General features: G+C 33.7%; 5 protein-coding genes across 8 annotated transcripts; 3 read left to right on the top strand and 2 right to left on the bottom strand.

The window, feature by feature from the left end:
* The first annotated feature begins 887 nt into the window (after nucleotides 1–887).
* On the top strand, nucleotides 888–4,457 carry LOC106129614 (large ribosomal subunit protein mL65). Its single transcript, XM_013328215.2, has 5 exons — nucleotides 888–1,411; nucleotides 1,674–1,812; nucleotides 2,581–2,722; nucleotides 2,881–3,036; nucleotides 3,629–4,457. Exons 1-5 carry the CDS (start codon nucleotides 969–971, stop codon nucleotides 4,396–4,398), a joined length of 1,650 nt encoding a protein of 549 aa, XP_013183669.1. The 5' UTR covers nucleotides 888–968; the 3' UTR covers nucleotides 4,399–4,457.
* A 499-nt stretch (nucleotides 4,458–4,956) lies between these two features.
* Nucleotides 4,957–11,088, top strand: LOC106129747 (elongator complex protein 1). 2 transcript variants are annotated; one of them, XM_013328410.2, is made up of 8 exons: nucleotides 4,957–5,354; nucleotides 5,789–6,011; nucleotides 6,265–8,725; nucleotides 8,808–8,974; nucleotides 9,072–9,291; nucleotides 9,877–10,081; nucleotides 10,235–10,385; nucleotides 10,964–11,088. In XM_013328410.2, exons 1-8 carry the CDS (start codon nucleotides 5,016–5,018, stop codon nucleotides 11,026–11,028), a joined length of 3,831 nt encoding a protein of 1,276 aa, XP_013183864.1. In that variant the 5' UTR covers nucleotides 4,957–5,015; the 3' UTR covers nucleotides 11,029–11,088. The 2 variants fall into 2 exon arrangements, with proteins under 2 accessions (XP_013183864.1, XP_013183863.1); XM_013328409.2 differs by having other exon boundaries at nucleotides 5,789–6,020.
* Nucleotides 11,089–11,145: 57 nt separating this feature from the next.
* Nucleotides 11,146–14,563, bottom strand: LOC106129638 (leucine-rich repeat protein 1). The gene is made up of 4 exons (XM_013328242.2): nucleotides 13,812–14,563; nucleotides 13,634–13,725; nucleotides 12,635–12,789; nucleotides 11,146–11,580 (listed from the first exon to the last, which is right to left on the bottom strand). The coding sequence occupies exons 1-4, from the start codon at nucleotides 14,377–14,379 to the stop codon at nucleotides 11,166–11,168; spliced, it is 1,230 nt and encodes a 409-aa protein (XP_013183696.1). The 5' UTR covers nucleotides 14,380–14,563; the 3' UTR covers nucleotides 11,146–11,165.
* Nucleotides 14,564–14,747: 184 nt separating this feature from the next.
* Nucleotides 14,748–19,670, top strand: LOC106129613 (G kinase-anchoring protein 1). The gene is made up of 7 exons (XM_013328214.2): nucleotides 14,748–14,879; nucleotides 15,134–15,310; nucleotides 16,274–16,390; nucleotides 16,895–17,081; nucleotides 18,092–18,397; nucleotides 18,932–19,071; nucleotides 19,514–19,670. The coding sequence occupies exons 2-7, from the start codon at nucleotides 15,149–15,151 to the stop codon at nucleotides 19,598–19,600; spliced, it is 999 nt and encodes a 332-aa protein (XP_013183668.1). The 5' UTR covers nucleotides 14,748–14,879; nucleotides 15,134–15,148; the 3' UTR covers nucleotides 19,601–19,670.
* Nucleotides 19,671–22,159: 2,489 nt separating this feature from the next.
* On the bottom strand, nucleotides 22,160–100,265 carry LOC106129748 (A disintegrin and metalloproteinase with thrombospondin motifs 7). 3 transcript variants are annotated; one of them, XM_013328412.2, is made up of 20 exons: nucleotides 99,882–100,265; nucleotides 76,902–77,214; nucleotides 63,632–63,851; nucleotides 51,707–51,869; nucleotides 47,545–48,108; nucleotides 47,187–47,366; nucleotides 46,618–46,868; nucleotides 37,485–37,598; nucleotides 31,503–31,649; nucleotides 30,231–30,304; nucleotides 29,948–30,114; nucleotides 28,116–28,303; nucleotides 27,343–27,473; nucleotides 27,004–27,135; nucleotides 26,615–26,763; nucleotides 26,131–26,246; nucleotides 25,926–26,040; nucleotides 25,521–25,686; nucleotides 24,775–25,154; nucleotides 22,160–24,536 (listed from the first exon to the last, which is right to left on the bottom strand). In XM_013328412.2, exons 2-20 carry the CDS (start codon nucleotides 77,080–77,082, stop codon nucleotides 24,402–24,404), a joined length of 3,573 nt encoding a protein of 1,190 aa, XP_013183866.1. In that variant the 5' UTR covers nucleotides 77,083–77,214; nucleotides 99,882–100,265; the 3' UTR covers nucleotides 22,160–24,401. The 3 variants fall into 3 exon arrangements, with proteins under 3 accessions (XP_013183866.1, XP_060804445.1, XP_060804444.1); XM_060948462.1 differs by lacking the exon at nucleotides 99,882–100,265 and adding an exon at nucleotides 77,746–77,983; XM_060948461.1 differs by lacking the exon at nucleotides 99,882–100,265 and adding an exon at nucleotides 77,799–77,983.
* Nucleotides 100,266–112,927: the final 12,662 nt, after the last annotated feature.

The following is a 112,927-nucleotide window of genomic DNA, read 5'->3' as shown; positions in this document are numbered from 1 at the left end:
CGACTGCTTCTTGTATAAACGTGGGCATTGGAAGTGTAGCCTAAAAGATTTTAATAGTTGTGTTGACGTGAATATATGCAACATATGTTTAGAAATAAATGTCAGCTGCCCCCCACCCCAGTTTAACTTACACGTTTTTTTCGTTTACTGCACACTTTCATAACTTTCATTGGTGCCGAAGTCTGAAACTGATGCCGAAGACTGACTATTTCAATAAACTCATATTTTGAATATAATTTTTCCAATAATTTGAATTTTATGTTTCTAAAAAAAGGGGAAAGTATGAAAAATTTAATATTTTGATTGTAGAAAAAAGTGGAATAATTGATAGAGTTTGTATATTCTAGGTTCAAAGTTTACAGCAGATGGAAAGTGTGTCGCTGATGTTGAAAGAAGATTGAATAACAGTAGCATGGTGAATGGAGCGTTGCATGCCTTTGTAAGCAGTTAGACGTTATCTAAAAAGACTCATTTGTTGGTGCATAACAGTGTGTTGGTTCCAACATAAATGTATGGGAGTGAAAGATTGGGTGTGGTAAAAGAGCACGAGGTAGAATAAACGCGGCGGAAATGAGAGCGCTTAGGAGTATGATAGGTGTACCTAAATTTGAGTGACGGGGTACGGAGTGACGGACGGACAGCGTGATAAGGGAATGTTATGATGTGAAAGAAGATATAGTGACAGGAAAAGGAAATGCTTAGTTGGTTTGGTCATGTCAAGAGGTTGAATGAAAGCAGGTTGACTAAGCAAATATACAAAGAGAGTGTAAATGGGACTGTTGTAATGGGAAGGATTGTTGATGAAGGCTTTGCCTACTCCTCTGGGAAAGTGGCGTTATTTTATGTATGTATGTATTATTGAAAGATATTTACCAAGATAATCGGGGTATTTTTTAAAGGGGTAACACTGTCATTATAACCTATTAGAAATTTAGAACTGGAGTACTTTTTTTAATCTACGGAATAAAATGTATTTATCAAGGTATCACAGATCGTACTCAAAATTGAAGTCAATTATATCTAGACAATATTCTCAACCTGCGTTGCTAGATCAAAATGAGTACACTGAGACCCCAGAATATCCGCCTATTTTGGACATGTCCCTCCAAGCTAGAAAGTTCAGGGAACGAGAAAAGGTTTATGAAAAGATAAAGAACGTTAAAACCGTCGAAGAGAAACAGATAGCTCTGAATATGCCGCGTTATTATGGCTGGCAGTGTGTCATGCTTCATGAAAATAAAGTTCCTTATAATGCTTTGCCTATGATACAAAGTTACACAAGAAGTCACTTCATTCCAGTCGATAAGCTTCCAGATATATACAACGATGTAAGTGCAACAGCTGATGAAGTTGTGAAAGAAATTAGGTCAAATATTGAAGATGCTATAAGTTTTGAAAATGAGGGTGTTGAGTAAGTATAGAATCTTTAACATTAACAGGAGAACTATTTAGTTTAAGAAGTAGAAGATGGAAAAAATATAAGAGTAGGTTCTAGCTGACCCATACACACATTGTAAATGTTTTAGATTTAGTGTCCAAACTATAAATAAATATTCTATCTAACACATACATCCTGCAGAGCTTGGAATAAGGTCCCTGCCTACTTGTGTAGGCATAGACTAGATATTTTTTTATATTGATCAATGACATAATAATAACTTCAAACATTCCAGGTACAACCGAGAGATATCACTGGATGTACCAGAGAAGTCCCAAGCAGAAGATGCACAGGCTAAAATATTGGTGAAGCAAATCAACAGGATTATCATCAACAGTCTAACTGATAGAGTGCCACATATTTTCTCCACACAGGTAACTTTATAACTTTTGGAAAAAGAGAACTGCACCCACTCAATATCCCCCTTTTTTAAACATGGTTAAAGTTATAAACGCTCCTTAATGTAATAAACACTTTTCTAAAAATCTGCATCAATATCAGGTAATGGATGTGCAAGATAATAGCAGACAAACATACTTACCTGCAGGTCAAACTAAGAAACACCTTTTTTGAAGGCTGTTAAATATTTATCCTTGAGTAAGAGAATTCCACTTGCAAATCAGTCATCATAATTCATATTCCATTGTTTTTCTTAATGTACTATTGAGCCTGCAGTACATAACCACATACATGAATCTTTTAAGGGGGGAAAACTGTGAGGAAATCTAGTAACCATGATCCTAATGGCAGATTCTCATAGAAAGGTTGTAGAGCTCAGATGGAAGTTGGTTTAACTTAGAAAAAAAAGAGAATATACCTAGTTATGATATTAGATTATTATTAGATTAGTTAGATATATATTATAGTGAGTTGTGCCGTGTGCTTCCCAGCACCAGTACAAAAAAGAATAGGACCACTCCATCTCTTTCCCATAGATGTAAAAGGCGACTAAGGGATAGGCTTACAAACTTGGGATTAATTTTTTAGGCGATGGGCTAGCAACCTGTCACTATTTGAATCTCAATTCTATCATTAAGCTAAACAGCTGAATATGGCTGATCAGTAATTTCAAGACTGTTGGCTCTGTCTACCCCACAAGGGATATAGACGCGACCATATGTATGTATGAAAATTGATTTCAGGTTGATTATGATCCTCGTCATGAAGCATTTTGGTTTGTTGGAGGTGTTGATGTTCCAAATGAAGTTGTCAAATGGAGGAAGCAGTACAAGTGGCTGCGAGACCGTCTTTTTGAACCACTTGATCGACCTGTCCAATACTTAGGTGAAATATTTTATCTTATTTACTTTCAAACATAAGGACTGACAACTGATTAAAAATGTGGAACAACTTCTGTCTTTTTTTAAATAATCATGAGTGCATTTGTTAATTTGCACGGGAATTGGAACATGACCTTTACAAACATTTTAATCATATTTCAGGAACCCCTTTTGTAGCAGTTAGAAGTCATACACCACTACGGCCTATTGTTCCCTACAGTGAAGCAGAGAACCCTGAGTTCAAAGTGAACAGGTTCTCTTACCATCCAGAAACAGTTGGTTATTATAAACAATACAGACATGGGACTAATATACCAGGTACTGATGTTATTTTATAAGGCACTACACATTTTAACTTTAGAATTCTCTAGTAGTAGTAGTACTAAGTAACTTCTATTAAATTTAAAATGTTACCCAAGTAAACAGATATAAAATTAACTTAAAATAAATATAAAAATGACAAATTATATACATACATACATAAAATCACGCCTCTTTCCCGGAGGAATAGGCAGAGACTACCTCTTTCCACTTGCCACGATCTCTGCATATTTCCTTTGCTTCATCCACATTCATAACTCTCTTCATGCAAGCTCGGCGGTTTGGGGTACTTTTGACCTGACCCTTTACCAGGACGTCCTAATACGAATAGTAATAGTACAAATTATATATCTAATTAAATTAAACTAATATAATCATTTTAAATATAGATCTTTGACATATTCTTAACCATTCAGCCTCATTCAAATGTCTACATATAGCTCAAACATCTTCAAAATCTGATAGCGTACCTAAAAAGCTGGCTGCATTGCCCCTTTGAACTGCAACACATATTTTAATCTACTCACTGTATAAATAAGCATGGTCCCTATAGTATTATTAACAAAATTACAATTTTATTGTGTTACAGGGTATTGGCCAGGTGATCGTGATGAATTTGGACTGCTGTCCATCCATGGTAGAGGTCATATCCTTGCTAGAAAAGAGTCATTTGGCCCCGAAGACAATGAGGAGGCCCTGCACTGTCAAGCTATGAAGGCAAGCTTTGGGTGGCTCCTAGCTCAAGCAAATTACCAAGGATTCACAACATACAATGATATCACTTACCCACTTGTAACACAAACTGTAATCACTAATGGACAGCTATGGTCTCTCTATGTCTATCAGCTAAATACCATCACAATGCATAATGACGCTATAGATACAAACCTTAAACATAACATTTGCTATGGTACGAAGCCTCTGAAACTGTACGAAACTATTGAAAATGGGAAGGTCCAAGGATTGAATGAAGATGTTCTTAAAATGCTGGTACAGTTTTATATGAACTCCCCTGAGGAAAGAGACCATGAATTAAAGCCATTCTTGGGGAAAGAGGAACAGGTGGTAGCTGATATTGAGGATGACAATAAGAGGTGTTGGCTTGAGAAAACATTCAAGCATTTAGTCTCAAACAGACCAAAACATTTGTTACAGCCTGAAATATATATGTGGGAGAAAATATATAAAATTGAACACCAGACCAGATTCTTTGAACGAAGAAGAAGGCCTTTTGAACTTGGTATTGACCCATATAAAAGGAGGTTGGATGAGCATCTGCCACCTTACATTCCTAAAGCTATCAGGCCATATCCAAAGCATAAGAAAAAGTTTGAGACAACATACTATCCTGATGTATAATGTTTTTATATTTTTGTGTAAAGTTAGGGTAGTAAATAAAGTGTAGTGTTAACATTTTATGAATGTTGTATGATTTTTTCCTGAGTGAGTTACCATAAGATACTATGTACTTTTAATTTCCGTTCAGTCTTTAAGCTGCCTTCACTGGTTACGTGGATTGGATTCGCCATAAATTAAACCGGCTCTACAGCTTCAAATTATTTTATCTTCGTTGGAAGGGAATGTCTCAGGCTAGGTTTATGTACTTTGATGAACTTAGGGCTCGGGGACGTCTTGGCGACGTTTAGATCATTCAGGACAGGAGTACACCCTAAACCTACGAAAGTAATTATGAATGTGAATGATACGAAAGACAAGACATACAGAGGATCGTGGCACGGGAAATAGTTCGTCACTGCCTACCCTTCTGGGAAAGAAGCGTGATTTCCTTATGCTCATCAAAATGAAAAAAAAAAACATGTCTTGACCGTTGTTGCCAAAAGTGCCAAAATCAAACCTGTCACTGTCATAATTTTGACATCGTGCGATGCGTGCTGAATTTTGTATTGTAGTGAAAAAAAAATCCGCTTTGGTGTGATGTTTGATTCTTGTTTTGTATTAAAGTATTCTCAAAAATTATGAAAAACCTGGATATTTGGGAAGTTTCCCTAAGAAATCTTAAAATTGAATTAGGAGAAGTTTGTTGTGTAAGCTACGGGCACGATGAAATTGATTCTAGCGGAGACTTATATATTTGTTCACATAACCTAATCGTCACTGATTTTGGTGAAAATGGTGAAGTTAAATGGAGTAAAGATCTGTCTGATCTTGCCTCTAGTGGTGATAGCCCAGTTAACGTGACCTTTCTCGCTGTAACAAATGCTCTGTGTGTTGGACTTCAAAATGGGGAGCTGTTTACAATTAGCAACCAAGGAGATATCTGTGAACTAGCTGGTGTTTGTGAAAATGGATTATTGGTAAATATAATCTCTTAAATGTGGATGAAGCGAAGGAAGTATGCAGAGATCGTGGCAAGTGGAAAGAGGTAGTCTCTGCCTACCCCTCCGGGAAAGAGGCGTGATTTTATGTATGTATGTATGTATAATCTCTTGCACTGCATTGCGTTATTCAGTATTTGCATTCATATATCACTCTGTCATATTAGTCAACTATACAATTGCTTAAACTATCCTCTGAATTTTACCTCTATTTGGACATGTATATCCTTTATTTCTAAAAGAAGAATCACTAGACAAGCATAGAGCTACTTCTACAGTAAATGAATTCGCTTTTTCCTTTAGTTGCCTTTTACAACATTCATAGATTATGATAAAATAAAATGCTAGGAATCAAACAATAAAATTTCTATGTGACATTATTTCTTTCTTACTTATTATTTCTTCTAAAACAGGCCATGGAATGGAGTCCTGATCAAGAGTTACTAACTTTAGTAACTAAAGACCTGAAGACCATACTTATGACTTGCACTTTTGATGCCATCAATGAAGTGAACCTGTTAAGTGAGGAATTTGGAGAAAAGCAGTTCATTACAGTTGGTTGGGGGAAGAAAGAAACACAATTCCATGGATCTGAGGGGAAGCAGGCTGCTAAAGCTATAGTAGAAGTAAACCCAGGTGCGGCAGGTACTCAATAGAATAGGATTAGTATTTCAGCCCCCAAGTGGACTTATGTAAATATGTTGTAAAAAAATTTTTACATATCTGTGTCTTATACAAGGTACATTTGACTGCTTTGGTCAATGTTTAGATATCCACAAAAGAAACTTAAATTAATGATTACTTAGTTGATTTATTTGGAACAATTATATTCATAGTAGTGTTCATCTTTTAGTTATCCTATATAGCTTTTAATATTTTCATTTTTTAGATAGAAATTTGCAGTCTGACCAAATGGTCAATGTAAAAATCACATGGAGGGGAGATAGCCAGCTTTATGCTATAGGATTCATAAATAATGGAATATGGCAATTCAAAGTATTTGATAGGGAAGGTCAACTGCAGTACACAAGTGAGAAGCAACCAGGTCTAGAATCGAACCTATCATGGCGGCCGAGTGGTAATGTCATTGCTACTACACAAAGACTTCAAGACAAATATGTTGTAGCTTTCTTCGAAAAGAATGGCCTGAAACATGGAGAATTTACTATACCAGTTGATGACAAAACTCAGGTAGAAGATTTGGTGTGGAGTTCTGATTCTGAAATATTGGCACTACTTTGCAGGGATGAACAGACAAACATACAAAAAATATTGCTGTTTACAACAGGGAATTATCATTGGTACTTGAAACAAACTCTTGAATTTAACTCTGACCAAAATTTAAGCAAAATGTTGTGGGACAATGATTTTGATATCTACAATAACAAAAAGTTACATGTGATTTTGAGTAATGGACAATATTATTCTTACTCCTGGATATGGAATATTGAACATAGCAAGGGCACAACTGATTTAGATGACGCTGTTGTTACAGTTATTGATGGAAAGAAAGTGTTGGTCACTGGCTTTAGACAAACTGTTGTTCCTCCACCAATGTCTGCTTTAGAACTTAAATGTAATTCCTTTATAAATTCTACACATTTTGCTCCTGGTCTGAGTGAGAAAAATATTAATACAAACACTTTCTTTGTTTGCACATCAAATAATAAATTAATATTTTATAAACAAACTCAAAAGTTTCCTCTCCTTTGCAAACAAATCAAGATTTACAAAGTTGATAAAAATGATTTTCCCTTCCAATATTACAATTGGTATTGGTGGAAACCTGATACTATTGTTAGTGTTATGTTAGATAGTGATGGCTGTTATAATTTGGTAGAATGGCAATTAGTTGATAATTCTATTGTTAAAAAGACTATGAGCAGTCTACCAGCTGCTTTAACAAGAATACAGGCACATCCTAAAGACACAAATGTATTATTTCTTCAATTAAATAATGGTGAAATAACTAAGTATGAAGAAGGAAAAATAGATATTTTAGAAGTTTCATTTCCAGTTGCATGCCCAAAATTCAGTGTACTTTCAATCCTTGATACTTTATATTTTTTGGGTCTTTCACACAAGGGGCATCTTTATTTGAATGGAGATGTAATTTTAAGTAATGTTAGTTCATTCTTTATTCACACACATTTTCTTTTAATAACTACATTGCAACATGTTCTTTTATGTATTGAGTTAACTGAATCTGGTATTACTGCTATTGCTGAATATCAGAAAACTGAATCTAATCACGTATATAAGAGAAAAATTGAAAGAGGAGCAAAACTTGTAATAGCAGTTCCTAATGACACAAGAACTATTTTCCAAATGCCCAGAGGTAATCTAGAAAACATACAGCCAAGGCCATTGTCATTAAAAATAATAGGAAAATATCTGAATCAGTTGAAATACTATCAGGCTTTTGATTTGATGAGGAAACAAAGAATCAATTTGAATTTGATTCATGATCATAACCCTAAAAAGTTTTTTATGTTTATTGATTTTTTTCTGGATGATATTGAGAATGACTCTTGGTTAAGTCTATTTCTATCTGATTTAGAAAATTTGGATGTAACCAAAACAATGTATGCTAGCAGCTATGCCGACAAGACCTCTAAATTAAATATCGATTATAATAGCAAAATACATAGGGTCTGTGATATTATAAGAAGTCATTTGTTAAAGAGGTTTGATAAGGATCGTAAAATATTGACATTGATTACAACTTTTGTCAAGAAGAATACTGATGAAGATTTGGAAGCTGCCTTAGATGTTGTAAAACAGCTAAAATTGAAGGAGTCTGGTGGATCTAAACTGCCTGTAGGATCAGATGAAGCATTGAAATATTTGCTTTACATGGTTGATGTGAACCAATTATTCCATGTCGCTCTTGGAATGTACGACTTTGATTTAGTTTTGTTAGTAGCTAATAAGTCACAGAAAGACCCCAAAGAGTACATTCCCATGCTGAATGAGTTAAATGATATGGAGGAGAATTACAAGAAATTCTCAATCAATAAACATTTGAAGAGGTTTAGCAGAGCAGTGGAGTTTTTGGTCAAATGTGGACCAGAAAAGCATGATGAATTGAGAACATTTGTTAAGTATCACAGTCTATATATAGACGCGTTGGCGTTATTTACACCAGAAGAAGATATTTATAAGCAAATATCGGACGATTTTGGTCTTTATCTAAAATTAAAAAAGCAGTTTATACGGGCTGGCGTTATGTATGAAAGAGCCAGAAGTCATGAAAAAGCTATTGAATGTTACAAAGAAGCATTGGAGTGGGAATTAGCAATTAAATTAGGCCATAAATTGCCTGCTGACCAATTCAGACAGCTTTGCAAGTAAGTAAAAACAATACCTTTCAAATTTTACATGGCTTTGTATCTAACCTTCTGTGACTTCTAACTTTTTTTATTATTTCAGTGACCTAGTAAATGGTTTGAAAGAAGAAAAAAGGTTTGATGAAGCGTTAAATATTTTGGAAAAATACTGTGATGATAAGGAGGATGCCATTTCTTTTGCTATTGAAAAGAGTCAATACAAAACAGCTATGCGTCTTTGTTCACAGTTCAACAGAGATGATTTGAAAGGTAAGTGTTTTTATGAAATTATTAAGATTTCGCACACATATGTTACATAAGTTGTTTTTTCGTCAAAACATGTAAAACTTTTATGATTTTGTTTCAGTCGAAAAATTATTGCCCGCTGTACTTGAGGAATACACAAATTTACGCGACTTGGTGGAATCAAATTGGCATACCTTTATCAAATACAAGGAACGCCTATCCATTGTTAGAAAAAAAAAGCGTAAAAATCCCATTGAACATTACGACCCCGCTTTTGACAACAAAGACAGCGACTTGTATTCTGATGCTGGGAGTACAGTAGCCTCTTCAAGGGGTTCAACGTAAGGTTTTCTTTTATGAAATAACTAACGCTTACAGTGCCATCATCCAAATTATGATCTAATTGGTAGTGGTACCGTGTGCTGTACCCATAGGATATGGAATAATATAAAACTAGAACTGTGAATGTGACATCGCAATCGCAACTGATCTGCGTCGTTATATATAAACTTTATATTGTATCTTCATTTTGAAATTCGACAGCTTGATAACTGCGTATCAGGAAACTTCGTGCTATGCAAGACGACTATCATTGCTATAGTGTGATGTAAAGTACAATATGGCATATCTATATTATTCCCTGATTTATATTGCCGTACCACTGTGTGTGCACTTTTCCATGGATATCGTAAAACGCCACTAAGAAATAGGCTTATGAACTTTGACTCTCAATTCCAACATTAGGCAGTCTTGAAATGACTGAAATGAAAGGCAACTGAACGTTGCCTTTCAGTCATTTCAAGACTGTTGGTTCTGTCTACCCCGTAAGGGATATAGACGTGACTGTATTTATGTATGTACCCCTGTGGTGATGAAACTCACTTAAGCTGTGCAGTGACTATAATGATCATAATTTACGATTACAGCCGAAGCTTCCAGTCAAGCAAAAATCGAAGAAAGCACGAGCGTAAAGTGGCGTCTTTGAAAGAAGGGTCGCAGTATGAGGACGTCGCTTTGGTCATGGCTTTGCACAGTTTGGTGACATCATCGTATGAGTTGAGGTCTACAGTGAAGAAGGTTAACATAGCATTGAGCTGCTTTGATAAGGACAAGGAAGCTTTTATATTACAGGTGGGCCAATTTATATGACTTTTTTCTATGATTACATAGTTTTGATTATAGAGTTAATAAGTTAAATGCAATTTGATGGTATGACTCTGACAACCTCTCCGGAAAAGTGTGGTGATTTTTTGCATGTTAATGCAATTAGGCATGTTGTTTCAGACATCACTTGAGAAATTACTTAAAGGAATGAAGGACAGTTTTAAGGAAATTTGGACCAATGAGCTCATATTAGAAGCAACCAATGCGGCGATAGCGGCCCAAAATGTGCCGGAAGGGGCGCACGTTATTTTACAAGGAATTGCAACTTTGGGTGTGTATATTTCAGCATCTTATCCTGTCAGTTTACCCACTTATTGAGACTTAGGACGAGGTAATTTTAGTGGACAAAGGTATCTACAACCATGATAAAAACGAAGGTTTTTTCGCCTGGGGTCGTTTAAATTAAACAAAATTTATGTTCATGTCTGACATTAACAAGAATGACATCCATAATAACTTAATTATAAATGTGAAAGTGTTTGTTTGTCTTTTATGACCAATCTCCAAATACATGTAGTGTGAAATGCAAAGGACATAGGGTACTTTTAAAGTGGGCAGAGCTACGGGTAGGAGTTAGTAGATACAAGGAGTAACTAGATCTTTGTTTTAAGTTAGGTTTACGTAAGTCAAACTGGAATTACAATGTGTGATATTCTGGTTCTGACTTTTGCTATGAAAGAACGCAACTGGGGCAAACGCCTAGATCGATCACCTGATCATGTCAATTTCTCATCCCATATGACCCATACAAGAGAATTTACGGAAATAAGTAACACTCATCTATTATAAAAATACTACTAAGTTCATTTTCTGAATAAATACTGTACTCATCTAGCATTCCTTTTTCAGAACCACACATCAGGATAGCTCCTGTTATTCAAGATTTCAATTGGCAACTGGAGGGCCTTAACTAATTCTATCATGTACATTACACATACAGTACTTTCATATGATAGTATAATAAAAATATTTTATATTTCATAACTTATTTTATTTGTTAATTCATAAATATCATTAAGCAAAATCATATAAAAATAAATATAATTATAAACTACCTATTAAAACACTTCGGAGAACAAAAATAGCATTCAAAATCGACTGAGCTGTTTCTATTGTTGTCAAACACTACAACTCTAAAAAAGTCTTTGAGTTCATATTCCTTATCCATGTGAAACATGTCATTCACTACAGGACTTCCGCATACGCACATATTTGCGTTATCTAAGAAATTGACTAAGGTCCAAGGAATGATGTTGGGTGCATAGAACATTTTGTTTTTCAGTACATTTTTAGAAGCAAGATTAACTAAACTGCCAATGTAATATTCCCAAGGAGTATGCTTGTTCCACTGAGGAGTATTGTCTTCATGATGGAATTTGTTAGTAGATAGGTCAATGTATTCCAGACGACATTGCATCAAGCTGCATGGCAGAGAACCAAGGGAGTTCTTGGAAATTGTAAGATATCTGAAATTAAATAGATACAATATTATTCCCATGTTTGATGATTGATTATGTGATGTATCAATATATCAATTAAGTTTTTTAAAATCAACGAAATCTTTCTAAAAAGAAGCTCAATCTATCATGAAGCTTTCCTCAGAGAACTTTAAGATGCATGAAGAAACTAGATTACAGATAACATACATACATATAATCACGTCTTTATCCCTTGCGGGGTAGACAGAGCCAACAGTCTTGAGAATCAAATATTGACAGGTTGGTAGCCTGCCGTCTGCTCGCTATCCCCTGTCACGCGCATGTTTTATAAGAAATAATCAAGACAAAATGCTATGATGTTTTGAAAGATTTTGTGAATTATTACAGTAGATGCAGAAAATCTATATCCATACATAAAGTATGTATAATACAATAGTACCTAACTGATGATGTCTGTACTTTAAGGATATTGTCGAAAAATCGATATATCTAAGTAGCCATTCCAAGTCAAATATGATTTTTAGAATTTCTGTCTGTCACTCATATCACGCGAAAGAGCGTCGTTAGTCGAGTCAGTAAGGTGCCCGGTTAAAATGCGCGATCCGCAAAAATGCACAAGTTTAAAGCCCACCTCGGCCATGTACCAATGTCTATTTTCAAAGTTATGTACATTTGTTTGAATATTAACCGATGCTCTTACGGTGAGGGAAAACATCGTGGAAACCTGCCATTCAGGCAACTGGATGTGTAACCATGGATCCAAATGGGTTAGGTTTATCTGCCAAGGTTGTGGAGGTCAGATGGGAGTCGCTTTGTGTAAAAACCTGGCTCCCCAATCCATGGTCAAAGGCATACCCTGGCTCCTTTCCAGAGAGGTGAGGTTGCAACCGGGACTAAAAGCCAGGAGGAAGAAGACTCACATCACGCGAAAACTTTGTCATGTTTTAACTTAAAAACTGGTATATAAAAATTTAACCTCCATCCCTCTTATAGGTCAGCTTTTGACTAAGTTACACAGATCTCATTCCACGGCAAACGAAGTCGCGGGCAACAATTAAAGAATAAATATTGACTTATTTACCTGAGGGTGCTTATGCGTCCTAAAGTAGAAGGTAGCTTTTTTAACATATTGTCATCTAATTTTAATGTGACTAATTTATGCAGCTTCCAAATAGCTTTTGGTAAATTATTTAACTTATTTCCAGAAAGATCTAGAAGCTTCAAGACTTTGGTGAGCTAAAAAAAAATTAACAACCATTCTATAATTCATAATATGATAATAAATAAAATAAAATTCTTATTTTGATTTGATGTAAAAAGAAGAAATAGATTAACTTTCAAAATAAAATACAAGGCATAGGTATATCAATCAATAACTTTAACTTAAGTTATAATAAGATCTACTACTGCTACCAAAGCCCAAGTGTTGTAGAAGTAACAGAACAAACTAAACTGAATTTTCATGACTGACTGACTGACATGAAATGACTTCAATTTCCAAATATTGATACTTATTAATCCTTCTTTTCTAGATTGAACACATTTATATATGTATATATATATATATATATATAATAAGTCATTTAATCTGAATTGCTTATACAATGTAAGACAATAGGTTGTTGTACTTCCAATTCAGAGTGCCTTGTGGCATAGGATTTTAAACATTTCCACAGGATTCTGTTTGGTGCATCTCTGGAGAAGAGAGGCACAAGAAGAGACAGAATCCATATTGTGAGACATACTGTAACAACAATCACTACATAGTATAAAACAAAGTCGCAATTTTAGCCTGTTTGTCTGTATGCTTAAATCTTTAAAATTACGCAACGGATTTTGATGCGTTTTTTTGTAACAGGTAGAGTGATTCAAGAGGAAGGTTTTTATGTATAATAACATTTATAATTTTGCACCCGTGCGAAGCCGGGGCGGGTCGCTAGTATACTATAACACTTAGACATATGACAAAAAATATTTTATACAGCTGGCTTATTTTAAACTCTCATGTTGCTTTATGCTATATATAAATAAGGTAGATCCGAGATAAAATAAAGGTGTGTTATGCCCGCATGTTACTTACTTCTGGCCCTAATAACCATCTCCAGTCAACCTCTTGCCTTACACCAAGTTGATTATTTGACAAATTCAGTTCACGTAGATTGGGCATCCTGCCTGAAAATAAACAATTGTTTAGACTAATTCTTAATAACATGAACAGTTAATTTTAAATATAATGAAAAAAATATTTAAAATGTTACCAAATTCAGGAGGTATCTTTTCTATCTCGTTGTTGCTCAAATCAAGTACAACAAGCTGTCTTAGCAGTAGTATATCCCTCCGGAAGTTACATAATTTAAGACCAGACATGTAAAGGTTCAGTAAAGTCCGAGGAAATCCTTTGGAAGGAAATTCACTTCTATCATGAATAACTAACTTGGTAGGAGCATTATCTTTAGATGTTACACTTAAATTTGAAAGAGAAGACAGCTGAATATTTTTAGTGTCACCAGTAATACAACATTTTAACAATCTCATAAAACATTTCAGTTGTATTGTTTCACATTTTATACATAAGTCATGTGGTGGTTCTTCAAATCTTATTGTAGCTTTTCCTTCATTTAAACACTTAACAAATACTTGTTTTATATTTTTAATCCTGTATTTTATTCCAGTTTTATTAACTGATGAAAAATGAATGATAAAATAGTCATTACATTTAGGTTCTTTGCCAAGAGCTAAAGTTGATTTTAAATACTTTCCCGTACATTTAATATTTAAATTAATGTGTTGTCTGTTTATAATTTCGATTTGACATTGTAACTTCATTTTATATGTAACCCAAATCACAATTTAACATACACACTATAGAATTCAGAGTGAGTGTGAACTGTAGTGTTGTTATTGTTGTATTTAGTATTCAATTTGTTTATAGTTTATTTTCTTTCTTTCTTATTAATTTACTATGAAAATAATAATTTCTATTTGGAAACTAACTGTGCAGATAGCTGTGTTAAGCTGTAGTTAAAAAAGTAAACAAGGAATTCCTTCCCGCCACAAGATATGTCAGGCTTGACCATGATTGTCAATGCAATTTTTTCTTTTTTTTTCTTGGAAGAATCCACTGGTCTTTAGTAGCACTTTTTTGCGAATGGCAATAATTCATGTCAATGACTTTTTCATAAAAACTTGCAACCCTATAATTTAACTGTCTTGTTGCATACCTTTTCTCTGCGGCTGTTTTTCTCTTCTGAATAAAGTAACAAAACAATTTACTGCCAAAACTACTTCCAAGTAAATTTTAAACAGTAAAATTTTAAATTAAACAGGTGTGTATGATTATTCTAATTCTACCGCAAATTACTTAAGAATATACAATTGTTTTGTCTCTTGTATTATGGTAGTTACGAGAAAGAATCTCAGGTACCTACTGTTTATTTACATTGCTCATAGTTTGATTATCTCGATTCTAAACCTTTAATAACTAAGTACTTACATGCGCTATAAAAAATAAAGATAGGGGACCATGTAACATATTTATGAAATAAAATATAATTAACTGAATACTCATCACTTTGTTTAGTAACACGATACGAAAATGGCTGCTTTGGTGGTTCAATCTCGTTTTGCCGGATTGAAAATTGAAGATGACGATAATCCTACATGTAATGACAACCAAAAAACAAAAAAAGCGAAAACAAATACTGCCAAAAAGCCTGAACCTGCCAAGAAAATTAAACCTCAAAATACCAAACCACAGGTATTTTTTTTCTCATTCTAAAGTTCTCTGATTCATTGAGAATTTAGTTTTGAGTCAATATCAAATTATATTTCAAAGCTCTACATGACCCTTTTAAGAGCTTTCTTTTTAGGAAGTTTAAAAAATATAATGATGTTAATTTATTGGTATATGCATGAGATAAAGTTTAATTATAATTTATTGAAAAACTGTCTGCAAATGTTGAAAAACTGATTATCTATGTTTGTTATTATCTGGTTTTTCTTGGCTTTTGCCTGCCATTTATTATTACTTTGATCAAACTTCAATTTTATTTTCTTGATTAGCAAAGTAACTAACTCCTTTAGGAGCTTTCCTTTAGTTTAGCAATTAAAATTTTTTTGTTCTTTTGCATATAAATCTACTTCTCACTTTTCATGCTTCTTATAATAATTTCTTCACATTAAGTAAGATTTGAGACTCCAGTAGTGGAGACCAAATAAAGAATATTTAGGCTACCAAAACTCTCCTAAGAAACTATCTTTTGTTGATTGTATGAAATAATTTTTTTCATACTTTTGCTATCTTTGACTTAATGATATAGACAAAGAGTATACTTAATGATATAGTAAAATATATAGTAAATGATGATAGTCTGTTGGTTTGAAAATGTAAAATGCTTTGAAATATGTAATTGTTGTAATAAATAAACAATATTAAAAATATTTTCCTGTATTACTCGAAGAAATTTCTTAAGGAATAAGTAGTGCCTTGTACAAAGCTTTCTTTAGTTTGTGTTCATTCTGTTTCTTCTGGTACCTATTTACATAAAAATTTTTAAAAGTAATACAAAAATAGACAAAATAAAAAATGTTTTCTTGTCATAAAGCTAAGTAAATTAGATCCATTATCATGTTCTCAATACAAATTTAAGTAAATATTCAAACTTTATAAATTTTTCTGTAGTTTTTTAAATATTGAATAATAAAATAAATAATTAAATAGTCTGCAGGGAAGAAAAAGAAGACCAAACAGAATTCTGCTTCATCTGAGCAGTGGGAGACTTGGAAACAGAAGGATGAGCAGCTGGTTGATGGCAACTTTGAATCAGAGTTACAGCAGGTGCTCAATCAATTAAACTATTCAATTAAAAACAACATGATTTTTTGTCTTCATTCAAATTCAATTTTTATAAACAATTATATATCTACATAAAGTACTCCTTGGGGCTATCATAGCAATTCCCAGTAAAAAGTAGTCTCTTTGAAAATTGGTCAAGTTTTTGGGAGATTTTGGGGTTTGTTGAGGGAGTAAAGGTTAGACAAGGTCACCCTACAGTGGCAGCTGCTTTTTACAATACTTAGGCTGTTCTTGAGTTTATTAATTGCAAACAAATACAATTGTTTTCTCTATAATATTAGTATGGAGTATGGATAAAGATTTTTGGTTCAGTCAGTTTGCATGTGCCATGCAAGATGTGGTAGCAATTGCAACCCTGATAATGTTGTTAAACTATTGATACTATAATTGTTTATTAATTATTAATTTGACTACAGTTAGTTGATTTCTTACATGATAAATTCATGGGTCAATTTTTTAAACAATATTACTAATGTACAATTCCAGGCAATACTCTTATCAAAACTTGACTTTGAAGAGAAAAAAGATGTATACAAACAGTCCAAGAAGGAAGCAGAACTCGAAAAGAAGTCATCAGAACAAAATACTAAAGCAGGATCTAAGAAACAAAAGAAAAAAAATGTGATGAGCCTTGACCAGTTCAATGTGATGATAAGTGGAGAAGATAATAGAGGTAAAACTATGTTGCAAATTAACATACATTTATTCCTTACGAGGTAGATGGAGCCATCAGTTATGAAAAGACTGTATGGTCATTTTCATTTGTTTAGCTTAATAGTGAAATTGACATTCAAATAAAGGCTTATAAACTTGGGATACTTGGGAAAAAGAAGAATCCCATGCATAACCGTAGAAATCTTCACATTTTATGTCAGCTCTATACCATTCTCAATAATCAGCTTGCCCCAGACTATCTTAAAAAAGACTTCAAATATTAAGTTCTACTCACGAAATAATCCTACGTTCTTCAAATATGTTAACTCTTGCTATCCCTTTTCACCTTACAGGTATTGCCTTCAATTCTTTTGCCGTTATGGCTGTTAGGCTCTGGAATTCACTTCCCTAGTCCATCAGGACATCCCCAAGTCATTCTAGTTTCAAATCATGGGTTTGTGAGGGTATTTGATACCTATAACCCTTTTCACTCATTTCGGTAATAGCTGCACCTATTTATTTATGTATATTGTTTATCTATTGTAGTTTTATGTATGTATATTATAATTATTTTATTTTATATTTTGTGTAGGTATAAATATATTTATTTAATTTGAACCCACATAAGGTTCTCTGTCGGACCGAATTGTTGACTGATAGATAATACTTCCAGCATTAAGTCCGCCATTTGTACTTTTTGCAATAAAGTTTAAATAAATGTGTTAATTTTGGTACCCTAAAAAAAGGAATTAAGGTTTAGGGTGCCAATCTTCAACACAATGCCCAAGTACTCAGTTAACCTGTTTATAGATGAGCCAAGCCAAATATTCCTTATTGTAATAAAACTGATAATGTAGAGGAGAACATGTACCTAACCTTTATATAAGCGCACTATATTAAATAAATATTAGTATTACTCTCATCATTTGCCATATTCAATTACTCTCCCTAAGCTCCAACCTTACATGGCGATCCTGTTATAATATGGTATAAACCTTAACTATTGACTCACTCAAATTCTATTTACAGTAAATCATGAGGAAGATCCAGATGAAGATCCTAAATCCAAATCCCCTGACAAAGATACTGAGTTCTTTAAAAGGGTGACTGATGATGCCAAGACAGAGTTGATAAAGGACAAAGTTTATGATAGGATCCGAACTCGACTAGCGGTGCCCGACGAAGTTATTACTAGGGTACAGTTTGCTGACGCACTGGAGAAGAAGGACAAAGAAATTTCAGCTTTGAAGCAGGAGGTCGACAGTTTGAAAAAGGAACTTAATACAGTCAGGTCTAGGAACAGGAAACTGTGCAATATCCTTGGACAGGGCGAAAGTATGTTTTTTTTTGTTTGTGTTTCTTATTTGTACTTTATTTTTCTGAAAATTAAAGGTAATCCACGTTCTAAGGTGTACATATGAGTCCCGTTTTTGCCATGTAGGTACCTGTTATAGTTTTCTTAGTGTAAATTATGAACAATGGAAATCATAGCAAGAAAACTTGTAAAAAGGCAACTTTTGTCGAACCATAATTAGAAGAAGGATAAGTTTCCCTGTAAAATCGCAGCAATTAATCCCCAATCGCTTTGAGAAATCACTTCATTTAGCCATTCTCAGATTGTAGGAGGACCCAGGTGAATGAAAGCACATTGTTTTTTTTTAATTGATAAAATTTTTCAAGTCATCCGACATTACATTGAGTGAGCCACAGAGGACAAATTATTTTTTCCCTTAGTGATGTAACGTCGCATAGAGTGATTTTTGAGAGTCTTCAATTTGAAGGATATATGAGGTTGGCATAATTACAGCAACTGAATAAAGCCTCCAAATAACGAAAAAATGTATTAAGTGTGTATTTAAATTTTTTCAGTGAAAGATAAAGCAGAAGTGTTAGTGGAGGTGGAACGTCTGAGGGCGGTACAATCAGAGCTCACGGCAGAGCTCGCCACACTACACACGGAACTCGAGAAAGAACGGTCCAAGAACACAGACCCGAGAGCTAAAGATAAGGTAATAAACTCACCACAGGAGAAATTCCTGAAAAAATGTGGATGATCCGTAGACAAACAGATGATTTTCTAGAAAATTATGTGGCTGTTTTAACATAGGGACAATCGACTAAAAATTAAAATCTCTGCATTGGCCTTACATTTACTTTGAAGTGATCAATGCCTTATTGCTTCAAATAGATTTGGATTATCTTGCTGCGATCGGCAAGACTAAATATGTTTTATTTGTACACTGGCTATCAAGTTCTTTTTATCCTTCTCCTCCACACTATACCTATATATAAAAAAATTCATAGAGATTGGTTCGTTAGTTTTGACGTGAAAGACGGACATACAAACACACTCACATTTTCCAGTGTTAATGTGCCACGTCATTTCCTGGAAGTATCAAATCTGTGACCCTTTCATGTCTAGGGATGATCTGACTGTTCCATATTTTTCAGAAAAATTCAACTAAAAAGAAAAATATACGCTTTGACGTTTCATCTGAAGCAATATTATGTAAAGAATCAAGCTCGGGGACTGCTTAGTAGAGGAGAATGTATTTTTTATAGAAACTTAATAGCTCTAAAAATAGAAATAAAGATTTATGATTACTTCAAATCTTCTTTTTATTTTCCATGTCTGTTCCGCTTTCAATGTTTTTATCTTTGATTGATCAAGGATTGAAGCATGATATTATAGATTTTAACATCTTAATAATTGGAATGAATGTTTCGGTGTTCTGTAAATCTTATTCTGAAATGACTGTCTCCAGTTCTTTCTGGCGAAAGTGTAAGTTAGATTCCAAAATAATAGCTATGATCATAAAGAAACTAATTCTAAATACAAATTTAGATTTTTGCTTTTTTTGTGTTGAAAGGCGTCATAAAGTCATGGAGTCATGTTCTCTGCTTTAACTGTAATCGGGGTTCGTCTTAAGGATCACGGATCGGATCATCAGACAAAATTCGATCGTGGTTACATTTTCAGTGGTGTGTAGTAATGTTTTGAGTTTAGTTTGACTAAAGGAAAGAACAATTGGTGTATGCATTACTCTTTTATTTTTATTTAATAAATGTGTATAAAATGTGTAATAAAAGTAAGTATCGATTTAATTATGTTCTTTTTTTTAAAATTAATAAGCCAGCAGCAGCGGAACATTTTAATTAGATCGAAAGAGACGGAAATTTCTTTGATAGCAGTTACAACTAGCTTCTTCATTCTCGAAGCTTATTTTTGTCTGTTTATTGCCGTGGTCGGATCACCAAATACGTCTACTTCTGAGGCGTAAGTGCGAGTTTTACTCGATTAAACGTACAGTGACGGTAACGTGATCAAGATGGCAATTTGATCAAGTAAAACTCGCACTAACCCCTCTGGTCGATCCATGTATGTATGTTCTTCTGCTTATACTTCATTTGATCGGACCATGGGCATGTCAAATTACACGTAGTTCTAGACTTTGGCACTACCATCCTTTCTATGTTTTTGATTAGGTCTGTGATGATGTGCGGAACTTCGTAAATGTGGTTAACGGGATTATAGTGACTTATACAAATTTTTTTTTACAGAGGAAAAAAAGTGTAAATGGCGAGAAAGATAAATAGCATGAACTGGACAGTCTGAAAACTAACTATTGTTTTCAAGAAATAAAGGAGTCAGTTGCCTTCGAGTCAAACTATGACGTGTTCATATTAAAATCGTTACTGTCCAGAAAAGGCACTTGCGTCGTCGAAGGACCAACTGTTACAGACGAGGCGAAGGTTGAAGAAGAAGTGTCAGTTCCCGCTGATACGTGTGACGTGTCCAAGCGTAAACGAACGCGCAGACCATGGATAAATGTGACTTACGCCCGCCTGTCAGAAAAAACTTTGGCGAAACAGAAGCCCGTACTATCACGACCAGAACATGTCGCGCCTTCGTCTAAATGCACGTTTCAATGCTGCAAGCAGTCTTATATTCTCGGTGAATCATTGAATAAGGCGGAGATGAAACGCGGAGGAAAGGCGTCAATTCCCTCCGAAAAGGGACATGATATGCTCAAATATGTGCGCAAGTCACGGACTTATGATAGCGGCGGACCAATGATTAAGGAGAATAAAAAGACTTATGCTGACTTGAAAACGCGCAATGCTCGACCTATGCAAACATTCCGCAGAAAGATTTAAATCACATTTCCTATCCTTTTGGATCCTGAACACATATAGTGATGTGACATTATATGCATATAAGTATATTTTATTTAGGTGAATCTTATGTTCTGGGCTGATATGCTGATCTGATGCTGTCAATTTACTGTCAATTTTATAACGTATCTTTTAGTCATATTTTAATTATATAATTAAGACTGTTATTATAACAGGGACGTCTTGGCAAAAGGACAAATTACCCTAATCCGACGAGCTTGCGTTAAGAGAAATGTAGATGGAGAAGAAGTAGGCATGCAGGGATCGTGGCAAGTGGAAAAATTTTAATCTTACTTTTCCGGGAAAAAATTCATATTTTATTAAAAATTTAAGTATATTAAACTATAATTAAGGCACTTAAGTAAGCGTCCATAGTATTTTGGTTTACTTAAATAGCTAAGAAAGTATTTTAAAGTGTCATTGTTAGTTGTACCTAATATGATTATGCTTTCATGAAATGAAAGAAAATTAATGAAGGTAAGGATAGAATAAATGAATTATATTTTAAGGTAGATAATCCAAAGTTATTTTTAAACTTTGTTTAAAAAATATCTTGTTTGGCTAACTTTCTTTTCATGTGAATTGTTATGAAAAAATGATTTATTGATATTAAAGAACAGATTTCGAATTAATATACACAATATTAATTCGAAATCTCGACGTAATATTATGTTTCTCTGAAATGAAGATTCGAGTAGAATGAGTCATTTAAGTATATCTAGAGAGAATTTAATGTTTCTATGTATATTCGGGTAAGATAATTAATATAAAAACTTTTAATTATATGTTAAAACATTTATAAATACCTTTCTCGCGAGAGTTAAGCATTTTATTTTGTTGTTAAGCGGAATCGCAGGATTTTAATTATAAAATAGTTAAGATATAAAAAAATAAACGTAGATGAAATAAATCAAAATCAGATTAAAAAAATGTACATTTTTATTTTAATACATAATTTCATACACAATTAAAATTAAAACATCAATGTACCTAATATATATTGATGATCGATACTGGTATGTATTATATTATAATTACATGACGATGTGTGTATTTTACAAATAATACAGCAATTCTAACAAAACGAAATATTGTTTCGCGTGTATCAGATGCCATAAATAAATTATTTTAATTACTTAACCCTTTCAACGCCATAGGCTCATATATTCGTATGCGACAAAGCAAGTTGTAACCTCGTCGCCACGTACTAATAAGTAGGTATATTAGGCTAAAATTTGGATAAAACAATTTAAGATTTCCAGATTTTTCTATTACTAGATGAAGAAATTATAATATAGGCAGCATGGTTAAATGTGTTCAAACATTTTATGTTTATTTTCGAATTAATAAGACGAAGTATATGCAATAATACGATGGTTTAAAGGATGTCATTAATCACTTAAATAAAAACAAATAAACTTAAAATATTTATAAAATTGTCAATATCTTCTTGTTCTCATCACTAGTAGACCTAAAAATGTCTAGTTTACATAAAACAACATTTTAGGTCGCGGCTTGTAGCGACCCGGTTTTTTCTTTATAAATCCATGGCGTGAAAACGGTTAAAGCTATTAAAAATATAAATTGTGTATAAATTATTATGAATAGGCAGATCTTAAGAAATGCTTGCTGACCAATGAAGAGGGTGTATATTTTGTTCAATAATTTTGAGATTGTAATAACTGAATTTTTTGATCTAATTCGAAGTATAAATTCTGTCATACCGTAAAATTTTTTCATTGGTCATATTTCTTTACATTTGTATTTTACATGACCTAAACTACCTATTTCTAAATAATATACATAGAATATTTAAATTATGCGTTTAAATATATCTAATCATATCATAATATCCCCTACTATATTATGATGATAAGGCCTACAATAAATGACAAGTCAGACGAGTAGACTTCTTAGATTTATTGTAATTTTCCTCTGACTCTTGGTATAGGTCATGTACACAATAAATTTACTAAAATCGACCGTACCGTTTTCACCGCATACCGGTGCTACAGGAGCGAAAAGACTAGTTTACTGCTTAATAAATAATAATATTGGCCCAGCTCCACACACGCGGTCCCAAAATATAAATAAACTACAGTCGCTTCAAATTACTGGTGATCCATAATGATTTTGACTAGGCATTTCTTTGCAGTTATGAATATATTGTGCAAGTACCTAAATGTTATTGAAATAAATCTATGATAGAAAAAATAAGTTCCAATTAAGTTCTATTTTAAATTTACGTAATAAAATACAAATATATTGGCAGTAAGGAGATAATCCACAAGTATGGCAGCATAAATTGAATTCTAATATATTTTTTGGTCCAATTTTTTTTTAATTATAATCTACAGTACATAACACTTTCATATTAATTTGTCAAAGAAAAATACATACATCGTTATAATACTGACGTTATACAATGTTATTAAATATTACGTATTAAGTATGTAATAGCGGTTATTGCTAAGCGAAGACTACATTAAAATTAACTTAATTTTAATATGGCAGTATGTGGTAAGCAAAGATTTGCGTTCGTCGCAAATAAAAGTTCTATTCGAGTAAAAAAGATATACCGAAGCCAGTCAGTATACTTAGACATTAATGTCTATTCGTTGGGATATATCTTAATAACGTAACAAACACAAACCACTGGATTCTATAGTCTCACGCTACAACTTCGGTAAAAAATAATTAATAAAGCACACTACTGTGTCGTTATTAAGCTTCTATATACAGAAATATTCGATAAAAGTAACTAAGTACACATTATCGAACTCTTAAGAACTGGCTGAAGTTATGATAAGTGCAAAAAAAAATGTTTAATTGTTCCCTTTTCAAAAGTTTAAGATGTTTTTCTATTCCAGAAAAATCATTCAAAGCGAGTAAGTGAAATAACAAGAGAACAACAAGACCTTTTCTAGCGCTTAACTTCAGCTAAGTTCCAATAATTAGATACATTTTATCTTTTTACCTCCACTTCTCAAAGAATAAAAAAATCGCTCTAACATTCAATCAATATTTACAATGTTTTCGACGTTACTCGTTTATTCCTTTGAAATTTTCATTGTTTTACCAATACGAACTTCCTTTGAGTTTCTCATTCGTTTCCGTTAGTAGAAAAGTGTTCAATTCCTTGAAAATTATTGTTCATTCGAATTTAGCACGGTGGAATATTTCGACATTTTGTTGTGCTGCTGGGTCTCGAAGCCTGGTCGCAATACGATTCGGTCACCACGCTGTTAGCCACTTTGTCGACGCAGTATACAGCGCGATGTTTTATTACATCTTCGCCCTGCAAAGAAATAGTTCATTAAAATCAAAGTTTATAATGCAGCTATTAAGCAGATATCATTAGTTATTGTCACAAGTTTAGAGAGCTAAATTTAATTGTCATTACTTCGAAATCTTGAACTTATCGATGTGCCTTCACTTCAGTCAGATTGTTATAAACAAAAGTCTTATTTTCATCATCATTTCAATAAACTAAAATCTAATTAAGATAACAATGCTGTTAATAATGAACTACTTACAGGCATATGGCAGGCCTTAGGACACGGTTTCCACAAGTACACAAGCCAGTCGTACCGAGGTCTCTGCGAATGGTCTCTGGAATGTTCCCTCGGGTGGGGCCGGCCTCGCAACTGGTGAGAGTGGAATGCTTCAGGGCTTTGCGTCTGGGACTGAGGATATGATCGCGTGGGGATCCGGCGGGGGTATTGTCCTGATACGACTTGGAGGGCTTGTGAATGGGGATGAGAAAGGGGCGGATGGGAATATAAAGCGGAGGCTGTTGGGGTGTCAGGAATTTGAGAAGATTGGGGGGTAGGGCAAGCCGGTCGCCTGCACTGTTGCATGAGAGCTTCGTTCCGTGGAGGCTCTCTGTTGTAGCAATTCGATTGCTCAGTCGGATCTAGAGAAAAAGCGTTTGTATTAGAACATTACATTTTGTGAAGGGTTATATTGTCTGCTCCGAGTTGTAATTTGCCTTTTTAATATTTGCCTTGCACGTTATCATACACAGAACAAGAAAGTTCCTTAAGAACACCTCGTACTCTTGCAATCATTTCATTTCGATTTCTATTACACTAACAAGTACTGTTTGGGTTTGGAGTCATGCTTTTATCAATTAATCAGCGTTAACACAACGCTTCTTCTATTCTAATTTGCATGGAATTCGTATTTATTTGTCGGCTGGATGCGAATGTCAGTTTTTAGTCATTATTTTAGGGGTACTTATACCATATGAACTAAATGACTGCTAATTAAAAAGACTCACGGCTGTCCTGGTCCACGCACTCGTAGTGCCTGCTCATGTAGCCGACGCCGCACGAGGCGCTGCAGGGCGACCACTCCGTGAGGCGGTACCGGTACTGCCGCTGCCGGTCCACGGTGTACTGATACGTCACTCCGGGGTTTCGGTGCTTGCCGCGGCAGATTCTTTGCTGGAAGATCAAGTTTTCTGTGAGTTTTGATAGTCTTCTTTGAAAAGTTGGCATGTTTCATCGTTTGGTTACTGCGATCAAGAACGGCCTAATCGCAAGTTGTCAAGAGTAAATTCTGTGTTAGATTCATATTTTTGTTAAGCTTATCAAACGAAAACAATCGTAATAACTTCAACTAGAGAAGTAATTGACTTTTTACATGCCTGGCCATTTGTTTATAACAAAAATAATGAACTTACATAAACTTTGATGTCTTCCCTAATAGGCCCTTGTATGCGAACTTTCTCCCAATCACGATCTCGTTCGTATATTGCTTGTGATCCAGCCACAAAATATTCAGTCAGCGTGGCATTTCTGAAAAACATGGCATTAGATTAAACTCACATTTTTTCTAAGAACTTTGACTTAATTAATAGTAAAGAAAATAACTTTTTATACACACACCTTGCTCCTGTTAAATACAGCTTTCTTGAAGTCGCACTGCCAATAGAAATGTAATTGCCAGGACTGACTTTTTCTTCAATTTTCACGTTTCTTGAGCCTGCTGGTATTACGGCTACCTGTAAAAACAAATTCAAGTTTTATTATGCTTAAGTTTATTTATTATATGGCTTATGCTTTTAGTTTTACTGGCAGCGTAGGAACGGTACGCTTAAGATAAATAGCACGAGCTTATTGAAGACTCCTTGCGGATATTGGCAACAATCTTAGTATGAAAATGCAGGTATACCGCAGCAGCAGTCAAATCGCGAAGGTCTCTTTTTCTTGTGTTTGGTTTACTTATATTTGCTTACGTGGCTTGCTTAATGTAAGATATTATATTTTAAATGTTTCAATCATAATTTGTTTTGCTTCTGCTGCGCTTTATTTGGTAAGCAATGAGGAGTTATACCATGAATTTACTTTAAGTATAAAGAGCTTTACTCACTTCGCTCAATCCGGCATGTCTCGTGGTTCCCTTGTTGTAGATGCCTTGCACAGTTTTGCATTTAGTGCCGTTCCCTCCGCATACTCCACAGACGTCGTCCTCGAGATCAGAGTCCACTTTCCAGTCACAACCTACTTTGTAGCAGACACCTGAGAAAAAGTTAAAAAAGTTATTATTATGTAGAGAAATATTTAAACTGCTTTTGTAAAATACATATTCATCATATTAAACAATTAACAAAAGACGCAATAAGCAGAACTCGTTTAATTCAGCATTCAAGCCATCAATTGTAACTGATTTTGACATCCAAAAAAAGATGCCTTCATTGAAATATAAATATGTTATAAGAAACTAAGTAAAGATGGATAAAGACATGAAAGAAAGCTTACCAGAAATGCACATGTCTCTAGCACCCGGGTTCTGTCGACAAGGCGTGCCGTCAGCTGCAAATCCTTCCGACATTGGATCATCAAACAATTCGTTCTCCTCGCGCGGCACGCATTTTAGCTCGCACGGTTTATCTAGAAAGATTTCATAAATTGTCTTATAATGCAAATACAATTAGATTGAAGCAAAAGCAATTTTTTTTTATAAGAAAGCACTCTAGTCCTGATATATGTATATGGTAATGACGATAGTTTTTATAGGGAACTTGATTTAGAATTAGTTTCGGGTTGTAATAATAAAGGAAATTATAGGACGCAGTTAATAGTTTCATAAAAATCTACCTTGATCAAAGTATGGTATCCACTCTGTGACGGTGACGTTTTTATAAGTTAGGTTGTTGTACTTAGAACACTGATACTCTCTGAATGATGGCTCGTTGATAGGACAAGGATCTGTGTTGCAAATTCTGTACCTGTAAATAAATAAACACAATAGTTTCGATTTCTTAGTAAGTCTTACTAGAAGAACTAAAAGATGTGCCAATTATTTGCGTTTAATTTACGTACAGGTGTTCAGTGTGAGGTACGGTTCAGACAATGCCTGATAATAATTTGTATTTACATATATTCGCAATATTTCGGCACACCACGATGTAGTGGATCTTGAAGTTTTTATGGATCCTAAGTATCTTATTTGTTTTCTTTAGGAATGAGAATTCACTTTAAAAAAATAAAAAAAATATTTACTTTCTCTATTTTGTAGGAAAACGCATATTATGAGCACTTTACAATAGGTCCACTCCATCTCTTTCCCATGTCGTAAAAGATGACTTAAAGTATAGGCTTTTAGGATTCTTTTAGGCGATGTGCTAGCAAATTGTCACTATTTGAGCTGAACATGGCCTTTCAGCATTTGCGATACTGTTGGCTCTGGGGCAACCCCATAAGCCTTATGGTTGTCTTTATCCCTTATGTCATAAAGGATAGAGACGTTATCATATAGTGATTCTTCAGTTTTATCGTCCGAATTGAGGACGCACATAGGAAACACTTCTTGTATGCAAGACCATCATATGCATTGAAGTTCTTTAGAGGTTTAGGTGTAGTTTACTTACCGACTTCTATCACCAATGCAATAAGCCCCGTTGTTGATCGGCTCGGGGTTGTTACACTGTCGGGACTGCGTGGAGACGCCGGCGCCGCATGTTCTCGAACATTCGCTCCATTCGCTCCACTCGCCCCAGCCGCCATCGCGGGGGGCGGGCGAAGGAGTTCTAGGCACGCACGTCTGGTTTTGACACCACTGAAACAAATTTTATCGAACTTAAACTACTGTAAAGGACTTGTTAAATGCCCAAGTAACAATTAGGCGCTAAAGTAAGATTTATAATAAGTCTATAAAAGCGCTAACTAGATTCTAAAGTGGTTTATGGGTGTAACAAATTAGTGTTAGAGCGCGCTCTAACCCTACTTTACCCCCGAATTGGGCACAATTTTTATATTACTTAAGGTTGTATAATGACGGTATACAAGAGTTATGGTAATTGGCTAAGAGGTACAATTAGTGCTATAAGAAAGTTATTATAGCGGTAACAGGATCTCTTAGCGATACAAGAGGGGTAAATAAGCGTCAACTGACTCCTTAAGCGGTACAGTAGAGATACAAAGGCGTTAATTATATTTTCAAGCGCTAAAAGGGAGGTAAATAGGTGTTTTGTAACGGTCTGAACGCTATTCAAGATAATTAAACTAATTTTGTGATCTAATAATAAATAATTTTATTTTCAATGGCTATAAGTTTACGACTAATGATTTTTATATTAAACAAAAAAAAGTGATATTGTATGGTGAGAAAGGAAGCATATTTTTGCTGCGAAGGGAAGTACACTGTGAATATGTTACATATTTATTGGCAAATAATTCGAGCGCCCGATGTATGTTGTCTATTTACTGAAAACTTTTCCACGTATTTACAACAATTTTTGTTTATTTTGGTTGCGACGCCATTGTCAAAAACAAGTAGTCAATATAAGAAATACAGTAGTGACCTTAAGCGCTATTACTTTACCTTTAGTCACAAAAAAGTAACAATAGACGCTATAGGATCTGTTATAGCGAAAAATTATACTCCTATTTGACTTAAGGTAATGCAAGAGAGTTTTGTATAACTTCAAGCATTTGGTTCTATATAAGATTAAATAAACACTATTGTAAGGCTGGTAGCGCTTATTAACGCTATTGTGCAACTTTAGGTTCTTGTAAAGAGTTTATTATCACCTGCATAGCACTTTTGGAGGTAGTAGCTAATTCTTATTCTTATTTAGATCTTAGAGTTCTAAGATTCACTTAAAGCTATAACACAAAATGCTGTGCATGTACAACAGTGTTAAGATTTGCCATAATACATCCATAACCTTTAAGCTCGCCTAATTGTCGCGCTTGTAACTCTGTATTATAAGTAGAAGTGATATACGTTACTTGGTACGCCACTTTATCGCCAATAGTCATAAGTGTTGCTACTGTAATGCCTTTGTAGCCCACTAAGTAACAAAATAAGCTCTAATAGTCGCCTAAATGTTTGTTGGGCGAGTATCTAACTGTAAATGTGAAGTATTGAATGTATATCGTAGTGGGGGTTGAGTTTATAAAGACTTTAGTTTGACTGATGATAAGATTTTTCAAAGTGATTTTGTTTCGCTAACTGGCTGAAGAACTGAAGAAAGCCTTTCCTAATATTGCACAAACTGAGATGGTAGATCTATCATTAAGCCAAACAGCCGGACGTACCCTATCTGTCACAATAGGTTACAAATCACACGCTACGACTAAGGTAGATAACAATCGTTAATAAACCATTCATTATCCAGCTAAACGTGGCCTGTCGTCTCTCTTACACCCGTAAAGGATGAAGACATGTAGTAGGTGTGTATTATGAACCCAGTCTTACCATATCTGGCCCACAAGTGGTTCCTGGTGCGGCTGGCCGCAGCATGGTCTTGCAGGTGTCATTCACTAGGCACCACAGATGCTCACACAGTTCAGCAGGCTTGGCACAAACCACCGCCTCGGAGCCGAACTGCAGGAGACATTGCGTTGCTGCATCGAATATCACACCTGGAGGAAACATACAGATTGCGTAAATAGGTATTTCAAAGAAGTAATAATCGAATTATTGCAGAAACCAATTAAAAGTTTACAATGTTTGTGTCTGAAGTGTTACTAAGGTTTACCTGCTGGGTCCTCCGGGTACTGATAATACTCCTCTTGTGATGGTTTATCACTCAAACATTCCCCTAGACCGGCGCTGTAAAGAAAAAAAAACAACTTTGTTCAATATACAAGAATAATGCTCGTGTTCTAAATGGATATTTAATGGTACCCATCAATTACGTATAATTAAACTCGCCAAAAATTACTACAAAGAAGTTCGACAGATACATAAATGAATATTGATGATGAATTTAGATTCATTTATTTTTATTATAACATCGGCTATTTACCTACATAATTAAAGTAGGCAATACAATCACAACATTCCATGTCACATCGCAGTAGTTTATGGCGATTGTTTGATGATGACAAATAAACTAATCACGTATTTTTGGGTCGAACAATTCATAAATATTGACAAGCGACGAATGATGTGATATAAATAATTAATTAAACATAACCTTGATAAAAGCATCCGGTAGATTAGGATTAAAAGTAGGCTGGGCAATAAGTATTTATGTTAGAGTTTCTATTACCTACTAAAGGTTTATAGCGTGGCGATAATAATTTAACGATAAGTTGAGGCGACTCATGTGGTACGTAATAACTTTCTATGTTGTATGACATACTCGTAGTACATATACAAGTGGATACTATGATGTATAGACCTAGTAACTAGAGTTCGTAGAAAATCAATGCAAGATCAAAGCCGCAGGCAATCTAGCCACGATCTCGAAGATAATGCGTATAATTGTAATGGCATTCATATCAACTCGTATTAGGCAACGAGTAAGAGTTAAAAGCATTTTGCAATTTACTTTACAGCCTTGTTAGAGAGAGGTTGCGAACTTTCTATGAGACATTAAGTCAGTCGAGTCGAGGATTTGTGTGTACCAAACTTTCATTTTTATTGATTTATTGAAAACGGAAGGCGTTGTTAACTAACTTTCAAAAATTTAGTAAGTGCTTAGTCCAAAATGTAATTTTTAAAGGTATTATAACGGATGTATATTATGTTAAGATTTAAAATGGGTATTTAGTAACACTATAGATTCATACTAACAATCTATTTTACTTTCTTTAAGGAATTGTCAATGTGAGACTTATTTTAGTGATTAAAAGTAACATCTAATTTAAACCACTGAATAAAATTTAGGATTACATTACTTAGGTAGGTACATTGTTATAAATTAAAACAAATACTTATAGTTTTTTAAACTAATTTGCTGTGAAGCACTATGAGCATCATATACCATATACAATAACTTAAACATTGAGGAGGGCTTACTAACTCTAGGAAGTTGGTGACATCCCGTTTGCTGCAGCGGGACCAGGCGACCTGCCGCGTGTCAGCTTCGAAGATAGGCGTCATGATGTGCAGAGTCGTGCCTTCCCGACGGTGGCAGCCGATCTTTTCCGTGTCATGGTACAGACCAAAGCTGAAACAAAAACAAAGAAGTAGGATAAGAGCCTAAAAGAATAGCGGCTGCGCCTGATGTAGGGTTTATTGGAATATTACCTAGCACACTTATTGCGCACTAAACTAAGAAGGTAAGAATTTATTCTTTTCCTAATTTAACAAGGACGTATTCGAGTGTTTCTTTAAAAATACTTGTAAAGTATTTTTTCTTTAAACGAAAATGTCATAATACAGTAGGTACCTAGGTAAATATTATTAATTTATTTTATCTAACTACAAATCGATGTTCCATGGTAATAGATACCAAGCTAATCTAATATTCGAAGAAACGCGACTTAATATATGTAATTTATTTATATGAAAGTCAAAGGTCTTCATCAATATCACACAAAAATAGGGGGTTTTCCGTTTTATTAACTCAGAAATGCTCGTAAATCAGTGATATTTTATTGAAGCTTCCTACTGCGGCCATACTGTATTTGCCACTTTTTTATTCTAAGAATTGTGTTTATTGTTTTAAATTTATTGAAGCCTGTGACAATTGATGAACTATATAAACAAACTGTACAGGATGTCTTTGAATTAATTAATTGCTTACGAATGCATTATTTAATTTAATGTTCTAAATTAATGTGTGTCGTAGTCATTGAGCTTTTCCATTATTTGGAAAATTTTAAGCTTGAATTATTTAGATGGGTACTCTCAAAAGAGACGAATAATTAAAATTTTAAGAATTAACAAACTACTTCTAACTAAGGAAATTCAATTCCAAAATGCTTAGATTGAAAGTTACAAAGTAGGTATACCTAATTTCACACAGCAAAGAAGCAAATCCTATGTAAGTACTTACATAATTGGCAGCCTTAACAGGCGTGTTTATTACCACAGATAAGTAAGAGTTACGATACGAGTTGATAGAATTTTTATCTACAAACTATGTCTATTAGACATTTTCTTAATTTTCTGCGTATTGAAAAATTATTCATTACAAAACTTATAGTGCTTATTATCCTGATTTCCAAAATTCATTATTGACTCAATCATAGGTTGCATTCTGCTGCAAAACTATTGGGGTCACAAGTTGGCTCAAGTTGTCCATTCAGATCACGGTGATTAATTTTGTTTGCAATATGTGTACTTAGTATTGTGCAATGAATAAACAAGCGTCTTGTAATTAAGATAAATAAAATTACTAACAACTAAGTATGCCTATTTACAGCTTTAAATGTAAGGTATTAAAAAGATTGAAACCTAATGTTGGACTTTACCTACGTAGGTAGGTTCTTGAAATTATTATACCTATCACTGGATTTTTGATATTTTTAATTCAAGTATACATATTATTTAAGGGAATAGTGGCACTTTAAAGTACTTACTTTAAGTATTATAAAACATACATACATACATACATATGATCACGATCAGCTTGCATGAAGAGAATGTGGATGAAGCGAAGGAAGTATGGAGAAATCGTGGCAAGTGGAAAGATATAGTCTCTGTCTACCCCTTCAGGAAAGCGGCGTGATTTTATGTATATGTGTATGTACACTATAATAACAACTTAGTATACATACATATGGTCACGACTATATCCCTTGCGGGGTAGACAGAGCCAACAGTCTTGAAAAGACTGAATGGCCACGTTCAGCTATTTGGCTTAATGATAGAACCGAGATTCAAATAGTGACAGGTTGCTAGCCCATCGCCTAAAAGAGGAATCCTAAGTTTATAAGCCTATCCCTTAGTCGCCTTTTACGACATCCATGGGAAAGAGATGGAGTGGTCCTATTCTTTTTTGTAATAGTGCCGGGAACCACACGGCACAATTTTCACAAAAACATTATAAAACATATTTTTGTGAAAATTAAGCTGTCATTGACTTATTGCCTATAATAAGCTAGAAGTCATATTACTATATTATAAATATTCATAGTTGATTATTAGATTTCGATTTTAGCATAAGCACGATAAATAATGAATGAATTAACCAGTAGTGTAAATAATATCCAATTATTTTTTTATACACGTGTCATCTTAGAAATATTAAACTCTGGTTTATTAACTCAAGTTAATTAATTTAGTTAAGTTAACATTGAAGAATTTAAAAGATTGGTTGTCGTTTATTTTTGCGAGTAAGGTTAGTTAGCTTTTAAATTTACTTTGGGATTAGCTCAGTCTGTGTTTATTTATCCCATATTTTATTTATTTAGGTATTATTCTTCTATTTTTTTATCACAGTTACAACTCTAAACAAATATTATTGTAGTGAGACAACATTTCCTCTTGTCAAATTATGCACGTGATTCTTGAACAAATCGCAACGACAATTACAAACGCGTTCCACAGATAATAAATAGTTGCTCTTGGTGAGCCATTCATTACATACTGACATGAAAAAATAATGGTCTTGTGTGGGCTATTGCCACATTAGTGCGGCGTCAGTGGAGTGCATTGTACCACGCGAATGATGCATTCATGTCTGCCTAGGGCGGAAGGTCATTGCCTGAGTTGTTTGCACTTACATAACCTGTGTTTGTGTTACTATTGTGTCATATGTGATAATATGTCTAATGCTGTAATTGTGCTTCATTATGAGATAGTAGATATAATCGCGTCGCATTCAGAGTTATCTCCTTTTATTGTAACTAGTTATGTGCTTGAAGTTCCGCCAGCGTAAAATAAAAAAACTCCTTAGTTCTCTGTTCCCGTAGAAATTTCCCCCATTTTGCTTACAATTTGGTATTGACGATAATAGTTTAATCCGTGGTTGACGTAACATTAACCTTCTCAATGCAATTAAAAAGCAGTTTTAATAATTCTGTGGTTTTAGTAAGCTTATTCTGCACTCAGTTGCGCTATATGGGTTACGTATAAACGGCATCGTAAAAAAGTAATTTGTGCTAAGTATTTAATTTTACGTAATTATTCCCGTTTATGTTTCGCAGGACGCGTACCGTGGTTGTTAACACAGGCACTAAAATTATTACCGTGAAGCGTGAACTAAGTATATATTTTATGAGCAAACATCAAAATATCATCAATATAGCGAAATACCTGTTAATTTGGTGATTTGAGTAAGACTTATAGGATTTTTTTCAAGTAGGAACATTAAACAAATTAAGACAAATAAATTAATCAGTGGCGAATTTTTATTTCTATGTATGTGAAAAAATTTAAAATTACTTATTTAAAAGCGTACAAAGCATATTTTCCTACAAAAACCTGTCACTGCAGAGATCGTGGCAAGTGGAAATAGGTAGTCTCTGCCTACCCCTCCGGGAAAGAGGCGTGATTTTATGTATGTTTGTAAACCTGTCACTAAACGGTCTCATTACAAAGCATTCCTAGCTGTATGTTTAGTTTTTAATAAAAAAAAACTGTTTTAAACACTCTACATACATACATACATGTAATCATATCTATATCCATTGCGTGGTAGACAGAGCCAGAGTTTACACTCTACCTATTACCTAATAGTTTGTAAGGTCACTTTGACCACTGAAAGCCATAATACGAATAAAAAAGTAAGTTATTTACTTATTCTGGGTTTCGCTAAAACAGTATGTTAATTAAGAAGAGAAAATGTAAGCTTAAGATCTGGCAAGAGTAACAAATAAATAGTCAAATAATTTTGTGTTGAAACGTCCTTGCGGTAATCCGGGCTTAGGAACACTGAGTCAGAGGCGAACGGCGAACGGCGAACTGGCTGGAAAAACTAATGCCTATAACTATTTTCATAATACTACAAATACCATAGATTAATAAACACTAGAGCGCGTTAACAGCTGTAAGTACCAACATTGATTAGCAACTCTGATTCACTTCTTGTAAAACTCATGATCGAAGATATAGAATATCGTATATTTCTGATATGCTAATCAAGATCATTATTAAGGTACTGCTAAAATGTTGAAGGTCTAAGTATCTTATCCATAGAAAATAACTTTTGAATTAATGTTTAAGTATTATAGGAGCGTTACATTTTGAGGATTGAGGTATAAAATTATGTTACTCCTTTATTTAACTATACCTTTGGTGTAAATATAATGGTTGCATATCAAAACAGGACATTTAAGATTCTTCTAATTGCGATATTTTTAAAGGAGCGCCACCTCCGATAGAAACTTTATTACCTAAATTAATCATTTTTTTTGTTAACTTAAAAAAAATACATGAAATATTTAACAAATAACACAAGATATATGACCCAATTAACTAGGTATCCTCTATATAATATTAAACATCTCTTTCTACGATGGAGAAGCAGTTTGTAATACCATCTCCAGAAATAGATTGCCGTGTAATAAGAACATAAACAAACCAACTGTTCGTAAACTTTGACCAGCGTGAAGATCATGACGGACTAATGACTATATGTTGCAATATTTTAATAACCTATTTGCGAGAGACCAATCCCATACGCCGGTTACCAACCAGTTACGAGTTGCGAAAATACTTTATACTGCGACAAGAAGTACTTATATACAAGTACATTTCTAAGAATGTATCTGGTAAATGCCCTTTGAAAACCCGAAATGTGGTTGTCCTTTTTGGAAAATCATTTTAAAATTTGTCAAAACCTGGATATAAGTAAAAATAATCTATTAACCAAAATCTTTTACGTGTTACATTGGTGGAATCTTAGTATTTCTGGTAAAGATTGATTGGATTTTGAATACTGGTAGGTAGGCTACTTTTTGTAACGAAATTCTAAAACTAGTAGAAGACCTTCTAAGGAAATACTTTTTTAAAATATTGCTTTACTCTCACAATTTGATACTTTAACATCTACGATTTCAAATGTACTTATGATATAAATCAATTAAATGTTAATTCTTCGCACAACCCAATAGGTAAATTGTGAGGATAAACATGGTTATAAATCATTGATAACTTGCAATACGTAATATGAAATACAGACCCAGCCGCTATAGAATAGAATCTCTCTTTCCCATGGACGTCTTACGAGTAAAATAACATTTTCACCTAGTGAAAAAAATCATGATCAAAGCTGTACTACTGACAAGGTTACTCTCTCAACAAGGTTACCTCCGTATTTTGCGCGTGCGAAGTCGGGGTACAAAAGCCAGTAAATCATAAATAATAATATACATTTACATTGGAAATATTATGAATAGTGTAATTTGACCACTATGAAACATAAGTCCTGCACGCTCCCCGCTCATTAATCTTGCTTATGGTCTAAATATCTGTTATCTAATCGTACATTAAATTATTTATGGCGTAGTAAAACGTTCGGTAGATGATATCTATTGCGAATTATGAAGGGCACCGGTCTATTTCGGAGACGTCCACTTAAGAAATCTGGGTGTTGCCTAATACAATCTAAAATTACCATAGAGCACAACAATCTGTACATTGGTAATTTTAGAATCGTTTGTTTAGCAAACTTCGGGAGGTTAGAAAAGATTATAACGGTCTTTATTTCGTAACAGTAATTCGATGGTACCTATCTACAGCTAAGCTAAATATTTACTATATCGAAATTTGAAATAAATTGCTTTTACGTGGATGCGTGAAATAAAATTCCAAGAAAATTCGTAATTTTTCCCACATTTTCCTCATTAGATCTTTCGTCTGTGAAACTGTCTATATTTTTAAATAATATTCATGCAAGTCTGACGGCCTCGGGCACAGCGCTCACGTTATATTTATCTGAACCGCAAAGTGCCAGATACTTCAATAAAAAACAGTTAAGTAATAAAAAAAAAGTAAAGGTTCTCTTCTCAATCTCAATTAATGGTTAACTGTTAGTGCCTATTGTAACAACTGTAAATGTTACAATAAAGAATAAATAAATAAAAATACAAAAACAAAAATGTTGAATACTTACTTGTGTCCCAGCTCATGCGTGATGGTGTGCGCTAACATGATGCCGTTGTCCTCGTTGACAGAGCAGCTGCGGTCAGGCTTGCACATCCCGGCCACGTGAGCCACTCCCAGGGTGCTGTGACAAATTATATAATAAATTAAAAAAAAATGTTTTAACCAAAATGACCCAACATAATGTTTTTTAAGTTTGGGATATTTTCTTGAACAGTGGAAAATATTCCACTGTTCAAGAATAAAATAAGTAATAGGTATAAGAAATACACTAAAATCCGTTGTGTGATTTTAAGATATTTTCTTAGAAACAGTCAGAAGTAGAGGCAAACTACGGTTTATATTATGTAGAGATAAGAGTAAACTAAAACCATAAAAAATGAAAAAAGTATTAATTCTATTATTATTTAGTTAGAAGATCGCACACTAAGACAGAGAGAAAGATCCTACTTAAGGATAAAATACTTTTCGTGTCTAAAAAAGTTTACACCTACAAAGTTTTAATTCAAAAATGTTCTAAGTACGGTACATGCCTAGAAGGCTGATAATTCTCTACACCGTCGAACGGCAACGCGGATTTTCGTTCCCGCCAGTGATAAAAATATACGGGTTATTATAAATGAAATACTACTAGATAAGTAAATTATTTTTATAAACGTACTTTATAAATATTTGCTCTTATTATTTACGTACTCTTATCGGTCGCGATACACTTTGTTGCTACTGCTAATTATAGTTAGTACAAAAGCAATTGACCCTAATGTGTTAATAACCTTCAGAAGTCAATGACGTTATAGTTTCTTACGGTGAGTGAAAATATCGTGAGGAAACCTGCACACACAAGCAATTGGATGGCCATGATGAAGTTCGTAAAATGTAAATTATATATCTCAGTATTGAGTGCGCTTAATGGTCCCCGGCCCGTTTAGAATAGACCAATTTCAACTGATTCCCAAGGATGTCGTAAGAACCGACTAAGGGAAGAGGCAAATTTATTTAGTACAGGTTTTACCATATTCCACCATGGGTTAGGTTGCAAAAGTTGCGGAGGTTAGACGAGGTCACTTCGAGTAAAAACTGGATTTACCTACGTTACCCAGGGTCGTGATCGCAGTCGCAGATGGACCTTGGGCTCCCTTTTCTGAGAGTGTAAGCGATCGGGAGTAAAGCTAAGAGGATGATGAGTCAATAACGTTAAAGTACGGTGATTATGGAGTAGTTTGTACAGTGCCCATAGTATATCGCTCGTAATTTATATTACAAATATACCAGTGAAGGACTTGATTAATGTGTACTGATGAGATTAGTTCTGAGTAACAAGATCTGCAATTAGAACGTTTAATATAAATAAACTAAAGTACTATTAAGTACAAGTACAAATGGTTAGTAGGTACCATACTTATTTATTTATCTTATGGTTATGAAATATTCTTTTAGAAGTGGTTAACAGCACATCTAATCAGATTTAAATAAACTGCTGTTATTTGTATATTTACAGATAAACAAGCATTTATTCCGTGTTGTTCCCGAAATTTCAGAACAGGTCTTGATCTCGTTTACATGGATGTCATAAAAGGGCACTAAGGGAATTGGGCATTCATCTGGAAAAACTTTAATCGTGATTCAACATAAAGAAGATAGAAGAAGAAGATAAAGAAGCATTTTCCCAGGGTTTAAATGTCATGGGAATTTCCAAATATCAGATGCATACCTCAATAAAATCATCATTATTGATCAGTTTATGAACATCGGGTTTATTAAATTATTGTCAAAATGAATTAAATAAAATCATTTAAAAATGAACTTGAAAGTTGTTTAAAACCAAACAAATATGACTAACACGAGCATCAAAGCCAGACTCTAAGACATTAAAAATAATATTGATATTAGCCTGTTCAAGTGGGACACTAGAAATAGGCTATGGGCGCCAAATAATGAGAGAGCAGAACAAGACTCTCTTGGTCTTTATTTCATATCCAGACTTTCATAGTAATATGAAAAGAGTAAAGATTTTATTCTTCTTACTACTGGCGTTAAAAATTAAACCACTCTGGCTGAAAAGGAGCCCGAAGAGCGACTTTTGACTTTTGTTTCTTGATTGATGTAAAAACGTCACTTACCCACCCAGTTAAGTTACATTTTTACATGAAGCGACCCCCATCTGACCCCACAAACTTTGCAGTAGAATCTTACTCATAATGGATCACGGTAAAACGTAACTGCACTAGAAAAACGTGCCTATTCCTCACTTTGTACGACATCCATGGGAAAAAGATGAGAGAAAGTGGAAATTGCCATAAGAGAACCATACGTCCCCATCGGTGGATACAAAGGAATAATCTAGTTATATATTTGTTACATTTATATTTTTTTAGTATGGCCCGTCTGCGAGCACTGTCGGGTAGAACGAGTACGTAGCGACCAGCGCACGGGAATAGGCGGCTATAATAAGACGACTCTGACTCACGCGGAAGCCGATGAAAAGCTCTATAAATTCCCTGCAATAAATTCAATATACTCGCGTGAAATATACTTGTTGCACGACTATTTAAAGTTTTAAGCCGAATATTTATACCCGAGTGTTTACGACTTGTCTAAATATCGATATTTATTTGACTATAGCGTCGCGACCTCCGAGTAATTGTTATTATCCGAGAGATTAATCGAGAGCCGATAAAGTGTTGCAAATGAAATTTATGCGTTTATAAATTTTGTACAATGTGGTAAAGGGATTAATTTTAAAACTTTATTTTTGTGTATATCCTTGTGACGCGTTGATGTCTTTTCTATGCAATTGAGTTAGTTACTCAAGTCTAGTTGCATGATATAAAAGTAAAGAATAAAAAATATTTTGTTTTAACGTTTAAGTAGGTAATCAAAGCGTGACCTACATTATGAAATGAATTGATGATAGGCTGCAAACCACTCATCTGTGTAATATGGATATCAGATAAACATTAATCTACATTTTCTACGCTCTAAAAGAGATTGATTGAAGAGGTCTATCGCAATGAAAACTAGTCAATATTAAAAAATAATATATGCATTAAATGGATATGGTCAGTTTCCAATCTGCAAACATTGAGAGGTCGGTTTGCGAGTGAAAAGTAATTCTTTGATTCGTAACGCGCAATCGAGTCGTAATTATGTTTCAATGTTTAATATTAAGTTTTCATTAATATTTTCCTTTTACGGCGGTCGTAAATCACATATCGCGTAGTTTGCGTTTACGTAATAAAAAAGACTGGGGCTTGGTTCGGAGTGAGATAGTTCCATATTAATTTGCAAAATATGAAATCGTTGTGATATTGGTTATTTTCCTCGAGTAATAATTTGCACATTTAGACTCCCAATAGGTGAACAAATATTTTTTTGTCGTGTATTTGTCTACAAGACAGCAATTAGGCGATTAAATATTACTCAATGCTATAGTTTTTTACGAATGTTTGGAATAATAATCATATGTTTTTTTTATTTATTTACAATTTAATAAAAACAACTGGGTTTGAAAGAATTATGATTAAAAAAGAAAATATTAAAACGATTTAACAAACCACTTATTAAAGAAGTAAAGTAGTTACTAAAACTAAACACAGTTTATAAATACACGCGAAATATGAATAAATCTTGAGAGATCAATCGGATCTCGGCAGGAAAGCAAACTGACATAAACCGCTTTATTGTTATGATTTCCGAGGCGGCCTGGCCCGTCGCCAGGGGGCGCTCCTTACTGCAATCCAACGGCGAGAGTTAATTGAACAAGTACAGTAAACGACATATATTATTGAAAATATAATTGAAATAAAAAAAATTATAAAATGCATAGGTACTCGATAATTTATATGTATCATTAAATAAGTTTTTGATAAAAAAAATATATTATTATAGGTATTTAAATAAATAGATACCTAAATAACTCTGTAAAATTGTAATCAACACATACATTTATCAAGTTGTGGTATGTCACTTTAAAGGGCCCGTCAGCTTTAATTGTACTTCCTTTCTCTAATATTTTATAAGAATGAGAAGGTAACTTCATAGAACTATTTAATCTCCTATAGCAAATAAAACATTTGGAGTCAAATTTCGTCGCTGTAATATAGTCATAGTTATGGCGTTGACTGTACATTCGCATCCCAGCGGCTCGATCAATTGAATAGAGAAAGTTTTGTGAATAATAAATAATGCAAGATGCTACTTTTGGAAAATAATTGGCGAGAATAGGGTCACCATAAAAAGGCTGTAGTTTTGAGGAAATCTTATAATCTTACGTTATAAATTTAGGAGAGACAAATTTTGCTCTTATGACTTATTAAAGTTATAAACATATGTATAAAGACGGTTTTATTCCGGAAGCCTAAATCGAACTATTATGATGGGGTTATACTAAATAATTAAGTGAAATGACTTAATCTATAGTCTAAAATAAGAAATGCATCCAGTCCAGACTAGTAATAAATTCTCATTTTTTATTTTTACTTCGACCGCATATCATCAGTAGTGATAATATCGCTGGCATTAATTTATTCATAAGACGAGAAAAGAGTTATGAGAGAAATTAAATTAATATGTGAGGCCTGATAAAATTTAAATTTAGAAATCTTTAAAGGCGGCGAATTTGATATTGAATCGAAAGAATTAAATCTTGACAGATTTATTTTATCTTGTTAAACAATGACAAATACGCGTGATAAATCGTCGCCGATAAACGTGGGTTGTGATAAATATAGTATTAGTCAAAAATGTTATCAGGTGCATTGCAAAATTCCTGAGTACGTCTAGGTGGTGTCTAGTAGGTATTTGAATATCGTGGGGCTGATAAGGTAGCATGGATGCGATACGAGACAGCTTGGCGGCGTCGCGCGGGCAACGCACTCGGAACACATGCTGAATAAAGTTTTATCATATTTAACGATCTCTTTATAATCCACCGCTTCAGCGAACTGCATTTTCGATTGTAAGATAAAGAGAAAGGGATTAATTTATCTGAAATCTACCCTCTTAGCAAAATTAGGCCAATGAATTTTTTGGTGAGCATGTGTAAGGAAGTTTTAATTTAAAAGCAATTAGCTGTGACGATTATGAGATGACCTATAAAGATTTGTTTTCATGGAATTTGTTTCATTTTATGTGCTTTTGCAGGAGGACAGTGATGTCTTAAGGTTCACAACCTTCTTAAAATATTGAGGCTGAAGGAAGTAGCAAGTGTGATGAATAAGTGAAGAAATGATGGACACGAAAAATAAATGAAGTAAAGATTTTTTTAACGAGAAAGTCAGAGAGATTTATTTTAGATTGAGGAAGACAATTGTTAATGTTGTCATGTTGTTAATTCAAAGGGATGCGGATATTTTTCGCTTGCTAACTACATTGACAAATAAATATTACCATAATCCTGACAGATTTGTTACACTCTACCTTTGCATATCTAGGGTGCTCGAAAATGGCTTTATCTGTTGACGACTGAACAGTGATCCAATGTTGTTAAGTCCGTTGGAGGAATGTGCATTTATTTTACAAACAGTTCCTACATTGTAGCATATCGGCTAATATTGAAGTTTTATATAAATGATTTAGGAAAAAATATTTATTATTATTTGCACCCTCCAACTTCGAATGAACTTTAAACACTCGCCCATGACGCACTTACCCGAAACAGCTCGACTACCACAAAAATTAACCGCGGCTTCTGTGACCAATTTCTTTAATCCGACGAAATTAACAAGCATGTAGCTTTTACGTTGTTCAAGTTGAATAACACGTCTGTTGTATAAATATTGATGGGTGCAATTTTTTACGGTTTTCGATGCATAATGCATTGATGCAAGTAGGACCGCCCGCGGGCGTGACACCGTTACCCTCATTGTCTTTTGATTGCCGCCTTCTCAGAACATTGGAACACTCGTTTGTACCGTTTACCGAACACACGGTTCCTCGTTGCATTTATTACACACTGGCTTTTAGTTATACGTGCCCTGTGTCCGAATTAATTTATTAAGTAACTGAATATTTTTTCGCGTTTATGTGGCTTCGTTGGCGAATTTCCCGCTACTGTAATTTCAATAGATTAAACCACAGATTAAAAATATATATATATTTCTTGTTTTTGATTGATTGATGATAATTGCTAATAAAAAAAAAGAATTGTTGATTGGACATAGTTCCAATAGGTAGGTAATTGGGAAATACATATTTAAATAGAAAACATTAATTCAATGCATTCATAACTATATTATTATCAAACATTATTTATTACATATTAGATTTGTTTGATTTTATTACTATGAGTTAGTAAAATAAAATATAAAATCAAGATATACTGGAGCATTTGACGGGAGAGGTGAAAACTATGTTAACCGACCGGTGGAAGGGAAGCCGATAATTTTCACTTTATCGATCGAAATCCAAACCAGTCTAGTTTTCCACTTATAGACGTTGAAAAATGAAGCGAATTAGTATATAAATAATGTTAGAACAAGTGACGTAACGGGGGTCTGGCCACTATCACGGGTACCGATTGCTGAGGTAATGTTTTGTTGAAACTAACATATTACGATAACTGCACTCGGGCAGACGATTTGACGAAAGATTTAACGAAATATATTAATGTGCGCTGGCTGATTCATCTGAGAATGTTTAGAATTCCCCACGATTTCGGACGTCGTTGCTATGGTGAGAGAATCTTGTTGTAATGCGTAATGTTTTACCTAGTTTTTCAAGAATCGTATTCCGTGTTATATTAGGTACTTTATTTTTATTTCAACATTCAAGGCGCAAATAGCATGACAAACGTCACAGGGTCTATAAAAATAGAAAAGAACCAAGGTTTAAACTTGAATGCGTTAAAATTTATACATTTTCTACATTTAGCACAACGCCTTAGAGACATACATACATATGGTCACGTCTATATCCCTTGTGGGGTAGAAAGAGCCAACAGTCTTGAAAAGACTGATAAGCCACGCTCAGCTATTTGGCTTAATGATATAATTGAGATTCAAATAGTGACAGGTTGCTAGCCCATCGCCTAAAATAATCCCAAGTTTGTAAGCCTATCCCTTAGTCGCCTTTTACGACATCCATAGGAAAGAGATGGAGTGGTCCTATTCTTTTTTGTACTGGTGCCGGGGACCACACGGCATAGAGACATTGTAATCTTTTTTACTGTTCATCGAAATATTTACATGAATGGGTCGTTACTTATGTAACCATTACTACTGCGTATGGACAATTTTCACGCTTGTAATTACTTATTATATAACGCTGAAGTTAAAGGTTTTGTAAAAATAATGAACGCCCAATTTGCGTGAACATCATCCTTGGCCTTAATGTCGGCATTTTTGATGTGACCGCAGAGTAGGTGTTGCTGTTAGCGATTCACAAATATACGCAAAAAGCAACAATGATGTAAACTCCAATTTGTCGATGTTTCGATTTGGCAATGAATCTTTTTTTATATTTTAAAATAAAAAAATATGTTTCGTTGAAATCGAATAAGGATGTGGTGACAAAATACATTTTGTATAACATTCAGAATCGATTATTTAAATGTGGGAAACACTATCGATTTCCTTAAATTGAGATGATTTATGATGCTGTTGATGTTACAAATATCACAAATATGGACACTAAAATTTTTGATATCTAAGTTAATAAAAGATTATGTTATAGGTATGGTAGACATACAGCAAACATAAAGTCCTAAGACAAACGAATAATCAAAATGTCGCACGCGCCGACGCATCGTTATCATCGCAGATTTGTGATAAATCGGTAATGTACAATCGTCATTCATTTCCCAGAACGCGAGTGTGTGCTCTTGTCTCGATGAGAGATAACCCACACAGACTTATTAGAATGTGGCTTATTTATTTACACTTGTATTGCCTGGTCAGACGCGGTGCCGCCTGTTGAGTGTTCTGCAGATTATCGGCAAAATAAACGGTCCTTGGTTCTGCCAGCGCACAGACTAAACACGGTCGAGAGGGTCCAAAGTGCAAAGGGAAAGCACAGTATAAAATGTTTTTAACTTTTCGTATAAATAGTTGTTTCAAAGTTCATTCTTCATGTTTAAATCAAGCGTGTGCGAACTGCTTCGAAGTACGTAAGGAAAAGTCGTACAAACTTATACCTGAATTATTATACCTTAATCTTTAATCCTTTATTATGCTATTCAGCTAAACGAGCCTTTCAAGTCTTGTGAGACTATTGTTCTTCAATCTCATTAGAAATTTTTCTGTAATATTTTTGACCACAGCTAATCTGGTAGCATCGCGAATAACCTCGACTGTATGTGTCTGTGCAGCGTCTGTCTCATCTGGCTTCAGAAAGTGGTATTTAAATAAACGTTTCAAGAGACATAAAAGGTGACTGCCATAGAAACCAGCGCCGCACCTGCTACCAGGTGTGAGCGATCAAATGCGAAAGTGTTCTATTTTAACCCATCTCCAATGTTTACTTAACACTCGTCCGCCGATGCCATTGACCTTGTCTCGTCGCAGGCACGCTCAGGAAAATATAAATGCTAATGTATTGTTTGCGGTAGCTGCGATTTTCGCATATTTATGTTAGTGGACGCGAAGGGCGCCGACTCTAAGTGTTACACCGCGCATGTTTTTACACTTATTCATGATATTTTTGTTCCATTAGGTACATTCTTAAGATCATAAGATTTTTCAATTCGAGAATATACATTGGTTTTTTAAGATTGTTAATAACTATTAAGAGCATAAGCATCGGTAAGTTCATTTTAAATGGAATGCATTTAAGCCATAAGAAAGATCATTTTACTTTAACTTGATGGCCTTGGAAACTGGGAAATATTTGCAGAGTCAATGCGTCCAGATAGCGTAAATACCTCAAGTCTTTGTATTGCCCACTAGACTTTAAACAATCTTTTGCATTACAATTATTTATTAAATAAAAAACTAAAACCGAAACTTGTGATAAAACGACTATGATATATATACCAATGATTCTACTAGTAGGATAAAAATTCCTACTAGTAGAATTTGTTCCCTGAGACATTTGGAAATCACATAACGTGATGCTATCTACGCGCAGCTTATGATGAAAAGTCCACACCTCCTAAACTATAAATTAAAAAATACTCAATTAAGTAAAAATTGGATGGAATATCGTACCTACAAGGAGCGTCATGCTGGCTGCAGATATCCTGCCTGGTGATCAGAATGGCGACGTCATGGTGATTGGGGTTCTCATCACCGTCTGGGTTAAGATGCTGTTGCCAGCGACAGAAGTTCCTCAAAGTCTCGTCGGCGTCCGATGAAACGTCTAGAGCGGGCTTCGAACGAGTTTCTTCTATGAGTATGATTTTCACGACAACTACTTTGATGTAGTTGCCTATTGACGAGTCCATATACAGTGAGGATACCTATGTGACAAAATCTATATTTTATATTCTGTTATAGATATTGTTGATAGAGTTGGCAATCTGCTTCTGAATCAAACTCTACAAATTAGAACTTGAGACATAATTACAAATTGTTCTCTTAAAAAAGTTCGTTTATATTTGCATTAAAAATTGCCAATTAAAATGACATTGTCCCTTATGAAATTTATAAATTAAGAAAATATTAAAAAGCTCCATGTCATGAATCTTATCTTCTCCTTCACTATCATGGGACAATTTACTATATGCGTCTAGAAACATGAACTAAGGTTTTATTTGCGACAATCCCAAATTATTTACCATGTTCATAATTGTGAGAAGGTACCCTTCCAACTTCTCTTTCTCGTGGAACTCTGTCATGGACTGGTCTGCTACCAGCAACACCTCGACGTGGCGTGGCTTGCTGACCGAGCGAGTGGCTCGTCTGGACTCCCCTGCTACGCTGGTGTGGTTCGGATGTTGATGATATTTACTGTAGTTCTGCAAAAAGAGTAAGCTTCAGATGTCGTTGACTTCTAGAAGTCGACATTTGGCAACAAGTCAGATAGCAACATTCCCGTTTGTGTTTTAATATAGTTTACAAGATGTATTAATATGTAGTGGTTTAATTTTCTTAAAATTAATCTGGACAGAAAATGTGTAATAATTGGATAAGTACCTCTTTCCGCCATTGATAAGGCGGTTGCCTCGTCGCACAATTTTTCGATCTCTTATGTTTTCTTCGTCTATTTCTTCTTCGTATTCTTTCTTCGTTACTTAATCTTGGTCGACTTCTACCTCGCCCTGCTGATGTCTGTTCTGATGTTTCTCTCGATTGACTCCTAGAAGCGGAGTGCATTCTTCTTTGTTCCAACGGTAGTTTGTCATGATGTATTCTGTACGCGGTCGGATTTTTTCGTAATTCCTCTAGTCGCCGCCGTCTCGCTTCTATTCTCATAAAATTGTTCCGCCGTCGTTCCATTGATTCTCTGCTTTGAACATTCCTCCTTGTATTAATATTTTGTCGCAAGTTAGGTGTATTTCTGTTATAATTAGGCCTATTGTATTGGGGGTTAGGGTTAGGTTTATTGTGAATATCTCTTTTTGCTCTGTGATACGCCTGAACTTTATCCACGGCTGATCTCTTGAACACGACGTGCGGTCTGCCGACGGAATTGTCATCCGATATTTGATTTGACGGTTCAATCCAGTATTCACCAAATTCAGTGCGTAAATGACCCGCCTGTGAACAAAGAGATTTATTCTTATAAATATCCACCTATTTAATTTAGTAATGCCATTAAATGTTGTATGTCCTCCTATACCATTTCGGTGATCTACAAGATCTAACTACATCTAGGTTTTTGTTAGGCTCAATTTGTATTAATTTGCAATTATTTTAATCACAAAAAGCAGATTAAATCTTAAAAAAATACGCAATATTTATAAAGTAACATTGAATGACCAGTCATTCATTGAGCGCGAAACCGGTTTGGCGAGCAGTAGGTCAACAAATCGGCCGATTGTTAGTAACGCTAGATAAATTGATTGATAAAGAACCAGAGGCAGCTTTGCGAGAAATTTAATGGAAACCATTCTATCAGAGAATAGATATCTCGATAGACTCACTGCTTACCGATTCGCGTGACTGGACTCTGTCCGATAGACATTACAAATATTAGCGATAACAAACTGGAAACTTTACGACAGTTACAGAATATCTCTAAATTGGAATTCTTAATAGGGATACGCGTTCTGAAATTGTTAGCTATGAATCAGATCTCGACCCGTTTGTCAAGAATGAGTACATAAGATCGAGTTATGAATGGCAATAACGTTGTTAGTGATTATAATGTACGCAAATTGCTTGTCCGACTTGATGTAAACAGGTATTAAGTAGTCACCTAGTACATTACAATATCCATTACATTGGTGCGCGTGCGCATTACCATGCCAGCCGGAGTGTCGCCGACCTTGCGGCTCGCGAAAGTCAATTCAACCACGCATTGATTTACTCATTAGTTAATTATCTTTTTATTCCTTGTTCATTTCGGTAACACCTGTTCTGATTTTTTTGTAGTTCACGATAATAATTATTCAGCCCAATGCTTTTTTTGCCAATTTAAGAGTGGTTAAAATTTCACTCAATATTTGTTACATTTCTGAATATATCAAAAGAATAAATAAATAAATATACCTATACGGGACGAATTACACAATAAAACACAACTAAACATTATTCGAAAAATATTGTTTTAGGGTCAGTATAGATAGATACTAAATCATGTAAATCCTCAAAAGAGTTCTAAGAATGGAAGCGACGGTCAAAAACTATCTCTGATTCATCAAACAAATGGTGTATGGGTTAGAAAGTGAAGGTAACACGCGGAAATCTCCACTTGAAAATGCCGCAGGTGCCTGGTCAAGTACTTCAAGAGTTCGAGTGTTTTTCGACACTCATTGATGGCTATATTGCTCAATCCATTTGATGGCGCCGATGGCTGTAACTTTTTAAATTTGGAACCTCTTTATATATTTTTTTTCTATGATCGTTTAATATCAGTATTAAAAGGAGATGGTTAAATAAATATAAATTTTCTTTAATCTTTTTTCAATGTTATTATGTTTAAGTTTAATTCACGTATAACTTAAATTTAAGTCACCGATCGTTTACATATATCGTTTATAAACAGGCTCTTTTTTGCAGAAGTTATTATGATTCAGTATCGGTATTGAAAGAACGCGAATTTAGTCCTTAGCATTTATTTTTTGCCAGGAAATTAACTGACCCATAGTTTTATTGCGATTCCTTTTATATTCTGAAGGTATCAAATGTCTCGATTATGAGGGCCACGTCTCTGAGAAAAATAATATGAATCTCCTGTGACTTCTCGGAATCAAGCCAAATATTATTACTTTTTTGATTAATCCTTTATAATATGAACATTGTATGGTTGGCTATTAAAATCCACTTACTAACAAAAAAAATATAATTAAGAGTTGTGTTGCAGAGAACAGATTAATAGGAAATGGCGAATGAAACACGGCTCAAATTATACGATATGATAAAGAAAATAAATAAAAAGTTGTGGTATAATCACCACAACTTTTGGTTTATTTTCTTAGAGTTCCAAACTATTAGGTAACCGGTAAGCAAATTTTGTTTCAAAGGTGTCAAAATAAAAACATTAAATATATTCAATATCGCCTACACATTGCCTTTATTTAAAAAATATTTTCATTTTTTTGGTGATGATTGATCACTGATGTCTTCTTAAATATGCTTCTGTTAATTGATACTTATATGTCAAAACAAGATACAAGAAAACGTAGGTATCTGTATCTAGCTACGCTACGCCCACTTTTGCTTAATTTATTGCTAAAACATATATCAATTCTATTATTTATGCAAATATTTTGCAACCATTACGCGCCTATCGTTCATTTCAAGGTTTTGCTAATAAGCGGACATAGAAATAAAAAATTAAAAAAAAATTCATTGTCAGTTTTTAGGTTGTTGAAAGGTTTTCGGATGCAAAAACGTTTTTCTATTTTTTTATTTTTCTACCTAAGATTCCGTAATAATAAACCCCTAAAAATAAGACTCGAATCAGCTATCCATCCAACTGTCACCAATTTGTATCTGAACCATGATAGTAAGAAAGTAGAAATTTTATGAACACATAATGTAAGTATTATTGTTACCGCTATGACAAAAAAATATTAAAAACAGCTCAGCCAGTTTCGACTCTCACTTGGCCGGTTTTCATTTATAATGTTTCACTTCAATGATTTAAAATATTGTTGTCTTCTAATACTTACCTACTTTTTCTTCATTTTAGTTGCAAAATATATGAGTTTGCTTTGTGGGCGCTGCAGATGAAATTCAATTATTTCTACGTGCAGTTATTACAAAACAATATACACAAACGCTAAATCAGACATAATCTGAGAGATCTTTGAAAGCAATAAGCTATAAATTTTATTTGCGCGTTTAACTTAGAACAAGAATTAATTTATCAATGTAAAAACAATCAGTTAAGAATTTCTTTTAAATAAAAAACTAGACAAATTACTAGTGAAGGCGAAAATGTTATTTAGGTGAAAGAAAATAAATATTACCTAAATTGTTATATATCAAAAGTCATTTATGCTATAAAATAATTGTCGGATATATGCCTAAATCAAGATCAGCCTAAATCAAGTTAGATAAACCAAAATCTCAGATTCACAGGAGAGCTGTCTCGGGGAAATTGCAATTCGCTGACCTTTTACATAAGCAAGAATTCAACTTTTAGGAACGCAAAGAAACGATTCCACTTTTGACTATTGAGTTGCAGATGATAAATCTTAACTGTATATTTATTTTGTTTATTAACAGCTAATTTATATCAATTGCAATTATGTATGAACTTTATAATTTCTAAGCAATTATAGATGCTTTGCTATGTATTGCTGCTATACATTTGTGCAATATTTTTTTTAATAACCGATCCACATTAAACCTTGTGATTCAATTGTTTTTGTGCTAATTATACATTTTGGTACAATAGTGAAATTTTTGTTAACTGTATTGTGTCGCATTACTGCAATACTAAATCCTGTCGAATACTTATTTCCTGAAAAGTGATGTGCTAACAGAATATTAAGGAAGACATACAAACGACAAGCATAAAGTATATTTTTATATTGCTACATATATGTAGTAGGAAGTATGCAGGGATTGTGGCAAGTGGAAAGAGGTAGTCTCTGCCTACCCCTCCGGCAAAGAGGCGTGATTTTATGTATGTATGTATGTACATAAATATAATTCTTTATCGTCATCAAAATGTAGTACTTACAAGTCCATCACAGGCAGAGAGGGCGATGTTTGAGGCGGGCTGGCCCCGGATGGAGCCGGTAAAATGGCACGCGGTGGCGGCAAGGTTGGGTGCTTCCCGCGTGCGGCCGCTCGCGGTGTGGCGCTCCACGAACATGGCGGGCGTTATGAACGTCACCGACGGCCTGGAACAAAATTCATGTTTTATTGGAATGAATAGATAGTAAGCTTTATTACTGCAGTTAGTGCAGGTAGTCTATCTCGTATTGTGAAAGCCCAACGTGAAAATGGGCAGGACAAAAACAGGTACGGCATCAAATCTTCCCAAGACGAATTAGGTTAAGATGGACAAAGGGGTCTGCCTTACCCCAATTTGTTTTGGGGTTCGGTCGGGTCTGTAAAAACTTTGTTAAATTTAGTCATCAAGCATCAAAGTTATAGGAGCAAGACTTGTCCGAAATTTGGTTTTAATGTAATCGCATTTATGTAAATAAAATAAGGAAAGTAGCACACTTTGCAATAAGGCCATTATTAGTATACCTACTGTAGTAAGCTAAGTGTTTAACATTGTCTCGAGATTTCAGTCTGTGTCATGTTACCATTTCATAATTCATATTCCAGAATTAAACGCTAAATTATTTTTTAAATAAAAATTTAGACCGAATGTACTCGTAAGTAGGTACGTAAACATAGTAAACCTAGTTCTTCCAAATTTAAAATTATGGCCTGATTGGTTCACTTCACCTCCCTGATTAAAATGTACTTTATTTTTTTATTCATAGCCGCAAAGGATATTGCATAACGTAATTATGGGTAAAGAATCACGTATGAGTACTTGCTACTATTTGTATTGCTTCATTATTGCCTTAATTATAGTGATTTATTTGGTATCTGTTCAGCTTGAGTTCTACTTAACAATCTTAATTTCAATAATTTTACAGTAGGTAGTATGTGGGCTGGTATGCACATTGCACAATCTTTTTAAATTATATGTAAACTACATGTATTGCTTCCGCACAAGTAAGTGCTTAATAAAAATACGTAGTTATCTAATACTAGATATGACGTATATAAAAAAATAGAAAACATTGCTGGCCCTTAGTAAACCTATAAGTGTACGGCAATCAGCATTCCTTTTCTCATTTCTTGAGCGCAAAACGTCGAACGTTGAAAAATGTGCGTGGTTCGCAATAAATTAAACCTCGGTTTAAGAGCATATCGGCCAAGGAATCTGTCCGCTATGGCGTCGACCATAAAAAGTAGATTTCGCGCCAGCACACGGTCAAGATTTATCGACCGTGCGTAGCCGGCCTTAGATACAGAAATTGTGGAATGCAACAATTTATATGGAATCACAAAAGGAAATAACATAAGGGCTTGAACAGCATCTATGATGTGTCATGTTCGGACAAATTTCTTAAAGATTTGCTGTTTTGTACGGTATACTCGTATTTTACACTTTGAAAATCATAAGTTATCAAATATTAACTTATCTTTTAATAAAGAACAGAAGCTGCTACTTTTTTGTATAAGTACTGCTAGAGAAAATATAAATGATAATGACTCTTTTGTAACGAAACCGTATTCCATAATATCACACAGAGTCCCATAAAAACGATGTTGGCGTCAACTAAATTTATAGCTTTGTATAAGAAATTTATCAAATGCTTAGTAAAGACATTAACGCCTACATATTTTTTATAGATAGATATCGAAGCGACATTTAGTTGAAGGTAAATTTTAAAGGATTTGTACGGAGATGAGTGAGATGGTATGCTACTAGAAACACGTGTGTCTAAAATATCTACAGTACAAAAATAGATCATAGATATGGAAATAAATTAATCTGTATAGTATATTGTTTTTATTTGTTCTTTGTAACGTTTTCACATACAGCCATAATTATTTTGTGTCTAGACAATACTCTGCTAGGTACTTCGAAATGTGAATTATGTACCGTTGATCAATTCAATATCCCATTTAGAAGATTGGTGACACTAATTCTCTCTTCACTCCCCTTATCACATTTCATTTGCTATCGGATCACCTTGTCTTATACCGAAAATCTGGGTCGCCATGGAATATATTTACCTAGCTCTTTTTAGTCATTTTAGATGACAGACGATTTCGTGGGGTAGTCTGAGTCTTCTTCGGTTGTTATTTTTGTTAGGAAAATAGTCAGTAGCAGACATAAATTGTCTACTTGCACAATTGATCTATTCAAGAATGCCCAAAATCCTAGCTTGCATTATATCTCATTCTTATTTTTGCCTTATATTATATCGATAATTATATCAATTTAAAAAGAATCTATAATATTTATGAGTTGCATAAAACGAAGTAGCCTTGGGTGGCACGGGCGATCAACAGCGGCAAACAGCTCGGCTAAGTAAGCACATAGCCCTCATTACGGCAATTAGCAGACGCAAACATGGCCGCCCCAGTTAGGTGCCGGGGCCAGGCTGTTGCTGTAAAATAGGGTTAGTGTAGAAAAGACACTTCATGACCGTCGGTGGACGAGTCGGTAAGGTGGTTTCAATGCGTGATGCGCATCCGCAGGTTCCAATCCCACCTCGGCCATGTAGTTACAAATGACTATTTTCGAAGTAATGTACGTTAGTTGGACAACTAACCGATGCTCTTACGGTGAGTGAAAACAGGAGGAAATTTGCTCAGACGAGAACTAGATGTGTAACCATAATTCAATGGTTCTGCTGAAAAGGTAAAGGAAGCCAGATGGGAGTCGTTTCGCGTAAAAACCAGACTCAGTCAATCCTGGATTCATGGTCAAGGGCATATCCCATAAAGAGACTTCATAACGCTCTTGCGATAACATAAGATCAGCATAGAAAATAGGTACTCTTCAAAGACACTCGCTAACGAATTTTTTTGGGTCTACTAAACTGGGTTAGTCACGTTTATACACAAAGCGACTCTCGTCTGATCTCTGCAAATTTTATTAAATTATAATTTTTTAAATAATGTTAACTGTATGTTTTTTAAACATGGAGTATATAAAAAAATATTCTACCTTGCCTTTTGCTAGTGTCTGTACTATACGCGTGCGCTATACAGTGAGCAGGCCAGTCCGCGATGTCATAACATAAGCGGTGATTAATTCATCATGTTAATAGAGCTTTGGCGGCTCTAATGACTCTAATCAAAGGAGCACACGTTATTCAAACAGCTTATTAGCAACCATTTGTATTAACCTGTGTTGTGTTCGAACATTTATAGTTTATCGTGAGTGCCAAAGCATCTTTTAAAGTTTACAAGGGTTTATTCCATCACTTCTTTTAGGGGGTCACATATAACGCTACTATTATCTAATATCTATTCTAATAGATAAGGGACAAGAGAAAAGATTTGTATTTTCGTTTCGTAGCAATTAAATTACTGGATCGATGATGTAATCTGGGGATAGATAGTCCGACCCTTATGTGAGATCTTTATTTTTCACGAGAGTTATATGGTAGCGAAATATTAATTTAGTATTCTAAAGCGATGTTTAATATTTCGAGCCTACTTCCATCTTACAGAAATTTCTGTTAGTATATATATCTAAGGTTAAAGAATGATAAATACAACTGAGTACATATCTTTGACCGGCTACCATTATAGCTATATATTACTAATGGTTTTATGTCTAAGTTTCTAAGCTAAGCTAAGTGCTAAGTTACTAAGCTCAAATGTGTGTTTTGCATTAGATTACAGACAGTCCTAAGTATAGGTTATAGCAGTAGTTGGATTTAAGCCTGTCACTGCTATCAGGGATATTTTAAAAAAGAATTTAAATTTTGACGTCGAATTTTGTAGGCCAACCGACTGAGCGACGCGAGATAGTTTACTAGATTGGACAGGTTAATATAATTATTCAACTCCTTTAACTCAAAAATATTTATTGCTTAACTGTGTCGACATTTGGATGGCAATACAACAGTTTGCTCGTTCAGGCATGCTATATTTTCAAAAGTACCGTAGTTTTAAAGAAAATTCTTCAATTTAACTAGTATACCGACACCATGTGCGTAATCGAAAGCATTTCACATCAATCTTGACATATTGCAGTTTTGACGTCTTGCAGCGACTAAGCGACATATTAAATTTAATGAAAATATTTTTTAAAGTAAAAAAACACTAACAATAGTCTAACACCTAACCCGCCATGAGAATGAAGAAAATAAAAAAATGTCGTAAATGTGAAGTGTGCTCAACTTGAATAATTCATGAGCATTTGCAAATTGAAGTTTAGCCACTTTCGGTGCATCATTTAAAAATCAAAGAGAAAAAGTGCTTTATGGGCGAAGTAATTGGCCTGATACGAAATGCTATGTAAATTATTTTGAACCTAATGACTTGGCACGAACTCTGGAGAATTTATTGTTGAAGGCGCCACTTTACCACCTCCGTTGCTGCGCATGAGCAATTACGAGCCTACAATAACCGTCTACGCTGCGGGATAAAGGAAATTTATTGCACAAGCGGCAGCTCTTCGTTGCTTATTATTTCAGATATTATTAGGGTTTCTGTTAGGTTAGTAACTGAGCTGGCAGTGTGATGACCTAAAATGCGTTGGTTTTGTATCATTCAATTTTTTGGAAGAAGATTTTATTATTCTTGGATTTCTGTTATAAAAACTTCTAAAAAAAACTAAGGATAGTCTACAACACGGCTACGGGATACGGAAAAAGACTTAGAAGGTACTACATATGAAATAAGGTAGGCAGGTAAGATGGTCTGTAGAGGCCAGAGTCCAGCTGTTCTTGTTGCTGAAATTATGACTGTTGCCAATTTGGTCGACGACTTTGAACTTAAATACAACTTATGCGTTCTGGCCCACTATCTACCCGAAAACAGAGCGGAATGAATGTGTAGGATCTGTCACATTCACCTTAAATTCGATAAAACGATGACAATTTACTTATTTGTTACAAAGTAATGGGTCAGTTGTTCTTTCGTTGTAAATTACTTTCATAAATTTAAAAGTTTTTGGAGAAAATAGTACAATATTTTTGTATTATTTGTTGCAGATATTATTTCTGACTGTAAATTATGTTTACAGCCCTTATTTCAATAGCCTACTTTATAATACTTATTACGTAGGAGTGAAAGGTCGTATTAGTTGCACGACTCTGAATTTTTTTATTCTGAAAAATGCAATCCTGGTAGAAATTAGGGTATCTAGAAAATATGAACAAAGGATTTCATATTCGCAGGATGTCACATTAATCCTTTTAAATTAAAATATTTCAATCACGCTCTTGCATTAAATATTTTCAGAAGTAGATGATTTTGATGAAAATATTGAACTCAGAAATTGTTTTGATGTAAGTATACATAATAGAGTTGTTTTTTGGCCAAAATACAGTATGTAAAATTTATTCGAAGAAGTATTTTAAAATTATACTGAGCATGATATATTCCCGACAAGGAGTGTATTGCACAATCTCTGCAATATTCATTGTTCATTGTATTACAATAATTGCTGCATAAATATGTATGGATTGAACTTCGAAGACCATACGCGACTTTCAAATTGTTAAGTTTTTGTCTCTTCTCCATTAAAAATGCATGAGCCCAGCGTCCCACTTGTATCGTTTATGGTGAAATTCGAGAGGTCACAGTTTTAACTGCATCTTGACTTTAAAATAGTTGCATTTACCTTCATATTAGGAAATTTTAAAAATCAAGGTTTATTGTATGAGTAAAGTAATTTTTCCTTAAATAGAACTTTGTAATAGTAATGTTGTCTTTAAAGGGACCTTTGCAACTTTACGAATGAGACTCGTCATCGTACTTTTGCTTCAAAGACATGTTTGAATCAAGTCAGTTGAAAATTTCGCGATGGATCCCTGGTTTCAAAAATTAAGACCGAATGGTCTTAATTTTAGAAACCAGGAATGTATATTTGCGCTCCGAATAAATTGACTTATTTAAATATCCTAACCGCTATTCTGCATATGTTTAGTTAAAACACGTCGCATTGCTAACTATACTATACTTATTGTAAACTAAAACCTACATAGTTTACACTCGTAGGTGTAATTTCTCGGTAGTGCATGTTTCACACGGGCCGAGTGATAGCTGTTCGGCGAAGCGATTGCAGATGAAACGTGGCACCATGTAGCACTTCCGTTGTCTTCGGCGCTTTGATCGCTGCACTGTGATAAAACAAATGCACAGTACGGCTGTCGGCTGCCCGAATGGCCTATAAGTTTGGGATTTCATTGCCTGTCTTGTGGTTGCCTTGAATAGTGTTTGCAATTGGTAGGATTGGATATTCTGATATGTTTTGCACATTGAAGTGAAGGCTCTTCTATTATACATAGGTATTTAAAAAAATTACACAAAAGGAAATATACATAATAACATTTAGAATCGGAGTCATTTAAAATTTTTGTGAGTTTAGCTTCAGAGTCTTAAAAGACTAAAAGTTTTCTAATGCTATACGTAAAATTTTAACTGTAAGTTTAAACTTCACGTATTTAAATTGCTCAAGATTTAGGCGCGCTCATTGAAGGAAATTTGTAATTAATAGAGCTTAATAACTATCAGTTATCGTAAAGCCGTCTTAACTTGTTCCTTAAGCAATTTCTTGACTCGTTGAAAGAACGTAGGCTTACAGTAAGATCCGACCGCCAATTATATTGCGAAGGATTGTAACAATAGCTAGTACATTCAATTTTACCATTATACCTTGTGTTGTTATAACCTAAGACTATATAACTAAACAGGTAGCTGGTACGTACGCATACTTTTAATTCCGATTTCTATCAGACTTAGCTGAAACAATTGATGGAGACAAAACCATGGATTTTTCTTTTTATTTCTCTTGATTTTACTAATATATATTGCATTTTAACAAAAGCCTAAGAAAAACATTATGTAAGTGTTAATATTTTCTGTCTATCCAATATTTATTTTACGTGTTTATACAACTGCTATTCATATTTGTAAGATTTCAAACTTTATCGGTTACGTTTGTTGACTTTGGTAATTTATATCTTGATCTTCTTTTATTTTCTACGTTTATCTTCCTACTCAATCCACTCAATGCAATATAACGTACTCAAATTTTCAAAATTGAATTTTCGTAATTTTTTACCTTCTCAATTTTACTCTGTTCTATCTTGTTCTTTGCATTACAACACCATTTGGCACAAGAATGCTGTTAAGTCTCCACATTAGGAATTCATTATATCTAACGAAGATAAAATAATGTCCGCCAACCCTTTTAGAAAGCTTTGTTTTACAACTATTTCGAGATAAAAGGCTATCTTCAGAACAGTGGGCACTTTGCGCTGACTAAAGCGGAAGGCGGAAAATATAACGCTATCTCATAATTATTGTACACTTTAGATTTGCTTATAAGGCATTCGTTGCTAGAAAATAAACGATTTAACAATAAATTTATTGTACGGAGTTTAATTATGATGTTTTAAGCTAGTACATTTCTATTAATTTGAGGAGCAGCTTCAATATGAAATAATTTTATTAGTCTTGAGACTAAACGTAATTAGATAAGACGCGTAAACTTTTGACTCGAAAGAAGTGGGAACTTCTGAATCAGAGTTTCCGATTTGGAGGTAGTAAATATGATTCAAAAAGGTTGGCCAGCTTTCACTTATCAGATCAATTAGAAGAGGCCAACTTAGTTATTTTGTTGTGCTGCCTGTTCAAAGATATCTTTTCAAATACACAACATTGCATAATAATTATCGTTATAATTACTGCGTCTGTTATCGTTGGTATCATGTAGAAATTAATTTCAGACAAGCTTTTGGCCGGCCGCCTAATTCACGTCACGCACTACTTACTGGAGCTAATAAATTTCAAATTCTATTTCCGTGCTGCTTTTTGCAAAAAACTTATCCCATCCATCAGTCAGTGTTCATTTCTTCCATATAAATATGTAACATTTACCATTTCTTTTTCAGCTAAACATATATTGACAGAGTTCTCAGGAATAAAATGAACTAATGTAAATAAGATTCGTTAAATGTTTGTTACATTAACGAATCTCATTTTGCATTGGGAAAGATCTTACATAAATATTTTATGAAAATCTGTGTTGAAACTAATTATTTTTGTAAAAACCTTCTTGTGTTACCCATACACATACCGTTTTTTTATGATTTTCTCATGCTCAGTGTGTGCTTCTAATTATTGTTTGATGCAGCTTATTTACAAAGATACATATACAATTAGATATCTTGTTCGATTTCTTGTAAAAATCATCTGACAGCGTTTTCAATAATTTTCAACACACTTAAATCACTTCTATAACACTTAAATAAACACTTTTCCTTGCACAGTGTTTATCAGTGAAGTATGATTAAAATTAATATTGCAATTACTTACACAACAACTGACATAAAATTATCATCAATGAAGGAAACCCGTTAGATAACTTGAGAGAATAATTATAGCGGACTGTTGTACTCGTATTTAATTACAAGGAAGATAAGAATACCTACAACTTTTAATATACCAAGAAATTCGTGGTGTTATAATTAGAATGGTCGCTATGCACTCAAGGAGACAGACAGATTTGCGAAGATTTATGTTTATATTCGTCGAATCCTGAGGCGGTCGTCTCAAGGCCGGCCACGGATCGCTGCACGCCGCGATGGTGCATTATCAGATCTTTGGCTTCTTAACCATTAGTTACTTTGACTTTTCATCACTCAATTGATATGTAACCTTGTAACATCTTCGATGTGAGACAGATGTTTGACGTCGGAAAATTAACAGGGTTACATTAGTTGCTGTGTGAAGTTGGTAAGATCAGCGTCATGAGTTTTATTTTGACAAGCGATTTAAGAAATAAACAGATCAATATATTACGAATCTAATTACAAGTCATGGTTGCCCATATACTAAGTACATATCACCTATTTCCACGTAAGTGGTTAGAGAAATTTAATACAAATGATTATAAGACATGTCAAAGGAAATATATACCTACCTAAGTAGCTTTATTATTTAATTCCCTTATACGACTTACTTATAAAGTGAAAATCTGTAAATAACATATCATATATCATTATGGGTCTTTTCTATCCGTGCAACCGCTTTATTACTATTAAATTATCAAGTTATAATCTAGTTCAATAAAATCTATGTGTTATATTAGACTAGTGACTAATAACTTTAATGAGGTGTCACTTTACAGCAAATAAGAAGAATAAAATAAATTAGTTTTAAGTAACGATAGCAAAACAAAATGTTTGTGCCACAGGAAATTCTCAAATCTTTGTCTATGTGTTGTAAGTATATTGTGTTTGTGTGATTAAGATCCTATTATGAACTCACAATAAATGTTTAGTCCATCAAGATTTTAAGTTAAATTTACCTTTATTTCAGTTCCTAAAGAAATGAACTGTAGTAGGTACGTATCTTCTTAATTTTGAAAATTCAGCAATTTTATCTCTTACTGATCACTTCATGCTCCTAACGAGCATGAAGTGATGAGTAATCAACAAACAGACAGACAAATAAGGACCTGCCAATACAAACTCACTTTCGCATGAAACATAAGTCTACTCACGGCCTGTCTTAATGTATTTTTTCTAATGACTTGAAAATCTGAATTTAAATATTTAGATTTGTTAAGTATTCAATATAACTCACTTCCTAATCGAATCTTCCGTCGTGTCACTGTCTCTGATTGGATATGATTGATCATTTTAATTTAGCTTTTTGTACTGGCTCCACGTGGGTGAGCGGTAAGCAAAAAGTTGTACAAAATAATGAAAAAAATCGCAACTCTTACGTGGCAGATAAAAATGATTTATAAATAAATCTTAAGTATATCAAACGAGATAACAGCCATTAGTTAGAGTACCATAAGTCGCGGATTGGATATCAGATTGGAGGTCAAACCGAGATAAAATTAAAAATAAATTTTGTTGGTATCAATTCTGGTATCGCATGAACAAAGAAATCGTCTGTTAATACTGAAAAAAAATATCTTGAAATTAGACGAAAGTTGATTTTGAGGGTTTTTTAGTGGTAACTTAGAAGACTTATTTAGTTACACTTAATGAAATATTATCTTACATAAGTTTTAAATGGGTCAACTTGTTCACTCAAAAGATACATATAAGATTTTGAAAATACGCTATACTCGTATACGCTACTCGTATCTTTCGTTCATATTTGTTAAATTAAAAAAAATATAATTTTTCAAAATACTACTTAAAACATTGCATAAAGTTCATTACATTTTCTTTTATTTATTAATTTTTTTTGGCAATTTATTGATTATATTTATCCATTTATATTACTCTATCCATATAACCAGCTGCTAATTAAAACATGCCTTGAACAAGTACAACAGATTAATGAATTATTATCTCAGTACTTCGAAACAAATTTGGCATTAAGACAACATCTTGTTGCAAATTTATCAATTGTCGCATGATAACGCCAAGATCATGTTTACACAGCTTTGATAGTGATGAATGGCGATCAATGACTCCAATCTAGGCTCTATATTTATATTCACCTTTTTATATAGCTCTAAGATAGGCAATTAATCTATAAAAAATATATATAATAATATTTGAATTGAATGTAGATCGCATCGTTGGCTATATATATGTATGTAGTTGCATTGCAAAATCGCAGGCGTATATTTGAGTGAGCTGCTAACACAGCTCACTCAAATATTTTACAGTATTTTACAGACAGTGATTTTTATTGTTTCTAAAAACTTAACTTTGTTGTTTGTACCTGTGGATTCTCTTGACAATACGCATTTTTTAAAATAAACGACGTTGGATCTCTACCCCTACATTTTTTATACTAAATTATTAATATTAATAGGTCTTTCTATACTAAAACAGGTAGGCAAGCTAAAAAAATTTGTTATCTTACATTATGTAACACTATTGTGATGGTTTAACCATAAAAAAAAAATAAGTTTTGTACAGACAACTCAGGCACAGAAGTATGTTGTGGTAGCTTTGTTTTGCAATTATCTTTAAATTATATTCATACTCCTATAGAAAATGTTCAACTATGTGGGTGTTAGTTTGTATGCATAGTAAAATTTATTTTAATATTCCTGGACCGACAGGTATAAATGCAAAATAACGGCATTTTCACCTGTCAGTTATTTCCATGGAGATTCTGTTGATTTGTTAACTGATGCTGTGCATGTAATCGAGACATAAGCAAAACGAGTCAGCATTCAAGTGTACGCCATTCATATGAATATTGACAAAGGCTGAATGTTTCGAATCCAATACAAACAATTTTAATGATAATACATAACATTTATTGACAAAATTTTTAAAATATTATTTTTGTTGTTTTTAATTTATGTGTATTCAAATTTAATTTCATTATTCAAATTTTTTATATGATTTAATATGGTTAACTTAATATGATATACCTGTGTTTCAAATTGTAAAGTGTGATAATTGTAATAGGTGTAAACCGTTTTTGTCACAATAAATAAATAAATAAATAAATAAATAAACATAGGGTTACAGTCGGGTTTGTATCACAAGGTTTGTATGGAGTACTAAGGCTGCAGATATAAAAGGGCCTATTACTACATTTTCATTTAATAAGTAATGTAGTGCTGCATTAGGTAACTATATCATATACTTATTACATATTGTGTAGAAAACAGTGATTGAAAGGGTCTCCGAAAAACTCCTAAAAACTCCCTCCGAACGAAACGTTGCATCATTCAGTCATTCCTCCTTACATGGCGATCCTGTCAGTTAGTATCGCTGTAAAACTGTGTACCATTTGGTGGGTAAAGAAGCAGGATTAAGAAACATTAAAAATAAGGAATAAAGTCTGGGAAATCTTATAGCTAATTTAATTTTTAAAAAATAGCTAATACAATTTAGCTCGAAATTCGCTTTGCACATAAGTTGTTACTGGCCATCAAATATAAGATACTTTAACAAAAAAAAATATAACTTACCGCAGATCCAGCCTAAGTTCCTTGCCGTCTATGGTAAGGTTGTAATGTACGGAGTGCTGTAGCTCGTGTTCCCTCGCGTGCAGGTCTCGTCGTGCCCGCGCGTGCCCGTGCTCGTGCGCGTGCTCAACGGCATGGGACACTAGCGCCCCCTCTCGGGTCACCTTCACAGGGGTCACCACTTGCACTTGCGATGGGTCCATATGTCGGTGAGAGTAGATACCTGCCAAATTAAAATATTGTTGTCATTTTGTTATTCAAACACATAATTCAGAATATTAAATCATAATAAGTGTGGCCTGTTGTCATATCTGGTCATATCAAGCTTTTTATGAGGGCGCTGATGGTAAAAGAAACTCGTAAATAGTCAAAAAATTAATTAATAGAACAACACCAATTTAAGATCTTAGACTGACGCATTTTATTATAAATAGCAAATTTAAAACAGGCTAACGAAAGTAAATGGCAAAAGCAATTTCTTCAACAGTTTTGTAAGATAGCTAAAACCCTGTCCGCATAAAATAAATCGTGTTCATGATAATAGAATATATAATAATAATAAAGAAACTTATCGTTCTCTTGTTAAAGGCTTTTGGGAATACGCATAAAATTCATATAGCTTACGCTTCATTCAAATAAACATTTCACTCTGGCTATGAAATTAACATATTTTACACCTACAAAACCGTCGTATGTCCAGAGGAAATGTTCAGTCTGTCATCATGTTGATAACCGTACCGTGACAAAAATATATGGCTCCTAGTTTTTAAATGCCAATAAATAGCCCATTAGTGGGAGCGTGAAACATTAATGACATAAGGGCCGAAATATTGTTATATTTTAATGATGTTAACACCATCAATATGTTTATTTCTTTTTAAGAGTTGGACTCATAATTGTAAACAGATGTTTTTAGCTGCCTTATGTTTTGGTCATCGTTTTGTATTTTTCATTGGCGTGATATGAGAATTTGAGAATTTTTTTATGCCATTTTCATGACATGAATAGTATGACTGTTAATATACGAATTTTAAAGTTATATCTATTGCTTCTAACAAAACTGATAAAGAATAAGTCTTTATCAGTTTTGTAAGAAGCAATAGATATAACTTTAAAATTCGTATATTAACAGTCATACTATTATATATATAAGTAAGAGATATTTCAGATGTTAATATCTTTTCTGATACTTGATCAAATCGAGGACGTCTTAGGGAAAGGTCGGGTCAAAACTACCCGAAGCCGATGAGTGAGGAAGAGAGTCATAAATGTGGATAAAGCAAAGGAAGTATGCAGGGACCGTGGCAAGTGTAAAGATGTAGTGTCTACATCCGGCAAAGAGGCGTTATTTAATATGTAACTATGTTGAGAATATTTTATACGGTTTGATTAGACATCAGACTAGTTTGATATAAATTAATGTCGCAAACAATCAGTATTTTCATGTTTCGAAAAAAAAAGAGCCGCTTTTGTCCTTAATCACCTGTTGTAATAATTTCTACTTTAATGACAAATAGGTAAATCTAACTGAAAACTAAAAACGGAAACAACCGAAGCGTTGACCTGCAAAAACCGCTGAATGTTAGTATCCAGCACGAGCGCGTTTGATGATGCAAGATTGTGATCGCGCCACCTGAAATGCGATCTTCGTTTACTTGGCGTATTTTTTTTCCAGCACTAATCTCTTTAAATTAATTAACCTCGACAGAGCTAATAGTGAAGAACATAGTTTTTTCCAGTGCCAGTCCTCTCTTCCCGCACAGATTGAAAAAGTCAATCAAGACTTCCAATTTTGAGATTATTCTTTTAGTAGACGGACCAGCAAATTCTGTCAGTAAGCCATTCAGTTGAAGCGCAGGTGCGTTCATCATCTACAAGTTTGTCTCAAGCTTTAACGGAGTCTATGTTTGAAAATTAAAAGCTCTGTCTGTCTAGTTCATTTAAAGCTTTGTTTTACTCTTTTTAGTAAATAATTAAACAAATAAACAATTTTAAATCAATAGAGAAAATTAAGTAGTTATTAATTTCCATGTTGAAGTCGCATACGAAGTAATAATATCCTGTAATTTAATCGTATCGGGTCGCAAGTGCATTCAATGGGTTTTTGTTGGCGCCAGGCGCCTGAGACTGCGCTTAGGACAAGGGCCGAGGCGCCGGCCATTATAAATGTTTATTGTTTCCTAATACAAGAATGCTATTACCAAAAATTAGGTACGACTTTTTGGGTAAAAATGGTTATTATGCATTTAGAATTTAAGGAGAAGGAGTACAGGACCAGGTATTATGAAATATTATTACACTTTCAATTTAACAGATTCAAATATTTGGCTTACTGTAATAGCGAAATGTTAGCTAAAAAACGTTTTGAATGAGTAGCTATAGGTACCTATTTTCCGTTAGAGCGTTGGTGGGCGAATCAGTAAAGTGCCCGGTTAAAATGCGCGATGCACAAAGGCACAGGTTCGATTCCCACATCGGCCATGTACCAATGACTATTTTCGAAATTATGTGCATTAGTTTAAATAATAACCTATGCTCTTGCGGTGAAGGAAAACATTGTGAGAACACCTGAACATTCAGACAACTGGATGTATAAACATGATAGATCCAACACGGGTTTGGTTTGCCTGCAAAATTGCGCCTCCGCAACTCAGATGGGAGTCGTTTCGTATAAAACCCGCCTCACCTTATGCAGGATCAATAGTCAAAGCATACGCCAGGGTAATGAGGATGCAAACGGGACTAAAGCCAGGAGGTAGAAGCTATTCTTATTCTATTCCGTGCTCAGACATTGAGTAGTTAGGTAATATTTTCAAAGTTTATGTTAGGGGTCAACGCAAGGTATTAGTCTAAAAAGATAAAGTTTACATTTTATTGATAATTCGGCATCAGTATACACAACACAACTAGATCAAATTTTATTTTCCTGATTTCGAATTTTACAATGTCATAAAGTCGTTCTTAAAAAGATAGCCTTTCTAAATTTAGGTAAGTACAATACAAATATTAATTTTCATTAACTGAACATTATTCAATATTTAATTTGTGTTGGCGCCACCTTATCAGCGCGAGGCTGGCATTCAAACATTTGTCACGCAACGCCATATTTCTCGGTAACTAGTTTTATTTTTACACTAGATAATCATTATTAGCTTATCGTTCATCACTCGAACCATTTCATGCGAATCTAGTTGCAATGTCAGCGATGCTATTATGTAAAATATTGAGCATACAGAATAGCAATCTCTAATCGAACTGACTCATCAATTTAATTTTACGCGCCATGCACAAGCAGACAACAATAAATTTAAAAATCACATATGTATGTTCGCAAAATTTTCTCTATCCATATTTTTTATTTCGAACAATTATCTTTGAAAATACATTTTTTTAAATTCCTTATGGCACATTGTATTTCAATGAAATTAGGCAAATTAAGTAAGGTCGTTTTATACCTAGTATTTGTTTCTTAGGTAAAAAAATTTAAAAATAAAGTTTACGAAAGTGTTTATAAGTTAAATACTGATAGGCGATCAGATTTATTCTACATTGTAATTCTATGCTCTCCATATTTATGACGAGACATGACACTCGTTGACTAGTAAGGCCACACAGGTTCCGCTTGCTGCGTCTTTCTTACTCCAGTTTTAGGTATCATAAATCAATTGACATAAAGTGTTAGGAAACACACATACACTTATATATATATATATATATATATATATATATATATATATATATATATATATATATATATATATATATACATATGTATATATTATATAACAATATATATATATATATATATATATATATATATATATATATATATATATATATATATATATATATATATATATATATATATATATATATATATATACATATGTATATATTATATAACACTTAGTTACCAATGAACAATACTAAGAGATAACATATGTAGGGTTTTCCAACAGATGTGTATTTAAGTTATTGTATGATTACTTTTTAAATTTATTTAAATTATTTATTAAGTAAGTTTGTAACGTTACTTAATACCTTATAGTTTAAGGATAAATAAAAGCTTTTTTAGACAGCACATGTGAAGAGATAGATTTACCCAAGGTTAAATAAATAAGAACTTTACAAAAAGGTAAATTCACTGTAAAATCAATAATAAAAATGAACTATATCCATGGACCTAAATAAAATAGAAAATTAATTACAAAAAGAGAAGCTTTACATGTTAATGGTGCCGGCCGATATCAAGTACTTAAATTGAAAATTAAACCCTTGTTCACGTTGAATTATATGAAATGTCGGAGGCTTTAATGTGTGTTTTTCTTAGATGCGCGTGGGCCGTGGGCCTAGGTACGAGTATACGAATGCTCGCGTGTCTAACGAAACCAGAATAAAACGCGTTAGGGTTATCAATTTGCTTATAATAAATCTTAACGTTATATATCAGGACCACGATTTCGTCAGCATGTATAATATTTACATTACATTTTGGTAGCTATATTTTCTCATGAGGTTTGCAACAACCTGATGTGTAAATCTTGTCGCATATATCGTATCGTATGTATCTTATATATTGTATTTCCAATTTCAGATTTTAACTGCAAGCCTCATGAACGTTGACTTGTTATTATTCACTCGCGGTTCCTTTCGCAGAGATAGAGAGAGATGGAAGATAAGATTTAAGCTTTATTACCATTTCTATCCCCACAGGTAACCCTAAAAGCCATGGCAATTACATACAATTACCCTCGGGCGCCGCCCCCCGACGCGACAGAGCGGCGACCTGCGCCTGCGCGTAGGAGGACACGCCATCACAAACTTACATAAGCCTTCTCTATAAATAATGGGGATATAGAGATAATCTATCAATTTAATAATTATTTTGAGAGATCATCTCGTAATTGTTTGAGCTCACCAAATAAGCTGAAGAAAATTTAAAAAATTAATAAATAATTAATTATTTTCTTTTTACTGTTTTATCACAGTTCTGACGTTTTGTTCTGATGTTGTGTTTGTAACCGAATTTATTACATACATACATATGGTCACGTCCATATCCCATGCGGGGTAGACAGAGCCAACAGTCTTGAAGACTAAATGGCCACGTTCAGCTATTTGGCTTAATGATAGAATTGAGATTCAAATAGTGACAGGTTGCTAGCCCATCGCCTAAAAGAAGAATCCCAAGTTTATTAGCCTATCCCTTAGTCGCCTTTTACGACATCCATGGGAAAGAGATGGAGTGGTCCTATTCTTTTTTGTATTGGTGCCGGGAACCACACGGCATTTAGAGCTTTACTTAAGGTAAAAATCGATAGTTTACATATACATAAATAATAAATGAAACGCACAACGTTTTTCCAAATACAAATATGTCACCTTCCTTTTTTACGACAAAACGACTTAATTCAAGTTGAAAAATTCAGCCCATAATTTTGAGTTTGTCTATTTAGACGCATGCAGACGCAGTCTTGGCTTAAGTAACGTGGTTTGGTACCTTGCACTGCAAACATACTTGAATTCCTTACGATATACCATGGCTAACCAGCAATTATTCTAAAGCAGCATTTGGCATGCGGCCTTAGACCTTCTTCCTACTTCCAGTATTAATTAAGCATGTTTAGGCATTACTTTACCATACTACAACATCTCCATAAAGTGCTCTTACCGCATTTTTGCCCACTATTTTAAAATCATAGAACAAGGTTATCACCACTGCAAATTATATTGTAATTTTTATCTGGCATCGCCATTTAGTAGTATATATAACTTTTGTTATATAGTATTATTTCTGCGTAGACACCTATTGTTCCATACTTTTTTTGCTAAGATACTTTTTTGAGATAGTTTCACCATTTTACATAGGTATATTGTATTCATTCGACAAAATATTAGTGAATATTAAGTCAGATTATTGATCTCTCGACTTTATGAGATTAGTCCAAATCTAAGCCTTGCAGAACTGATATAAAGTTAATTAATCCTTTTGATAGTAGGTATAGTTATTCATTTCAGTGCAGATGAGTGCAATTTAGTCCGTCATTATACCATGGACCCCTGCGGTTGGGCAACTAATCTAATAGAATTAATTATTCAACTCATTTCGATGCCGGATAGGAACCTGTCGGTAATCTTCGTCAAAAACGCTTCCATATAGTCACACAGACTTAAGAATAAAATGGACATGATCTCGAAAAATCTTTAAAGTCGACTTGGCTATAATATGTGTACGCAGAATGCAACTATGTTATTCGTTCATACACATATACATAAGTATAATCACGTCTGTATTCATTGCGGGGTAGGCAAATTGAACAGTGTCGCAAGATTAAAACACCACGCTGTTTGGCATTAATGGAATTGAAATTTAAACAGTGAAGGTTTACCAGCCCATCGCCCAAAAAAAAGATTACAAGTTTTATTAGTATTATTATTACTCATCACCTAATCGCCTTTTACGACATCCTTGAAAAAAAGGAGTGGTACATACATACATATGGTCACGTCTATATCCCTTGCGGGGTAGACAGAGCCAACAGTCTTGAAAGGACTGAATGGCCACTTTCGGCTATTTGGCTTAATGATAGGATTGAGATTCAAATAGTGACAGGTTGCTTACCTATCTGCCTAAAAAAGAATCCCAAGTTTGTAAGCCTATCCCTTAGTCGCCTTTTACGACATCCATGGGAAAGAGATGGAGTGGTCCTATTCTTTTTTGTATTGGTGTCGGGAACCACATAGCACGAATGAGTGGTCCTATTATAAAGTTCTGGGAACCATATGACACCATGTAATTCGTATGTTATACCTATATATCATCAGCCTTTTCACTCACTAATCGATACTAATGATAATATTTATATAATTGTCCTTAGGTATTAGATACGCCATATCCACGTTATATTAAAATCTATGGTAGGCCTTAATAACCACACTCATTATTACGATACGGGTCTTCGGTCAAGGTTGATATAATGATCATAATTTTAATTATACAATAATTTCAAGTAATATCATCAACATGTTGATGTATCATCCATTTAACTAACTCTTTATTTTTAATTTAATTAATTTCTTAAAACAGTATTTAAGAAATAAGTAACATAAACAAAAAGTAACATATCCAAAAGACTGGACTTGTAACTCCTTTAGATAGCTTGCAGAAATTAAAGTAGGTATGTATCTTAAATCTCGTCAATGCCTGAAATGGTTTTAAAGAAATTTCAAATATAGATGCATACGGGGGTAAAATCCAGCTGGGTAGCCAGAATAACTAGATTTTTCCATATTTTTACCTAATAACATTTTACCATGTAAAATGATCGCTAAATATCGATAATTTCGAAGCCTGGATAGCTGTAAGCGATAGCTCAGTTGGCGAACGTTTGGTTTTCAAATGGAAGTAAATCATTGCGCCCCCTTAAATAATAGAAAAATCAAAACTAAAACTGGACGATGCCAGGTTCTATTTTTGTTTTTACTATTTATTTGGTATGTTCTGATATTTTTATTCGTTTTTTTCCTATTTTGTACGGTTTTTGTGACGCCCACCGAACACCGATCGTTAACCCAGGTACTAGCAATATTCCTAAATTTATAATGTCTTTGAGATATTATCTTCACACTCGTTCGTTAATGAGAGTAGGTTTGTCAAGTAAATCGTCTCCTCTCTTTTTTATCAGGCTATGCGTTAGTTTGAGGAAATCTTTTGTGTGCAGAGAGTATTACTGAGCAATCAAAGCATAACGTCATTTTTTATTTCGATTTTCCTAAAACTGATAAGATAAGATAATAAGGATGTGTTACTATAGCGTAAAATACCCCTAGTTTAAAGATAACTTGGAGATTTGTACAATGAAATCACAACAAATGAATTGATATAAGTAGTACTTTGGAACAGACAACATGCATATTTACTTTTTATCTTTTACGGGATAGACAAAGCAAACAGACTTGAAAGAACTGAAAGGCCACGTTCAGCTTTGAGATTTAAATAGTGATATTTTTATAAGCCTTTCCCTTAGTCTTTCTTCCATCCCAGACCAGCATATACACCTATCTGTACCGATAAAAAAAACCGGTGCGGTGAAAACTGACATGTTAAGGTTGCGAAGAGGCGCGTATCGCGTGTTCACACTCAGTATCGGTTAGCAGTATCACCCGACCGATAACACGCACATCTGTGTATCACTAGCGTCATCAAGAGATAACTATTTCCGAAGGCTGATAAAGAATTCAGAGATGTTTACCGCGATTTCGTACATTTTAACCTAATTTGCAAACAAATGTTTCTTTTAAGTAGATCCTAGAGATACCTGGGCCAGTCGTCTTGACTGTTTCAAGTTCTTCCTAGGCCCACTAGAAGTTGAAACATTTAAATGTTTTTATTTTTGATTATTTTTTAATATAAAATTTAGTTTTATTGAGTCAACTAAATTGTCGCTTATCTAATAAGCACCCTTCTTAAATTTAATAAATTAATTTAAGGCATGTGCTATTCAACTAAAAATACCTATGTAGTCCTATAATTTCTCAAATCAGCACTAAAGGCGCTGTAGGTATATAATCAAATAAGTGATCAGATGAGAACTAGAATAATATATTTTTTATTACAATTGAAAAGATATAGCAATAATCAATTAATTATTACACGGTTTAAAAAAAGTGGGTACCTAATTTATATTACAAGTATTATCTCTCACAGGTAAATGACCCTATTGTCCGAAAGAGGCGTGAGTGGGAGTGAAATCTAAAAGTGAAAATCGTATCAATTTTCTTTTTCAGCGATTTTCGCAGATTTGCGTGATCAAGATAATTGACACGCACTACTTAGATTTTTTACAGTATGATGTCTAAGCACATCTAATTGATTGAATTAGAAAATAAAAGTAGGAAGATTACTACTACGATGAGCTATTTTTATCATGCAATTTCCATTGAATCTTGCTCTATGGAACATTTGAATCAGTTGACGTTGTCGGAGCGTTAGAATTTTGGTAAAAAATATATAACTTTTAATACATAACCAGAAGACTAATCAAACCATGAATGTAAATAGAAACTCCCTTTTGTTTGAACAGATGTCAAAATGTGGAAAGTTCAACATCTTTGAAAAGATGTCATTAATTTTAGTCCAGCGCAGGCGCAGCCAGACGCATGAAACTTAGATACGCGCCAATTTTAGAATGAAAGTTGAACGACCGTGTCGGACCTACATAACACCATTGTTTTATAAATCCTGCCAAACCATTGTCGTTTTACGGTTATTGGTTTCAATGCTTTAATGCCTTATTTCTGAACATTTCTGGTGAAGCTAGAACGATTGGGGTTAACACAATATGGGCTATTCGTCGGGCAGAGCAAAGGAGTAGGCACGCTTGGCCGAAGCGGGCGTTTCGCAGGACTATTCTTGAACTTAGTGATTCATCACAACTGGCGAGGCGAGTGATTATCGGTCAATATCAAATAATTTTTTTGATAAAGATAAAGGTATAGTTTATTTACATACATACATACATACATAAAATCACGCCTCTTTCCCGGAGGGGTAGGCAGAGACTACCTCTTTCCACTTGCCACGATCTCTGCATACTTCTTTCGCTTCGTCCACATTCATAACTCTCTTCATACAAGCTCGGCGGTTTCGGGTACTTTTGACCTGACCCTTTACCAGGACGTCCTTAATTTGATCAAGATACGTTCGTCTAGGTCTTCCCACTCCGACCTTTCCCTCCACACTCTCCTTGTATATCTGCTTAGTCAACCTGCTTTCATTCATCCTCTCCACATGACCGAACCATCTTAACATACCCTTTTCTATTCCTGTAACTACATCTTCTTTCACATCACAACATTCCCTTATCACGCTGTTCCTTATCCTGTCTCTCAATTTCACACCCATCATACTCCTTAACGCTCTCATTTCCACTGCATTTATTCTGCTTTCATGCTTCTTTTGCCATACCCAACTTTCACTCCCATACATTAATGTCGGGACCAACACGCCCCTGTGCACAGCCAGTGCACAGTTTAATAATAGTTTATTTATTGGTATTTTATTGTACTTACAGCCTTTGTGATCAACTTTCTTTATAAGTATTATTGCCATAGCATATTATAATAATATAAAATAGTGGTTATTTTCGTTAAAGAAATCTCTGTTGACTCAGCTGAGACATAAAAAATGGGTTTCTTAGTCCTTCAATATGGTATGTATCTCAAAAATGACTTGAACTTTTCATAACGCAGTGTAAACATTTAATCGGTTTGGTTCCGGATTTTTCGTTAGTCGACAAACAAAAGCGGCTTTTATGATCTCGACTTCAGATTTTTAGTTACGCATATTATAATTTAAATTTAAACGTGCTTAGCATCGATTTTTTGTAATCTTCAAATTTTGAGTACTTCCAAAGAGTATGTATGTAGTAAGGTAAGCAATCTTACTAGGTGATCGGACAACCTTATTTGACGTGTAAATCAATTCCAGGTCATAGTAAAAAAGAAAGAGACCTAAATCTAACAGTGAAGTATAATAATATTGCTCATAAATAGTGGCATTAAAACAAATAGTTTTCAAATATTTAACTGTGAATATGGTCTTATTTTAATTTTCATTTTGAATAATTTATTACGATTTTTTTAATTTTAAAATAAGTAGGATAATTAGCATGTAAAAAAACTTGTTTAACATCAGTAACTTGAGTACCGACAAGTAATTTCATATTCTTGATATTATTTTACATCACGCACGAGGACACTTACTACTGCAAGTAATTGGCTACCTAACTACTTTACTTTTTTTAAATAAACAGCTGGCATTCACGTACGCATTCAGTATTAAAATGTATCACATCCATATACTTAGTATTTATTGTGTTAATACAAGATATGAGCCTTGCTCAGAATAATTTTTAACCTATATTGAGATGAAATCTTAAGTTCATCAGATTATAAACGATTTTTTATGGTAATAAAAAGATTTTATTAAAGAAAAGCGTTCGTCTCAGTGTTATTAGTAACGTGTTCGATTGAAAATTCGTGTCGCAGCCAAGGGGTTCAAGAGCTGTTTATATTTGACTGCTGTGTTAGCGATATTCAAATCAAATGGCTTACTGTGCAACAGAACAGTTATTATAACTAAGTACTTGACTGATATTGTATGTACAGATGTGTAGTACTCGTGGTATGTTTTTTTTCCCGCCCATCCATGTGACGAATCCAATTAGCGGCTTTTCAAGTTCTTGACAACCACAAAACGGTGCCAAATTAGTATTATATTACATGTATGCCCCTAAAATGGACAAACGACATGGTCTACACGATTTAGTACCCTTCTCAGCTGTCATCTTTAAACTGCGCGGTTCTTTGATTTCGAATTAACTCCCATCGCATTGGGGTAGATTAGTATTTAAATCGTTTTAAATAATTATTATAGGGATTTTTTATTATGACATTATACAAACCGTTTGGAGATGGCTTATTAAAATTTTTCTAATTTTGGTTATTTAAAATTTTTATTTATTAATTTCATACCATATTATTGTAAGCACAAAATGTAGTTCTGATATTTAAGTAAATTTACAATATTTTTGTGGGGAATTATTTATTATATTAAAATATGAAGATGGATAATTTTTCTTATTTTTTAAATTAAACTACAGCTGACTTAGAGCAAGCATAAAGTATTGTATCTCTGTCATTGTATAAACGTCCCATATTGATAAAGTTTATCTACGAAGTGAAATAAAAAAAAAACATTAATGAATATAGTGTTTTAATTGTGTCTGCTTAAAAATTTTCTTGTGTTATCTTTTTTGTGACAAATACTTATCACTTTTTTATTTAAACAATTAGTCTAGATTCGGAATAAATGCTTTGCAAACATGTACTCGTAAGATAGACGTAATAAAATATGTATGTATGTATGAGTACTTAACTGATTCATTATTTTATCTGTGTATGCAATGATTAGAATTTTTTGGTGATTGAATTTTTATGTATGTATCTGTGGTATAGTCTGATTAGCAAAGGCAGTTCAGAATTTAATTTAAAACAGACATAATCTCTTCACGCGCATAATCAAGAGAAAGTGTAACAACATATCAGTAACTGAAACTCAGTTCCATCATTAAATTGTGACTCTCTTAAGGTCTTGTGACTAATTAAAACTGTATGGAAGATAACGACCAATTTGGTATCGTTTTAGAAAATTGAATAGTTTATTATGGTTTGTGATTAAGGTATGTAAATTCGTAGCGTCTTCTAAAATCTTCAGGCGAAAAGTTATAGCCGCATACTCCAAGCGTGAGTTTCGATCGCGTCCTCACCTACATACATACATACATACATACATATGATCACGTCTATATCCCTTGCGGGGTAGACAGAGCCAACAGTCTTGAAAAGACTGAATGGCCACGTTCAGCTATTTGGCTTAATGATAGAACCGAGATTCAAATAGTGACAGGTTGCTAGCCCATCGCCTAAAAGAGGAATCCTAAGTTTATAAGCCTATCCCTTAGTCGCCTTTTACGACATCCATGGGAAAGAGATGGAGTGGTCCTATTCTTTTTTGTAATAGTGCCGGGAACCACACGGCACTCGGCGTCCTCACCTGTCTGAATTGAAATTCAAACAGTGACAGGTCGCTAGCCCATCGCTTACAAAAAGAATCCAAAGTTTCCCTTAGACACCTTTTGCGACATCCATGGGAAAGCAGGGAATGGTCTTATTCTAAACTTCGATAACCACCCAGCATATACGGCAACACCACAACAAGTGTATGTGAAGTGTGCTAAAACTATTACATTATAAACTACTCTATGATTTCCACCGATGTCAAATAATTACTCAAGACAATAAGTATTTTTATCTAAACACCTTAGTATTCTTTTGTTATTGTCATGGTTACGTTTATTACGAAAATCATACATAAATTGCGTTTATTGAAGTAATGAAAATGACTTGAATTTGTTTCACGAACTTCCTTACTTTACTCTAATAATTGTCTGTCTTGACATTAAATACTAATTTTGGTGACAACTTTAGATTTTTTACAAACTTTAAGTGAATAATTAAGTAAAAATAAATTAAACCAGTTAATACCTCTGTTGTCTATATCAAATTAAAAATTAAGTACTTACTTATCACTAAATACATACTTATAATCACGTCTTTATCTCTTATGAGCGCAGACAGAGCCAACAATTCTTGAAAGGATTGAAAGGAACCGTTCTCCTTTTGGTTTGAGGAAATGAAATAAGTCACTTACCGGTATGTATAAGGTTTCTTATGCTATCCTGGACTTCCCTGTCCACGGCACCCGCTGGGTACTCCACAGCGAACGCGTCTGTGACATGCTTCGCGTTACTCCACGCCACTATGATTTGGAAAAGCAACAGTTTGAAAATCGAACACCTCTCCATTGTCCTAAGCACCTGACTACCACACATTATGAGTTCACGTGTTTTTTTTATCAACGTCACTAAACACTGGCACTAGAAGTTCCGCGAGTTTATTTACATCTTGTGTTTGTAGTTGGATGTGTTAACGCCTCTTCGGAACTGATGGACTGTCATTATAACCTGTGGACAAGGAATTTGTGTGTTAAAATTATGAAATTTTGTTGTTCAATTTAAAAAATATGCTGATCGCAAAAATATATAATTTTAAAAATACGGCTAGGTGAAGAATTCCGTAAGTTTTACAGTTTTAAATAAAATTTTCAATTCAGATATATGGACAGAAAGACAAACGAGTTATTCCCAAATAAAACAACATTTATTATTGAAATTATAATCGAAATACTCGTATGATATAATTTTTATATAAACAAATTCAAAAAATACTTATTATTTTGAGGTTCTATGTAAGCATATCAATCTTATTTGATAAACTAAAATAAAAAAGTTACAAATAAAATACGCTCCTATGCTAATATTTTTCATATTGTCACTCGCAAAATTTTGAAGGTGTGAAGCTACTGACTGTTGGAAATTACTATAAGAAAATAAAAAAATATGTTTATGAACCGGTGCTGACAAGGCCATGTTCACACGTTATTTCTTTGTAGAATAATTAATGTCACTTTAATTTAATGTAATTAAATTTAATACCTCAAAAACGTGCCGCCAAAACGATTTTGCCGCTAATATTAACAGCCGCTCACCTTAACTCGATTATAATAATGCAGTTCTTACATTTGTTTTAAAAATAGAGAATAAATAATTTTGCACTTCATTGATACGTAATTACCCACTAAAGTCTACCTAAATATAATAGGAACTAGGAATATACTTAATAAAAATTAGTTAACGTTTATGAACTATCAAAGATTTAAACACGACCGTTCGGTTCGGTTGCTATCTTTTTTTAAACGAGAGAATTTGTCGGCACTGCACTCTAATGGGGTGTCGCCTTGATGACGCATTCTCAACAAACTGACGACGCGACGCGATGCGACCCGAACCAACCATTTTTACACAAAGATTTATTTTTTCAAATGGGATACAAGGTATAATTTGATGACGTCAACACAACTCATTGTTAAATCTACTACGGGTTCTCCTTAATTTTAATTTTAAATATATAAAATATTGGTGCTTGCGATTTAAAAAAAATAATTTGGGCTTATTGGGATAAAACGAATTTCACTATGTACAGGCACCCATCTATCTCAGATTAAATTTATGTACTCTATATGAGAGAACTGAAAGAAAGCTCTTGTTCTTTTAATCTAAGCTTCAAAATGGATTATATTTTTTTAATTGTTACGTACTTGTTCACAAGTTATAAGTGAATATTGGTAGTAATTGAATTCGCATACATATGGTAATTTTACCGCACATTACCCTTTACATAGTAACTAATTAGAAGTTGCTATTTAAACATGAAAGTGAATTACTATACCAAATATAGATACCTAGATAGGTAAATATAATTAAATTTTTACAAGTTGTTTAATTTATTTTAATAGCAATTCAAGGAAAAAATTTAACATTGTAGATACAATAATATGTATTCAAATTATAATAACACTAGCAAAAAATGCATAAAGAAACCCTAATTTCAATGGTTTTTTACCCTATTGTCCTAGTACGACTAAGGGATAGGCTTATAAAATTGCGATCCTTTTTTTTTAGGCGATGGGTTAGAAACCTGTCACTATATGGATCTCAATAGGCTATTTTACACCATGTAAAAAAAAATATAAAAATGCACGTATCTTATACATTTTGTAAAAAATAAAAGAAAAACATCGATCATTATTCATAAAAGTGCAATATGGATTTTATAATTCAATTTAAAAAATCCTCTTTTTTAATCTGTTCTTCAAAAGTAGAAAACGCTATCCGCCATGTTGGGTACTGACGTGACGTCATACTTTTAGTAAACAAATATCGAATCGAAAACATATTGATGATGTCAGGCTCTGTTTATTTTGAAATTTTAAAATTTCTATCACGTTTTTGGGTTTTTACTCTTTAATAATTTAATAGAATCATGGAAGACGGTTTTGTGAAAGCAGACAATATAAATCTACCGAGGATTAATACGTTGATGGTGGCGAAATTTTTTGCGTCCAATCCCGATTTCTGTTTTGCTGAGTTAAGAAATGTTAAAACAGCGATGTAAGTATTTATTGTATTAAACATTCTCTTACAATACACAATTATAATAGGTAAATTATTACACAACCAATCCAACATAACCTATTTTGGATCTCTTCTTGCTAATTTCAACCAAGTGTTTCTCATTTTAATATCACTTGGCAGTGGAATCCACAATTTTTCTGGTGTTTTTATACTTGTATTCTTGCATTCAGGAACAAGACACCAACAATATGTATTGTAATTCATTATTACAAAAATCTTTTTACTTTAGTCTTACGTAGAGCCGTATTGTTTACTAAAAGTATGACGTCACGAGTCAAAACAGCATGGCGGATGGCGTTTTCGCGCGAAAATACAAAATCATAAATAATAAATAGTTTTTAGAGCACTTTTCGGCTTCAAAAAATTTTAATAAAAAATCTATAGGTATAACACAGTCTCAAGATTGATTTAAAACAGTTTTCAAAAAAGAGTGTAATAGCCTATTCCATCATTAAGCCGAGCAGCTGAACGTGGCCATTTAGTCTTTTCGGGACTATTGGCTCTATCTACCCCGTAAGGGATATAGACGTGACGATATGTATATATTGTCCTAATTAAGGTTTAAATTAACTTTATTTCTTATAAGCATTTCAGTGAGCATGCTGAAAAACAATATAAATGTGCATATAAGATAAAAGTATATATTATATATTGCCAGTTTATATCTCAATCAAAAAAGGGCTGCCAATTTTTTTTTTGAACGGCGTCAAGACCTACAGTATGTTATCTCACAAACTGCATCAACCAGCGTAAATACACATGGCGACAGAGCGGATGCAACTAGATACCGGTGTAGTGTGCGCCTGCGCTGCATATGACGCTACACGTTCTTAATTTAATATCTAAGAATTTCAATTATGATTGCGATAGGATCACTCACGGTGAAGGGACAAAAATATAAAAAATTGGAATTAAACCTAGGTACCTATTATCTTTTAATCTCAATGTATGCAGATATTCGTATATAAAATACCCTTTTTTACATGCTGGAACGTACAAATTTTATGATATGTATGGACCTGGTTTAAAAGATAAATATCTATATTATGGAATGTAATGAATGTGAAACTAAATATATTTGTGAGAAAATGTGGCTAGTAACGGCATTGAGTACCTGTAATTAATAAATTACTTACTGGCATCCAAAAGAAGATATAAATGTGACGACCAAGTCTAGTTTCCCTATATGGTAAGGCTTTCTTCAATTGCGACAAAACACGAATGATTGACAGACTCTTGCATACGCGAGTTATGCGTTGAACAATCGTCCTTATAGAAATGCACATAATTTGCCGGTGCACCGACAAGGATTTCTACTCTGTTTATGGTATCTTTAAACTGGGAAAGTTTCTGATTCTCATTAAATGATTGGTCCGATTGTGCCTTGGGAGAGTTCATTGTAAGATGGAATGCATTCTAGGAAGAGTCGAGATAGGGCTAAAGCTTCCACGTGCCACGATAAGCAGGCGCCACCATCTCGGCTCCATTATACTCACAATTTGTTAGACTGTCCCGGACTGGTGGCGCCACCACGTTTCTTTTCAATATTTGCTTTTTAATTTTCGAAGTTCGAATGCCACCGACTCAGTCCCAGACAGACGTACTCCGGCCAATTAATATTCAGAGTGTAACGTCATTCATTGTAGGTAGAACTTACCTATACCTACGTTTTGTGTTTTCAGCCTTGTAAGTATAGATAATTAATAATGAACAGAGTTTAATCACCTGTTTTACTTGCCACGTTTTGCTGTGATGTAAAGTGATGTAGTTTATACAACTGTGAAAATTTGTAAGAAGCACTACTATAATAATAGTACTTAATTAATATACATACGGTATACAATTTTTCTAACAGTTCATCCTATACGCTATATTTATTTCACAGTTACTATGGAAGTACCTATAATAGGAATTAAAGCGAGAAAACATAAAAGGCTTTGAATAATTTTCACATCACACAATTTGCACAGTAGGTAAGTAGTTATTAAACGCAATGACATCAAGAGTATACTTAGTTAGTTTTATTTTATATGAACTATTCAAAAGTACATATTTTCATAATTGATTTATTTATGTCAGGTTAAGGTAGGTACAGAATAGCTAGAAAAGCAATCCAAACGTCCGAAGACTGCGCAGTATAGTATATATAGTTGAAGATCTAACGCCCATTCCGAAAGAAAAAGGTTATTTTCAAAAGTAGTGCAAAAAAGTAGCGATGCTCGCAGTATTTTATGTTTCATTACGTTATCCGTTATCTTTGTGTACAAAGCCTAATTTCAGAGTTTATCAAGACTAGACTAAGATCATTTGGTCTAGGTTCAATCTCCCATCACTTAATAGATAATGAAGATAAAATTGTGTATTACTAATTAAGGTCGTCTGTGTTACTATACAGATAGGAAATAGGGTCAAATTTACTCAAGTTTGAAAATGAAGCTCTTATGTTAGAAAAATTAAAGTTATTCAGGTAGAAAAGAAGCAAAATAAACAAATCAATCGAACAAATAATCAGCGTTTGTTATCAATAAAAAACTACGACTTAAAGGCGTAAAGCCCTTACAGAAAAAGTTACAAAAGTACAAACGGAATGGGTATGGACCACAAAAAGATTACTCGTAAGCGTGTGGCGCCATACAAATTGTCTAGGGGAACATAAAGTCATGGGAAACATGTTGTCTTTTTATAGTTTGATATTTTTTTTAATCCAACCACTTTGAATAGATGGTATTATTTTATGATCTACAATTTGATTTTTATCTAAAATTTAGAGCATATAATAAGAATATAGGATCTAACAATAAGGACAATGAGCACTAAACATCTCAACATTATTTGTAAGTTTATTATACTTTTCAGGTAAAAATATTTTTTTTTCTTTTTATAAATAAACAGTCAAAGGAATTACTTTACCTTTCTCTATAGTAACTCCTAACCAAATCTAATCTAGTAAGATTTATATAATGTGCATCAACATCATCATGTTTGTTATGCTTCACGTACGATTGATTTAAAATGTAAACGACAAAGTTAGACATGATTATTAGAAATTTTCTTTGTTTATAAATAGCGTCTTCTTTTCTAGCACAAAGTGCATCATGGCATCGCAAGCGCAGCGGCAGGCATCCGTCACCGTCTCGCGCGCATTGTCTTAGCCACCATTGTGAAGACCGGTAGCTCCGGTTATGTGGCCGGCTCGAATTATTGCCCTTTAAAACGCTGGCGGCTGAACCGTTCGAAATAGTTTACCCTTGCATACAGTGTTTTCATTCTATGGTATTGCTTGGACGTTGCCCCCTATTAGAAGTTCGGAATATTGCCTGCGTTAGCTGGCGCTCTAAATCGTTCAAATTTACAATGAAATCCATAACAATGTTTCTTTTTCATGATTTGTTTCAATAAAATTACCTATTTTCCTTTGTCTAAAGAGTATACTTACTTCTATCTAATTGTTGACCTTTGACCCACGATACGATTCATGAATGACCGCAATATTTTATCTAAAACGTCTAAAATAGTTCTATATTTAGAATCAGCTTATCATTGGTAATCCACGAAACTTGGATATGAGGACTTGTGCCGAGTTGCGGTGTAGTAATTTAGTGTCTATATTACATATAAAAGAGATAAACGTTGACCTTGCGTTTGTTATGTAACGAATGAGGTGATAGTGCGGTAAAATTATAGTAAAAAATTATCACACTCTCTTTACAATGTGTGTTTTATACCTATTTCACTGATATATATTTCAGGTGTCAGTAGTAGTTTTTGAACCATTCAAAATAACCTGCCTTCAAAAATTCTGAATTCTTTCAAGAATGTTAGTCTTCTTCCCGTTTTGTTTCATTTGTCTTATCGGACGGCCAGGTAATTCAAAATTGCAATGAGTGGTTATGCCTTTGAAATTATAATTAAAAAATAAATATAAGCTACATGTGATAAATTTGATTCAGTCCTGAATCTGACCCAGACACAGATATAGCACCTCGTAAAAACCCGGAAATGCATAAGGACTAGGAAATATCCCAATGTTAGGTATGCCACAAACGACCACCTCTGTTGTTTTTCTGTAGTTGTTTATCGTCAGCTTCGGCAGCGCCTCTTTGACAGGTGTCATTAAACATGACATGGAAAAAATAGAGGTTGTCAATCTGTCTGTCTAACGGGGCGGTTCGTAGAATTTATTGAGTCTCAGTCGCGTGTTTAACTCTTTCTTCTGTAGAGATAGTTGTAAGACACAGTGACCTGAAGTCGCACTATTTATCTTCGCGCTTTTGATTTCATTGGCAGGCGATAGGATTTGCGATAGAAATGAAATCGTTCATTTCATTGTTGAGTCCATTTATTTAGAATAGAAACAGATCGTTTTAACGATATAAATTAAATAGTTTCTTAAGAGTTTTGAGAAAGTAAGACTTATCTTCTCAGGTCCTGATACAAACTTAGCAAATTATGATACCAACGTTGAAATTAGATACCTAGTTTGTAAAAAGAAATCTATAGTACGACACACTCCTACTTAGTCTTAAGTTCTATTTTATTAATTTTTTATGTTATGTGTTTAAGAAGCTTGTGTACGTTGAGTTGTATTAAGTATTATTCATTCATTTATACGATTACGCGTAGATTGGCTTCTCGCTTGGATTAAAAAAGGGGGCTAGAAAAGCCAAAAAGTGAAACAAAAGAAAAACTAAAAGTGAACCTGATAAGAAAACAAGTAAATTGAAATTACATTAATAATAAAGTGATATTAAACTAAAACTTTAGGCCGAGCTAAAACAGAACTTAATTATTTAAAATTTAAAAACTATTCTAAATTATGTGCCGTGTGATTCCCGGTACCAATACAAAAAGAATAGGACCACTCCATCTCTTTCCCATGGATGTCGTAAAAAGCGACTAAGGGATAGGCTTACAAACTCGGGATTCTTTTCTAGGCGATGGGCTAGCAACCTGTCACTATTGGAATCTCAATTCTATCATTAAGCCAAATAGCTCAACGTGGCCATTCAGTCTTTTCAAGACTGTTGGCTCTGTCTACCCCGCAAGGGATATAGACGTGACCATATGTATGTATGTATGTATTCTAAATTATACATAAAAAAATATATTTTAAATTTGTTGATAAAAAATAAATCAAACTCATAAACGTTTTAAAATTACAACATAATCGGGTAAACACCCTGACTTGCCCACATGGTTAAACATTCTATCAACGATCAAAATAAGTCACAACCAGGGTAGACACCCCTGAATTTTCCACAGGCTAAAATGTGTGAAATTATATATGAATTAGTCTTAGAAACAATTATCACTCTTCTCATCAGTCTCATAGTCATAAAATGTGCTGCACTCCTGAACTTAGCTTTTCAGACAGGAACTGTATATACAGAGACTAGATAAGATAATTGGATAGTAAAATGTGACGCGAATTTATGTATATTAGTGAAGAGTTTCTTGCTAAATTTATAAAAACAGAGATATAGTTTTCTGTTTGTGATATTTATTGGCTACGAGCGTTTTCCTTCCGTTTTCTATGTAAACAATTACTAGGACGATATTATTCATCATTGTACGATTATACTTCTCCGTTTCTATATAAAGTTCATCATACAAGATTACATAATTGATTTTCAAATACAAAAAATAATTTACTTTTTAATCCTCGAAATGACGGTTGGTAAAATCATAATTTTTTAAGTGTAATTTGTGTTTATATTTGCTATGATATTGGCATGTACTTACTGATTAACCCAATGGAAAACTGTTAGAAACTGCTTTTTGCGTTAAGTTCAGTTATTGTACTATACAGATTGTATTTTGTACAATCTATACTAATATTATAAAGCTGAAGAGTTTGTTTGTTTAAACGCGCTAATCTCAGGAACTACTGGTTCGAATTGAAAAATTCTTTTTGCGTTAAATAGACCATTTATCGAGGAAGGCTTAAGGCTATATAACATCATGCTGCAACTATAATAAGTATAATAATAAATAATGGAAAATTATTCATCCTTGAGGGCTTCAATGATGCCCAAAATAACTATTCCACGCGGACGAAGTCGCGGGCACAGTTAGTAAAATATAAATTAATATATACTGCTGTGATTTTTTTAAAGCTTAATTTAGAATGTTTTTAAATTTTTGAGCTAGTAAAAACAGTACGGATCCCATTAAATAAGAAAAATGGAAATTTTAGTACTTTTATCAGTTGGGTAACGACGCTTTCTAGCGACGCCGACGCCGCCGCGTCATTTTTGGGGTTATTAAACCTAAGATGAAAAGTTGTAAACCCTGTACAAATTTTTATTATCTACGTTAGCCGCTGAGGCATAATTAATCCTTATTAATTCATGATCTATAAAGATGGGCGTCACTACAAGCGGAACTTTACCTACGTAAGATAAGGTTCTGGATGAAACCCAAACTATATAATTATGTAGGAAGATAATATAGATCTATTAAAACATTTAAAAATATTTTTTAGAAATATACGTAGTTGATGTTGAAATTTTTTAAGCCCCAGGAGAAAATACGCTATAAATTGTTTAATATAACATTATGTGTATTATAGGAATATTTTATGCTCAAAATGAGAGATAAATTTTAATTTTTTTTTTAACCTTATTTGGGAAATTTCAATACAAAAATCAATATAAAGTCAAAACCACAAAACCTATTTAAACTGGGCGTACTTACTGATATTTAGTTCAGATGACGAATGGAAATATTTTGAAAATTTCTATGAGTGCCCCGGACAAAATGTAGTAGGTACCTATCACTATTATAGAAAACAGCATATACCGAATACGGCTTGTTGAATGACACATATCTACGAAAACTACATGATGTTTACAAACCGCTTGTAAATTAGGAGGCGTTAACAGCCTGTCCAGTGAAATATGACTCGGTTGCTCTCTGATGACAGTATCGCGTCTCCAGCCATTTACACCGAAATGCACGCCAAAGATTTCGCGGAAAATAATAAAGCCAACAAAGCTATAAACCGCCAGATTGTTAGAAAATTGATTAGAAGGAAAAGAAATGATACACATAATCACAACTTTATCCCTCTCGGGGTAGAGAGAGCCGAAAGTCTCGGCCACGATTAGCTGCGTGGCATACCTAATAATTTATGTAAAGGAAATGATGTTTGTACAAAATGTCATCAAACTAGATTGGAAAAGTATTTGTTTACTCGTAAAGTCTTAACATATCCCTCATCAATATATTTTTCCACTGACAGAGAAGGTCTTGGTTCACTATGCAATATCCTCATAAAGCAAGCATGTTAGTTTTAATTCGATAAAAACTCTCGTATTAACGCATCACTACAATTCTATCGTACGTACTGCTTTTGCTTTGTACATCTCATAGTAGGCCCCCATGTTACGAGTACATTGTGCCTTGTCTCGTCTAAAAATAAAATATTCATAAAGATCTAGTTTATTGTAATGGTATAATAGAGAATTTTTTTCATGTATCGTTCTTGTACTATGTAAAATGTACATGCAACAAGAAAACAGCCGGTGTGGGCGTAGGCTGACTTTTATCGGACTATTTACCTGCATCGGGTAATGTCCTATTGTTCGACATGTACTGATAGAAATCAAGTTTATTCAGGTTACAAATTGCATTGGATTATGTTTTTTTTCTTGGTAGATAGATGAGAACTGAATATAGAATGAGAAAGATACAGCTGAACGTGGCCTTTCAATCTTTTCCAGACTGTTAGCGCTGTCTACTCCGCAAGGGATAGATGTATGTAGATAGATAACAAGACAACTTGCTAAGTGAGTAGGTAATTACATGCAAAGGTATTATAAATTAATACAATAATAGTAATGAAATACACGTTTACCTTTAATAATGAACATTTAAGCTCTTATCTGATGATGACATGCATTAATTTCGCATGCAGGAATCAGGAAACTCATCCTTTTAAACGTGTTAATTTATATGTTCGAGATTCAGCTAATAGATACGTTTAATGAGATATTATAATGTACATTTATATCAAGTTAACCGGTTTATATGATGTAAATTAGCAAAATAATATTGTTGTACGTGTAGAGCAGTGTAGCGACATTAAAATAAGGTGTGTGAATTACTTAAATTTTTCGAATCATTTGAAAGACTAAAATGACAGAAGTGAAAAATTCGAATTAAATAGGTATTCGCGTTATTTTGAGTTTTCAATATTCTTGGAGGACATGTCTTCAAGTATCAATTTGTAGCTATTTCTTAAAGCACTATTATTTAAGTGGGCGTGCACCCACTTAAAAATAACGCAACATTGATTTCGTTGTAGATAGCAACAACGCACGATAATAGTGTTAATTAGTTTTTCATACCTTTGCATAAAACTTGAAATCGTATTTATCGTCACAGTTGCAGGGATAGATTTAGGTAAGTTAGTAATTTTTCTTAATTTAAACTTAATATACGTCAAATGTGAAACACATGGACTTAATGCCATAAGGCATCTTCAGGGCTGCACACAAAAGACACGCCTACAAATTTATTAGATAAATTAATTGGTTGAAAAGCATTATTCTTCCAAGCGTGTCGGTGGTCGAATCGGTAAGGTGCCCGGTTAAAATGCGTGTTGCGCATAAAGACACCGGTTCGAATCAAACCGCGGCCATGTGCCAATGACTTATTTCGAAATTATGTAAGTAGGTATGTACTTTGAACACTATTTTATTTTATTTTGAATACCTATTAACCGATGCTCTTACGGTGATGGAAAACATCGTGAGGAAACCTTAAAATCCAAAACGGATTAAGATTGCGGAGAACTCCTGCAAAGGTTGCGGAGGTCAGATGGGACTCGCTTCGTGTAAACACTTGACTCACCCAATGCAGGATCCATGGTCAAGGCCCCCCCGGGTTGCAACCGGGACTAAAGCCAGGAGGAAGAGGGCACGTTTTTCCTAAAATTTATTCAATCGTTTTTGTTCATAATGAAGTTAAATATAGACTATGTTTTATAAAAATTCGAGATAGGTATCAAAAAGCAACACAACAATAAAGCAGGAAAATATATCATTGCCAATTTTCGTCGGTAAATGCGTTTTCATCCAATCAATCTTTTTCTCGACTAAAATCAAAGTTTTGTATCCTTAACAATTAGGTAAATTGATATTTTGGTTTGCAATGATATTTTTTTAATTTAGTAGGTACGTTTACCCCTACTTTTAATTAATTAATTTAAAACAATAGGTAAACTTAATGCTAATACTATTATCTAACCGTCAACCTTTAGAAATTTCATCAAGTTATTAAACGGCACTTATCCAAATATTCTACAAATGGGAGCAGAAGTGTGATGTTTATTTTTCTACGAGTATAGATATTATTATAGAAACAGGTGTTTTTACTTTTCGTTACTATGCTATGATAACATTATTTTCTGCATTAAAAGTAGATATTTTCTTATATTTACATAAGTTTTTTTTTAACAAAAAGACAGATCTAGTACCCTGTAATACACGTGAGGGCAGACTTAGTATTGGATCTGTCTCCTTGTCATCTGTCACCTTCTCCATTACGCCAGAAAGCGTGAAATGAATAGGTGAGTGTATGTAGAATAATCCCAATCCCAATCACAGTAAAACCACTGGCCCTACTTATATTGATGGAGTACTGAAAGGAACATGGGTTGTTTAAAAGGTAGCACATTGTAAAGTGATATTACAATTTCAGGTACAATAATATTTTATCAATATACATGTCTTCCTCCCATAGTATAGAGAATAAGCCTTCTTTTGAAGTAGAGTGCGAAATGCGTAGGTCGTCCTAAGGAGTTATAAATCTGTTCTGATTGTCCGGAGAAAATCGTGAAACAGTGTAGAGGTGGGCAGACACAGTGAAACATCGTAGGCGGCAGATTTATACCATCTTCCGCCTAGAACTAGCTCGTATGAACTATATTAATCTTTTGGAAAAGAAAGTTGTACGTCTGTGTCCCTGTAGGTATGTATTGATGTACATATGCTTGATTTATCCTACGGAAACAGTTCACTGATTGACTGATAAAGGATGCTATACTTTAAGTTCACCTGTGGTTGCTTCAAGGGTTTCAATTAATTTTTTAAACAAATAAATAGTTTATCGTGATCCTTTATCTAGAGGTAAGTATACATTGAAAGTGTAATTGATATCACCTGATTTTGTTTTTCATTCATTCATTTCACTTTTAAAGTAACCCAGAGAAACTCACGTAGCCTTTAAACATATCACGTTAAATGTAAAAATTGGATTTCCATATGCTAAGATCCTTACAGATCTCAAATGGTTTAATATACTTTCCAAAATTTTGTCCAATAAAAGTGTAAAAATATAATAGACAGAGTACAACTTGTAAAATCCAGCCATAATAATTTTTCATATATCCTTGATATCATGAACACTACTTAATCAGGTTAAACACGTACAATTTTAAAAAGAAGTACTTTATTTTGTATTGATATGCAAAAGTGGTTTTTGACATAGAATGTTAATTTATATTATTCCGATTAACTATATATGTAGTTGACGTTAAGAATATTTATTTTTTACTTATATACTTACCTACATTACAAATTCCATTCAAATGCACGTTCGCATACCTAGATTAAAACCATTTGTAGAGTTTCAACATGTTGATGTTAAATTGAGTTTAATAAATGGTTAAATTTTACAAAACACTAATATCACGTAATATAGACAGAATATGTATGAAAAAAGCGTACACTAAATCCTTTGACTAAATTCACTGAAAACTCAGCAGTATCTACATTCAATTAGCAATGTTGCAAACCTAATAATAACGTTAAAAGTTTATGGTTGATACAAATTTGAAAAAACTTCTTTTACTATTATTTTATCATAACCATTCCTTTAGTATCAAATAGTTGAGTGACATAATTGAACATATTTTGAAACCGCATAAAGTAATAGATTTTGCGAGATGTATGAGTACAAACATACCAATAGAAAACCACTCATATAAATCAAGTCACTCACATGACGTTATCATATGTATAAAGTTACGCATTAATTTCCAAGTTTTTTATTCCGATTATTGTTTTATTATTTCCGAGTTTCCGAGTGTGAATTACTAACGGAAAAACAAATGATTAAGTACTTTATGGCGGAAAAAGGGGTTTCTTATCTTTTGTTTACTTTAAGTACGTAGAGGTAATTATGTTTACTAGTTCACATCACGATATTCGTGATACGTATAGGCTCCGATGGCTTGTCTAAAAATAAACTAGGAAGACTAATTTTGTGATATTTTTAAGGCGACTGTACTAATAGGATGCTTTACTGTAAAAGTCTTCGAACGTTCGTCTCTTCAAAGAAAGTTGTTATCAAGTTATAAATAAAAATATTGTAGGAGTTTCAACTGAAGGCTTGCCTGCTGCTACCAGTTTATCTCAATATTTTTCACATTTTTATCCCGCTTTTGTCCTTTCTTTAGACAGAACGCTATGCCTATACAGGTTTCCTCACGATATTTTCCATAACGGTTACCAGTTCATCAAGAGTATAAAAATCAGACATGTTTTGCACATTGCCAAAAATTGCATATTATTTTCTTACTCAATCATTCCAATCAATAACTTATGGGCAAAGTTGTTTGTCCAGTTTAAGTAAATACTTCTAGCAGCTTCCATTGAAATATGATGCCTGATCGAGAGAAAATAGTAGTGTGTCAATAATTGAACAGTGTAAGTGGCACGAGTTACGCTTTTACGATGGATGTCTTTTTATTTGCACGATCAATTACACATGTACAGTTAGCTGCACATTAATACACGTGTGTACATTCAGCTGCACATTAAGCTCTTCAACTTCCTCCTGGCGATAATCCCAGTTACATCGCACCTTTTGACAATAAATTGATCATGGTAAAGGCTACTTTATGAATGTGCTTGTTACTTTTAGTCGCCTTTTGCGACATCTATACGATATATATGCAGTGACACACTGAAAATATGTAGAAAATCATTACCTACCCCGTTAACTGCTAGAAAAGAGGTTCGCCGTTTACATTTTTTGTAAAAAAGCGAGTGACAGTGAAAGTAATATTTATGTGCTATGCTTCAGAAGTTTAAATGAAACAAAATTTTGCATGTTTTTGCATTCTATGTAACATTAAATTGCATTATGCAGGGAAAAAGTAATAAACTTATTTTTATTTTATTTATTTGTCTTGTTATTTTCTATTTTGTATAGCAGCGGATATCAATAAAGTCATTGAATGTTCGACAAACGACACGAATATATTATGTTGTTTTACTAAAAAGCATTTTGTCTCAATGAGTTATCTTAAATAAACAATACGGTTAACATAAACATATGATAGGTGCATAGATTACGAAGAAATGCAGGTTCATTAGTTGATAACAAGAGACGAAAGAAAATTAAAGACATGAAATTTAGACATTGAGGAAAGTTCGATAAAACCACAATATTATAAGAATGGTGTTTTTTAAATCTAATATAAATTAATCAGAACGTTTACTATTTAATTTAACGGAAATCATATCCATAAAATAAAATAATAAATTTTAACAATTCATTTGTTACTAAGTGATTCATTGGAAAGGGAACCTGTTAAAATATGAAAGAACTAGCTTTCCGCCCGCGGCTTCGCCCACGTGTAATTCGGTTATATATAGCGTTTTTTAATGATCTCGACAGGGCTTTTTCTTCCACAGGCTGAAATCTTGTTACAACTGGAATTAAAAATTAAAAATCAAAATATTTGTAGTGTGTAATATGTAGTTTCGCGTATGTCCGCTAGGGGCGCTGCTAAAATTACACGATAAATTAAAATATTTTACGCTACCTAGCTAAATGACGGTAACGAAACCATAGCGCGATCTATCTCGATGCCATCGCCATCTATCGAACATCGAGACAACTCGTGATAGTTAATAGAAAATAAAATTCGGGTGTTTTATTTATGCATACCGATTACGCCGAGATTTATGGACCGATTTACGTGATTCTTTTTTTGTTCGGTAGAGTATACTTTCAAGTTGGTCCCGTTGTTACCTAGTCAGGATCTGATGATGGTATTCCAGGGAAATCAAGGGCAAACCTCAAATTTACAGGCAATTACGTTTTTGACAATTTCATAGATCTGTTTAAGTATTTGCGTCTGATAGTCATCATCCCATGTGAATGAGCTGATGATGGAAGGTACAACTCCTCAACGGTTAGGAGTTGAAAGAAAATTCTTACGAAGTTATACGTACATGTGAGGCTATTAGGTTGACCTGATAATAAAAAGTAAATCTCATTAACGTTAAGAATTTAGGTGAAAATGGATGCGGACAAATTTCGTCTCTTCACTTGTTTCCTTTTAGCTGTTTGTATGGGTAGTGTTAACACAAAAAAGGGATTTAAAGGCGTGATGTTATTAATGTTATGCATGTATGTACATAATTATGTATGTTATTATGTATGTTAAAGAGACGACTGAAAGTTGTCATACAAAGTCTTTTTTTTTAAGGATGGGAAATCATCAATTGACCTCTCCCGCTCTGGGTGGAACGGAAGGGAGTGTCAGACTTTTACTGACTAAAACCCACCTCGTTCCTTCAGTTGCCCTTTGCGTTCCGGGGCCACGGTATCTCGTTAGAACTTTCTCGCAGCCCCGGCTCAGTTTATCCCGTTTCCCCCCCTTGGGGGTTGACATTTCAAAAATCCCTTCTTAGTGCTCACTTATGTTACTAAAGGAACCTCTGTTCAAAATCTCAGACTCCTATACCGAGCGGTTTCGGCTGTGCGTTAATAAATCAGTCACCCAATCGCACCCCCTAAATCACGATTGGAGGGTAGTTTGAAAAAACTTATAATGTCAAACATATTTACTTGCCTATGTACGTGTTCATGCCAAGTTTCAAGTTTATAAACCCAAGGAATAAGATTTTTCATAGAAACGTTTTTACCCCTTTTCCCCCCCTTGGGGGTTGAATTTCCAAAAATCCTTTCTTAGTGCTCCCCTACATATCCCAAGGAACCTACATTCCAAATTTCAGCTGTCTACGACCAGTAGTTTCGACTGTGCGTTGTCTGTCAGTCAGTCACTCAGTAACGGAAGAGTTTTATATATATAGATATAATACCAATAAATGATTATTACGTTATGTAGATCATAATTTAACCTACATTACTCAATTAATCGACAATAATTCTTTGATAATAATTATCATCTAATATTCCATCAGATTAATAATTAGATACGTGACTTAATACACGTAAGTAAAAAATAAATTGGTGCATTTATAATATATTTAGAAAACATCAGTTAATTTCCTTCCCTACAAAAAGATGGACTTTGCAATTTCATCTATGAATTTAATAGATAAAACATGGCCATTCATTACTATCGCGTGATATTAAATAAATAGCTAACTATTGCTTAATTACTACATATTTATCAGTGAAAACAATTCAGACTTATTTAACATATGTCTCAGTCTACAACATTTGATAAACTTTAACCTCAGAAAAAGTCTATCATTTAAGTACCTATACATACACACACTATCAGTATATTTCATAATTTTTGAAAGAATAAAGACTACACAGTAAAAGAGTACTATTACATCAATTTATTTTTCAAAACTGTTCAAAAGGAGTAAATTTTGAAATAATTCATAGTTACATTACTACCACTTTGTATAAACTTATCAACTAATTTTCCCCTTAACTTTAAATTTTTTTATTAAATTATGAATATATTGAAGGTTTTATTTGGCAAAAAAAAACGCACGCATAGTATCCGGGATCGCTAAGTGCACGCACTGATCCGCGATAAATAATAACAAGTGATAAGGCGATAACACAAGGACGTTGCTACTACTGAATGACCGTCATGCAAGACTGCATTGATACATCGATAATTTATCAAAAAATCTCTATCTAGGTCCTATTTCTGTACTATTCGTGTCACTTAAAAGCGATGAAATTAATACTTATTGTTCAATATTGTTACGATCTTAAAACAAGGATCGTAATATAAAAGTCTTCCGTAACTGAGGGACTGACAGACAACGCACAGCCCAAACCACTAGATCTAGATCTAGGCTTCAAATTTGGCTTGTAGGTTCCTTTTGGGGAGGATTTCCCAAAATTCCCACGGGAACGGGTATTAATGGGATTTTTTTTCGCGCTGCTGGTGTTCTCTAGTAATATACAATGTTCAGCATTCGGTCAGCTATTAGCACAACACAAAAGTTCACTTTAATTTAAATCTTTATGATTTGCTGAAGATATACATATACGAGTACTACCTCTTTGGGACAAATGCGTGATTTTAATAAAGGTGAGACATCTTAATCTGGCAGCAGAATGCAAATTTGTGCTGTAGCTAATGTAATGTTTGTTTTAACTTTTTCATCTATATGGAGCGATAAATCACTCGTTTCACAACCTTTCAGTGAGTCACTATTTGAAAAAAAAACCCCACTAGCAAAGCAGCCTCATTTACATATTATGTAATTTGTAATTGGACGGCTTTCTGTATATTTGAAATAGGTGAGCACGGCTTAGAAGCAAGCGGATAAAATATACAAACATTTCAACGCGATGCACTTTTGTTTATTTCTTCTAAACTAATTTCACGAGGCGCCACTTTGTACAGACCTACATACTCGTAACATGAATTTTTATAAAAAGGTTTCGTTTTTAAAACTTCATTATAGACTATGGGTAAGATTAAACAAGATACGTAATGCCCAGAACCATGAAAATAAGAGGAAGATTACATACCTATACCACGGAACAAATCTGACTCGACCTATTAGATCACTATCATCACTACTCACTACGTAGGTACTCGTATTAAATAGTAAACTCTCTCTTTTTTCTCTGCTGTATAATATATAATAATCTCGGAAAATTGTTAACAGATTCGGTTGTCGTTTGAAATGTTGGAAATGTTGGGTATTCTGATGAAGGTTTTTATCTATAAATGCTACCCTGTGAAGCCGGCGCCGGTCGCTAGTGTTTCATTACACCCAGCTGACAGTTTCAACCATTTCATTCTATAAAAAATGATTTCAGTTAATTTAATAAGTGCCACATAAGTAGTGATGGGATATAGTATGTACGATACGATACGCTATTTACGAGTATACTTTAAGACACTGTTCTAACAACTATAACAAACTCTGTCACTGAGATACAAAACATATAAAGTAAACAAACTTATTCCACGAAATATTCAAGTTTTCTGACCATCGGAAATTACGCGAAAATCGGGAACCGTGGTTCCGTAGCCCAGCAATAAAATTTTAACGATTGCGCTTGCGCATCGCACCGAGCGATTTCTAAAATAAACTGTCTACGATCCACGAGAGGATCGATTGAGTTACCTAGTGGATGCGGCAGTCGATTAATGTTTTATTGATATTAATACACAATGAGCATCGTTATAATCCTCATAAAACTAAGGAAGTAATACTATTAAAAAGTACTTATATACCCGTATTGATTAGAATAGCCACTGTAATATTTGCCGTTTACATTTCTAGCATATATAACAAAATAAATATACGAGTATAAGTAACCTCCATTACTTGGTAATCTGAGCACAAGGGCAACGTTGACACAAGAAATGTATTGATCAAAAAATCAAACTGGCCTATATCAGATGCCTGGATCAACTTCTGTTCATAAAACAATGTTTTCAAAAATATTCACGAGATAAAAATATACATTCGTGGCATGCGGAAAACCAGACGACACGAAACAAAATTTGTAACTCCATGTTTCATGATCTATTTTCGCGCGAATCTCCTTCAGATCGGACGCGCAAGTTCAGGGAAAATGGCGAAAAGTTTTATTGAACTCTGGAAATTAGGGCAACGTGTCACCGCTTTACGGGATTATTTGCCGAGGTGTCTTAGCTTCCTGGCGTTAATCCCGGTTACGTCTCTGGAAAATGCCCGGGTATAGCTTTTGACCATGATCCTGGATTGGTTAAGTCAGGTTTTTGCACAAAGAGCCTCCCGTCTGACCTCCGCAACCTTTCACGGGAACCTATATATTCCATAGTAGTAAAAATATGCACTAGATAAATGTGCCTATTCCCTACCCTTTTCTACTAGTTACTATGGAGTCATACTATCCTAAAATTCTGGGGACTCGGCACAGTCTATACGGAGGTGTGTCATTTACAATTTACGAACTCGGAGTATTGAGGCCGCGTCTGGCCCGTCGGGTCCACCAGATTTCGATGTAATCACGTACGACCTAAATGCGTTAACATAGTTGCGGGCCACATCACACATATGTGGTTTGGAGCACAAGAAACTTCCAAATGAACCCAATGCTTTTTAGAATACAAAGATGTTTGTCCTACTTGAACCGGGGCATGTTTGTCATCAAAGTAATATAATATCAGGTATATAATAGTATATTATATAAAAGGTATCGAAATTGATGTCTCATGTCATTTGGTTTTCTTTGAGTATATACATTACCAAATACATAACATTCATGTCTATGTGCGACAAAAATTTCGTTTAGCAATGTATAAATGATACGCGTGCGAAGCCGGGGCGGATCGCTAGTTTAATTCAAAAAAGTAAATTAAGATTAAGACAGATCGTTTGCTATCAGTTCATTAAATACTGGTTATTTACTGAACTTAAAAATAATTATGACTTCGTGTGGACTGTGTAATTTAAAAAAAATATTACTTATATTCACTTTCTGGTTTACTTCACGCCAAATTCAATTCACACCAAAAATGTTCGACGGAAATGACGCGTTTTTTTAAATAATCAATTCCAATGCTAATTTCACTGGTGCGATTAATTTATTATGTATTCTGCACGTGCATGCTACTTATTTGTGGGAAGATGTACTACCGCTTTGCCAACTACTGTGTAAGAAAAAAATTTGACATTTTTTATTTAGCTTGAGAAAATTCTGGAGAAAATTTATTCAGTGGTAGATTGAGAAGACATTTTTTTATTGTAAAAAATTAAATAAAACTGACACTAATATTATGATATTCCTGATGGGAAGCAACTTGGAATGACCTTGAAAAATAAATAAAATTAGGCATTTCTTACCTTAATAAAGTAACCAGCATCTTATCAATCAAATAACCAAAACCCGTCACAATATATTCCAGTCAGTCGATATGGTACAACTCGATATAAAAATGAACAATTCAAGTGGCCGATACCTCAAAGATCATGGCATGATTTATGTCGTAAATATCTAACAATAGGACCTTCCACCTTGACGATATGGTGTAGTGTAATGCGGCCGCCGCAAGTTCAAGGGCGCCGTTCAACGACCGACTTATCATTACCATTCAATGAGAGACAATCATTACTGACGCTGTTCTCTGTTCTAATACTAGTTAGTGATCATTGTTCTACATTGAACAGAAGAAACAGTTTATACAAATGCAGTTTAGTTATTCTAAACTTATACTGTGTTTCGTCATTGTTCAAAAGTAGTGGTCATTGTGATTTATCTAGATTATTATTATCTTTAATTGAAACTTTGATATTAACTGACATGTATGCTTTCGTATTTAATAAATGAAAATGTGAAAACATTGAAGATATGAAAATTTCTAATACTCGTAGACAGTGAAAAAATAAATAGAAAGTGTGTTAAGAAAGAACAAAATCACCATCTTAAATTTAACCGTGGAATTTCGAAAACGTTAAAGAACTACAAACTGAAAAACAATGAAGATATAAAAATAATAGTATAGAAAGCATCGACGATGGGTGTATATTTAGAAAGCATTTGTATTTTACTGATATTGAATTACGTTACGACCGTCGGATAGTCAGGGCCACGTTTCTGTGTTCATCTTGAGTTCATGGTGAGGGCTACTTTTATTGCCACAGTCCATTTTACCATTTCATTGACGTAATCCACTTGCAAGCTGCCTGCCCAATGCTGATAAGCAAATTTAAAATCAGGCGATACTAATTTGATAACGTCTGCTGAATAACTGTTGACGTGCAGAATAACATGTTACAAATATTTTGTTTTAGTAGGTCATATATTTTTACACTATATCGGCAAAGGTAATCGTTTAGTTCATTAAGAAGCTAAACACGATTTTCGTAAGAACAAAGACGATAATTAAATTACCAGCAGGAGGTTGTAGGAAGTTTTGCGAGTGACTATTAACCCTCGACCTGAGATGGAAGATTGCTGGACACTTCTCACGAGTTTATTGCGAAAATTAACAACGACAATTTAATTGATGAAAACTACTCTTAGAGGTGTTTCGAGGCCAACATACGTAACACTTCTAAATGAGATAATATACGACACATTAATAAGGCTTCTGACTGATCGAGGCTATCAAATAAATAAAATTTTCAGGCAGTTTAAACTTCAGTTTGTATTAAACAAAAATAATACATGAAAGTCTAACAAAAAAGTTGCATACCTGATTTGTAACCTGAAAGTTGTAGGTGCATATGAAAGGCTTTTTGTTCTTTACAAAAATATGGAGTGGTCCAGTGGTCCTATCCCACATGCCAGAAATCACTTTGCTTAGATAATGAGAGAATGCATGACTTTCTGATAATAATGAAAATGGAGCAACACAAATTCAATTAGATATGTGAATCACCGTTTACTGAGGCAAATATGTAAATTAAACTAATCGACAATTAATTATGATAATATAACTGGTATAAATTTTCTCTCGAATCTCAAACTTTTCACGAAGTAAATATACGTGATAAATAGGTGACCCATTTGCAAAATTTGTAAACTGCAATAGCAAAAGTAATTTACAAGTATCGACTACAAGGCCTCTTGTGCCTAATAACTAAGAATGGTTTCTGCTAACCAATGACAATGGCAAAAATTAACACCTCTCAAATACGGTCATTCACCTGTGAAATTTCGTTAAGACAAATACGAATGAAAAGAATATTTTTACAGTTGTCGCATAATAAAAAAGAATAACGTAAGTAACGCTATATTATAATATTTTGGAACACTTACAAGAATTTATCTTAAAATTATTAATTTCATAGAATTTTTAATAAGAAAGAAAGAATTTTAAGTATATTATCTACCAAGAATTTCATTGATTATTAACGACAAAGACGAGTCTATCAAATGCCAAAGTTCAGAAATGTCACCTGAGCTACACGCATTTATAATTATTTCCATCAAGTTCATAATTTATTTCATTTAACTATAAATAAAGCTCTATCTTGTGACTCAATCTCGATCGAAATTTGTTGGATCGATTTAAATATAAAGAGGAAAAATAATTTCATTCTAACTACTTCGCCGTAAAATGTTCCGGAAATAAAATTGATCTTTACTTAATAGTTAAAAAAATTAAAGCTTAAACTAAATATAAAAACAACCTTTTGTTAATCTACTTATTACTCAAGTAGTACTTAAGTAAAATTTAAACCTTTCGAAATTTCACCAAAGTCAGTCTGTCAAAAACATTACCCAAAAAGATAGTTATTTCACTTCAACTTTCAACATCACAAAAAAAAATATAGGTAGATAATCTTTTGAGTTAAAATAATTTTTGAACTTTAAAATACCATATAACACGTAACATAAAAAATGCTACTTACCTAACTTAAAAGTCCATTTAGGATTGGCGCGTGCCAGTCTTGCAGCTTCTGCAGATTAGACGTAGACGGTATTTGCCGGTGAAAGTAAAATTTTTCGCGAAGCCGGCAGCCGGCAATTTATTCACTATAGTGAAAAACGTGGAGTCGCGACACCGGGTATAGTTCGCGCCAACTATGAATAACACGTGTTCGAAAATGAAAAATTTAATTCTTCCGATTTTGACTGAAATATTAAAAACAAGAATATTGTCGATCGTCTGATTTTTTTAATAAAAGTGTTCGAGATGTAAATCGTATCGACAGCGGCGTGGATCGTGGAGTAGAGCCGATCGGTGATCGGAGCGCGCGTCGCTCGGCGCGGCTTGTGAACTACTGATGCCTGCGTTTCGGTTTCTGCGTCAGCGCACCCGGTTACAGAGTTATTTATTCAATTTTAAATAAGTATTGAAAACTTGAGGAAGCTTTTCAGCTTGATTCTGCGCTTTCATTTCTGCAACAGCACTAGTAAAATATTCAATTCATTTTGTATTGTTTTTTTAAATGTTTATTGCTAGGTCTTCAATAAAATTATAATAAGCACCTATTAAGAATTGAAAAGAACCTAAAGTCTATATTTTTCCTTGGTTTTCGTTGACGTAGACTGAAAAATAAAGTTTAGATTCATTAAGCAACGAACTTAAAAATTTTACTAGCTATCACTCTTGCGAACTCTTCAAGTCAAAGACTGGATATTGTAACGTCAAAAGTACACGAAGATTACAGAAATATACATTGAATTATAATACCTACTTTGAATGAGTTCAATATAGTTTGATTTAATAGAATTTTGTGATTATCGCCGGCCGAACGATGACCCGTAGAGTATCAGAAGTGCGACCTGTTATCAATAAAGTTATAAGTGTAGTAACGGATATGAGCCTTTTATTATACCTAGATTTCAACTTAATTACTTTAATATTAATCATGTAACATCGTGTTTTAACTCATTAAAGTTTCATTACTACAATTAATTCTCTTGATTTCTTATTTATATGAATATTTTGAAAGGTACATACATATATTGTTCATGGTTAAACAAACGAATTAGTTTAAGGGATCGGCCTTTTTTATGATAGCCAGTAAGTAATTCATTAAAGTTATGAACCTAATAACTGAGAACAAAGTTTTCAAAAAATAAAAGATGGTACGAGTACAAGATGATACAAGTAGGTAGGAAGTAGACAGATCCAATAGTCACAATGCTTGACAACTAATGAAAGAATAATAATAGAATTTAGAGAAAGACAATCATGGGATAATCCTCTTTTCAAACCAAAATAAAGATACAACGTTTCAACGTATAATAGGTATCGGCCACCGTGAGAATTTTCTGTCAGGCGGTGTAGGAATATAGAGCCGCCGTCTAGTTAAGTTCACCATTTTTTCAAAAGTTATTGCACATTATGAGTTGTTCTTGTAGCCAGCTGCATTTCTAGCGTATATGGCAAGTAGCAATAGAGCAGACCTTACCATACTTATCAATTGCAGCTATTCAATTTTAACATTCTATTCGAGGTCTTGTTCTAGAATATCTAATATTGTGATATTGTATGCCATTACATGCCGAATGACTAAATAGAAATATAAATTAGTAAATATTTTACTCTCACTTCGAAGAGAATTTTCAATTTTGGGCTTACGTATAAATAAAATAAAATACTAAATGAACAGCTTAAGGCAGTTCAGTATTTACTTATTTGATTGTTTTACTATTGTGAAATGAGTTTTCGAAATTATTTATGCAAGTAGTTATCTATAAAACACTGTTTGAGAACAAAAATGAACTGTGTAGTAAATGTAAAATATGCATATCTTTATGGCCAAAAAATGGTTAAAAGTTCGAATATCATTACTGAACCAAAGTTTGAACATTTTCCTATTAAATTGCAACGTTCCTATGACACCACAATATATAGAGTATCACAGTCACACCAACAATTACATATTCAGCGTGACTATTAAACAAATTAGTCCCATAAACCAATTATGAAACAACGGGTAGCTGGTACCAACCATGAATTGACGATGCTATTAACTGGAAGGCCGTCCGCAGACGGTGATGTCAGCGATCACCATCTGATTTATCGACACCACTTGCCAGGATTAGGGCTACGCAACCACTGGATATAACGAATGAGATGCGCGTGAACAACTGTTGTGAAATTGAGATCAATTTGAAGGATTTAGAGACTGATCTAGGGTCCGACAGGAAGTTCGGTTTCATTTACGATAGTTCATATGAAGATGACCAGATATACTTAGTTGACCAACAGACTTCGTTTTGATTGATACTGGTATGGTAAAAGTAATGATAAATTAAACAGCAGAAAATAAGGTTCTTGATTTATAACTAACCATAACCATGCATATCATAATATAGATGTATGAAATTCCCATTAGTTCTCGTATGCTCAAAGAACGTATCAACATGTCCCACGATTCTCTATGAATTACGTTTAAATTTTGTGACTTTAGTCAAACCCTAAATTACAAGAAACACTACATATAACATATGGACCCTTAATAAATACGCTGATTCTTGTTGCATAGCATTTTCAAAGAAATCCATTTTCGATCCATCAATCAAGAGAGTTGTTGTATATCCAACAATAGTGGTTATTGTTTATTTACGAAATTATCCATCACTCTTGACGATCGATGGAGTTTAGGTAAGTCCCTGTCAATATATTGAAGGTCCTCGATCGGTTGTCGCACACTTTTTAACCCAGTTAGTTCGAGCAGATTACAAATGGTATATAACAGGCCATTTATACGTAGGAAAAACAAAATCTGATTCAATATAATCTCATACAGAGGAATAGAATCTCTTACGATCAGATAATTCGTATTTTGCATGCCAGCTCCTCATCAATTAAAATATATTACAGTCCAATATCATCATCAAACGTATATGTCGCAATGTAATAAGTTTGTTTTTACTTTTTTCTCTCTATTTTTCCGCAAAGATATCTAATATGTAACATATGTATCAAGCGAGACAATTAAATTGTTTGAAGCACATTCGCCAGGGCAGAATTCCAAAACACATATTCTTATTCTGATACGACATGAAGGAGATGAAAACGGGAGAGTAATTTTATTGTAAACCCAGTTTTGATTTAACTGCTGGCTTTTTCCTTAGTCTACATCATAAAGGAAAACTATCCGATTTAAATTCAAATTTCTATACTCTAACAACATCTCGTTTAGCTTCATATCATTGGTTTGATTATTATAAGAAACTGTTCTAGGCTAGCTATGTCATTATGTGACACTGAACCCACAGAATATAAACCCATGTAATAGAATAGCTGACACTGCAATCCAAATTTCGACACTAAACTGGAGAAGAGTACAATCTTCTTCTGAATAGGATTTTGCATTTAAAAATTCCCATCAATCGCACCCCACAGACTTACCGACATAAAAACCTTAGCTGAAATTTTACACAAGCGTAGATGAGAGCGAAATTTCATAGTAAAAACTTGTCGAGTGGGTTTAAATCCTGCGCATGTTTTTAGTCTAAACCACTCCATGACCTCAGATATTTATTGAACTAATTCTACTAGGTATATCTACTTCATAAGATAAATATTTCATGTGTGGTCTAATAAAGTCGTCAACGAGTTGTCTGCCCCCATCATTCATTAGGTCTGTCCGTGTATCTACAGGCTGTCACGCGAGTGATTTAAGCAGTAGACCATTAAATCGGTGAGTATATTTCATCTGAATGAATACCTTCTAATCCCTATGAACTGACCAGTTCCACACGTGATTAAGATTTAAAACCATAGAACAATGAGCGCATTTAAATTAATTTGATGTTATTAAATAAGTATATGCAAGCTCTAAATACTTATTTGACTGCTTGTCTGAAAATGAACTTCATATAATAAAGTATTAATAAGTTCGTATCCCATAACAGAAGTCTTGTTGAACTTTCTTTGGTCTTTTTGAGCTAGTCACAGGGGCTAACTTAATCTATGTGATAAAGTAAGTATATATTTAGTATGGATTCGGCAGATGCTAAGAAAAATATTGCCTATATTTTTAAAAATATTACCTTTATACTTGTAATACAAATTATTGTTAAAAGAAATTTTTATTGCATTACTTTAGAACTTAATATTACTTAAATACTCCTATTTGAAAAAGAAAGATATTATGTTAATAGTTATGCTTGAAATCAAAATGCCAACCATTTGCCGTATCTAAAACTGCTTATATAATACAAACATAATAATTTACCACTCATTGCAACGCTTCAACCTAATGTATGAATATGAATAACAGCAATGAATGTCCACTGAATTGAATGTCTCTAACAAAATCACAGATTAATAAAGATAATGGAAAGTAGCTGTACACTGTACATACAATTATTTTATTAAGTAGCTAGTATCCACGTATGTATTCAATATCAAAAAATAATCAAAAACATGCCTAATGTTATTTCAGCGCAAACCCGTCCGTTATTAAATAATTATCTTGCATGTAAAATGCACATTTACGTTTATATTGTCTAACTAAGTTAAAAAACTTAAGATATTAATTGTTTGCTGCATCTACCTCTTTATCTGATCTCAGGCCGCCTCTGAATCAGTGGGCACCTTGAATATAAAACACCACCGTCCAAAAAGCTGTCATAATAATCCGTCAAGCAGCGGTCAGAACCACTTCAAACAAACTGTCCAACTTCAATGAAATCACAAAAATATCTCCCGCAATACGTTTACAATACAATAGTTTATTTTGCGCGTATTCCTTTCACAATACATTCCTATTAAAAAATTTTGGTAAAGGGTATTTATATGACAAAATAATAAAGCATGTAACCATATTAAATACAGTTCCATGATTATGATTTTGAGAAATGGTTAAAAGTAATCGTCATATATGGAAAAAATAGGGTAAAATAATACCTGACCCATAACTTTTAGGACTACTGCAATAAATATTTTATTATTATCTTCGGCTTTTAATAAAACTGATTCGCTTTATTACGTAAGTGGGGGTTAACAACTGAATATCGAAAAGCGAAAATCCCATTATTTTTCATTTCAACTAATTGTTTGTGACCGTTGTAGATGTTAAATGATGCTGAATGTCTCTTGTTATTATACAAAACACTTCCTTCTTATAATACCCATGTCTGAGTTTCATGACCTCGTCTTAATTGTGTGTTAAAGCTGAGAATGAAAACGTTTTGACATTATAAATCTTGTGTCTTGGCCCGAATAAACAGCTGATATTATGTTCACGATATTAGAATTCCCATTTCTAAAACAAGATCCTCTGTAGAATCTTTGATCACAGCCATATTTATATTGTCAATTATTCTGTTGGTTATTAAAAGAGTAGAGTTTACGTGCGAACTAGGACATTTTGTATAGAATCCAACTGATTTGAATATATGAATAACGAATCTTAGAAAATATTCTGACGAATAAAATATTTGAGAAGCTTAAAATATCATAAAAATCAATTTTCGAAATTATTTAAATATATACAACATCAACATTTCCCTCTTCTTACCTATATACGGAAGTTATATAAATCAAAATTACCTTAGTATTAATAGATGGAATTCAACAATTTTATACACGCGAGCACAGCCGCGGGCTACAGTTATGCTACCCTATTTTACAGTTAAAGTGCCTGAAATAACTGGTAATAGCTCTGCTAATTCCGTACTACCACTTTCATCTCAACTGTCTGCGTTACTGCGACTATAACTATCCTCATATTATTATGAAGCACAATGTCCAACATTTTTACTTAATTTTTGAAAAAAAAAATTTAATTTGTAAAAGAAAAATACAATCAAAGATATCATTAATTTATAATAACGATCGATATTCATACTATACCTTCATTGTTTGTGTATTAAATAGATATATTTGAGTAAAGATTTTGATTTGTAAGAAAACCTTAAGATTAGAGAACATCCCAAAACGTAAATATTATTCTGGGGAGAAGATACGAAAGAAATACTTACTTACTGCAAAGTTCAGCTACGCACACTCTGTATTACTGATTAGTAAATTTTATAAAATCGTAAATTCTTATAAGTAAACATTTTGATTTCAGTAGGTCTATTTTGTTCTTTAAAATTAAGTAAATCAATCTCCAATATCATATTTGTTACCATTTCAGCTATCAATTAATAGCTTAATTAGCAGAATTAATAATATGAATGTAAAATATAAAAATGAGTCACGAGCGATGTATTTTTATAATAGAGTATCGAAATTAGTGAAAGTATTTCCGCTTGTAAACTTACCGCCTCGTAAGAAAAACATTGCATTGAAAAACTGTAAATAGTATTATTAAAAATAGAAAAAAATATAACATTGAGAATGTATGTAGTAAGTAGTTGTCACACGAATTCTCCGTTGATTTTAGATGCCTAATCTGTGTCCGGCGTTTTGCCAAATTGTATGATTTACAATAGGCCGGGTGGCGAGACACGTCCGGCATATAAAATAAAAAAGAGCACAGAAAAATCTCTTGAAGTAGAAATAGGAAACAACAAAATTTACTTTTTTAATTTAATTTATTTGCATTGCCAACAGTAGTCACAACATAATAAATAAAAAAAAAATTCATAACTTAATTACTACTTAGTAATTTATCATTGGCTGTTTTCCATGCTATCGGTTTATAGGTTGCTATGTATAAAAAAAATACTTTAATAAAAAAGTTCAATACTTAAACCTAACTATACAGACCTACCTTAATATACATTATATTATTTTTATCTCAAAAATTGTGTGACAATTTGAATTTCGTAATATATTAAGATTTTTTTAATAACATAAGATAGAAAAATCTAGGTCAAACCTTCGTGATTACTTACAGTTTTTGTAAATAGAAAACTGAAATTATAAAGACGTAAACTTTTAACTTTGATTTGGTTATTACTAGGACAAATTTTTAAGTATTTTCGAAGATTAGCTTCGAAAATACTTAAAACTTCACCGTGGAAAAGGTGCAATAAGGAATGTTTTACGCAATGGTTTTTTTTCTTTTCTACAGTGTCATTATTTTGTATCCGGCGCCAGCAGCAGTCGGCTGCCGCAATGACGGTGTTTTTTAAACTGTGTCAAACGTTTTTATTTGACGGGCTAATCTAAAAGAACTAGAAAAGAGCAATCCGCTATCGAGTTAATGGGGCATAATTCAAGAAAAAAGTACCTTTTACAGGTACTCAAAGAGTCAATTTGTGTCGTCACATTGTTTGCTTTGTTTGAGAAAAACTCAAGCCAAATAACATCGTTAAAATAATAGGAAATTTAAAAGTACTGGTTCGCAGTTCGAATTTACTTCGGAAATTAGCAATAGCAACCTCCATATTTTTAAACTTATTACTATTAATAAGCAGTGATTTTAAATTAATTAAGGCGTCATTTCATTTCTTGGAAATATCAGAAACATCGGTGACACTCCTTATTCCATCACCGTCCTCCGTCTAAAACCACTATGACTATCCCTTAACTAAACCTTATCAATTCGAATCTGTAATTTTAAAAAAAATATGTTGCACCCATCATATGAACTCGTCCTTAGAATGCATTTGATATTAGATGCGCAGACGGCGCCTATCAATTTCACCAATGAAACAGATTGATGGCACGCGATCTATGTATGACCTCATCGTGTCATGCTAACGCTGTCTGTCAATAAAATTACATTATTTAATGGTTTATTTATAAATACTCCGATCTATTTGTAGACAATCAAGGGAAGAGCTACAAACTTGGGATTCTTCTTTTAGACGAACTGCAGACTGTTACAGGCTTCCCCTGGAGAGTGTGAATGGCATTATTCGAGCTTACCTACTTGTACCACATTAGGTACCGTCTTGCTTACGTCACCAGGTAATAAAGGTATTCGTATATAAGGTAGGTCAAACGGAAATAAACGCAACCAATCCATTTACAATAAAAAAATCGTATATTCATTGTAAATCGCATTGGCCTGTTAATTACATGTATTCTTAAACAAATTATTAAATTAAAAGCTATTAGGTCCCATGGGTCCAAAATCTACCCTCAACAGGTCAAATATGAGTTATTTGTAAGAGATATTTGTACGAGATTTGCCGTGTGGTACAATAGAAAAAAGAATAGGACCGCTACATTTCACTCCCATGGATGTCGTAAAAGGCGACTAAGGGGTAGGCTTATAAACTTGGGATTCTTCTTTTAGGCGATGGGCTAGCAACCTGTCACTATTTGAATCTCAATTCTATCTTAAAGCTAAATAGCTGAACGTGGCCTATCAGTCTTTTCAAGACTGTTGGCTCTGTCTACCCCGCATGGGATATAGACGTGATTATATGTATGTTGTAAGAGATACATACACTGCCGTTGCACCGACTTTGCCCAGGTTACCTAGATGTGTGAGGGCAGCAGAGTTGTGGGATAAATAATGTAAATATTGCAATAAGGTGTAAACTGTTCACAACCGTTTATCCCCATCATGTCATCATCATCACAAAATGCTCCTAAACGAAAAGCTTAACCAATTTTTGAATAGTTACGGTAACTAAAAATTTCGCTTAGACTACTCATTAATTAATTCTCAATTTTAATCTATCAAAATCTGTTGCCAGCTGCTAAAAATAAATGAATTTCATATATAGGTTAAATTAGTTTTCCCACCCGTCAGTGTCATGGTGTCCCACCGACCCGTTTCCACCAGACGCACCATCGGCCATTCACCTAATGATTTCATCGTCCCAGAATAAAAATCACTCGTTTAGACCAATTGACTGTGTTTATAGACCGCTTTCTCAGGCGCACTGGATGCCCTACTTTATCTAGGTAACGTTTTTCCATCCTTTCGCGTTAAGGTACATGGTCTGTCTATTTACATATTTAATGATAACTTAAATATTTCATTAATATATATGTATTCATTTCCTGGTAGTTATTCTTTTTTAAATATATGTTCTTATTTTATACGGGCCTTAAATATGTAAAACAGAAAGTGACTTCGCTAACTAATCACGACGTCTCAGAATCAGAAAAACCCTGGAGAACGTAGGATTGTCACCTAACTAAACCCAACTTAAATAAATTCCATGCTTTTGAAGAAATTGGACAATCCACTATTCATCTGGACCATACTTACACCCCAGATAAATTACACAATTTTTTCTACCTATTCATTACCGTGTGGTTCCCGGCACCATTACAAAAAAGAATAGGACCACTCCATCTCTTTCCCATGGATGTCGTAAAAGGCGACTAAGGGATAGGTTTATAAACTTAGGATTCCTCTTTTAGGCTAGCAACCTGTCACTATTTGAATCTCAGTTCTATCATTAAGCCAAATAGCTGAACGTGGCCATTCAGTCTTTTCAAGACTGTTGGCTCTGTCTACCCCGCAAGGGATATAGACGTGACCATATGTATGTATGTATTCTTTATCGATGTCTCATAGAAAACCTGCTCAAGCAAAACCAAAACGCCTTCATTAACATTGCAGACAAAACCTCCCAGACAAGACTTTTACGAAATTTCACTATGGTATATGATGCTAAACATGATAATCTTGGTAATTGCTGAAATTAGCAAGACACCAGTGATATCATGAGGCTCGCACTTTATAAAAACTACTCGTATGGATGCCTTGCTGTCTGCCAGGCGAAGAAAGAACAATTAGGAATTCTAATTAGAGGAGGTTCGGTTAACGAAAACTTGTTAATTTTATGCTGTGAGGAACAGTAATAGCGCGCAATGTGTGCCTCGTTCTTGGAGCTCAGTTGAAATTTTTATAACTAGAATGTGCCAATACATTATTATCGTCATAGTTATGAACGTATTACTCTTCATCGTTCTCTTTACATATAGCTTTCGAATTTATTTATTTGGTATGGGTACCTATTGTATGAGTCATGTTGTATAAGTATAAGCAAAAACAAAATTGTTACTTTAATTCGAAAAATAAAAATACATTCATAACTTAGCACTTACTCATATATTTTTAATTAATATTTTAAATGCGGGAATGTTGGAAAAATATGCCTTTCCTATTCAGTAATATTGAACTGCCTTTTGTTTCAAAAACATAGGTCAGAAAAGTTGACTCAGCTGAATTTCCCAGTCACAGTGTACCTACCTAAAATATTAAGATTGGCATAACAACATTATGATTGACGTTGGGTTATTTTTTTTTAATATTGCCATTGTGCGTACCATATTCTTGTTAAATAGATAGGTAGGTAGGTAGGATAGGTAGGTACCTATCTATGAAAATATTAATACTGTAAAATATTCTTTCATTTCTCTATTCAAATATTCGCATTACTCAAATTTTTCCTAGTGACCGAATTAAATATCCATATTAGTCAAGCTTTGACTAGCTTTGCCCGCAGCTTCATCTTTTAAATAATGGAAAGTTGATAAAGTTCCGAAAAGCGTTAGCATGTCGTGATTACCTTAGAAAATAATATCAAATTAAACAAGGTAAGTCTATCAAAAACAGGATTAATCAGAACCTACACAAACACAAAACATTAGTTGCTATGCGACAAACGAAGAATTCGCGCGTAAAAATAAATCGTTTCATTAAAGCCAGACTCATCGTTTATTTTCGGGATAATAACAATAAAGATTGACCTTCGCCTTGGTAGTCTTGTACTACAGTCTATAGCAGTTAACACGTCATACTTTGTACTAGAACCAATAGTTTAGGAATCGAAACTTCACTATGTTTATGCTTTGAGCACGCAGAACACGCACCAAAGTTAGGCCCTGGAAGTATTTTCTAAAACTGAAACGTTTACGTTATCTTCGAATGCGTAAATACTCAAGTATGACTTTATGAGACTATTTTAATTTTTAACAAAAACATAAATCATTTGTTTATCTTTTACAGGTTAGACAGAGCTACTAAGGCAAGGGTCACATTGTTGGCCTAATGATAGAAGTGCGACTCGGAGATAAAGAGACGTTGCTATCTAATCGCCATCCCAAAATACGCTATTCCCTAGCCCGACTTTTACAACCTGCCCGGGAAAAAAACGTCTGTTTAAAGTTTTGAGAATGACATTAGAAGCTAACATATTTTTGTTAATTAGGTATAGCTGGAAACCTATCACATGAAAAACGTTATACGTATGTTTCTCTTGTAGTGATTTTTTAAAAATATTTCAGGAGTTAGTAAGGTATATTATAGTTTTACGTCTTAATTCAATTTCATTCAATAAAAGATAAACCTTTTCAATTCATTTCTTTTCTTTCATGGACCCTTAACATACAACACTGCATCACGCTATAGTTATGTAGATTCAAATCTACATACACTGGCTGTCAAGAAGGTCAAGTTCGTGGAATCGACTGTTTCCAGTCAGAAATGAAACTAAAACAACAAACATCGTGTGCGTTTCTCAGAATTACCCAGTATTCGATATCAATCGGTGCTTTACCATACTGAGCGATGCAAATGGAGATTTAATCCCAATTAATATATCCACTCTGTTACGGTGCTAATTTAGATTACGTTTAAAATCCAACTAAAACTTGGGAATATTGTGACATAAATAAAAATCATGAATTAATATAGCATAAATCACATCTAGAAAGCCTAGTCATCTCTTTAAATATCAATATGCGGCTTTGCAGAACAAGAGGAGTCTACTTATGTAACACATGAATTAGTTGTGACTCGTTGACTGGCACGCAATTGAGACACTTTGGATCGGTCTATGTTCAAAAGACTTGATGCAGCTCAAAAATACGTGGGGTACAACCCAAATGCCTCACGAGCTTTCGAGGATCGATCGCCATTCGCTAATATACTTGTAATAATCATAAGCAAATGAAAATGATTTGGTATAGTTTAGAAGTTACAACGCAACAATTTGATATGTTGCGTCAAATTTTTGCGTTGTAACTCGTCGTGAATTTATCAGTTTAGAACTGAAAGGTCATTCCAGTCTCCCCTATTTTCAACATTTTCACTCTACACCTTTAACAAAATCAAAGCTTCTTTTATGAGAACAGAAATCGGAGTCAGATTTCTGTGACTCTGAGAATACCTTTAAAAACAAGCTTTAAAAATAATTAAAGTAATTAGCAATACCGTTACCACGCTAAATAACTGAAATCGTTGCAATATCACACATGAAGCTATTTTAATATGCCTGCCTAGTATTCTTAGGAACACGCTATAAATGCTTGATAAATGTTGCTTTTATGTGGGCGTTTAAGTCAAATACTAGACATTTACTTATATATTTAAGTAAATATAAGATGAATATCATCTTCTTATAATTTAAAGAGAAACGATTTGTTCTTATATTTTTTTTATATTTTATTTGTTTGAAACTAGTTAAAAAAAAATTATCCGATTTTGATTACTTTGGCGCAGAGGGAAATGACTAGACGTTCAGAAGTCATGTAGGTCTACTTTGTTTCCTAGACATTCTGACGAGCGGAAAAACCAAGGCAAAAGTCTAGTGTTTAATAAGCAATTCACAACTAAGTTACTAAGAAGTCATTATAAGGGATTATTAACCGTACTTAAAAGTGGTTGTAGGTAGTCTTTCTAGGTACCCCGGGTAAACAAACTGTAATAAACTCATTCTAAATATAAAGAAATATATATACTTAAATAGCAAAATTTATTCCTGTTAGGAGTCGAAGTGTGGCTTGTGCAATCTGTCCCTACACCCGAGCTGTTGCATTATGCATGCTATTCACAAATTACCAGTTAGTGTCTATTAGTCCGCTTCGTTCGAGATAAAACTGATGTAAATTTATCAGCTATCCATTCAAGTTAGTAAAACGCTTAATTAAACACCACTTAAAATAATTATGCTCTTGATTCGCTAAGCGCACCTCCCTATGTGTAAAGTGACGTACGATAAGTTGTTTAAGTATTTTTAATTAAAAATATAAAACATACCCGAAGAATAAAAGAAATATCGAGCTTTTTCTATTTGTAATAAGATTCCTTGCTAAATCGATCAGCGTTTAAAATAAGAACCTACAAAA

Source organism: Amyelois transitella, chromosome 16 (genome assembly GCF_032362555.1).
Source record: "Amyelois transitella isolate CPQ chromosome 16, ilAmyTran1.1, whole genome shotgun sequence".
NCBI classification, from domain to species: Eukaryota; Metazoa; Arthropoda; class Insecta; order Lepidoptera; family Pyralidae; genus Amyelois; species Amyelois transitella.
This window is presented reverse-complemented; position numbering and strand designations above follow the sequence as displayed.

Excerpts from the sequence above, each read along its gene's own strand:
- LOC106129748 (XM_013328412.2), bottom strand. The coding sequence starts at position 77,082 with ATGTGTGGTAGTCAGGTGCTTAGGACAATGGAGAGGTGTTCGATTTTC. Across the intron at positions 47,367-47,544 it reads CTTATCAATGGCGGAAAGAG|AACTACAGTAAATATCATCA; the intron begins GTACTTATCCAA and ends CTCTTTTTGCAG. Across the intron at positions 30,305-31,502 it reads GATGTCACCAACTTCCTAGA|CGCCGGTCTAGGGGAATGTT; the intron begins GTTAGTAAGCCC and ends TTTTCTTTACAG.
- LOC106129613 (XM_013328214.2), top strand. The coding sequence starts at position 15,149 with ATGGCTGCTTTGGTGGTTCAATCTCGTTTTGCCGGATTGAAAATTGAA. Across the intron at positions 15,311-16,273 it reads CTCAAAATACCAAACCACAG|TCTGCAGGGAAGAAAAAGAA; the intron begins GTATTTTTTTTC and ends ATAATTAAATAG. Across the intron at positions 19,072-19,513 it reads ACCCGAGAGCTAAAGATAAG|AAAAATTCAACTAAAAAGAA; the intron begins GTAATAAACTCA and ends CATATTTTTCAG.
- LOC106129614 (XM_013328215.2), top strand. The coding sequence starts at position 969 with ATGTATTTATCAAGGTATCACAGATCGTACTCAAAATTGAAGTCAATT. Across the intron at positions 1,813-2,580 it reads CACATATTTTCTCCACACAG|GTTGATTATGATCCTCGTCA; the intron begins GTAACTTTATAA and ends AATTGATTTCAG. Across the intron at positions 2,723-2,880 it reads TCGACCTGTCCAATACTTAG|GAACCCCTTTTGTAGCAGTT; the intron begins GTGAAATATTTT and ends ATCATATTTCAG.
- LOC106129638 (XM_013328242.2), bottom strand. The coding sequence starts at position 14,379 with ATGAAGTTACAATGTCAAATCGAAATTATAAACAGACAACACATTAAT. Across the intron at positions 12,790-13,633 it reads GATGGTTATTAGGGCCAGAA|CTCACCAAAGTCTTGAAGCT; the intron begins GTAAGTAACATG and ends ATTTTTTTTTAG. Across the intron at positions 11,581-12,634 it reads GGACGCATAAGCACCCTCAG|ATATCTTACAATTTCCAAGA; the intron begins GTAAATAAGTCA and ends ATTTAATTTCAG.
- LOC106129747 (XM_013328409.2), top strand. The coding sequence starts at position 5,016 with ATGAAAAACCTGGATATTTGGGAAGTTTCCCTAAGAAATCTTAAAATT. Across the intron at positions 6,021-6,264 it reads AGTAAACCCAGGTGCGGCAG|ATAGAAATTTGCAGTCTGAC; the intron begins GTACTCAATAGA and ends TTCATTTTTTAG. Across the intron at positions 8,975-9,071 it reads CAACAGAGATGATTTGAAAG|TCGAAAAATTATTGCCCGCT; the intron begins GTAAGTGTTTTT and ends ATTTTGTTTCAG.